Consider the following 118,496-nt stretch of genomic DNA (forward strand, 5'->3'; position numbering starts at 1 on the left):
AGGACGAGACACACACTGAGATGGGAAAGAAAGGGGAGCAAGGAGGCAGTCCGTCGGTGCATGAGGAGCAAGGGAAAGATGAAAGAAAGATGGCTCGCTGTACACCAGGGAACAAATTACAACATCAGAGAAAAAAAAAAAAAAGCATGTGATGACTTTTATTTATTTATTTATTTATCGCTTCGCTCTTCTTTCAAAGGTCAGCTGCGATCAGGTGGCTCAAAAGAAATGTCAGTGAAGAAGGGCTGAGGACTCGGGCTAAATCAAGGAAACGGAGGGTTAAAGACAACTTACGGAGGCTGGGTGCTTCCCAGTCAGCTGGGGATGGGTAAAGTCAGGCTGAGGTATGGGGGGGAGCTGGTAAGGAAACCTCTGAGCTGCCAGTGAGGATTTTAGAGACCTTGTAAAGAACAGGGAAGGTGTCCAAACAGGGGAAGGACAAACATCAAGAATATCTTTTAAATGGGGGATGGGACAACTCAGGGAGTTACATTCCCAACCAGCTTGAACTCCTGAAAATTTATTGAAGAGGTGAACAAAATCCACTTGGAGGCATCCACAAGGTGCAGAGTAACAGCCAACATGGTTTGGTGCAAATCACACCAAACCAGCTTAGTTTTCTTCTGCTTAGAGACTTCAGTAAAACTTCTGAGACTGGCCAACGTGGCACGCTGAAAAGTGAGAAGAGAAACATGTCCTGTGCCAGCAGTTGTCAAACGATTGAGTTTTCTGCAGATTTGGTACAACTCCGTGTTTTCACTGGCAATTTGAGTGCGAGAACAGAAAGGATGCTTACTGTGTTTGCAGAAAACACCCCATGAAAAGATCAAAATAAGGTTCAGAAAGATTGCAGCAAGGTTAGGGACTCGTGGGTGAGCTGCAGTGGTCCCTGAGCACCAGCCCCGGGTGGCACAAAGCACCACGCTGTCGGGAGGTGAGCACGGCTCAGCCCCCACTCAGGGGGAGCAGGGGCAGGTTTTTACCAAAAGAAAAGGTTTTTCTATCACGGAGATACAGAGACAGAAATGTGATCTGCAGCCCTCCCAGAAATCACAGAGCCTTTGCTTCCTGCGTGGGCGATGCTGGGCGTCGATTTCCAAGCACGGACAGGACTCTTTGGAGAGATTTTGCAGAAAATCAATGGGAACGGTGTGCAAACAGGAAAGGTTGAAAGAAAAAGTGTGGGTTCCATCCAGGGCTGTGGGGAGAGGTAATAGTGATCTTCAGATATTGAAGGACTGCTGCAAAGGGAGGGGACTGGCCTGTTTTATACAGCAAAAGGAGGGAGGATGAGAATTTCTGGTCCTAAAACAACAATAAAGATTTAGATTAGAACTTGGGAAAGCCATTGTAAGACCTCGAGGACAATAAGGCACTAGGATGATTTATGTCTGTATGATACAGAATTGCTTCCGCCGGAGATCTCTGAGAACAGATGAGCGCAACATCTGCCCAGAGCAGTTTACGAGCGGTTAATCACGCAGAGAGGAGCCCCTGACCACCTCTTCCCGAGCTGTTTGCTGTCATCCTGTGGGCTGAAATTCCTGCAGGGCCAGAGCCTGAGCCCTGGGAGGGAAGATGAGGAAGAGGCAGGGTCCGGGCTCACCGGGCTCCATTTCTCTCTGCACTGCTGCCCGTGAGCAGACCAGGAGGGCAGAGTGCCTGGAGAAAATAAAAAGGGGAAAATGATCAACTGTAGGCATTGCCATGCTTCATTTGCTCCAAATGGTTTCGGAAATCATGTGTGAAAAAGGTGCAGAGAAGGTCAAAGGAGTTTTCCATACCAAGCATAACTGCCAAAAATACCCTGAAACGTCAGGTTTGGCAACGCACAGCCATGTATCCCACGGGACAAGAAAAAACAAACGTGACTTGAGGCAGGAAAAAAGTGCTCCAGTCACCAAGAGCATTCTTCCCTTGCAAATTCTGCACTGCCTGATTAAAACAAAGTCCCAGGGAAGTTTGATTTTCCCTGCAGCAGAGCGCAGGCCAGAGGAGCAGCTGCTGCTTTGGCTTAACGGAGACGAACGCTTCCTGAGCCTTTGTTTCCCTTCCCTGTCCCACCCCTTCCACACACGCGATGGCAGCGGGACCCGGAGAGCTCAGCGAGGTTTTGTGCAGCACGGGGATGCCCTCAGCTATCGTGCTTCATAAATATTGATGCTTCCAGTCCGCACCATTTGCAATGCAGGAAACACCCAGGAGTGTCTGCTGTGTTCTCTGGCTTAGCTGATTCTGTCTGGGGATTTGTTTGCTGCTTGTTTTTTTTTTTTAATTATTATTATTTTTATTTTATTTTTATTTTTTATTTTTACAAATGCCTACTGCCATTTATTTGACAACGCACAGTGGATTTAGCAGCAGAGAAAAATCTTCTTTTGGATTCAAGGTCTCTTCCCTTCCCTGGAACCATCCCCTATAGCCCTACAGGGTCACACAGCCCCATGCAGCATTTACACGAATAACGACCAGGTTATAGAGACATCGTTTTAAAGAGCTAGATCCCTTCCACTGGCAGTCCAAAAGAAATTTTATTTGTTCACAAGTCTATACAGTTTAGGGCAAATTCAATATAACAATTTTGGTTTCTTTCTTATTACATTTTGTAGGCCTTTTTTTGTCATAAACCTAAAATTGATTCCTAGGGTTTGCAGGGCTCTATGCTCAGGCACTTAACATTTCCAACAACAAGTAGAATTTCCTATAAAGGAAAATTTTTCGAAGGGGCCAAACATCTGCAGCCCACCTGTGAGGACAAAGGCCCTCAGGTCTCTGTGACTGCCGTGGCCATACACCGAGGAAAATTTCAAATACCACAGAAGTGCGGTGGCTGCGTGTAACTCAAAATAAAACCCCAGAATGGTGAAGGTTGGATGGGGCCTCTGGGGGTGCAGAACCAGCACCTCTCTGGGCAGAGGCTGCTCTTGGGAGAGCTCCCCGAGCCCAGGGCCGTGGGTTTGGGCACCCTGCTGGGGTATAGGAGGGGACAGAGCACCCAGAGGTGCCCCCAGCCAGCTGGGGGGGCTGGGATTTACAGGCATTAGAGGCACTTCTGCGCTGCTGTGGGTCCCTGACCTTCACCACCACAAGCGGCCACCCATGTGTAGGCCATGTGTGTGCCTTTGCGCAGTCAGCTCTCATTAAATCCTGCCTCAGATTCTCTCAGATTCTCCCCTGCAACAACTGCCCCTCCCTGGGGAGCCTCCGGCGCTGCTCTCAGGCTCTTACAAGCTGCTTTTAGTGTCCACGGCCCAGGCCCCTGACCAGGCACAAGAGCATCAGCCCCTGGGCAGGGATAATTGCTCACAGAGCCGTAGCTAATGCCTGCGGTGCAGGAGGTGGTGAGATGTCTGTGAGATGACAGTGACGGGGCAGTTTCAGCCTTGGAGAAGAGAAGACTGAGAGGGGATCTCAGCAATGTTTACAAATACCTGAGGGGTGGGAGGCAGAGGGATGTGGCCAACGTCTTTTCAGTGTTTGTGGGGACAGGACCAGGGGTAATGGGCACAAAATGGAGCCCAGGGAGGCTGTGGGGTCTCCATCTCTGGAGATATCCAAGGCCCGTCTGGACGCCTCCGTGGGCAGCCTGCTCTGGGGAACTGCTTTGGCAGGAGGTGGTGGAGCTGCTGCTGCTCTCGTGGGGGCCCCAGGAGCACTCAGAGGGCACGGAGGGCACAGAGCTCCACTGGTGCCGTCCCTGAGTCACCATGAGCTGGCTGCTCTGTGTCCTGAGTCACCATGAGCAAGCTGCTCTCCGTCCCAGCTTGCCCGCTGCTAAAATAGCACCGAGGCTTATTGTCATCGTTGGGAAGTACCTCGAGATCTGCTTTTCATAAGGGACTGCAAGAGCTAAAAGGTTTTTACTGCTTGGTTCATGTTGAAGCATTTCAGCACAAAGGTGGCTGCAGCTGCTGTGAAGACCGAGCGTGGCCTTCCCAGGACAAAAGCTGTGCACAAAACCTGGATATCGGAGAGGTTTGGGAGGGTTTGGTTTTGTTTCTTCTTTCCTGTTCCTTGATGCTCTGATGACACCCTGTGGACTGTTCCCTGCACTACGGTAGCTGCGCAAAGACCCAAAAACTTCCTTTTTCTCCCCGATGGCTTTCCCAATCTTTCCCTACACCTTTCTCTAGTGACCACCTTTTCTTCAGGCTGCTAACTCACTCGTTAATGGCTTTTAGCAAGGAAGCCGTGTCACTAATTATTATTATTATTATATTATTTGGCACGTGCTGTTCTATGCATTGCTCTCTTGCTGACATTAGTTGGTTTGGAAATAGATGGAGCAGTGACTTGGACCTCTCCATGAGCCAGTGTGCCCATCCTGACACGGAGCTGTGGCCTTCAGATGTGCCACATGAGCTGTCCCCGGGGACCGTGGTGCTTTGTGACCTCCTCCACAGTGACATTTCCCCAACTCTCCGCTCCGTCTGGCAGGATATGCTTCTCCCTCATCCCTTCAGTCCCAACTTCTGTGCCAGCAGAAGGATATATAAATTATTTATGACTGTTCTGCCTCAAAATGCGTCGCCTGTTTGCTCGTTTGCTTTGTGGGTATATCCGCAACCAAGCGCCGATTCTTGCAGAGCGGCGTAGGCGGGGGCCAGCCCCAGCCACTGGCCTCCTACGCCATTCCACGCTCATCTGGAGCTGGGACGTGCTTCCCCTCGTAGCAGTCTCCAAAGAAATGTTAGGAGCAGGAAAGAAGTAGGAAAAAAGTAATTCTTTCTCCTCTGAGCGCCCTGGGTGCTTTCCTCCATTTGGTTTCACACTGTGAACACAAGCAGAGCCACCCCAAAACAGCTCGATGACAGCCCTGGAGGTTTCAGTGGCAAAGTATCAGGAGCTTTCTGCCAGCAGCAGCAATATTCCTGGAGACCTCCTGAATGGCATTAGGTTGGTTAGCATGTGGATGGAGTTTGGGGTGGCCGTGCTACAGAACGGTGACAACACCCGCAGGGCTTATGGGGAAAACGCCAGACCTAGGAGTGCTCAGTTTGGGGAAAATTGAGGCAAAATCTTGGTTTAAAACGTAGGCTGAACTTCATTAGTAATAATAGTAATAATATTAGTAATAGTGTGATAAGTATAGCAACAAATAGCTTTGGATTGCCCCCTTCATCTGTCCTTACTGGGAGATGGAGACGGTGGGTGGAGAGCCAAAGGTTTGGGTGACAGCTCCACGAGGAGGTGAGGCTGGACTCAGCCACCACCCAGGAGTTTTATGTCTGCAGAGGGGAAACCTTGGAAGGCACATCAAACGTGTAGGCATGGAAGAAAGAGCTAATTAGCAGTAATTAATATAAAACATCATGTGGGATACAACGAATGGAGGCCACTGGGGGGGCTGTTCATCGGGAAATAAACCCAGCCCCTTGGCTGCATGTCCACCCGAATGTTTTCTGCCCCGCTGCGAGCTGTCGGAAGGCATTGCTGGGTGTGATGGGCTGAGCTGGGCACGGGGCTGGAGCTCTGCCACAAAGCTCAGCGGCGTGTCGGGGCCAGCGAGGGCTTCAGACCAACAGGGCCCAAAAGGATGGCTCACGTTGCTCACAGCCTTATCCTTCAGCTAAGTTCGGGACAGAAGAGAAAAGCACTGCGGCGACTTCCCCTAAAAAGGGAGAAACAATACCTGGGAGGCCTGGGGGCTCTGCAGGCTGCCCTTCCTCTTTCTGTGCATGGCAAGGGCACGGGAGGAGAACTGCAGCTGCCGGAGAGCAGCCCCGTGGTGCAGCTGCACAGAAAGGCTCATTGCTCTCATGGTCTGGGATCCAGACCCATCGGCTGCAGAAACTCGCACCTGGCGCTTCGTGCATCACGTCCCAAGGAAAGGGAAATGGAGTTCGCATCCTTTCTATGGAAACAGAACAAAGCGGTCTTATTGTTCGCCGTTATCGTGCACGGCAATCTCGTATGCATGAGCGAAAAGCCAGAGCTGCTCTCGTCGCTCCCTGATTTCTAGGGTGCTGGTGCAAGTCGTGGTACAGGTGGGATCGCCGCTCTGAGCTTTACCTTGGAAATGAACTCACACCCAGGGCGTCCTTCTCTGTCCTTTTGGATAGCAGAAGTACACTGAAAGTCGTCTCAGTGCTTATCTTGCTCTGGACTTGTGCTCAGCAAAGACTGCTGTGGTTGCTGAGAGGAACGTGATATTCAGACTATTTTACTAAACAGAGTGAAACACAGAGATTTCAGGTAAAGCCTCTCATGAGGAGTCATACGGCCACAGCCAGTTCAGTGACTCTGCACTTCCAAGCAACCTTTGTCACTTAGAGCCTGCCAGACACCAGCACTCTCTGAACAGGGTCTCACATTTTGGTTTTTGATGTTTAATGCCAAATTTACTTATTGGAAGATAATCCTTATTGCATGGGCTTTTAACTAAGCAGAGTGATGCAGCAATGAACCAAAATCACTGCATGGCAAGATATCTTCAAGGTAAAGGGAGGATCCCAAGGGATCGTAAGGCAGCTGGAGAGTTCAAAGCTGAGTTAACAAACCCTCCCTTGTCTGTACTAAACATCAAGTCCTTCCTTCAAAGGGAATGTTCTCCTTTTCTCTGCACCTATCTCCAGGAAAACATGAGGACTGAAGCCAAAAAAAGCCGCTGACAGCCTCATGAGGCAACGTATGGTGCTGAGATCCCGCTGTAGGCACTCCTCAGGGGAGACAGAAAGTAGCTGCCTGAGCAGCTGCTGAGGCAGAAGAAATGGTGGAAAACCACTGCAGGTTTTGTGTGTCTTTGTCCTGAATTCTCTGCAGTACTGCAAGCTTCAGGAGTGCGTCGTGCACCGAGGACACCAGAGCTTCCCCAAAGTCTCACCCCACAGAAAAGGAGGGGAATCTACCAGGAAAAAAGACAACAGAGACAACAGGCTGGGATTCACCGAGCAAAGCAAATGTGGGGTGAAGGTCCAGGCTTCAGCAGCTCGTCTTTTGCTCTACCCTTGTGCAGGTGGCATATGGGCTGTAATATACCCAAATCATATCTCAGAGCTCTGAGGAGCCTCTCTTGAAGGGGTTTGTGGACATGCCTGGGGCCAGGGCCACTGGAAGGACGGAGGACTTTGTCTCCCCACCACCTTCAATCTGCAGTTCTTGGTGATTCATTCTGTGAAATTCCAGAAAATACAAATCACATACCAAGTGTCAACCCAAGTCCAGAAGCAGCACATGGTTTGAAGCAACGTGGTCCACATAACGTTACATCAGCTTTAATGAGCTTTGCTGAAAACCGTTGAGGAGCGTGGGGAGATTTTTGAGCTGATTCTGCAAAAAGCCTGCCCAGATCCCCCTGGGTAATGCTTTGCCTAACCAGGAAAGTCCTAGTGGACCTGAGCTGGTTCTGCACAACCACAGCTCAGGCATTTGCATTCCTGGCAACACAGCCATCCTGCCGATGGATAACAAGAGTCAAGAAGACAAAACACCACTCTTGTGAAGTGTCCAGGTCATCTTTCTGGTGTTCATTCAAGGTTGCAGTCACTGCTTTGCACAAAGATTTGGGTTCCTGGTTTTTGTATCACTTTCAGAACTTAAAATAACCATTGCAAAGCCCTAGCCACATAACCATCCCCCACGACAAAAAGCCATCTGCTGGGTGTTTTCACTGAGCAGCCTGACATTTGCATGTTCTTTTTCCTGGCTGGAAGGATCTACCTGCAATCAGCTCACTGCCTGCGTTGAATCCGAGTTTAGAAATAGTATTTAAACTGTCTCATCAATTCCGCTTTAATATTAATTCCTGTTTAATACGTACAAATTATTTAAGCTTAAAGCTAAATGATTGCAATAGCCTTGTTCCTGATTTTTACGACGTGGGATAGTGCTGGGTCCATGCAGCACCAGGATGGACTTACAATGAACTGTGCCTCACTTCCTCATGTACAGCTTCGAGAGATAAAATTAGACCCGAGGAGAATGACCTCTGAGAGCAGCTGGCCAACCAAGCTACTTGCTCGGAAGCGTCTCTAATAAGCTGTAATTTGTGCTTCAGCTGTGACACGTTCTGCCACACTGAGATAAATAATCAATTAAAAGAAGACAGAGGAATATATATTTTTTTAAAAAACACCAACAGCTCAGTTCTGTGCCTTGTGCAGCTGCTTTTGAAGGACAGACGTGCCGAGAGCACAGGTCCTTGGAGAAGCACCCAGTGCAGTGCAGCTCCTGCTTGGCTTCCAGGGCTTTGCTGCTTTTCCTGACACACCAGGACCACAGAAGAGTCCTTGCCTTGTCAGAGAAGCTTCTTGGGTGGAGGATTCGGCACTCTGCCATGCAGGGACTTCTCGCTGCAGGGCTCTGCCTGTGCGGGAAGGAAAATACAGGCAGTAACATTGGGCACAGCACAAATAAACCTGCTTGTCCCTGGTAAGGACCTCGGTGGGTGTCCCACAGGCTCTCAGCTATGCCTGCTGTGTGCAGAGATGTGGTGCGGAGCTGACAAAAGTGTTGCCCTGAGCTCCCAACACTGCCCACGAGGCTGCAATGAGCTTGGGTCCAACTCCTGCTGATCAGGAGAACGGGGCTGCAGGACGGGGCTGTCCTTTGCAGGGCGTCTTTATTGCCAAACTGATTTTTATTTTTATTTTTATTTTTATTTTTATTTTTATTTTTATTTTTATTTTTATTTTTATTTTTATTTTTATTTTTTTCTGCAGAGGGAAATAAGCAAAAATCTTCAAGAACATAATGTCTTCTGAACTTTGAGATTATCACCTTGTAATTGCTCAGCAGGCACAATCATGGCAGGGAGAGCAGGGCAGTGTATGTGCCAATCAGGGGCTCTATAGGCTCTCTGCTAAGCAGGCTGAAGGAAGGAAAAATGGATTAAAAAAAATAATAAATAAATCTTTATTTCTACTGTCCAGTTTTACTAACAGCTGAGAAAAAGAGACTTTACAAAATTAATGTTAACTTGCTAGTCCCACAACTTGATTTCAAGTCTTACAACATTCCGCTGTACCTTTAAAGCCCATGACGATGAAGAATATGACTAGATAAGAATTTGAGCTTCAATATTTTAATTTTGCACATGTAAATAAGTTCTATATAAAATAACCCCAGAGATCAAGGTTGAAAAATGCCCAAAGTGTGTCCTAAAACTCCACAAAGAATGAACTAGCCACGTTTCATTTTTTGCTGATTTTTTGTTTGGTTCTTTATCTGTAGCTGTTGTTTTTTGTGTGTTTGTTTGTTTTTGCAGATAACCCTGCTGATAAAACCTTTGTCTCTAAATAGGCAAACCCCTGCGCTGGCGGCATTTTGCACTTAGCTGGGCACAAGTGCAAATCCAGGACAAGTCAAGCTTTCAGCTGAGAGCATCGTGCACAGATACTGATGAACACTGTCAGAAGGCAGGTAGAACTGAAGGCACCACCAAAAAAAAACCACCAGGATCACTTATACTGGTTCTCTGAAGTGCAGCATCAGGTGAGGCCTCCTGCCAGGCTATAGATGCGTGCCTAATGCCATAGTAAGCTGTCAGGGAAATGAGATTCTGATCTTTGGGTAGAAACAAAGAGAAACAAAATTATTTGGAACAGGATTTGTCAGACTGGCAGATCTGGGGTGTCTGAGCATGTTTTGGGTCAGCACAGAGCACAGGCAGCGTCCAGCTCCAGCTGCAGCTGGGAGGCAGCAGCCCCATCCGAGATACTTCGGGGGGACAGAATTTATCTAATAGGTCCCAAGATGGATCAATGCATCATTTCTTCTGGCTAGTTGTTTTTTCTATAAATCCTTGTCTTAATTTCTCCTGTTTGGGAAAGCGAGAGGGAGGTCTTGCCTGTTAACAAAGCACATGGAGCACATGATTTTCATAGAATCACAGAATTCTAGAATGGTTTGGATTGGAAAGGACCTCAGAGATCATCTAATTCCAACCCCCCTGCGATGGGCAGGGACACCTCCCACTCAATCAGGTGGCCCAAAGCCCCAGCCAGCCTGACCTTGAATATTTCCAGGCATGGGGCACCCACAACCTCTCTGGGCAACCTGTGCCAGTGCCTCACCACCCTCTGAGTAAAGAATTTCTTCCTTTCATCTAACTCTACTCTCTTTTAGTTTAAAGTCACTACTCCTGGTCCTATCACTAGGACAAGGGTTTCGCCAGGTTTTGCAGGCAAGGCACAGGTAGTTCAGTGGAAACATTTGCAGAGGCTGGAGATGAGTTTTGCTGCCGTCAGGGCTTGGTGCCAGCCACAAAGCAGCGGCTCTGCTGTGACGGTGGCACCGCCGCTCCCTGGGCAGCAGCTCTCACTGTGGCTGCTGATAACCAGGAGATTTTTATTTTTTTTTATTTTTAATTTTTATTTTTATTTTTAAAAGTTTATCTACTGGCTGCAGTTCTAAAATTAGTTTTATGTGCCTTGGCTCTGTGTGCTTTCCATGGTCATCTGGACGAGGAAACCATGCTACAGTACGTGTAGCAGTAATAATAAGAATAAAATACATGCCATGGTGACATGTATTAAACATAAACATCACGCCTGTTTATGTTTGTTTTTCCTCTGGAAGATGAGCTTTCAGGCTCCAGAGTGCAAACCAGACCATGGCTACTGACTTGTACAGGGGCTTCTCCTCCCAGAGGTGCCAAAACCGAGTTTGCTAAAAGCAAGCCAGGTGTAAGGCTGAAGAAACACATCCCGGCCCAGCTTTGCTTCATTTCATATGCATCGCTGGGTGCCAGTGCAGGGGGGATGGTACGGAGAGCAGTATACAAACCTATCTTTGATTTTAGACTTAGAATAGTGTGGGAATGTGGTAGACAACAGCTGTAGGAAATGTGCTTTGGTGACATGAGCAGAAAGAGTCTTCTGAAAGGAATTTTGATGCCTCCTCAGATCAATCCTGGTGTTCCATCCATTTGTTCCATCCCAGAAATTGGCTGGGACGAAGGAAGGACATGAGAATGGCACGGACTTGGGCTGGAGCTGGGAGTGCAGCTGGCTGACTGCAGGGAGATGAATGCCCTGGATATGGCCACTGAGAAACATAACTAAGGGCTGCCTTCCTAATAGCCAGTGTCAAATAACAAGAACTTTCTACTTGTATGGCAGAATTCAGGTCTCTTAGCAAAAGAGCAAAATTGCCCTGTGACCTCGGAGATACAGCACATGCTTGGGGAGCAAAGATTATCAAAGCACAAAAGAAGAGACATTTTAAGCCATAGAAATAAGTTTATGTGAAAAATCAATCAAATGGACAGTGGAGGCTGATCAGTGGAGGCTGATCGTACTGGTTGAGTGCATTTGGGGATATATTTGCGTGTTAGATGATAAGTGTGATAGGATGTGAAAGCTGCTGAAAATGAAGAGTGGGATCTCTTTTTTACATAAGTGCCTATGAGGAGCTACATGGGGAAGATCAATTTTGGATTAGAAAGTGATGGAAAGAGAATGGATGGATATAATCAGGGCATGACTGCATCGTTCACGGCTGCAGAGAGAGATTTTGCAGTACCTGAGGTTGGGTATGTGACAGCCTGGGCGAGATTTATGTTTGACTGAGAGGAAAGCTGCTACATTGGGTATTTCACACAGTCAAAATCTACAGGCTTTAGATGTAGCCTTGCTGTGCAGACCCAAGTAAATAGCCTGATTGAAGACTTCCCTGAATTTATGGTCAAGACACCGGTGATATCCATGGTGACCAAAACAGACGGCGGGAGAGAGGGCCTGAGGGTGTGTTTCAGTTGCATTGGGCCTGGTTGTTGACTTCTTACCCATGAGGAGATGCAAGACCTGGAGCGAGGCCTGAGTTAGGACCAGATTTACATCAGTGTCTGCACGTCTGTGATGCCTAAGGAGCTGGACTTCAGCAAAAGGCAGTCAGCACAGAAATCCAGCCATGGAGAGCAAACTGCCACTGCCACGCCGGCAGGCAGCACAGCCGCACACCCCACCATCCTCCCCGAGGAAGGTGATAAATTCCTGAAATCTGCTGATCTAAGGTCTCTGCATCAGCAGGTCCTTACATCAAAGGCACAAATTAAACTCTGCTCTAGCAGAAGTAATTTTTGACCTTCTGCATGGTCACCTTTATTTTCTTTTTCCCTGAGGAAGTTCAAATGAGGAGAGGGGAACTCAGGCCAAGGCTCCATGCTCCAGTGTGCATATAGATTCATCCCACACAGAGGCTGGCTGTACTGGCTGATGCAACCTATGTGAACAATTTGATAGTGTGGGGGTGTCAGCTCCAGGAAATAGGGAATTCAGTGACACAGTAAGTTCCAAAGGACATCTTGTTGCTAGACTTCTCGTCATCCAGCACCCCCAGGCCCTTCTCCTCAGGGCTGGAAGATCTTTGTGACAGCAGGCTGACTTGTAGCAGACGTTGGACCAGACTGCCCTACACTTAAAGATGTTGTCAAAGATGAGGCAATGTGGCAGTAAGACTGGCGCTAACTTATTCTTTCATCTGTTCACTGAATCTGACCTCTTTTTTAGGGTAGAGAAAGCCCTAAGTGGGCCTGTGATTTAGCTCTCACTTTTTGGGAGACATTTGGTACCTGAACCTCGCTCATATCTTTAATTGCCGGATGCTTTGCAGCTGCTGTGTGCATGACAAGGGTACCTCTGCTTCTTGCTGGCAGCTCCCAGCTACTGGACTGTGCAAAGAGTATAATGGTCATAGGGTAAAATCTCATAAAGATTTTTAAATTAAGTTTACATATCTGGGGATAAGTGCTCAGCCATCCTCTTAAAAACTTCAGGTTTTGAGTAAATTTTTGCAGAACATATTTTTGCTGCTGCTCTGTCCTTTCCTGCACGCAGGTGCTGTTAGGGCTGCTTGCTGCCGCTGCTGTCGTTTGTCAGTCAAAAGAGACAGTGATTAATAACTTCTGGGTTGCCTGACTTCCAGTTTGGAAATGAAAAGTCCTTCATCCGGTAAGTTAAGATTCAGAACTCCAGGCTTTATATAAACGCTGAGCGAAATAACATGATGGATCACATCCTAAATTGAAACAATTGATGGATGGTTACGGTACTGCACAAAGACATATGTCCTTAGCTCACTGGATGAATGACCTATTTTTATTTTACCCAAAATTTAAGCTTTTCCTTCTTTAAGACCCTGGAAGCTGTTATTAAATAAGTGAGAGTGAAGAACAGACAGCAGCATGCAGAAAGGTGCTGCATTAGCACGGTCCATCTCCTAACTGCCTCCGGGCCATTGCACAGTTACAGATAACACTGAGCCATGAGAGATGACAAAGGCAGCTCACATAGTTCATGGGGACACGAGGAGCCCAGATAAAAAGGGCAGACGGTTGGGTATGAGCTGACACTGCGATCTCGTTACCGATCAGACAAGTGGCATGCTGCCCATAGTAGGAGAAGCACCACCAGCAGACAGGGAAACGACTGATCTCCCTACGCGTGGCACTGTTGGGACATCATGTGGAATAAAGTTTTAATTTGGTGTCCCCCCAGTTCAAGAGGAATGTGGAGAAACTGGAGAGAGCCATCATGGAGCTACTGAGATGTTGCAGGCCCTGGGGCAGATGGCCCACGAGGAGAGGCTGGGGCAGCAGGGCTGGTTTGGCTGGGGAAAAGGGGCACGTGGCAGCAGCCTACACATTCATATGAAATAGAGTATCAATTCAAGAATTCATAGAATATCAATAGTTCATAGAATATCAAGTTCAAGTATCAGGAATATCAAGTTCAGGTATCAGGAATATCAAGTTCAAATTCATATGAACATAGTTCATAGAATATCCCGACTTGGAAGGGACCCACAAGGATAATCAAGTCGAATTCCTGGGTCCCCAGAGGTCAACCAAAAATCGGACCATGTGTCTGAGAGTGTTGTCCAAACACTTCTTGAAGGGGTGTAGAGGGACGGGGTGAAGCTGTTTGTGGTCTTGGGAGGTGTGGAACTGGGCAGTGGCTGGACTGCAGTTTGGAGGTTCAGGCTGGACATCAGGAAAAACTCTTCCAGAAAGTGCAGCTCAGGGAATTTGTAACTCACTACATAAATCCTGAGGGCCTCTATAACATCACAAGTTGGTACAGAAGCCATATTACATTTCAGAAAAAGAAACGAGCTGTAATTTTTCAGTCAGTTTTTAGATTCCACCTTTTCCAGGTGGAAAGGCCTGGTTTGGCTCAGCCCTCTCACAGCCTCTGTAAGAGATTTTCTTCAAGGAGTTCATAATGTAAACTCGCTCATTTCACTCGAGGCTGGTTGTAGGACCACTGGTGCCTTCACATTTGTGCCCATTGCTGTGTTTTGGCTTCCTTACACAACTGCTGCCTACAAGCTTGTGGCTCACTGAGCGTGAAGGTGTGCGGGCACCATCAGGGGTGCGGGCCTTGACTTTCATGTCTGGCAGTGTTCACTATCACGGTGTCTTTCCCACACGGACACACACCATGGCTTCCCACCTTTCCTCCCCACAGAGATGGGGACACACGGTGCTGCCCGCTGGGCAAAGCCGCTCGTTTTCCTGTGAAGCCATGGAGCTGGCCGGGCAGCCATTTTGAGGTGCTGCGCAGATGCGTGTCCTGCGCAGGTGTGTGACAAGGGCTGGCTTTCAAACAACGTGATTATATAGTTATATAAAGATGTATATAAAGATTTTCCATCCATGTCGCTGAGATTCACATTAAGGTGGAAATAAATGTGGAAGACTGCGTGTGTTGGGAACGCCACGTGGGGTTTCCAAGGGCAGAGATGCTTCATGTGGGTTGAGAGAAGATGGTGGCGGGCTGCTGCGCTGGAGGAAGGGGTGGGATGGGGGCACTGCGGGCACATGGAGAGGGAAGGGGATGGACAAGGGCCATGAGAGCCTGCAGGAGGGTGTAGGTGATGGTGGCGGTGAGGGCAGGATGGCTGGGAGGCACCAGCAGAGATCTGGGGAGCCTGGGATGGTGGCGGCCACCCTGGGCAGAGGGAGGTGGGCTGCAGACACGGGGGCAGCTCTGAGGGCACTGCTGGTGCCAGGGGGAGAACCTGGGTGGTGGGGACGTGGTGGCTGAGGGCCTTGGACACGGGGACATGGGGCTGTGGTGGCCGCTGGAGGCTGGGGAAGGTTGGTGCTCGGTGGGCTTGGAGGGCAGCAGGGGCTGCGTGGGGAAGTTGGCATGGTGAGGGGACACGGGCAGTGGTGGCTGTGGGGACATGGTGGTGGTGGTGGGGACATGGTGGTGCCAGTGGCTGTAGGGACATGGTGGTGGTGGTGGGGACATGGTGGTGGTGGGGGGGACATGGTGGTGCCATTGGCTCTAGGGACATGGTGGTGGCGGTGGCTGTGGGGACATGGTGGTGGCGGTGGGGATGTGGTGGTGGTGGTGGTGGTGGGGACATGGTGGTGCCAGTGGCTGTAGGGACATGGTGGTGGCGGGGGCTGTAGGGAAATGGTGGTGGTGGTGACTGTAGGGACATGGTGGTGGCTGTGGTGACATGGTGGTGCCAGTGGGGACATGGTGGTGGTGGTGGGGACATGGGAGTGGCACTGGGGACATGGTGGTGGCAATGGGGACGTGGTGGTGGTGGTGGTGGGGACATGGTGGTGGCAATGGGGACATGGTGGTGGCCACCAGGAGTGGGGAGCTGGTGGCCAAGGGGGGGATGGGCTGATTGTGGTGGTGGGGGAGGGGAGGTGGTGGCACTTGGTGGCAGTGGGGGAGGGGACCTGGAGGGGGGGGGGTCAGTGGTGTGGGGGGAGGGGATTTGATGGCACTTTGCGGTGGGGGAGGGGAGCTGGGGGGGGTCAATGGTGGTGGGGGAGGGGAGGTGGTGGCACTGGGTGACAATGGGGGAGGGGAACGGGGGGGTCAATGGTGGGGGGGGAGGGGAGCTGGGGGGGTCAGTGGTGGCGGTGGGGGAGGGGAGCTGATGACAGTTGGTGGCCGGGGGGGGGGGGAGGGGAGCCGGAAGCCGTTGGTGGCGGTGGGGGAGGGGACCCGGGGGGGGGCTGTGGGTGGCAGTAGGGGAGGGGCGGGGGGGGCGGGGGGGGGGCGGCTGGGGCCGCGGCCCTTGGCTGGAGGCGGGGTGGGGCGGGGCGGGGCGGGCAGCGCGCATGCGCAGGGCGAGACCCCGCCCCTCCGCAAGCCCCACCCCTGCCCACAGAAGCCACGCCTCCAGGGTGAACACACCCCAGAAGAAGCCACGCCCACCCACGCAGAAGCTCCACCCCTACTTAAAATGTCACCAGAAGCCACGCCCCTTTACATATAAGCCACGCCCCCTCACAAAAGCGCCCACCAGCCTTTCTCGGAAGCCACGCCCCCAAAGAAACCCCCGCCCCCTCCACACCCCGCCCCTCCCAGCCCCGCCTCGCCCTCCCCCTCCCTAAGCCCCGCCCCTCCCTAAGCCCCACCCACCTCCCTTAGACCCCGCCCCCCGCCGCGCGGCGGCGCAGAAGGGGGCGGAGCCCCGCGGCGGGCGGGTCACATGACCGCGGCCCCTGGGAGCCGGGCCCAACATGGCAGCGGCGGCGGGCGCAGGGGCCGGCAGCGCTCAGCCCTAGGGCGGCCTCCGCGCCCCGCCGGCCGCCCCCGGCACCGCTCCCGGCACCCGCAGCCCCAGCCACCCCCCGCAGCCCGCCCGCAGCCCGCCGCCGCGTCAGACATGAGGGAGAAGGGCCGCCGCAAGAAGGGCAGGACCTGGGCCGAGGCCGCCCGCACGGTACGGGGGGGGTGGGGGGGGAGTTGGGGCCTGGGTGAGGCGCGGGGACGGGGCCTGGGGGGGTTTTGGGGGGTGTGGGGGGGGTTGGGGTTAAACCAGGCGCGTCCCCGAGGAGGGGGGGGTTAAAGCTGGGCCTGGGGAGGTGCAGGGGGACGGGCACCTGCGGGTGCGGCCTGCGAGCATAAAATGTGCATAAATGGGGGTTTATTTGGCTGTGCAGGGTGCAGGGCACCGAGCTGGGGGCTCTCTGAGCAGGAGGTGCCGTGCAGGGAATGATTTTAGGAGTGTGAGCTGTGGCCCGCAGGTGGGCACCAGCTCCTCTGCACGTTTCTGTTTATATTTACATATATACCCATTAATATGTCTTTACTGTAATATATCTATTTTCCTTTTTTTCATAAAGAATGGCAGAATCGCCAATGCACACAGCAAATGCAAATGTGGAACTTTTTTCTGTTCTTTTCTACAACTTTTTGGTTGTAACCGAATCTCTTTCCACCACTGTGGCTTGCTGCTCACACTCCATCCACTGCTCTGTTCCAAAAAGCCAATCAAAGGCTAACTTACATACTTTAAAAAATTGCGCTGAAAATTATCAGTCCGGAGGTGATGTGTTACCATGGGTCGTGTATCTGGTTTCATGGCAGAGAGTGCTGAAACGAGGAAAAGTTGAGCAAATGCTTGCCCAAACCTCCCTTTTGGCAAATATTTCTCCTTGTGTCTTCGGCAGGAATGTTAAAATATTCTGGTCCAGCTCCAATTTCAGCCTTTGAAAAGTTTCCCTGTGTCTCCAGCTTGAAATAACACCTTTTGGGTCTTTCTTGTAGTGGTTTGTGCCTCTGTGCTTGTTCAAGGAGCGAAGTTCCTTGCAGCTCCACTCGTGGGGGGTGGAAGGAGCGTGGCAGCTGCCGGGGGAGGGCTGGGGGCCGTGGGGGTTTGGTGGCAGCTGTCCTGGCGAGCTGTGTCACCCCGCTCAGGGGTTTGCTGAGCTCTGATGCTCCTCTGGGGCCAGCCCTGCTCTCTCTTGCATCACCGTGGGTTGCTCGGGGAGCTAAACCAGGCGGAAACCACCGCTGCCGTGCTGCTGGAGGGGCCTGCTGCCAGCCCGGGCTCCCCAGGAGCTACCTGGAGACAGGAGCCCCCCCCGGGCAGGGCAGGGGATGGCAGTGTGCTGGGGGGTGCCAAATCTCCTCAATCTGCCCTGATATTTCAGGGTTTGCTTGAAAAATGGTGCTAGGTGACAGACGAGTGGCCTTTCTGCGTGATGGGCAGGCAGCGGGTACGCGTGTGGATAGGATTGGTTTGGTGGGGCTTAATCTCTGCCCATTTTTCTGTCTACATCCATGAATTGGAGCAGGACTGCAGCGGGAGGTAAGGGAAGCGTGCCCCACGAGGGCAGTGCGCTCAGGGAGGAAGTCACTGTTGATAAACAACCTCCTCCTTATTTCCTGGCTCATTCAGCAGACGTGCAGCTGCAGTTGACTGTTCGCTTGCCACTTTTCTTGGGACAGCGGCTGCGTGGCCCTGCACTTAAAGCAGAAAGCTTCGTGGAGGGAAGCAGCGGGTGCTGTGAGGTGTCTGAGTTTAAGATAACTGCAGCGGGTGTCTCCGAGCTGGAGCAAACCCTGCAGGTACAGGCAAACGGAGCTGCAGGGACACACCGGTGGCACAGAGCTGATTTACCAAAAATCAGGTGTTTCCTGCGGTGTGCTGAACTGCGTGTGCTGCTGGAAGGTGTTGGTAAACCAAATGGTTTTAGGGCTGCCCCTCAGAACTGGTGTGTGTCTGTAGGGTTACACCTCAGCCCTTCAGAGCTGGGTGACCATTTGGGGTGTTCTTAAACTGCCCTGGAAGTCGGTGCCTGGGCTCAATTCGTCGTCCCTCAGGCGGATCTGAGGCAGAAACCCCGCTCCTCACCTCGTGGTGTCTGGGGATGGCTGAGCTCAAACGGGCGGCTGCAGCTGCGGGGCTCAGACAGCCGTAACGGGGGCTGGCTGAGCAGGTGCAGACATCAGAGCAAATCTGCAGCAGCTTTGCTTTGGGCTCGTTTGGATGCATGTTTTTGTGCTGGGGTCGAAGGGGCTGACTGCAGGAGTCGCGGCGTTAACGTGGGCAGCTCAGCGCCGCGCTGCCCCCATGCCACAAGTCGCTGCTCCTCGGGGCTGGGCTCTGCACGGTTCCTGTGCCACAACTTGCCAGGAGAGCCGAGGAGCTGAGAGCCACGGGGAGCTCCCTGCGTGCTGCGTGCATCCTCCCGGGGCTGCTGCTGCTGCTGCTGTGGAGGCGACGGCGTGCGGTCAGCGAGGGCGCGGTGGCGTGCCGGGGGCCCGGCCAAACCCGGGCGAGCGATCCTGCAGCTGGCCAGGAGCCACAAGCAGGCCCTCTCCGCGCTTTGTTTGCGCAGGGGAAGGCGTCACGTGCCAGGCGTGAAGAAATCGGGTGTTTGTTTTTCGTGGGAAGTCCCCGTCGTGGTGGGAGCGGACGGGATGAACGGCTCTGCTGCGCGGAGCTGGGGGCAGCAGGAGCACCGCGAGGGTGGAAGGAGCGCGGTGCCCAAGGCTGTCTCCTGTAAAAGCTCCCACCCTGCTCATCATCTGCCCGTCTAGGAGTGCAAAATGCCACGTTTCGTGCTACCTGTTGGGAGCTTGAGCTGCTGTAACTGTGTTTTTTTGTTGCGTGCTGGCTTCCTGTGCAGCCAGACTGCCTTCTGTTGGCTTCGGAGGGTGAGAACCTGGTGAGAGAAGGCGCTTGGTGAGGCAGGAGGAGCAGAGCCGTGCTGTGGAGGATGCTTCAGGCACAGCCGTCAGCTCTGTCGTGGTGCTGGTGGTTGTGCTGCAGCTCACAGCAGCTCCTGCAGCGTCTGGAGATCCAGGCAAAAAGGCAGCAGGGTAAAATCAAGCGGGAAGCTGGGGGGACAAATGGGGGGCTTCAGGGAGACTGGGCCCGTGAGGGTGTGATGCTCCGGGGAGAGGAATTAGGAGGCTCTGAGCACAGGAGCTGGCTGCAAGTCCGTTTGCTCCCTCGTATACAGAAACTTGAAAGTCCACAAAGGTTCAAAGACTGCTGCAGAAATATGCAGCAGTTCAGAGCGGTCTGTGAAACATTAATTGGAGACGGCCTGGAAGGAGCTGGCGGCCTCGCAGACAGCACTGAGGTTTTTTGGGTACAGCTCATGTCAGGGGCCTGCCCCTGCTCCACCTGGGAACAAAATGCAGGTGGTGGCTGAGTGCTCAGGCCCCTGGAGGACTGGTGAAATGAATTAATTAGGGAAGGAAAGCGAGGAGGAGGGCTGGCAGCCCAGCAGGCCCTTCCCGTGGAATCACAGAGCCGGATTCGGAGAGGTGGTGGCTCTGCGGAGAGCTCAATGATTAATCAGAGCCCGTGAGGTGAGCTGATAGCCACGGCTGGCGAGGTTTGCCCTGGTTATTTTGGGTGGAGCTCCCCGTGGCACGGCGGGTGGGCTTTTAATCCCCCAGGTAATGTCACTGCTTGTCTGCCAGCCCTCGACCAACGTCCAGGGGTGAGACCAGCCTCACCAGGGACGAGAAGCTGTGGCTTCGGCTGCTCTGTCCCACAAAAACCCTCTCCTATGGACCATGGCACTCGGATGTGTTCTTCCTGCATCTTGACAGGTTTTTTTAAGACCTTCCTGTGAAGTCAGCTGTTGCCCTGTGGATCAGAGCTGGGTTTTGGCCCAGTTTACCTGCGAAATATCTTCCTGGGGAGGGTGCCGGAGCGCTGGGACAGGCTGCCCAGGGAGGCTGGGGGGTCTCCATCTCTGGAGATATCCAAGGCCCTTCTGGACGCCTCCCTGGGCAGCCTGCTCTGGGGAACTGCTTTGGTAGAGGGGCTGGACCTGGTGGTCTCTGGGGGTCCCCTCTTTGTCCCCAAAGCACTGTAATGCCGTGAGACCCCGGGGTCCCCCCGGCTGGCAGTGGGGACACGGCTTGTGGTGTGAAAACCCTGGGGAAATCCCCGCTGGTCACAGCTGGGTAGACGCCTGCCTGCTCGGCCTTCCCGTGTCCTCTGCACCAAATGGGTTCAGGCAGTGCTGTGGGAGGACCTCAAACCTTGTCCGGAGAGAAATCAACAGGATTGAAGCTGGCGTAAACTTCTGCGTGCTTGCTTTGTGCCAGCACAAGTCTTTCTGCTGGCTTTGAGAAGAAAAGTGCTTTCTGGGCTCATTGCTGGTGAGGCTTTCTGAGCCTTTTGGGGTATAACTGCATCCAGTTAGCTGTCTTTGCTAACAGAAAAAGGTATCTTCTGAATGGTCCTCAGGTAAATGGCCCTAAGGTAAAGAACCAAGGGATGCCTCAGGATCTCAAACACGTTTTCTTTGTGTTCTTATTTAAAGCCATAAACGCAGCTGAGATACTGCTTTCAGTGTGCAGCCTGGATGTACTTTGCTTGGTCTCTCTCCTCTAACTTCATCCAGGCTTACAGCTCTGCAGGTTTCCTTCAGGGAGCTCGTATCTGAGGCTGCCAGAGCACCGGGACCTCTGCAACACCTGGGGGTCTCCAACCAGCTCGGGGTAGGTGTGAGAGCGCGTCCTGTACACCTTGAGTGTGAGGCTTCTCCACGGGGGTGTTTGGGAACAGAAGGCAGCTTGGTTTCCAGATGTGAGCTGCTGCTCCTGCAGGAGGACAGACCTCCCCCTTGGGTAGCACCCAGCTCGGTGTGGATGTGGTTACTTTGGAGGAATAAATGCACAGAGCCAGCACACGTGGTCCTATTTTCCTTCTCTCCCTTAAACACCGCTGTTGTGGGATCTTCGCGGAGCCTGATCCGAATTCATCTCCCAAATGGGGCAGCTTGAGTGGGGCATACTGGAAACGCTGCCCTGGTTATTGGGGCGTGCTGGAAACGCCGTCCTGGTTATTGATAGTCTTCGAATGAAATGTGAGGAGTGAGATAAGGAGCTGTGCCTGCTGCTTCCCTTCTGCTGCTCCTCCAAGGGCGCCGCGCTGCATGGGAGTAGTGAGGTGTGACTGCTGCTCTGGGTGGAGCCTGGTGGAGAAGAAAACTTGGAGGACAACCACGTGAGCTGACGGCTCGACAGCTGTGGCAGTGAGATTACCTGAATTCCTCTAGAGGAGGAGGAAAAAGAGGCTGAGGGGAACCCTCCTGTTCCAGGGCAGGAGTCCAGGGGCGTCAGATGCCACCCACCAGCTCCTCGTTCGGGGCGCGGGAGGAGATGTGAGCTGTGGGACTTGCCTTTGCAGGGAGCTGTGGATGCTGAAGGCGTGCACGGGCTTGTGGAACTCGCAGGGTGATAAATCCCTGGAAATCCCCTCCTGCTCCGGAGGTCCCGAGCTGTGTGTGGAGCCAGGGGAGCTGCCTCTGGGTGCTGGGGTGCTGGAGCAGAAGGTGGGCTGTTGTCCACAGTGTGACGGGGTGGCTGTCTCTGGGGAAGGATGGGGCACTGGGCGTTCCTCACCTCGCCTGTAACGAGGATTTTGGTGTGATTTCTCCATAACCAAGCTGGTGAGACGCAGGCAGGCCACAAGGTCAGTGCAAAACTGACTGGAGAGCCAGGCACAAGGGTCTGGGATGAAATTAGGGGCAGTGGCTCAGGCTGCTCTTCTCGTGCAGAAGTCCTGGGGTCCGATGTGGTCAGGTGCTCGTACTGAGTGCCCTCCAGGAGATGTGTAGGAGCTTGGTGTGTTGATGCTGCAATCAATGGGGTGTTTGGCTCTTCCTAAGACAGATATGGTGTGATGATGATAAATGTGCACAATAAAGCTCCTCATTAAAGCTCCTTATCCTTCTCAGATCCGTGTGAAGCTTTTCTTTCTCTGCTCAGAACTGGCTGTATGCCTGTCAACGCTGCAGCTTCAGAAAGCGTGGATGGAGCTATTCCTCCAGCTGGGTTACGTGCCTACCTGGCTTTTGTTGTGTTTAAAACCCAAAGACTTCTGTTTTTTATGTCAAAGTGTAGTTGGAAGGAGATTACGATCTCAGTGCCAGCTCTCAGGTAGGTTCAGTCTGCTTTTATCTTCAGATAAGCTCGACTGGAAGAACCTGGGTGTGAGAGCTGTACCTGCCTCCTGCTTGTGGTGCTCTGAAGCCAGCCCAAACTCTGCCATGCGTATGGACAATCCTTGGATATCGTGTGGCTCCGTAGCAGGCCCATGTGCAAAAATCCGAGCAGCCCTTGCTCGGTGCCCTCTGGTTTTAGGAGCTGCTGCTTCCAGGCAGGAAGTCCTGCGGACGTCACCTCACTGATGCAGCTCCTGTGGGGTGGGAGCTGAACTTCCAGATCGAAACTTCATTGTCTGGAGCACGAAATAATTCATCGTCACTGCTCTGCTGCAGCTCCTTTCAGTGCCTTTGTACCTCAAACGCTGTTTTCCTTCCACACAACTGCGCTGGCCCTGCTAGGGTCTGAGAGCACCGACCTGTTGGATTCTGGATAGAAGTTTGGTAAGATTCACAGGATTGTGGGGGACCCCTGGAGATCGAGTCCTGCCCCTCTGTTTAAAGCAGGTTCCCTACAGCAGGTTGAGCCTGGTGGGTCTCAGCTACCTCCAGAGAAGGAGACCTGCAGAGAGGGAGCCTCCCCGACCCCTGGGCAGCCTGTCCCAGCTCTGTGACCCTCGCTGTGAAGAAATTCTTACCCATGTGTCTGTGTGGGACTTGCCGTGCTCCAGTTTTTGGCCGTTGCCCCTTGTGCCGTCGCTGCACAGCACTGAAAAGAGCCTGGCCCTGTCCGTTTGCCTCCCGCACTTCAGATATTTACAAACATTTATCAGATCATCTGTCTTCTCTTCCCCGGGCTGAACAGAGCCAGGTCACCCAGCCTGACCTCCTGTGGGAGATGCTCCAGACCCTTAATCATCTCTGAGGCCCTTCCCTGGACTCTGTGATGTCTTTTTTGACCATCTTCTCTGAACTGGGGAGCCTGGGACTGGGCACTATTCCAGATGTGGCCTCAGCAGGGCAGGATCACCTCCTGGCCATGTTTTTTCCAATGCACCCCAGGATCCTCTTCTCAGGGATGTTGTGGGAGGCAGTGTCGAAGCCATCACCTTTGCAGGGATGGAGGTGAGGCCGGCCTGCTGATCACCACCCTGCTGCTCAAAAAATGCCCTGCTCTTTATCAGACAAGTCATGCAACCCAAGTTCTGCTAGGGCAAATTCTTCTCTCTCCCTTTCCATGTGGGGAAATCCGAACTGGCTCTTAAACCTCTTAGAGGCAGCAATAAACATTCCCTCTTATGGCTTTACGGTTTTGCTGTTCAGAACCTTTTTTCTGAGCCCCATCCATTCCCTGCCCCAATATGTCATCCCCTGAGATCACCAGAGCCCACTTACTCCTTTTTTCCCCTCTTTCCTTCTGGCACGTGACGTACGAACTGAGCACTTTGAGGGATTTGTGGCTGCTGGGGAGCTGCAGCAGGCTGGTGTTCCTGCCATTTGTGGCTTCTGCAATGTGAACAGACCTCAGCGAGTAACTGGAAAGCCATGCTCGCATCTCACTGCCTCTTTTCCATGTTCCTGCTCCCACATGACAGGCAGTGGGCTCCTCAGCAGCCTGCTGAACGATGGCAGTCGCTTCGTTGAGCTCTGCTTCTCCATCTGCGGCTGTAACGAGAAGGGTCGGAGCTGGAGGGTGCCACAGATCTCTCAACACCTCGTGCTTTGGGTGACTTCTACAGAAGTAGCTTGCAGAGCAGGGTGAGGGGCTGGAGGTGGCCTGTCGCTGTCGTGTCGGGAGCCCACAGCAGGTAGGGTGCAGGAAAAGCCCAGCTTTTGGTGCAGGCTGTGGCCGACTGTCCCTGAACAGCCAGGTTTGAAGGTTTCAGCCGAGATTCAAGTCTCACAAGCTGCTTATCTTGGTTTTGAGGTGTTGGTGTGAAGCATCACTTCAAAGCCTCTTTCTCTTCCACGTAAGATCTTGAGAGTCCTGGAGAGGTTTGGGTTTGAAGGACCTTAAGGTTCACCTGGTCTACAGCCCGCCGAGTCCCCCTGCTCACCTCCCTGCGGTTGTTTCCAGCTCAGCCTGCAAACCTCTGTTCTTAAAGCTGCTCAACAAAATTCTTGTGTCAGAAGTGCAGTTGGAATGGCAGTAACGAGTTTATCCTTAATCAGGAAGACTTCATTCTTGCCCAAACTCAGGTTTCCTTTCACTAAATAAACAAGCATGTCTTAAAAAGCCTCCTGATTGAGCACCTGAACCTCTACGTTTGGGCCTCCTTGCTTGCTTCAGCACATGAAGGTAACTAACCTGAAAGGCAGGGGCAAGGCACCCACACAACCCCAGTTTATCAGTGTCTCCAGTCCTTGAGTACCACCTGAAACAGGCTCACAAAATGCCTTTTCCATTCTTTTCCTTCGCTGGGTAGTACCTGACCGTGTGCCTGCTGGAGGGGGCTCTCAGCTCTCTGCTGACAAAGGTTTGGAGCTGTGGGTGAGCTCTTAACCCCATTAATTAATTGGATTGATTTACCTGGTTCTCTGTGCATATTTCCCGTTCCTTAACCAAGCAGCTGATGTTCCTCAGATGCCTTCCATTGGATGTTCCAGGCTGCTGAGGCTTCCTGTCTCCTTGAGCTAACGTCTGCTCTCGAGCTGTGCGCTGCTGAATGTTTTCCAGTCTTAGAAGGAAAGAATGAGTGTTCAGGTTTCCCCTTCGCTGTAGGGGAAGGAATGTGGAAAAACAATATCCTGCAGGAGAGCTGCCTTGGTTCGGGTCACTTACCTGTGTCTTCCCTGGTTATTTGAATGTTGGAAATCCCTGTGCACGGGCTCTCAGGGTCACGTCTCCATCCTTGCATCTCGTGGGTACCTCAGCAGCTGCAGAGACCTTCCTGTCTTCTGCTGGCTCTGTGCAGAGGTGAGAGGGGAGGTGTCCTGTGCACTTTCTGCCCTCCTGAGGGGTTTCTGTGGTCTTAGAGAGAAATCTTGTGAGATGTTGGTGTCCTGCGTGAAGCCTGGTTGTCCTTTCTCTGTAAAAGTCAGATGTTTTCTCTGCATCTGACTTTTTGGTCATTTCTTTCCTGCGTAGCTGAAGGGGTATCACGGGGCCCTACAGCCCAAATAATGCCTCGGCACTATAATGCCTTAATAATGCCTTGTGAAGCCTTGGTTGCTGTGTTTAAAGCAAAACACACACACCAGAGCTCAGCAACCTCCATCTGGAAGGCGCACAGCCATGGTTTGGGGTAGGACAGGCGGGTCTGAGCACTGCGAGCAGCTCGGGGGGTGCTGGCAGGCAGCAGGAGCACGGTGCCAGCACCCAGCCACAGGAGGCTTCTGCAGCCTGAGGTCTGTCCAGCTGGGTTTGAATGAGGCTGTGAGGAGCTGTAGGAGTTTGTTCTGGGATGTTTCTGTTCGGGGTAGCCAGGCACATAGCCTCATGGTCAGCTCTTCACATTCACGTGGAGGCTTTTGGTGCTTGCTTGCCTCTCAGGGCAGTGGCACCGAATTTCCCGAGGTCTCTTCTGCAGCTCTCTGACTGGTGGGGAAGAGAACACTCATTTTCCAGCAAGGATAAAAGAACACAAAGACCGTAACTCTACTACAGGAAGATGGTTGGTAATCCTGCGCTGGTTCTGGTTACTTGACAAATTTTAGGAGTTAAGCAGTGCCGAGGTTCTTCTGGTTGCTAACAGTTTTAGCTAGGGCAAGGTGGAGTTCTGACATGGTGCTTGAAAAAAGAAGACTTTTCTCATTGCTGGCAATAAATATTCGGTGTTTCAGGTAAGCTGAACCACCTTAAGCACTGCTCATGCAGTGACCTTGGGGCCTGAAGATGATTTCTCAGTTGGAGGCTCTGCAGGTAGCAGCACTCTGCCTGCTGTCAGAGGTGCTGCTTGGAGGCTGCCAGCTGAGGACATGGTCCCAGGTGATCGGTGAAGGGCCTGCGATGGCTCCACATGGCACAAACCCTGCAATGGGGTGGGAGTGGGTATGGGAAGGTGGCTGGCTGCTCCCTGAGGGTCCTTGTGGTGTGTTCAGGGCAGGGGAGGTGCGGGATTGCACATGCCTTGGTGCTGACCCCTTTCTGTTCTAGCAGGGCCACGTGTGTGTTTGAGGCTGCCTGGCAAACTGAATCCTAAAACGGATCTGGTCCCTTAATAAATAAATAAATAGAAAAGGTATTTTTAGCTTGGATTAGGGCCCCAATCCTGTTTACCACTTTGCTCGCACACGTGTTCGTGCAGCCGGGAGGAAGGGAGATGTCACCTGGGGTGCAGGACTCCAGCATCAGGACCCTCAGCTCGCAGGAGTTGGTGCGAGTGGCTCAGTGGCTTGAGACAAATGCAGTTTCTTGGCAGTAGTTTCAGTAAAACCTCCTGAGTTTAGCAGCAGGTCACGTCGGGTTTAGCAGCCCCCTGCTCCCCTGTGTGCCCCCGGTCAGCCCGCTGAGCCTCCCGGCTGCTGCAGGAGCTGCCTGCGAGCTGCTCTTTGCCCCCCGTCGCTGTTTGTTTTTGAGACTTCCTCGTTGGGCTGCTTGCACACAGGGTGCCGGGACTCTGACCCGCTTGGTGTTTACTCTCCTCTTGCTTTGTGGTTTGCTTCTTGTTGGGAACCATTGACCTGTGCTGGGAGAGCCTCGCTGGCTGCCCCACGCTCCTTCCACAGCTCACAGGTACAGGGCCTAAGCTCAAATACCTTGCACAAATACTTCCTGGGAGCTTAGGGCCACGTCTGTTTGAAGTGTGTGTCTGCACAGATCACAGCTTTGTGGTGTTCTGCATCCAAACTTGAATTTCTGTGCTATGGCAGAGCCAGAACACAGCCAGGTGCAGGTAGGTCAGCAAGGGTCTGGTTAACCACTGCGACCTCCTTGTGTCACTGCTGTGCAGCTCCTCGGCCTTCCCGAACCTTGAGAGGTTACACGGGGAACTTCTGAAAGCATTCCTTGTTAGTCCCCTATAAATTCGGTCCCTTCCCCTCCTTTATACACATTGCTGCTGGCAGCAGGTTGCATTCAAGCCCACACCTCAGTGCTATTCCCGTCCCCTGTTTCTAAATTAAGGCATGTAAGTGCTAGGTCCAAAAGCTTTAAGGTTTTTTTTTTTTTTTTTTTTTTTTTTTTTTTTTTTTTTTTTTTGGTAGAGAGAGTTGTTTCTCATGTTGTCTGTCACAGACCCAGGCTTCTCCCAGCATTTGAGGTCTATATAATCCTGTTGGTGCTCTTTCCTCACGTAGAGCTGAGCTTAGCGGGCATCCAGGCAGAGGTCTGGCAGGATCAGGCTGCAGCCATCTTGCTGATGGGCATCTGCTTCTGAATCCAGAAGTGGTTTACTCACAGCAGTTCCTGCTCCGCTGTGTCCTTGAACTGCTCACAGACAATTTTGGAGCCAGGTTCCTGTCTCTGTGGAGCAGCACCATGCCATTTCTTGGGTCAGTGCTCACCTTCTGCCTCACCACCCCACTGGGGACTCCACAGAAGGAAGGCCTGCACCTCTTGGAGCTGCTTGGCCCTGTGTTCTCTTGACTTGATGCTCTGCATGTGCCTCACCAGGTCCTCGTGGTGAAACACAATGTCTGAATCTTGCCTCTTCTCGCTGCTGTTTCCTCAGACACGTTTGGAAGTGGGGTGACGCGCTACGGGCCTAAACACTGTGAAAAACGGTGGTGAACACTGGTTTGTCTAACAGCACCAGGTTTCTGATGGCACAGAATCGCCCATTCCTTCTTGACCTCATTTCTGGTTAAAGCCTTGGATGGTGTTTGGCTAATTGGCTGAGCGGGGAAGGCTCTGCAATGTAGGTCAGGCCCCTCGGCCTGGCCCAGCGCCCCCCTTGTTGCTGCTGGGAGTGCTCTGGAGTGACCACGGCATGGGGGCTTCATGTCATATGTGCCTGGTTGTCTGTAGCAGACCCATTTCTGTGTGAAATGCTTCATTGTGTGGAGATCCCCCCTTTCTGAAGGGCCGTGTGAGGGCATTTTCCACCTCCCCCCCATGTGGTGGGGAGGCGAGGGGCCCTCTCCTCACCCCGGGCTGAGGCCGAGTCAGCGGCTGTCACCGCAGGGCCCTCAGTGTGGGGTGGGTCAGCTTTCAAGTTGCTGTGGTTTCCACGGCTTTCCTGAGGTTTTAATTCTTAAATTCTGCTTCCAGCAAGTACCAGGAAGGAGCCCAAGTTCAAGTGGTGATGGCGTTTACAGCGTTAGCGGGGGCAGTTCTCTTCCTTCCGTGTAGAAAACGGCCAATAGCAGGAATGCAAACTTGTTTTTTTCAGCAAATTTTGATTAAAACACTACTGGATTGGGGTGCTTTTTTTCATGTTCTGAGCTTGGAGAGTGTTTAAAAACCAAAATCAAATCCCAGACTCGGTCCCAGAGCCTCCTCTGGTCACACAGAGCTCACTTCCACGGGCAGTTAGGGCCAAATCTCCCTCCTGGCAAAGGGAGAGCCCTAAAAGAAAACCCCGCAGCGTGACCCAGTAAGGCACTGCTGGGCCGGTCTGGGGGAGGGGATGTCTTTTTTTATTCCCTTAATGAGGGTTTTAGCTCCTTTTATTCATGAATGATTCACTGCGGCCCTGGAAGGACGCCGCCTGCCCGTGGTGTAAGCGCGTTTCGGTGCGGTGCATGCTAATTCGGCGTGCCGAGGGTACTCGGAGCCATTCCTAGCCTGGTACCTGGCTGTGGATTCGCTTCAGAGCAGCTTCCCTGGACTGATGTCCACCTCTCCTCGTCCTGCAGTCAGCACTCGGTGCTGTTTTGGTTCAACAATTGCTGAATTTCCTGAAGACCTCGAGCTGAAGCCGACTGGAAGGAGCTCGTTCCTGATGTAAGCTGCTGGAAAAGATGCAGCAGTGGAAGCGTTCAGAAGCTCCCTTCCCAGGCTGTAGTTTCTAGCAGTACAGCTTAGTCTGCTGCCCTTGCTGTTCGTGTTGGTGCTTAGAAATGCCGAGACAGATAGCTTGGTGGCGTGGCACTTCGAGGTGGGGGGGAGAAATGGATGCGTGCTGTTTCAACAGAGCTCAATGTGGATGCTATTAGTGCTTCTGAAACCTACTGTTTGTTTTGTCAGTGAGATGCCAGACCATAATGAGAACAGAAGAAATTCCTTGTACGCAGGGCTGAAAGCTGAGCCGGATCAGGAACATCGTATCCTAACTTCCCAGAAGCACAAACAGCCAGGCAAGGCAGTGAGGATATTGAAAGACAAGGGGGAAACTTGCTGATGGATGAAACTGAAATTGCTTTGCCAGAACTCTTCTGCTCTGCTGTCAGTGCCAGCAGATGAGGGTCAGCTGCCCAGCTGATGCATTTTTACTCCCATGGAATTTGGGGGTTGCAGTGTGAAGCAGGTAGCAGGGAGGTAGTTAAGGAGTTGTGGACTGCTTCTGCTTTGGCTTAGCCAAATTGCAATCTGGTGGCTTTAGAGAAGTGTGTGGGCACCAGAAAAGCTTAATCTCCAGCAAGTTCCTTGTGCTTTGGCAACGAAGCAGTGGAGCTATGACACTTTGCTGCAGTGTTGATGATCTACGTGGATTTGAGTGGAAATGTTTAGGAAGTTTTACTGTTGGAAATACTATTGAAAGAATATCACCATGGCAGTGCAGCTGCACTTGGTACACCACATCGACGTGCCTAAATGCTGGCTGGTGTGCTGTGAGGTGCAAGACCTCCCCCAGGGGCATCCCTAAGGTAACCCCTGATTGTGGTGAGCTTTCCCTGAAGCAGGTAAGAGGGGACGTAAATGTGTGTAGGGTGCACCCCAGAAGCTGTTTTCTGCCCCTTGTCCCCAAACAAGCCCACCAGAGGGATGGAAACCCATCAGTGCTGCATTGCCTGTGCCTGCATTCATGGGTGGCTGATGAGCTGGCGTGGTGCAGCACTAGAGCAGCCTGCTGATCAGCTCCTCAGTGCGTGCCCCAAACCAAAGACCTGCACTTCAGCCCCAGGAACAGCGTTGGCCTCTGGTGGGGTTTCACTTGTGAGGCTTCCTATGGCACATGAGATCTTCCATGAAGTTCTGCGAGTGCGTTATTCCCCTAAGGATGCTTGTTTGTTCTTGAAAGCAGATGTTCACTCGGTTTGTTTTCGCTGTTTTGACAGTCAGACCTAAACATAAATGTTTGTGAAGCATCCAGTAGCAGTTACTGCACTGGGCTGTGTGGTCGAGTGCCCTATTCCAGCATTTCACAGGAAAGAAGTACGTGATTCCCAACAGCCTGGTGCTGCTCGGGTTGCTGGGTGGCGCAGTGAAGTCAGGAGATCAGAGCTGTGGTGGCTGTGTGATGCTCCGGCTCTCCTGGGTGGAAACCTCCGAGGTGAGCAGTCAGAGCTGGAAACGGGTGGAGGAAGATGAGGGGTGGTGTGTTGAGTTAATCCTGTGTCGTGTCAGTGTTTGGGGGGCTTCACTGCAGCCTCTCCAAGCTCTGGAGGAGGGTAACTTTACGTTCTGTCGTAAAAAGCTGCAGGAAAATGAAGAATGTAAGGAAACATGAGTCTAGACTGCGTTTTCCTAGAAAGTTTCTAGGTGAAATTACATCTGTGGAGACGCCTCCAAAGCTAGGACTGGATCTTCAACTTGTAATCTCTCCGAGCTGAGCACCTTTGCTCTTACTGCTCCTGATAACCTTTGGCTAAGCGCAGAGCTGTGGCACTGAGGTTCTTGTTACTTCCCTGCAGAGCTGCTTCCTGCTAAGTCAGTGTGATAACAGCCTCGCCGTGCTCCTGAGCCTCGTTCAAGGATTCCCTTCCTGTGGTTCCCCTCCTCCTCTTCCGTCAAATAACTGAGGAAAGGAATAAAATCTGAAACGGGGAGGTTACCTGCCCTGCCTGGGGATGTGCGGGGAGATGGGTGACTGACCTGTAAGCAGGATTTCTGCTCACTGGGAGACTTGGGAGGCAGCTAAATGCCCTGCAGACCGTGGCACACTGCACTTAGATTTGTGTGCTCATTTCTCTAGCAGTGGCTGGCTTCACAGAATCACAGAAACCCCCAATTTGTAGGGGTTGGCAGGGACCCCCAGAGACCATCGGCTCCAACCCCCTGCCAAAGCAGTTCCCCAGAGCAGGCTGCCCAGGGAGGCGTCCAGACGGGCCTTGGATATCTCCAGAGAAGGAGACCCCACAGCCTCCCTGGGCTCCATTTTGTGCCCATTACCCCTGGTCCTGTCCCCATAAGCCACTGAAAAGAGGTTGGCCAAACCCCTCTGCCTCCCACCCCTCACATATTTATACACATTGATGAGATCCCCTCTCAGTCTTCTCTTCTCCAGGCTGACCAGCCCCAGGTCTCTCAGCCTCTCCTCACAGGGAAGATGCTCCAGGCCCCGGATCATCTTTGTGGCCCTCTGCTGGACTCTTTCCAGGAGATCCCTGTCTTTTTTTGTACTGGGGAGCCCAGTTTGCTTCAGCAATGTTTGGTGTGCCTTCGGGATGCTGCTTTCGAGGCCTCGTTGAGAACAGGCTGCTTTGTGCTGGGTGTGGGGCGAGAAGTCTGATTTCATCTGAAGGTGGAAACGAGATGAAAGCTTTGAGGTGAAGGTGATTGTTCTGCTTGTGGGGTGGCAAATGCGTGCTGTGCTGCTCCCAAAGCAGCAAGCCCTGAACGATTATATTTGGAGTTCTGCTTTGCTTTTCAGCTCTAAAATCCCTCCTGCTTGCCCTGCCTGCTGAGCATCACCCTGCTGCCTGCCAGCTCCTGCTGTGAGATCTTCCTGAGGGTGCTCTCCAGAGCCCGGTGCGTCCCTGGTGCTTCCAGCCCCATCCTGCTCGCTGCTCCTTGCTGCTGGGACCCGCTTCTGCCAGCCCCATGGTCCTCAGGACCATCAGATTCAGGCTGCAGATGCTTTCCTGGGAGCTCCAGAGGCTAAGTAGCTATGGCAAGCCCTTGTTGGGGGCAAACAGTTTCCCAGTTTGCCCTCAGAGCTGGGAACACCCGCGGGCAGCAGGACTGGCGCAGGAGCATTGCTCCGGGTCGGACAGCAAGAGCTCGGCATGGGAGGAGAACAGCGTGGACTTTGAGCCTGAGCTGAGCAGGGCTGCAATAAGAGAAGTGCTGAAATAATTTACAGCGACAAATTTGCTTTTCCTTTTATAGCATCTCTGAGAGCATCTCCCGCCGAGGTGCTTCCGTGTTCTCGCTGCCGAGCCAGCCCCATTTCACCCCATTCCACGGGGTGCTGTGATGGCAGGGATCCCACTGCCTGTCCTGCCTCAGGTACCCCCAGCAGCCTGGAGATTTGCTTCCCTTAGCCGAGGAAACGGCGTGGGGTGAGATGGAGTCATCCTGCCAGTGCTCGTAAATCTGGGGAGCTTGGGGACAGTGAGCTGCTCTGATGAGCAGAGGCGCTGGGGGTGTTTCTGTGGGAGGTTTTGTGTGCCAGGCTGGTGCTTTAGGGGTGTCTCTCTTTTCCAGGTCTGCCTGGTATAGCTGCTTACCCTCTGAAATTTGCTCCTTTGAATTTAATTGCAGGTAGCACGAAGGCATTTTTCACAAAGCTACTCGAGGAGGAAGAAAGTTGCCTTTCTTCCAAGGTGTAAAATTAAGGAATGGCTTTTGATGGTCCTGTTTGCTTTGAAAACTCTGCAGAAACCAGGACGGCTTTGGGGTACAAAGCAGAATATACTGCAATAAAGAACATTTTTTTTAACAGTTTTGCTAACAATGAGCTAAATGAGCATTTTGGCACCTAAGGCAGCATCATTTGAGCATCAACAACACTCAGGTGTACAGCTTCACCTGTGCTGCACATCATTTCCAGTATTAATAGCTGGGTTCACACAGCAAGGTGGCTTCCTGATACCTCGTTGTTGGCGCCTGCTGGTTTGTGCTTCAGATTGGCCCAGCTGATGCTGAGCATAGTAGGAAAGGAGCTTGTAAATCCTCCTATAAATCCTGACTCTCATTTTCAAAATGCCACTGCCTCGGTTCTGTGGCAGATAGCTGCAGCTATATTTTTTATTGCACATGGTAATTAAAAAAAAAAAAAGGCCTTGAGTGAAAGATCTAACATGGCATTAAATGGGCAGAGGAGAGGAGAAGCTACATGAGGTGCTTCTGTCTTCTGAAGCCTCTTTAATGTCCTCGTACCTGGTTCTTCTGGCTCAGCCTGTAGAGCAGCACGCGGCTCTGCCTCTGGAGGTGTGCACTGCTCTGCTTATCAAGCAGAGACTTAAACACGTCTCTTAAAGAGCACAAGATGTCTCCATGGAGCAAAATGTGGGGATTTAAGTGCTCCTTCCTCACCTCTGGGGTACCCATGGAGGTGGGCGTGCTGCCTAAAGCTGCGTGCCCTGGGGAGCCTCCCGGAGCTGCTCGCTCCTGCCGTGTCCTTGGGCTGGGCAGAGCTCAGAGCTCTGTGCTTGGAGGCTGCTGGGGAACATCTGAGCGCTGTAAACAAGCTCTGGATTGTCCTGTAAACTCTCTGCTGCTGGGCTGGAACGTTGTTTTTCCAGATGAGCTCGTCTAGACCGAGCTCAGGCACTGGGTGTGTTTCCCAAAGCTGGACCCTTCCTGGGACTTTGTTCTCTTTAAACCGTACCTAATTGCGTAGCATTCACGGATAAAGTGTTTTCAGTGATCCAAAAGCCTTTGGACAATGAATTGTGCTCCTGCTCAAGCTTTTGCAATAGGGCAGCATTTTCTTCCCCCTATTAGACGATGCCTTTGTGAACTTCAGATGCTGAAAGGCTTTTCACTGCTAGTTCTGTGGCGTAGGAGCAGTTCTTCTGAGGAGCCTCCTCCTGTGTTGTGCCTTGTGTGTTGGTTACAGGTAACTGCTGAGAGAGACTAAAATCCCTCAAACTTCCACTTTGTGCTTCTCTTCTGACTGGAACTTGCTTTATGTTGTCATAGCAGAGGCAACGTGAGAGTGCGAAGCTTTTTGAATGCTTCTCTCCTCTGACTTGCTCCTGCATCCTTGTCTTCATCCTCCCTGTGTTTCCATTTATTTTTCCCCACGTAGCTTAAGTGTAAGTCGGAGATCTTCTGATTCTTGCTGTGAAGTTGGTCCATGGGACCCCAACTTCTGTAGGAACTGCCTGCAGAAAGAAGTCATTCAAGACTGGCTTGGCATTAAAAAAAAGGCCTTATAACATTCTTAAACAACAAAAAAAGGCAATTGTGATATTTTTCCCCAAAAAGTATTCTCCCAGCTGCTTCTGAGTGAAACTCCTGGAAGCGTTGACTTGGCATTGCCATCTGTGTGTTTGCCACTCTTTGGCATGCGTTGGTCAGTGCTCGCAACAGCCTCTGGAGAGCGGTTCCTTTCTCTGCAGCTCCTTTCCCTGAGCAGCACCATAATAATTTTTTGGTGTCTCCTCCTTTCCTAATGCATTGAATTCTTCTTTTTCTCCTTAGACATGGTTGTCCAGAAACATTCCGGTTTCTGAAGGCTTTTTCTCAGCAGAGGAGGCCTAGCTTCTGTGGTTTATTTTTTTTAGCAACTAAAAAGGCATCTTGGGACTTACAGCAACTAGCAAGCCAGCTCAATTTCATGCCATTTAATGTCTTCATGGGTGTATGTGGGGAGGGGAGAGACGCAAAGTGAAGATTCTCATCCTTCTGTTGAGCATCCTGCGTCGGGTCAATGAGTGGCCTGGCTTCAAGGCTCCTTGCGTGGTCCTGCGTCGGTGTGGTGAGGCCGGCATTATTTTGAAGTCAACATTAATGCTTAACTGGGGCTTAATGCACTCTTCTTGTGGGTTTGGGCCCAGGCCCTATTGTATTGAGTGATTTTTGCAGTACCCCACCGGTGGCTCCAGCCCGGTGCCCTGGGTGCGTACTCAGCCACCTGCGGCGTGTCCTCAGATGCAGAATGCTCTCGTGCGTCCTCCCGAGTCATTTTCCACTGGAATTTGCACTGTGAGCTGGCAGATAAAACTGTCTTTCAAGTATAATGCCGGATAAGACTTGTGTGGAATCTCTGAGCAGAATCCCAGATGATTTAAGTCAATGAAACCCATGCAGTTACCCACGCAGAGATATTGAACTGCACGAGATCAGCAGTGTGAGACCCTCACTGCCATGTGTTGGTTCTGCTGCTGTGCTCCTGGCTCTCCTGGGCTTTCTGCTCAGGGTTAGCATGCTGGGGAGGGGAAGGTGGCAGCTCAAATCCTGCTGCTGCTTCTTGGAGGTGGAGAACTAGGGGCAAGAAGGAGACAAAAGTGGCCCTCCTTCCTGCTCAGGCTCTTCTCATTAAAGTTTTACTTCTCATCTGCCTTCCTGAGCTCTCTGCTGTGCTTTGGGGTAATACACAGAAAGCTCACCTTGACACCAGGACCTTTTAGCATCACTGAACCCAAATACCACACATGGATACTCCCACCTAGCAGGGAGAGCCCAGGCCGTGCCCTGGGGGTGCTGCCAGGCCCAGAGCCCCCGTGCTGTGAGGAGAGGCTGCGAGAGCTGGGGCTGCTGGGCCTGGAGCAGAGGAGGTTTTAGGATCCTATGGGAACTGAAGGAAGTGAGGAGAAGGATAAAAATGCCTGGCCCTGGCTTGTGCAGGGAACTGGTGTGTGGGATCCTACAGGAACCCTCCTGACAGCTGGTTGATGGCCAGCAGCTTCTCAAAGTGCAGGTTTTGAGGACATCGTGGTTCACAGGCAGGCATGGCAGGCTCCAGGCTGATCACCCTGCTGAGCTCAACAACAAAAAGCCAAAAACCCTGTGGAAGGAAGACATGGGGCCAAGCTACCTGCAGTAAGTATGTAGAGGCACTGAGGTGGTCAGCAGCTGGACTCGATGATCTTTGAAGGACCCGTCCAGCAAAGCTGTTGTATTCTGAGCTTTCCATGGACATACGAGGTTATAATTGGGAAAACTTTTTTCATTTTTGTTTTTAGTGTAATTTTCTGGTCAATCATAGCATTAACTTGCATTCATGCTTAGTGAAAAGTGGAAGTAAGGCATCTTTCTTTGGCAGTCTTAAGCATCTGTCTGTCTCCTGGTGTGAATTACACTTGCCTCTTGCTCCTCTTGAAAGTGGAATGAGAGACAGAGGCACTAGGGTGTGCTTAATGAGGGCTGGGGAAGGAGGGGCCGGGTATGCTTGTCAGGAGATATTTTCTTTGCCCATACTTCTGAAATTTAAGTGTGAATTGTCTGTGAAGAACCCTAACAGTATTAGACATCAAACTTCCTTAAACTTCTTAAAATCAATCAATAGTATTACAGCTGTCTCAACTTGATCTGTTTTTTTTTTTTTTTTTTTTTTTTGATGTTAACTGATGTAGTTCAGGCTCCTCATGTCTTACACAGGCTTAACTGGTGGAAGTTCTGCAGATGCCCCATTTGTGCCTTCATTCATGCTAAGATGAGAGATTGCCACTGAAAAAAATGCCCAAAGTGAAAAAAACTCATTAAGAATCTGACTCTTGATAGGGACTTAAGCTGCAATTGATATTATGCAATTAGATTTTAAAGAACAGATTTTGTCCTTGGTGCGTTTGATAAATCTCTGTGGCCGTGAGCAGGAGCTGTGACGGTTCAGACCATGATGGCTGATTAAAGCAGTGCTGGGGTGGGTGGCTGTATGCAGTAGCTATCCACTGCCTCAGCTGTGTCTGGCTTTATTTTGGTACCTCAGAAATTTGCAAGGATCTGTTTTTTCGCAAGTTCTGTATCTGCAGTACTTCAGTGGTTGCTGAAGAGCTCCCAGATGAAGGGGGTGGTGATAAAGCTCCTCTGTTACTGTAAAGCATGGCTTTCCTTCTCTTTAGGAAGTGTTATCTAGGGGCTGTGCATTTCAAATAAAATTTGGGAATTGCACTAATGCAAGTCTCCTAGAGTCTCTTTGCTCTCTGTTTTTCAGATGAGAGGGCTGGTTACGAGCTGTGAGATAGTCAGGAGTGTCAGTGGTTCTTTGGTTGTATCCTAGGAGATGTTTAGATCATTAAATGCAGCTTTCTGGGCAATAGAACGCTAACACGAAAATGCAAATGAGTGATGTACTTTCAATTTACTTTGCCAGGTCCTGGAGAAGTATCCTAATACACCTATGAGCCATAAAGAGATTCTTCAAGTTATCCAGAAAGAAGGACTTAAAGAAATCAGGTAAGTTAAGCATCCATAGCAGTAAAACAGGATAACACTTTGATCCCCACTTAGTTTACTGTTAACCCCTAACTCGTGTATCTTTGGGACTAAAATGTTAAACGTCTTTAGAATTGGTGTCCAGATCCCAGGTGCCAAAAAAAGATAATCCCCAAAGTCACTGATACTTCTCACTGAGGAAGCTAGATAATGGTCATTCATTTCCAAATACATGCTGCACGCCTCTGGTCTGCAGCTTTTGTATGACATGAACAGGGTCTGATCAGGTTCAAATTCCAGTTATATAGGTAATTTTAGCTATTTTTTATTTGATCTTTGAAAGAAAAGCAAACAAGTGAATAGATAGCCAATGGAAATAACCCAAAACAAGACTTAAAACTATTTAGGAAGGGGAAAAAAAAAAAAAGCAGCCTCAGTTACAATTTATTTGAAAACTCTTATGCTATTTCTAGTATTCATCTGCAGGATCGTGCTTTTCTGTTTTAGTGATCTTACTGTCCTGCACAAGGAGTGTATTGTGCATTTGAGTGCCCCTTTTTCCCAGTACACAACTCAGGTGTTCCTGATCTGACCTGCTGTAAAAGTAATTCAGATGACAAATCTGGAACTGCTGTTACCAGAGCTTAACTCGTGAGTCCTTGCTCATAGACATCTCCCTGAGCTGGACAGGTTTAGTTGTTGATACACAGAGCTACTATGAAGCAGAAAATACTTATTTTCTGAGAGGGGAAAAAAAAAAGAAAAGAGGATTGGATGCCAGCTCATCTATTTTGGAATGACACAACCATGCTGAATTAGACTTAATTATCTTCCCCATTCCCCTTTGCCAGCTCAATACAGCAATACAGATGCTTTTCAGGAAGTACAGAAGGGCACAAGTGTAGATAACAAGATCTTCCATGCAAGTTATGAACAACATAATGGTATTGTCCCCTCTGGAAATTTGTCAGCTTATTTTAAAGTGAGGAATCCCAATTGTCCTTATTTAGCTCTAAAGGATGTGACAAAAGCAGGGTGTAATTCCTGTCCTGACGGTGCACATCATCATGGGGCAGTACCACATTTGGTTGTATCAGAGGCTCACCAGCCTTAGGACAGCTTCAATATCAAACAAACCAAATGCTGTTAATCTGTCAAAGGCACCTCCACGAGCAGGAGGAGCTGCCCAGCATGGCTACCACCCTGCCAGAGACAGGAATGCAGTGGTCTGTGTTGGTGGTCACGGAGTCCAGCAAGCAGTAGGCACTTACAAGTCATGGACCCTTGGAGCAATTCAGAACTCTGCTTTTGGGCAGAGCCCTAAGCAGGAGCTCTGATGTGGTGCAAAAGATCCAGTCTAGCTCACTAGATTAGATTTGGGAGTGAAAGGTCCCCCCCAAAAAAAGGAAGGGCAGAAATGCCCTGCCATGCAGTGGCTGTTGATTTGGGGTTTTGCCTGAGCTGCCAGTAAGTTCTTTCCTTTTCTAAAAGCTGCTGCTGAGCATCAGGAGACTGCAAACTTCACAGTATCTTAAATACCAAAAGGTGTTGGTGGGAGCTGTCAGATCCCAAACTTGATTTCTCCAGTTCAGCTATTCATCTTCTGATCCATCCATGTTTGGATGCCATGCAGTGATCTTTCCTCTTAAATATTAGAGTGATATAGTAAAGCTTCGTTTAGGTTAAGACTTAACAGTTTTTAAGCAGTTCAGCTTCAGTTCCTAACAGTAATGTTTGTCCATTGGTGGCTGCATTGAGCTTCTGATAGGTCAAAGCCTGTGACAGACAGACTTAGCACAAATCAGCATTTTTTTAAAGGAAAAGGCATGTTAGATAAGATGTAAAAGTTGTCAGATGAGCGTGTGTAGCTCACCAGATCTTCAGTCTTTCATGTGGAAGTTCTGGCAGGAAACCATGGCAAAGCCTTCAAGAGCAGATTACAGCAATTTCCCTGTGCTGTTGTCTTGAGATAGCAAGCAGCTGCGAGACTCCCAGGTTGGTGGAAATGCTGTGTGAGTTTGCAGGCAGGACATAAGCTCTCCTGTTCGTGTGTACCAAGGCATCCAATTTTTAAATTTTCTCGGTGCCATTTGCTTTTAATTTAAAGAAAAACAATTTTTTTTAGCAAACTGTGCACACCAGAACCTCTTAAACCATGTCAATTTTGACTGCCATGATTTTTTATTTCACCATCTATTTATTTTATCTGTAGATACATCTGTCTTTTAATCTTAAATTCCAGATAGGAAATTCAGTTTTAGAAAAGACAAGTTACTTTCCTGTGGGTTTTCTGAAATGAGGCAGAGAATGGGGAGCCCACTAGTGCCCAGCAGTCATTTCTTTGGCCACAGGTCAGGTCTCTCTTGCTTTCATTCCTGTTGTGCTCCTGCTTGGTAGGAAGCTTGAGGGCAGGTTGGCAAAGTTCAGAGGACTGGAAGTGCTGGCCCTCTTGTAGGGGATTTGGAACTGCAGGACGAAGGGTGGGAGTTGAACTGAGTGTGGAGAAACTGGGAAGGGTGACTTCTCTTATTGCAGGACAAGGCTATTTTTTTTGGGAAGAGGCTAGGTATTCTATAAGATGTTTTTCTGGATCAACACAGATACCTTGAGTGATACTGGCTGCTCATCTCGCCTGTGTTTGTAATTTTATCCTAGTACTTGAGTAAGCAATTTAAATCGTGATTTTAAAGGCCAGCCCAGGACCAGTACTCTGACATGTCTCTTTTGGAGACCTTAGGCATCCCGAAGCCAGACCTAACTTTCTTGTGTGATCTGTTATCCTGATTTTCTTTATTTGCCTATTTTGACAGGCTGTCTTAATCATTTGAGGTCCTTTCCTACAGGTCATTGCTTGTAAACTGCAAAAATAGAACTCATTAAAAAAAAAAAATACTCAATGAATTGGCAGTGTAACCACATCTGGCTTTGGTTTCCAGCATCCTATGTTGCCTTATCTCTGTGCTGGCAACGTAGCTTGGACGAGCCTGAGCTTGCTGGGACGTGCTTTCACACAAGGCTTTGAAGATGCACAGGGTTGTGGTGCTGACCCAGCAACACCAGCTGTATAAGTTCCCTAAACCTGAGTGCGTAGGATAGGAGGGCAGCAAGAGGCAACGACAGAATCATGTTTGTTTGAAGATAAGTAGCTGTTGTTTAAAAAACTGTTAGCTTGTCACTGAGTTTCTTTAATCTCCTTGGGTCTGTTAGTGTGAGTACCCAAAGACTTGGCATCTTTGGAGGCTATCTTCCTTAGACTTTTTCTCTTAATAGCTGTGAATGTTCTGTTTTTTTGGGGGAGTTTACAGAGGAGGCTGTGTAAAAAATACCATTGTGAGCCTCAGTCCATGCTTTGCCTAAATGCTAATGAGGGAAGCACATCTAATCTCAGTGAAATTAAAAGCATGGGGCTCTGGTACTCTGCTGCTTTTGAATATTCTTCTGAGTTTGTTACATGAAGAAACCCAAACTCCTGAATCAATTTTGGAAAAAAGCATAGAAGCCAAATTCCCTTTTTCACTGGTCCTGCTTGGACTAGAGATAAATGTGCTGTAACTGGAGTGGTTTAAAGTTTCTCCTGCCCTCCAAGTGGTGCTCAGTGTGTGCCTCTCATTGACATGGCTCCTTCCAAATGCCCTGCAAGATGCTCTGCACATCCAGCTCGGGGCATCCCTCCATCCTGGCAAGGTGGAAACTCTGTGAGCAGGGCTCTGGGTGAGCTGCCAGCTCTGTAGCTTCAGACTTCCATAAGGGTTCTTAACTGGTTTCCCTTATTTCTCTCCTATTTTGCCATCTGCAAATCAGAAGCCTGCTGTACTTCTGTGGTTAGTCTGTCCTCTGTGAGCTGGTAATGTGAGCGGTGTTTCTTCCTAACCAGTGAGGAAGACAATATTGATTACCCTCCTCCAAAGCAAACACGGGCTTTTAGTTTATGGGTAGCTCAGAGAGGTGTCAGGCTTGTGTTATTTCTGCAGTAGCTTGTGTACTACAAAGTGAGCATCCCCCTGACTGGGGGAAGATCCTCTGTTTGCTCACTCTCTTGCAAGAGGAGAACTGAAGAGGATAAACTTGAGTGATCAGCTCTCTCATTGACCGGTCTCAGAAACATGCTGGTGGCAGGAGGAGGGAAGCTGTTTGCTGCAGAATATTCTTGTCTCAGTCTCGTCAGCTAAGGAGCAGTGAAGTGACTCTCCTCCTTCTTGGCAGAACACTTTGCCACTAAAATATTTCACAGCTGTTCTCCAGTGCTTTGTTGATGTCCTTATCTTCTGCTGCAGAGCTAGGAGATGATCCAGGGCTGGGAGAGCTGAGCTCTGTGGTTCTTGGGGCTTGGTTCTGGTAGAGTCTTCCTCCAGCATAACCCTTCTCCGAGAACTGAACCCAGGTACACAGGCAAATACCCACCCCGGGAGGGGAATTCTGAAGGATGCAGGATTTTTAAAGGCTTTTAAGTTTTGGAAAGGATGAAGTTCCTGTTGGATCCCACTGACGCTGGGTGTGAGGACAAATTATCTCAACAGGGAAAGGGGTGTCTGTAAGAGCTGCTTCTGTCCAAACTGCTGGATTTACCTCTCTGTGAAAGCTGCTCTTTTAAGCCATTGTGAGCCTGGAGTAGAAGTCTAGGCAGAAAGTCTCCTATGGAGAAAATGTATTAGGGGAAAAAAAATATTTTTTTTAAAAAAAAAGTAAAACTGAAACTATCCAACAGCGGAAGAGACGTGCATCCTGTGTCTGGCAGATAGCGTGATGGCCTCTTGTTTGAGCTGGTGCCTGACCCTTCTGGAGAGGGAGCTGCACAGAGCTGGGCTGCTCTACACAGCCACTGTGAGGGTGTAAGTCTTGGATATGATTACATTGATCATTTTACCTCCCAAAAAGCAGATCTTACAACTCATTTCCTCTGTAGGTTCTGAACTCCTCCAGCGTTGTCACAAGTCCAGAGGGTGGTCAGTGTAGGCGGAATCCTGCAAAACACTCCATAATGGCTTTGGACGCTTCTTGCTTTCAAGAAATGAAGTGTTTCCATCAGCTCAGTCTGGTTCTTGTCAGAACTTTAGTTGAGAAACATTTATATGCAATCGCCCACCTTTTAGACATGCCTGGCTCGTGCAGGATTATCTTGGTAGAACTTCTGATAGTCCGTGTGGTGATTTCTTGGAGGAAGCATGCCCAGAGAGAAATCCAGTTGTTATTTCAAGTTAAGCAGTAAGTTAGATTCACAGCCCTAAGCACAGAGTGTGGCCTGCATAGTGCATGATATAACCAACTAATTAAGTTCTCTCAAGAGGTGGGAAGTAGCTTTTGGTTATAAGCATGTGCAAAAGAGACTTTGGGATGAGTATCTTCATCCCTGATCTCCAGCGCCTCACTGCATGTACATGTCCATAGTCAAAACACCAAGGAAAGAAACTGCTACGCTGTCTGCTTGCTACCTCTCTTTAATGAAGGTCTGCACACTGACAGCTTAAAGCTGTCAATATTTTGAAGAGCTATTTGTACTGATGAGCTGTTACAGAGAGCTCAGCTTCTGACAGAGGAAATCTGCATAGGTCAGAACAGCCTTTGCTGTGGTGCTCCTAAAATTGTTGTTCTTAAAATGGCTCCAGGCCATCTGATATGTTGGTGAACTCGTATCTAGTTTTGTTTTTTGTCCTCTGACCTAATCAGAGGGCTGAGAAGTACCTGGGAGGCAGTACCTGAGAGGGGAAGCAAGGACCAGGAGGCTTGCATCTACTGCTCCTGTTTCTTGCCTCAGTTTCTTTTGGCAGCAGAAAGCTGGAAAACTGGAAAGTGACGTGCTGAAGCCAGGAAGCTTATTTAAAGTGTACTTTCCTGCCTCTGCTCTATCAGGGGCTTGGCTGGAATGGGGTAAATGAGGTGGGAATGGTGTGTGCCTGGGAGGGCCTTCCGGACCTGCTCACGGGGTGCAGCAGGCAGCAGATGTGGCACACTTGGTTTGTTTGCTGTAGTAATTTATCCAAATAAAGCTTTACACAACTCCATAAAATCAGATTTAGATCTAAATTTGCCTGGTGATTGCTGCAGCATCTCTCAACGTGAGGGCCAGGTAATATAAAGCTTGCAAAAAAAACCCCAAACTTTTCTCTGTAGACTGCTCTGAAGTCTTTGAAACCACTTGCTGTTGGTAACCACACCAGGAAGCTTCTGGAGCTCGCTCTGCTTGCACCACAGCACATTTCAAAGCTATTTTATCCAGAGCTGCTTCTCAGAATCTGGTGGTTTGCATTCTGGTGTGTTCATTTCTGCTGATAGCTCACATGTGGAGGAGCCAGACTTCGTGGAGAAGCCCAGTGCTAGACAGAGGCGATGAGCACAAACCACAGGGTGGGAGACTCGGACTAGATAGGAAAAAATCTTCACTATGGGGTGGTAAACCACTAGAGCAGGGCCAGGGAAGGCTTCTCCCTGCACGGGAGGTATTCAGAACTGGGCTGGACAAAGCCCTGAGACACTTGGCGTGCTCCTGCTTTGAGCTGGAGGTTGGGCCTGTGACCTCCAGAGGTTCCTCCCAACCTCCAGAGGTTCCTCCCAGTCTGAATTGCTCCAGTTCCTGGTTCCCAGCCTCGAGCTCTGGGGGAGAGATGGCCTTTTGGCCTCAGTGCTTCTTATAAGGCTGAGTCACTGCAATACCTCAAGGCCTTTATCGGCTTCTTTGTGGAAAGAGCGCAGTTAAAAGTGCTGTTTCTCATGGGTGACCAGAGGTATGATACTGCAAATAGGTGGTGCTGGGTTAGTAGAAAGTAGCTTTGCTTTTCCTCCCTTTCAGTGTGCAAAGTTACAAGTTTTGGGCTGGCGTGGAAGGCCCTGTAGCTAGCTGAAGCTGTCAGCTGACGAACATTTAAGTTACTTTACAAAATCTTTAATCCACAGTTTCTTTGAATTCAATCTTCAAATGAGCTGGAACAATCGGGGTTCAAGTTGTATAGGTTTAGTAGTATTTAGTAATACTGAGTGTGTGGCAGGGCCTTTCACGCTTCATTCCTGAGAACCACCAGGGTTGGGTCATCTCCACCTCTCTGCTGCTTCTGGTCAGGTTGCTTTCATTCAGCTGGAAGATAGCTATTATAAATGTCCATAAAGGTATTGCTGACCTCTCTACATCTGAACTGTGGGAGCCTTTCCCGATGGGAAATGGGCATTTGGAAGCAGGTGCATTAGCCCAGCCTTACCGGCAGGCTGGCTTTAATTGCAAGCCCCTTCATCAGCGTGCTTTTGTTAATTGCTGTAAGTGCTCAAGAGGAGGGCTGGAGCAGAGGGCAATAATTGCTGGGACAGTAAGGTCTTGCATTTTTTTTTTTTTTAGTCAGTTACAAAGCTGGATTTGGCTTTTTCTGAAGGAAATTACCAACTCTCAGCTTATTTTCAGCTGAAGTTCACCAGAACATCACACTCTTTGAGGTACTCGTGATGCCTTTTCTAGTGAAGTGGAATTTGTGCGTGAAACCTCTGGTGTAAAGTACAGGCTAAAGCTGTTCTGGGTCAAGTGGCTTTCAGCATTCATCGTGTCTGAGGGCCGCAGGTGGTGTTTGGTGGAGGGAGGGTGTTCTGGGCTGTGTTTTCAGGTAGCTTTTCTCTAGGGCTAGCAGCACGTGTGGCAAGGGGCCTTGTGGCCTTCCGTGCCTCCTGTCATTTGGGGTTCTGCTACTGGGGTTCCCCTTGAGGCCCAGCTGAGTGCTCGGCCTCTACCAGCCCCAGGTGACCTCAGGGTGCTTATAAAAAGCTTTCTTAGTGCTAGAAACCCCCGTAGCTCGTTTCTGTTCATCTGCAGGGCAGTGGGAATGGCAGCCTGCAGGCCACCACGTCTTTCAGGTGTGTTTTGTGAATCTTCGCAGGCAGTGCCCGTACTTCACCTGGAGCCTGCCTCGGTGGCTTGTAGGCCGCAGAGTGAAAAGTTGTTGATCCTGAGGGATGCCTTGGGTCCAGCAAACCCCACAGGACTTGGCCTCGTTAGCGTTTAAATGTTGATATCATCAGCTCTGCACCACTCAGTATCTGCAGAAGGATAGAGATGAGTTGGTAGATGACGTAAATAATGCATGTAGGGAAAAACGTTGGTTTGAAAAAGAGTAGTTTGAAGACTTACAGAATCATAGAATGGCTTCAGTTAGAAGGGACCTTAGAGATAATCTAAATCCAACCATAAGATTGGAATTCAGGAGGATGGCTATATAGAAAGAAGTTGAAGAGGATGAAGGAAGAAGAATAGGAAGAGGTGAAGAGGATGGTTATATAGAAAGATCATGTTACCATTAGCAGGAAACGCCTTCATTATGTTAGGAGAAAGTCCAGCTAGGTGACTTTCCATAGCAGTCACTTATGTAAAGGTATCAAATCCCTGACCAACCACATCTTCCACTTCTCTTATCCGGAGACTAGAATAGTAGCAGGTTTTGCTGGCTCCTCAGAATAAAATTACACATTCATTCTTATCACGTGAGAGCGTAACAGCCATTGCAGGGAGAAATGTGGGGTGTAACACTCCACTGATGAGCGCTACAGGAATCCAACAAGTTGGCGTTCTCTTCTGGAAAACACTGGGGCTGAGATCTCAGCAAGCAGCTAGATGTAGGACTTCCCTTCAGTTTGAACCAGCCCACAGCCCTGTAGCAGACAAAGAGTGGGGGGACACCAAAAACTTTGAAGTCTTAATTCTGTGCCCCAAAAGCCTTAGAGGAAGGTTCCTGTACATGAATTTGTCCTTTAAAACCAGAAAGTGCTAATCATTTCTGCATAGGCCCTCAAGGGGCACACAGATAAGTACCTTACCTATGGACACTGCTAAAGTGAAGCTAATCAAGTGCTGTAAACCTGAAGCTTTTGCTTACACATGTAAACAATATCTAAGGGCTTTTTGACCAGGACTCAGTGTATGATGTCAGAATCTAGTAATGTTCCTGTAGGTCAGATCCAGTTGTCATATCAGTCTTAGCAGACCAGTAATTAAAGCTTATAAAGAAATTCAACTTGAGCATGTGCTGAAGAGCACTGCAGCATTCTTCAGGCTGGTCCTGATCCAAGGGTCTCCAGTGCCCTCTGCTACACCCGGACACAAATGCAGCTCCATCCCAGCTCACTGGCACCACCCAGGTTTTCAGGGCACTGTGTTTTGATCTTGCACAAATTCTCAGGAACTTCGAGTGTTAGTGTTTAATAATTGGCTTTATCACGTGAAAAATCTTGTAGCCAATTCTACCCCCACTACAAAAAAACAAAAACAAAAAAACAAACCAACAAAAAACACCACCAAAACCAACCCCTCCCTCCTTTCTTCTCCTCCCCCCCATCAGTGAGAATACTGAAATGGAGCGAGCAGTGTGTTAGTCTGCATTATTAATGACTTGGCCAGCCCATGGATTTACCCTTGGGAACGCTGCTGAGATGATGCTGTGCATGTGGCACAACCAATAAATTGCTCACAGACTGTCTTGCTCCTCTGGGTTGTAGGGCTGCTGCTGTACCCACAGCTGTGGGCCTAATTTGGGAAAGAAAAGTGAACTTCTGTCAACTTCTGTATGGTGCCTGGCCACATATGGGACCTCTAAAGGGTCAGCGTGACTTCTAATAGAAGTTCACTAACCTGGGGGGGGTTGAAAGTTACCTGGGGTTGGTGCATATATGCCAGTTTCTTAGAAAGTAAGCTAAAAAAAGCCTGACGGGTGCACATCTTCCATACTTATGTGTATGATAGAGCCTAGCTTGTAGTATTGCTGCACATCTGCCCAAAGCTTTCTTAATTTGGTTCTGGTGGATGGGGAGGAGGGTTCGTATTAATGGTTAGATGATTGTTTTGCTAAAGTTTTTAAAGGGGTGTTTCTCTCCTTTTTTTGGGTTGCACTCCAACTCCAGAAGGTAAGAACCACTGCTGATTGTTCTAAAGCTACTGTTCTGTATTAACGCAAGCTGCAAAAGCCTTAATTAAAGAGCAACTGCTTGTTTCACACAGACTTAGAAACCAAGAAATAGTAGTAAAACTAGTGTTAATGCTTCTCTTACCTTAATCTACCTTTCCTGCATGCAGTTTGCATTAGCATTTGAGTGTAATGCAAACGTGAAATCTTAATCTGCTTGCAAGTCTGTGGAAAATACCAGGCTAATAGCATGTGAATGCTTAATGTCTCATAAATTAACATCGCTGTCCGGAATTTGTGGGGATGGGGTGCTTGATTTGCATGATGTTTTTGTGCATCTTTGTCCCGGGGTCATTTGGCAGAGTATATGGGCTGAAACAATCTAATGCATAGAATAAAACTGCTTTTCTAAATCATAAATGTGTGTTAACACGCTTCAAGTCGGTACTGTGGTATCTGCTTACAACCTCTCTCTCCTGTGACACTTCAGTAGATCTAAACCTATCGTTTTTAAAAAATCATATTTTAATTTACTAATAAGCCAAAAGCTAATTGTGTGAATGTCTGATTCAAATGGAACGTGGGGAAGAAGGGATGCTCAAAAGAACAAAACGGGGGAAAACCCTCACCCTTAAACACAGCCGAGCCCGGGCCTTTTATCGAGTTCCGTGCACTTGCAGTGACAATGTGAAATGGAGATGCTCCCTGTCAGATGCACTTTATATTAAGCTTCCATTTACAGCAGAGGATAATTAACTCTTCTGTGGTGTCCGGGTTGCTGAGTGCTACCACGCTGACCTGGTGTAACAGCACTGACTCCGTGCAGTGTTCCTGCACGAGCCACAGCGGCAAGTGCTGCCTCTGTCTGCAGGATGCTCTGGAGCCAGAGGTGGTGGCCCTGTGGTGGGAGCTGCTGGGTGTGCACACAGAGGAACAGCATAAACGACACATGAAAAACGGAGCTTTAATATAAAGTAGCCTCTTGACAGATAAATAAACCTTGCATGACGTTCTGAGTGCAAGCGTGAGGTCAAATACTGCACGGATGAAAATTTTGCAGTGTTTCAATCCAGTATCCCATCCATAGATGACTGGACAAAATGATTCAGTCACATTTTGTTTTCAAATCAGAATAAATCCCCTTGCTTCCCGAGGTTGCAGGGGTAAGGCTGATTGGAAAGGATTACGTAGTGGAATTGGAAGCAGGGAAAGAAAAACGCTCTCACCTCCTTCTCCCATTGAACAGGCAGCTGCTCGCAATAGGGATGTCTCGTCTTAACCGTGTGTGCATTTACCATTTTCAACCCCCTTTTTCCCTGCTCAGTCTGAAGAAGCTTTGAATGTAATGTGGAATGTAAAATGCCATGATTTAATGAAGGCTTAAGGTTGGCAATTCTCAGAAGGAGGACCTGGTATGTACGCGGCCGCTGGAAAAGCGAAGTAGCTTAGAGAAATGCTCGGAGGGGTGACAGCTTGGAATGTCTATTTTGGCCTCATAAACTACCTTTTAGCTATAAAGATTGTTATTAACCTGTTTTAGCCCTTTCAGCAGTCCAATCAAGTAAGAGGAGCATGTGCCTGCTCTGCAGGCAGAGCACCTGTCACTTCTGCTGGATGATTAATTAAGGTGAAATTTTGATTCGTTACTGAGATGAAAGTGCACATATGGAAAACGTTAATATTCAAAGTACAATAAATATTTAGAAGTTACCAGAAACCCTTGTTTGTAGCTGTAGTTCATGTAGCAGCCACAGGTTTATAAATATGAACACTTTATAAATGAATTCGTAAGTTCCAATAAATCTGTTAAATTTTATGTTTCTAACAGGGAAGCTAGTGTTAGATGAGAATAATTCCTAAAATATGATTTTCAGTGGAAATTGCTGCTGAGAACAGCAATAGGAGGAGGACGGCTGGGAGCAAGGTAACAGAATAGACACTTTACAGGCACTGATATTTGTCCCAACACAGAGGAATGAAATGGTTCTAGAGAGGCTCATGGAGTACTGCTTCTTGGGCTGACAATAAATGTTGTATGCAGCTGTATAGCTAAAAGATCTGTGCCTGCTCTGATAATAATAAATAACACAGATAATAATAAATTATACAGAGTTTAAGAACGTGTATTTGCTCAGCCTGTTCACTGTGCTGGGTGGTCACCTGGTAAGTATCGGTGAGTACTTGCTTTATTGCAGCATCTGTAAGTGCCAGTGTTTTTGGTGCTGTACTTCAGTGCCTATGCGTGTGCTGAAACCGTGTCTCCTGCTTCTCATGAAGGTAGCTTTGCCTGGGGGGACGTGTTACTCCCTAGTTTTTCCCAAGCTGAAATATGCTGCAAGGAAGGATAACACATAGGCTGTGGAAAAGTACAGTGGTTTAAGGCTTCCAGCAGCAAACAAGTCGGTGTTGCTGTTTTATGATAAAGCTCTGAGGTGTAAGAGCTTACGGTCCCTGCTCTGACACCATGAATTTGCTGCCAGTCTGTCTTTGCAGCTGGGTGATCAGAGAGGCAGGGACTGGCGAACTGAAATCGTGCTCTTCCCCTCCCTTGAATTAAGAAGTAAAGCAAGGACTGAAGGCAGCCACTGCAGTTGCTGCGTGCCAGGAGCAACAGAGGCATGCCCCAGCTCAGGCTGGAGCTGGCTGTAGGCAGAGCCCAGCCGTGATCCTCTACCTGCTCTCCACAAAACCTGCCAGCTGGATCACTGTCGTGCAGCCTCTCAGCTATGTGGAAGCCTCGTGTAATGTTATGTTTTTTTTCATGCTACCTGAGTAGTACATGTGATGTAAAAACTCTTTATGGACTGAAAAACCTGCTGGAACAAATACTGGAAATGCTTATTTAGCTGTAAAAAAAAAAAAAAAAAAAAAAAAAGTACATATATGTAGGCTACTTAATGTTTTAATAAAAACATCCTTTTGTAACTTCTCATATAGTAACTACTTCTTGGGGGAAATTCTATAACTTAGTTTTCCAGTTCAGTAAAATACTAAGTGTGCCCTGTCTACATGAAGTATCTTAATCCATGTTCATGGATTTACATTTAAAAAAACCCAAACACCTCATTTAAAAAAAAACAACAACAACAACAGAAACACACAAAAAAAGAACAAAAGCAACCATCTCCCTTCTAGGTCCTTCTAGGTCAATGGCATGAAAGTGAGTTTGGCATTGTACCGACTTGGTTGTTAAACAGCACATATCACACACCAGTTAAGGATGCTGCAGATGGAACGAACAGAGACTGTCACTTGGGTTCATAAACATTCCCGTTTCCAGAAACAAACAAACCCCCAAAAGCCATACCCTACACGTTGGAGCAGCAGAGGGGTTACAGGACCTCATGCTACTTGCACTCATATTCAGAGTGTGTTCTTAAACTGCTAGTGTGCAAAATGCCTCGTGTGAGAGTGGCTGTGTGCTTTTAATAGTTCACTTGCATCAGATTGCAGCATCTGGACAAATACTTCCCCATTGCATTTAGCTGACAGCAGCATCCCTTTGTTACCAAAAGGCTGGGCTGGGCTGTGCTGCCCACCAGCTCCTTGGGGTGCTGTTCCTGTTAAGTGAATGCAGAGAGGTCTGTGGGGATGGGGAAATACGGAAACTTAACACATGAGAAAAGCAAAAATTAGTCTTGGCTCATTTTGGAAGATTCTTTGCGTGGAGACTTAAAAACCTGGTAAAGAGGGCAGGTAGGAGGGGAGGAGCAAGCCTCTGTGTTTCCTGATCATCAGCTCATCAGCAGGTGGTGGAGGGGAATGCTGTTGGAAGGACAGCGTGTGACTGGAACTTTGGTATTCAGTGTGGATGTACCTTAGTTTTTCCTTCCCTGGTAACCCTACACATGTTGTCCATGAGGCAATACACCGTGTCAAGCCAATTTTCTGTAGCTAACAGGTAGAACAAGAGCTTGCAATGAGCCTGTCCTCAAAGCAGTCATGTAAGTCCTTTGTGAGCAGGGAACATTTGAGCAACAGCACCTCAAAGCCCTGATCTTTATGCCACAACCACAGTTTGAGCTTGGTTAGAGTCCAAGGTGACCGATGGGAGCGAGCAAAGCTGGAGACTGCTTCAGGTCAGAAGATGCAGAAATTGAGTTAGGGGCTTGCTCTCCAGAAGAGAAAGAATACATTAGTAGGGACCTAGTCATGTAGTAGAGCTGAGGTCTTCTGAAGGCTGAGTCCTCTTCTGAGACCTCTGAAATGCCTTGCACGTTAACAGCACCTCATGGGCAGCAGTACCTGACTGACTACAGCTCCATACGTGCAGCAGTATGGGGGCAATGGGAGGGACTGAAGTGAAATAGTGGATAGTGATGCCTCTGGAGCAGCATCTTCCCATTGAGATGCTTCTCTAGCCACTGTTTCTGAGATCAAGGGAACCTTCAGAAGTGGTTGATGATCTGGTGTGTGTTCCTGCAAAAGGAAGGGATGGCCTTCATTTAAAAAAAAAGGCAAGCCCCAGAAATAACAGCGTAATATCCAGCTGATTCCTAAGGGCTCATCACAGAGGCAGGGAGGATGCAATATGACACGAGGGCCACGTATCTTATACCCATACTGAACCCAAACTTCTGAAAGTTACATGGGATTTGTTGACTGATCTTAAAGTTTTCCCAATAAGGTGCATGAAAGGCTCGAATAATGTTAGCTTTGTGCCAGATCTCTAACGTTTGAGGAAGGCAAGTGCCTGTAGACAGGTGAATGCGAGAAGAAATGAAAGCAGAAGTGATGGGTAAGCTGTTAAACAATGGAATCGAGCAGGAGCAGTATAGATGCCAGACAAGTATAGCTTTTGTAAAGATAGGTCCTGCCAAGACTTCATTCCTTGGTGAGCTTCCAGAGCACAGCTTTGCCTAGACTTTTGTAAAATGCTTGGCGTTGATTTTCTGCCTTGATCCAGTTTTTAAGAAGAATGTACTCAGATGAACGAAAGGTCAGGTACGTGGCAGGCCTCTCGTCACCATCTGAGGCCTTTCCTGAGTGCAGGCACACGTCGGCGCGCTCGGTGCTATTCAGTGTGCCATCAGGGATCCAGAAATACGAAACTCTGGTTGTTTTCTAGATGCAGCAGCGGGGAGAAAGCTGATGAGCTGTGGTGGGAGAAGGATGGGAATGGTGTTTGTATTGCCACGTAGAGCTGGGCCAAGCGCGGCTCGCACACGCGTTCGCTCAGCTGTGTCATGCAGGCAGTGGGGCTGCTGTGTGCTGAGGCACTGCTCTGGGGAGCCAGAGAGCAGGGCAGCACTGCCTCTTCCTTAACACCATGGGGGACCTTTTACATGGAGTAATTTAGGTTAGGAGGTGGCCATCTGGTCCCACAAACCACCTGATAACACACGGCTCGTGTCCGTGGCTCTGAATCCTCGCCCCTGCCACCAGCATGCGGTGCCCCCTCCCTGCGTGTCCCACTGGCTGGCTGGAGCTGTGCTCCCACATCAGGGGCCGAATTCTCAGAGCCCTGCAGTCAGTACGGGTGGGATTGGGTCTAGTAACGTAAATATTAGGTGTGCTCCGGGGATGGTGATTGTCCTGTGGTTTGTGAGCTGCTTTATCTCAGCCCTGGGCGCCCAGCACAGAGACCTGGGCCCAGCAGGGAGAGCCCAGGCTGTGAGGAGAGGCTGCGAGAGCTGGGGCTGCTGGGCCTGGAGCAGAGGAGGCTCCGGGGGAGCTCCCCCATGGCCGTCAGTACCCGCAGGGAGGTGCGGAGAGGCCGGAGCCGGGCTCTGCTCAGCGCTGCCCAGGGCCAGGCCCAGAGGCTCCCCCTGCCCCTCAGGCAGCACTGCTGGGCCCAGGGGTGCCCCGAGAGGGGCCGGGGGCTGCTCCTGGGAGAGCTCCCCGAGCCCAGGACAAGGGGCTGGGCACCCTGCTGGGGCAGGGGGGGACAGCAGCACCCAGGGGTGCCCCCATCCAGCCTGGGGTGGTTGATGCAGCATTCCCTGTGTGCCTCCAACTGCAGGTTTATACCCCTGTGCAGAGGAGCCCTGGAATCTGTTCCAGGATATCAGCCTATGCTCATGTTAGATTTCAGTGACTGAGCTAAGCTTTTTGCTGCTGTTTTGTCTAACCTGGAGTGAGCGTGAGCTGCCTGAGCCGCCAGAGGTCTGGGCTCTGCCTCACTTCCACCTCAATTTCCTCCCAGGGCTCATTTCCCTGCTCTCAATACAGATTCGTTTGAATGTTTATAGCAAACCATACTGCAAATGAGTAGCAATCTCGCTGTAGCTCCCACCCAGGAATTTTGGCCGTCCAGTCACAAATTTAGGATTTTAGTCCATCTGATGGTTCCGGTCTGATCCTTTGTGACAAGTTATTGGGAGGTGAAAACTTTGCACTGAATCTTGCATCTCCTGTGCAGGGGTAGTGCAAGATGCCAGCGCGCTGCACAAGCAGTGGCAGCTCTTCAATAGTCTGTGTGATCTGCCTGACCCAGCAACGGGAACAAAAGTTACCTGTCTTCTGTGCCCACTGATTCTGCTTCTGTCTGCAGTGGGATAGCTTAAAAAACAAGCAAAGAAACCCCCACCAGCACAGGGAAAAGGATGGAGCTCCTGTCCCAGCTCTTGGGGCTGGGATTGAAGATCTCGGCTCTTTTCAGGGAGTTGCTAAAATTGCCAAATTGGTTTCCATTCTCTATCCCACAACCCCCATTTCACCATGCTGCAGGTTTTTTTTCCAGAAAAGTAAATCCCTCTGCAGCCAGTAGTGAGCTTGCAACAGATCTGCTCAGAGTTTCAGCTGAGCAGCTTTGAGCATTTAGAGCTCTAAGAATTTGTGACCATCTTGATGTTCTGCAAAGAGGTATTGGAGAGCCTGAACTTGGGGGTTTTTTTGGTTGTTTGCCTATTTTCTGGAGCTGGAGCGTGGGTTCGTTGGACTGGTTTCACTGTTGCTTCTTGTGGCAGCTCCAACTTGTATTCTGGGGAATACAGGTTGGATCTGGGCTCTTCTGCCGCTGCATGCTTGGTGGTCAGGTGAGGGACCGTGATCATCTCCCAGCAGAAGATCAACAATGACCAGAGAAATACAAAAATTAATCCTGTGTTTTTATTTTCAGTGGGACTTCTCCTCTTGCATGCCTGAATGCTATGTTACATACAAACTCCCGAGGGGAAGAGGGCATTTTCTATAAGGTCCCGGGGCGGATGGGAGTGTACACTCTGAAGGTAAGTGCCTCAGCTGGGCAGTCTTGTTTGAATGCTAAGGTGACTTTCATTTGTTTAAAATATGTTGTATTAGGATAATCCTGAAGAGGGAACTGTTCCTCAGTAGCATGAATTGTAGTGCCAACTGTCCCTCCAAATGCAAGCATGGTCTCTCATGCTTGCCAGCAAGCACCTGTGTGCCGAAAATACAACCAAAGCGCTCCTTTTATTTGCAGTACCGTGAATAAAACTATCAGTGCGCTGATATTAATCATTAACCCAGAAATGAAAGAGTAATTAAATTGGTAATACAATTTTAGCCACATAAAGGTAACATTACCTTCACTAACCTCAATTTATATCTAGAAATTCAAAAGTCCTTTATCCTTATTCAGTTAACAGTAGGCAGAAAATACTTCACAGGAAAAAGTGAGGAGTCCTTGATTTAGCTGATTGGGTTTTTAAAAAATAATCTTTATTTGAAACTTTTTTCCCCAATTAAACTCCTAGAATGAAGCCTGCTGACACTGTTTCTCAGTTCTCTGTATATTTGAAACTGATGACTGTCAGATAAGTTAGGGTTCCTCTCACTAAACACAAACCCCCTCAGTGTATGTCTCTCTGTTGGAGCTGCTTTCCTCATCTCACCCCATACTCCTTAGACAGCAGCAGTAACTTCTGAGATTCATCTCCTTCTAAAATATTTAAAATGGAATAGAAATGCTTTAGAAGTGCCCGTTCAGTTACCAAGGGAATGGACTAAGAACCGCCCAGAAAACGATGTCCTTGTGATCATCATCAAAAATTTAGCTATGTTGAATCCTGTTCTCACCCTCTTCTGCCTCCACCCTGTAAACTGGATGGCACAATTCCCTGAGTACTTGCACATAAGGTGACACCAAAGGTTGTCACCTGGAGCTGTGTGCTGGTGCCCGTGTGCCATCAGAGTAGAAAATCTTCAGAGCTTCCAAAATTTCCTTTGCAAGACAACCCACAAACTTTTTTGAACATTATTGTACCAAACAGAGGCTGGCATTGAAGTGAAAGTATAAAACATCATGTTGATAGGAGGATATATGTTTAAGGTAAGGACTATCAGAGACAGCCAACAATGGAGGGAAGGTAGTTGTCTTTTGGGGTCTCATTCTTACACAATTTGTTTCATTATGAAAACGGGTAAAGTTTTCTGGTTTAGGCATAAGGAATGCCGACCTTAAGTCGAGAGCAGGAAGAAGGTGTTTTGTCAGAACACTATGGCTCAGGAAAAGATTGTGATATTGTAGAAGACAAGTGGTTGAGTAATTGTCTGTGAATTCTGTGTCAGGATGTGGCCAAGCCATGCTGAAAAGTTTCAAAGAACAAAGTAATTCTAGATAGGAAAAAAAGATCTCTTTTGAAAGATTGCAAGCGTGTTTTTGATGGGATAAGTCACAGGCAGGTCCAGCGCCAGGAGCTTAAATCTAAGCAAAGTCGGATTGGAAGTGAGCAGGCATTTGAACAACAAAACCCATCAGAGCTGCTGTGGTAGCTCCATTTGTCATCCTCATGAGAACTGTAAGTTAAAACTGGTTATTTTTCTTAATTTTAAGCTTCAGCAAAGCTCCAATGTTACTTAACTCAGCATAGGAATAAGTTCATTAAATGTAATGAACTGCGTTAGGCAGGAGGCTCAACCAGCAGGTTGAGTTACTCCAGAACCCTGTTGTTTCCTGCATGTCTAAGGACACAGCAGCCTTGTTGTTGTTTTTCCCTCTTTGGGGCTCTGTGACCCAGAGGTGGTAATGTCAGTGGAGTGTCAAGAAAGTCGCCGTGACAGCCAGCCACATCGCACCATCTTCGAGTCCCCGTTGTTTGGTCCCAGTGTAATGCCAGGAGGAGGAGTTGTGAAGACGATGGGTTCCAAGAGAAATCCTTTGGGGGATCCATGATCAATGCAAGGTGCTGGCTTATCCATTAGAAAGCTTTGAGGAGCAGGGATGGCCATTCCAGCAGAGAGAAGGAGAGCCAGGTGTCGGGTAAATCGCACTTCTTAAGAGAGAAATCTTCTGATAAAAGCCCTGGCGAGTAAAGCAAAGTTGCACTTGCATTTTTGCTGGCTCCCTGGACCAGATTACTGTGTCATGGATCCAAGTAGGAAGGAGACTGGTAGGCTGCCAGGATCTCCCTTCAGTTTTGTATTTTTTTTTTTATATTTGATTGTAAAGATCTGTAAAACCGATTAGAGAACCATAACAAAGGAGTGTGTCAGTTCTGTGAAATGATGTTTAAAGGATCTGCTGTTTCTGGTGGTGGCTGCCAGGAGGTGCTTCGAAGGAGAATTCCGAAGGGCAGCAAGAAATCAAACCAAATTTTTCATTAATATTTGTTAATAGGATTTTGTTGTTGCTCTTTTTTGTCCCTTTGCTTCTAGTTCTGTTATCAAATACCTAATCTTCTACTTTACCCAAATATTGCATAATTCTAGCAGCCAGCTGCGATCCAAAGCACACCAAGCACTCCATGCCTGGGAGTGCCGAGTCTGTTCACGGTGGTGAACAGGAACCCTTTCAAGACAGAGCCCATCAGACGTGGTTTATAGCTCTCAAAAATGTGGCTACTTTCTTGACTAAGCTGCAGTGGTTTGCCTAAGGCCACGAGGCCAGGTCTTACACAGCAGTGTGGTTTTGCCAGTAACAAGCAGGGTGGATGTGGGGGCAGCTTCAGGCACATCTGTGCTTGACAGGAGAGGGCTGTTCCAGTGTTTTACTGTCCTTTAGACACAACAGCCAAGCTGTGCATGGAGAGGTGGAAGCGCTGATAATCTTTAATCTAATTAGAAATGCTGAGATGCCATGGGGCTGAAGTGGCACAGAACAGCACGGGTCGGCCAGCAGTGCTCCTCTTAAAGCTGCAAGATGCACGTGCTGGTAAGGATACGTTGGGTGTTTCTCCTACAGTCTGAACACTCTGCTTGGTCACCTGGGGAAAATCAACTCCAAGCACTCTCAAATACTAAAGAATAAACCAAGTTACATGACCTTTAAATACTTGTAGCAAAAGTGCTGAATTTCTAGTAACTCCTGGTATTTCAATTCCTTGTAATATTTTCCAGTGTTTGCAAAGGCTGCATGTGCAGGATGAGCTTTCAGGGGCTGATTTTGTTTCAGGCTGTAGAGGTGTACACCAAGGTTTAATCTTGCCTGGGAGGATTCACATTTTAAGTGAGCAATTCACATATTGATGTCGATAGAGAAACCGAAGGTCATGTTGTTAATTAGAAGTCAAAGTTCTTGGGAAAAACAGCTGCCATCCTTGGAAATCCAGACCAAGGCAAACAAGCAGAACCCTCATTTTCCTCCATTTCCCCATTTTATTACTTAAAAAGTTCAAGCTGACTCTCCACAAGATTGGAGTGTTTTAATGGTCCTTCAGTTAGCGGCTGGAGCCTTTCGGTGGTCGGCATCATCCCAGGAACCCTCTGTGCATCTGGTTGGTACCCCTTACACTATTATTTATTGCTTTCCCTATGGTTATTACCCCATTGCATCAGAAAGGCCCATGACTGGATTTTCTGTTCACTGGTAGCCTGGGAGATTCCAGTCTGCAGGAATATTTCTAACGCAATATTTGGAGCAGTCTGGCCAGTTCAGCTTTTACCACATGTGATAAAGACAGAGCACTCCGCCTTACCAGATGCATCCATAGGAGTGGTAGCTAGACAACCAGGTGGAAAACTTTAAAAGAGACATCTTGAAAAAATGAGAAAATGGGTAAATGTCCCAGCTTACTAAAATCATCTTTCCAAAAGTTACGACATAAAGAAGGTTCGCAGAAAGGAGTGTGAGCATTAGGAGTAGGCAAGCTTATTTTTTATCAGCTTTGGTGACACTTGGTGTAAATAGAAAGGTTTTTCTCTGCTTCTGGTGATGTCTTCTCTAGGACTGTGGTTTATAGGGAATTCTTTATGTCCATTAATTCTGTGCCTGCACGGCCCATTGGCAAGGGGTGCACCGAGGGGCTTCGGGCAGTCGGGAAGGGGTAACAGCCACAACTGAGGTCCCTGTTAGCAAATTTCAAGGTGCTGTCACTAATTAGCCCTAAATAGGTTGAAATTTGAATGGTGCTGATCACTAGAGGGCAGCCTGGGCTCAGGTGTGGCCGGGTGAGCAGCTGCTGGTGCTTTCTGCAGCCTCAAATCCTGTGTGTTAGAGATGGTGATTGAGGACAGAGAAGACAACTAAAGGGGTGTGCAAGGAGGGCTGTGCCTGTGAGGTGGTGATGAGGGAGGTGGAGAAGCCACGGCAGTGGGTATGGGTTTTATGTGGACTGGCAAAAGGCAGCGTGCTTCAGAGGCTGGCAGCTAAGCAGTTCTGACATAGCTCTCAAGCATAAAAATCAACAATAAGTGCTTGGTAAATAAAGCAAAATGCTCCTTTTAAGAGTTGTGTTAATTGGAGAGTTTGTCGTGCAGTGGGTAACCTGCCTGCGTGCTTGGTTTGCAGAAGGACGTTCCGGACGGGCTGAAGGAGCTCTCTGATGGCTCAGAGGAGAGCAGCGACGCGCAGTCCGACTCGCAGAGCTCCGAGAACAGCAGCAGCAGCACCAGCAGCAGCAGCAATGGGTGCACTAACAAGGACGGGAAGAAAAGCAGATGGAAAAGGAAAGGTAATTTTCCCTTTCAGGAGCCGTCTCTGGTGAAGGACATTGAGGTTTTTGCCAATCCTTGTCCAGACAGGCCGTTACAGTAGCCTGAGGCCTGTTTTTACTGCTTGTGCTCCTGGTGAAACTCATGTCACAAGAACAGCTTCACTGTCGAGGGACCCAAAGGCATCTTTAATTAGGTGCCTGTACTTACTGCTTGATGCAGGTCAGCGACCAGCCTGCTGTGCTTCAGACCTAGGAACAGCAGAATTGTTTTCTTTCAGGTTTTCTCTGCCATCCCCCTCCTTTCCTGAGATGACTGCACCTTTTGATTCTGGCCTCTCTTGGTGATGTTTGGATGCAGCACTGGCTAGGAGTGAGCACAGCAGCTCTGAGGTTACGGCCTGTTGTGGGAACCGAGGGGTCCCGTAGGGTCTGGGCTTCAGCCCTCCTCTGCTGTCCTGCTTTGGACTCTCTTCCCTCATAAAATAAAGGATGTTTAGGTATTCAATTCAATTAAATATTAAATCATTTACAACCTTAAATAATACAGTAAATTTCAGCGATGTTTTGAGGCTATCCAGATTCTGGATTTTACATGCAATGATGTATTTGGTATTGCAGGGGAGTACCAAGTGAAGGTAATGAATGCATTTCTTCTTCATCCTGATATCTTTGCCACTCTGAAGAGGCAATGTATCTTGTTGGATATCAGGACCAGCAGAAACGAACAGCTCTCAGCCAATGCATTACAATAATTACATCATGTATTAGTAATAAACTTGAACTTCCCCCTTTTGCCCTCCTCTAGTTCCCATGCCTGTTCATTTAACAAATATTGTATGAATTTTCATTCTTCCTTCAAAATTCTGCTCATAAATCTGCTTATCTGTTTAGATGTCACGTGCTGGATTAATAAAAAAAAAAAAAAAAAAAAAAAACTCAAAATATGAGGATGCAACTTACATTTATCAGAAATTCTTTGTTCTCTCTTTCCCTGGCTGCACCTCTCCCATCTGGGTGTTCCTGCAGAGCTCTTGGTGCAGCTGCCGATGTTACAGCTTTCCCTTTAATCTGATCCTTTCCTTTTTCCTTTTCTACTCAGTCATGCACAGAATTTCCTGGCTGAAATGAAACAAAATCAAAAATGTATTTCCAGTACAGTACGATAGTCTAGTGTAAGTGATTTCCTAAAGCCACGGAAGCCTTACGATAGAGCAGTGGGGTCCACCAAACCCTTCTGTCCATGAGATGTGTGCAAGGCTTTTGGGGACCAGACCTTGCGTGGGGCTTCCCATATAGTCACAGTGCAAGCAACAACAAGAAAGGAAATTGTTAGATAGGATTTGAGCATTTAAAACACCAGGAAAGTGCGCATTAAAAAACTTAGAAGTAAAACTTGACTACAAATTCATCCTTTTAAAGGAAAGCTATAGGTAGTCTGGCTGAAATATTTGCATTTCTAACAAAGCCTCTCAAAATATAGTAAGGGCTTTCTTGGGTACATTGTCTACACCTCCAACATGATGATATTATGTAAAAATTTGAAAGAGGAACGTGAACTTGCAAGAGAAAATGTATCTTACAGTGAGATTGCAGTGCTTGTGTAGCTATATTTGTATACATCTGTATAAAAGTTTCATATACCCTGTTACAGAATGGCTGAACAGCCAGGACCCTGTGTGCCTTGGGAACCAGAGGAAGAAGGAAGGGAATTCGTAGCTTGAAATGTGCAGCAAAAGTTACCCACAACTCAAAGCAGAGAATTTGAAAATAACAGTTCCAGGACAAATACAAAAATGCAATTTTGAACTTCTTTGTTGTCTGATACCGATTTTTTTTTTTTAGAAATGGCATTTTGACTTCCAGCAAAAAGATCATGTTTTCATGTGCTGCAGTGCACTGGAGGTCAAGAACTCCAGTATTAGAGGTGTAATTCTGGCCAGTGGTGGTACTGGGTGTTTTCCTTCTGTTCCTCTGAGGATTGCGTTCCCTTGTCTGAGTAACTCTTAATTATTAATCAACTTGCTGCGTAGTGTCACGCAATGACCAGGCTTTGAGGGGAGATGGCTTTATCCTTAAGCTTCCCTTCAAGAGACTTGTGAACAACAACGTGTGTGTTTGCTGAAGCAGGGGTGGCGTTTCTGTGCATGAATTATTAGGGCTGTGGGTGTACTGAGCCTCTTCCAGACCCAGGGGAGCTCCGTGGAGCCTGAATTTCACCTGTGCTAACCCGGTACTGCAGGAGTGAAAACTGAAGTGCAGTCATCCTGTTCATACATCCCAGTTTAAATCCCATAAGCTGGCTGGCAGTATCTGTAGCCAAACCTTTCCGAGGCCGTGCATCCTGCCTCCTGCCCACAAGTGCACCCCGTATTTCAGCCGTTATGGGTCTGCGATGGATGCAGACGGAGGTGCCCCACCTCGGCTGGCTGCTTCTCTTACCTCTGGGTTTCAGGTTTTACATGGAGGTGAGCAGCAGTGGTGGAAGCTGCCCAACCTTTGTGGGACACACAGATGCCCTAATGGGGGGTGTTTGTTCCATCTACACTCTGCTCTTCTCTGCAGCTCTCACCTTGGCTGCTGCAGGTGGAGCTGAGCCTGCAGTGAGCTGAGAGCACAGCTCTGAGCAGCCTGGCTGCTCACAAGCAGAGGCGTCTCACTGCCTGCTGAGCACCACGTTTTGGCCATCAGGATGAGTCATAAAGGGAAGTCTCCCCTAGGACATGTAGAGCCACTCATATTTGGTTTGAAATACTGAAATGTTGTGCACAAATAGGAGTGAGTTCCCCCAAAAGGTGATGCACCTCTGTGCAGGGGAATGGGTTGGAAAGCAGCGACAGGCGATGTGCCAGAGCACCTTGTCTGGTGGTTTGTGGATCTGGAAGTCAGAATGCACCTCTGACAAATGAACCCAGTGGTTGTGTTGAGGCTTGCTGTGGCGGTGTTACCGGCGGGCAGACGGACATGAAGCTTTGTCTGAGGTCTTGCCCTGGACAGAAGCTCGGCCTCCTCCATCGTCTTCTTGGTTCATAATAAGTTGAAGAAATGGCTACTTAGAATTCTGCATGATGCATTGGGAAAAGAAAGCGATGTTTCTGGAAATATTTAGGTCTCAGAGGCCACTTGCCAAAGATAAATTTCATGCTTCAGGATGTAAATCAGCCATGAGTCCCTTTGCATCGAGAGGCTTCCCCGGCAAAATTAAAATTTCTCTCAACATACTGACTTACAGATTCAGCACATTTCCTCATGACACCAAGCTGAAACCCCTGGGGACTGGCTGTGGGGCTGGAGGGATAGCTCTGGGGGATACCTTCTGCTCTGCTGGAAACAGCTGCAATTGCACGTTCCTTGTGCTGCCTTCTTCTCCAGAAAAGACCCATCTCTGCCGTGTTTTGTGCCGTTTGGAAAGCCCAGGTGTATGACAACTTCTTCTCGACATAACTTGGACGATGCACTGTGCCTTCCTGCTACAAGCAAGGAGCTAAGCTGACCGAAAGGGAAAGAATCCTGGATTTATCTGACTGCTGATGTTAACAAAGCTGACCTGAAACAGCTTTTCTTTGCAGTCAGCTTTGCTCACTTGGCTGTGTTAAAAGGAAGTGCTTTCTTTCAAGTGCTGAATAACAAAAGCCACTGAACATGAAGAACATGATGGACAGCAAGACGTGTTTGTTTAGTACCATACACCACGTTAGTTTTCTTTTGAGCATTAAATTGATTTTTCTTTTTTTATTTTCTTGGGAGCCACCAGGGACTATGCAGAAGATGATAGGATAAAATAAGTGTTCTGGCTGGTAGGGCTCCTGCAGCAGCTCAGAATTTAAGGGCTCTGACAGGTGCTTTCTGTTACATCTCGCTGCTGTGATACGAGCTGGTACTACTTGATTCTGTGATTCTGGGATTTCTACTTCTCCCTGTTTTCAGCAGAGCAGGATGTGCTGCACATCTTAGAGCAAACCCAACGTCATTACAAGCCACTGCATTTCTCTTACTTAACCTGCATGAATTGCTTTTAACAGCTGCAGTTGTGACTGGGCCAAAAATCTGGATAGTTTTGTAAAGGAAACAACGTGTGGAGGCTTATTCCAGAGCAAGACAACCTTGGTGCATCTGCCAGCAGCACCCGCAGCACCTGGAAGCCAGGCAGGAGAGTGAATGGAAGGCAGAGCCAGGACGCAGTGGTCATCTTCACTAAATTGATGAAGTCCAAATTAAGATTACAGCTCATACAAGTGCATATTTACTACATTTCGGAAGGACAAGATAAAGGCACAAGCACAAAACTGGACGGAGCTCTGGCAAGAGTGCTGCAATAGCACAGACCACGACCGAGTCAGTCCGTGGCAGCACTGCAGGAAGGGGGAGGCTGATGTGGGATGGGAATACACGGCCAGGAGAACAGCTGGTAGGGCAGGAACTGCTCTGCTGTGCAGCGAGCACTGACGATGCCTTAGCTGAAACTGTATCTGGTTTGGGACTTCTGCAATACTGGCAAAATTCAGCTATTAGGAAAAAATAAAAAATAAAAGCGGAATGGCCCACCAAGGAGTGGATTTCAGCTCTGAGCTGACCCTGTTGAACAGTCTCTGCTTACTGCTCTGAAGGAATATCTATGGAAAATCTGTTTCCTGATTTCAACCTGTGCCTGGTGTGGTTGATTTCTGATGGTTAGCTGCAGCCAGGTCTGGGTGTGCCGGACCGCAGGAGGCTGTCCTGCCCGGAGCCTTCGCTCCCTTTGGAGAAACTGGAGGTTGCTGGATGTTCCATTGACCTGCATCTCATTTTGAGGCGTTTTTCAGGTTTTTCCTGAGCATCTCAGCTCCTTAGGACTATCACAGAGTATTTCTGTGTTGAGCAGCACAGCCACTTGCCGAGGCCGTGCCAGCACGCTGGGGTCTTCCAGCAGGTCCCCGTGCATCCCCACAGGTACAGCGAAGTGTGCCATTATCCTTTTGGCCTTTGCCATTCTCTTTTTATTGCTGTTTTTTCACTTGCTCCTTCTGCGACCCCTCCAACCATCCTTCTTTCATTTGCTGAATCTTTCTCAGTTTCACTGTATCCTTGCTGAGGTCCGAAACGCACAAACGGTTCAAAACGTTCGCGTTCTGTGAACACACAAAGCGATGTCTTCTCTCCTATTTTCTAACTTAATGTTTTATGCTTATTTCTTTCCATCATATTTTGCAACAGTCTTTGCTTTTTTACCCGGTGATGAGCAGAGCTGGGGTTACATCTGGCGAGTGGGACCCTTTTCCTGAGCACCAGCAGCTGTTTCAGAGTTCATCACGCGGGCTGTACGGCTCCGCTCTTCTTCCCTTTGCTCCCTGTGTTGCCCTCTGAGTTATCCCTGTTGTTTCAGTGCCCCTTCCCCTGGTACCCTCAGGTCCATTTGCAATTCTTTGCAATCACGTTTACCCTTCTGTCCTGCAGAAGAATTTCCCATGCCATCAAGCTGTGTCTGCCTGCTTGATACCGCGTACGGTGAATGGCATCGGTGGAGCGTGCTTCTGTGGGCACCCTGCTGGCCGTCTCCTTTACCCTGTTGCTAAACAGGCAAATTTATTTCTAAATCTTGAATCATGTTTGATGTCTGATAAACATTTTCTTTAGAAGGCTACAATGGTTAATTTAAGTGATGTCTTTGCCCCTGGCATGTGTTTTGCCCTTATAGACGGGCTGTTTAAATTCCTTTTAACTTGTTTCTGTGTTTCGGTGCGGTTCTTCTTTTTATGAAGTGCTTAGTATTACCGTGACGTGGCATATGAAATATTTTTAGAGATTTCCCTCTAGATGTAAAAATAAAAAACTGTACTCACCAGGAAGTTAGAAACTTCTTGCAAGAATAAGATTTCCTGGCCTGCGTTGCACAAGAGAACATTCAAAGTCAGAAATAAGTTCTTTACTCTTTAAAAGGCTTTTAGAAGGGTTTGGATTTTTTTAGTCGTTCAGAGTAACACTGAAGTTGGAAATACATTTCACTATTACATTATGAGAGGGAATGAGCAACCTTTTCTTTTTATGGAGTGATGCAGGAACATGAGGATCTAATGCCCTAAAAGCCGTGCTGGTGGGACCGCAGAGGTTTTGCTCCGTGGCACCAGGGCTTGTGCAGGGTGGAGGCTGAGCTGGCTGAAGAAACGCATGCATTGGTGCTGTTGCTCCCTATAAGCTCCCTCTTTTGGCAAAATGAGAAAGTGAACGTGTGTTGTGTGGCCATGCGTTATCCTCTGCACAGGCTCCAGTTCACCCACACTGACAAATTTGCCGTTTTCGGTGACTTTTCATGCTGCTGTGTCAGTGATAAGCAGTAGGAAGTGAGCAACCACACCAGGGGCTTCCCCTGAGTGCTTTTTGCTTTGCTGGTGATTTCTTGAGTTTTTGTTTTGCAGTGCCTGTTTCCTTTCTCTGTTATTCTCCCTTTCCTCCTCCTCGTCTCGCTGCCGTCCACTGCAGCCCTTCGTCGAGGAGCCCCAGGAACCTGCCGGCCCTGCTCACTTGGAGGCTCTGAGCCCCTGTGGGGTCCCTGGGGACCCTGCAGCACTTCTCACCCCTGAGCTTATCCTTTTGGTATCCAGGAAAACTTAGGACAGGCAGCAGGAACATCTGCTTGCTCGCTCCTGCTTCCTCTTCCCCCCATACCATCGGTTTTCTTTGGAGATATAAAATGGAAGCACTAAAGCTGAGAGAGTGAAGCACATGTGGTGCATTTGAATAAATCACTGACATGAAACATTCTCTTAAAATAAATTCTCTTTAAATAAGTTGTATCTGACAGCTCAGCCGTGAGCCCCCTGGTAGACGTTACAGGTCTGTGTCAGCCCGTGTTTCATGAGGGGGTTTGGAAACATTTAAGGAAGGTCAAAAGCAATATTTCTTCAAGCAAAATGTCTTTAAAAGAAAAAACACACAGAAAATGCACTAAGCTTCCACCTCCTGGGTTTCTAGTGGTGTTTTCCCTTCCAAGCTGTGACTCGGGAATGGGAGGCAGGGGCAGAATCGCAGCTCCCTTATCTGCCGCAGTGAGCTGAACATCACGCAGCTCAGCTGGGTGACCGGGGTGCCCAGGTTCACCTGGATTCACATTTGATATTTGTTTTTTTAGGGGCTTGGAAACAAGGCTTGTACTCGTGGGGTTGATCTCTTTTAAGCCCCAGCTGTCAGCTCGTGGGGTTACAAAGACAATCACGTTCCTGCGTTTCCAACCAGTGGCTGGGTGGAGAGAAGAGGCACCACACCTGCTGCAGGGGTGCAAAGAGCTGTAGCAGGACACCCTCAGGCACGTGAGAGTGCCCAGCAGGGTGATGCGACTGCCCCAGCTGCGGGAGAACCTCGTGAAGCTTGCTTGGTTTCAGACATTCAAATCAATCAGTGCCAGGGCATAAATGTGCAGCAAGTGGGACTTTGCTAGGTCTGGGTCTTAATACTTCATTTTGGTGTGATAGCTGTCAGTCTTCTGTCCCTGTGTAAGGCACCTGCTTTATCTGCCCAGCTCCGATTCTTGCCCGTAACGTAGCTTTGCACCAAAATGAAATGATCCAAATCTGCGTAATGAGATAGAATAAGGCACTACAGCAGGAAATGGTTCCAAAAAATCTTTGCACAAAATATTTTTAAATTCTGATACTTGTACAGCATCTTTCCTCAGTCACACACTCCAACTCCTCGTTATTGTTCCTTCAGAGGCAGTAACTTGCACCGAGCAGAACCCCTGCTCGTGCCAGTTGCAGTTTCTCAGGGCACAGAGCAGCTGGGCTGCAGGGAGCTGCCACTCCTGGAGACATACAGAAAGGAGCTGTGCCACGAGCTCCACGGGGAACAACAGTTTCTTCAAGTTTTAGCACTTCATTTACTTACTGCATGCCTCTGGAAGGATTCTTTTGGTTTCCTTCAGCAAAACCCACAGTTTCGTTGTATTGTTACCTACAAAAGTAGCTTGCATTTAATATCCCAGAAGTTGCTGTGAAAAGTATAATGAAAGTAGAAAGTGCAAACAGCCTCAGCTTGCTCCCAGCTGTAGTTTTTTGTCTCTGGTGGGTGTTCTGCAGCCAGCACTGTGCGAAAGTGGAAGTGAAGGAGTGTGCAAGTGGCAGTGCCTCCTGGCAGCGACAGGGGTAAGCTGCGGTGGCGCTGGCAGCAGTCCTTGGTGGTGCCTCCATGTGCTTTGCTGCTCTTCTCTTCCACGGGAGTAGAAGGATTTCTGGATGGAACCGAGCTTGCAGTTGCACATTCGTTTGCTCTGCCTTAAAATAAGCAGAAAGACATGAAATTCCCGTTAGAAGGATTCCTTTGGTGGTGTGCTCTGCAGCATCAGCTCTGGAACGCAGCACTCCTACAGCGCCACTTCCTGCACTGAGCGCGTACACGAGACACTCAGAAGACTCCTTCCTGGTTAAAAAAATGATCACCCTGCTTTAAGGATGGCCCAAATTCAGGCAGAGTTTCTCGTGGCACTGCCCGGGTGCTGGCTCCTTTTTCACCCGTGCAGTATTTGAGGTACAGATGTCAACTCAGGCGAGCCTTTGTGATCCGAACCAGCGTGCAGCTCCGTGGCCAGCTCCCGAGGAGAGCTCTCGGTGGGAGAATGCAGATTGCTGAGGAGAGGCAGCGAAGTGGATGCAAACTGGGGTAGACAGCGACCAGATGAGATGTGCTCCCATTACCGTGTTTTGCTCGGAGGCTTTGGCTTGAGCTCTCCGAAACTGCAGCTTAGCTTAACGTGACATTATTTTTGCTCATATACATATAAAACAGGAAGCACGTTCAGATAACATCAACAGCCACTTCCTTATATGTACAAAAATAAAGTGCTCTGACAGCAGCAAAACTGACACTTTGATTTTAAAAAGGATAGAAACCTTGCATTGTCGACCCACATGGGCATTGCGCTGAGCCAATCAGGAGCACAGAGGAAAAAATTTGAAACAACCCTCATGCATTATTGTCTGTGCATCTGTGCATAAGCGGAAGGCTGGAGGAAGCCAGGAGCATTGATTGCAGATTTCAAGAAGAAGAAATAATGCTCATGGAGCAGCTTTATGCCATTCCACTCGAAGGTAAGACGAAGCTGCTTCAGCAGGCAGCTGCTGCAGATTTGCACTTTAGGGGAAGAAGTGGGTGCTTTTTGGCTCGGATTCCTCGAGCAGCGGTGAGACAGAGATATCTTTTCTTTGGCCTTGAAGCGAAACAGCTCGTCAGCTGCCGTCTTCTGAGTCTGACAATAAAAGCAAAGCCTTTTTGGACACAGTACAGTAATCGTAAAGGCTACTGCCAAGACTCTTTGGTGTCGTGTTCTTTCAAATCATCTTGAAACTTGAAGTGTAAATGCCTCGATTCCAGATGCTTTTATCACCTTTTCACCGAGGGCAACTTGCAAGTACTTTGTTGTAAGGCGCTGCATGAACAAGGAGTACAGTAATGCAGTGTTCGGTCTCTGGGTGCACCTCATTTGTACGTCTGGGGTTGTTAAGCTCAAATTTACTGACATAGTCTGTGCTCACGGTGCCTGGAAATAAATGTGTGTGACTTAGTCTGGTTTCTATGGCCGGCTGCAAAACTTCAGCGGGCTTGAGTGCAACAGGAGCAGTGCACAAACTTGGCTTTGCGAGCTGGTACAAATAAATAAAATCCACTTTGTTCTAGTATAGATCTGCTCAGACTTTCATGTCTTCTGACAACAGAAACAGCTGCCAAAATGGGATTTTCCTGTAATTCCTGACGTGTTGGATGTTCCTGGTGTACGCTTTCTAATCAGAGGCATCCTGGAGAAGGATCTTGTGTGGCTTCTGCAGCTGACACCTCCTGGGGGATCACTGCGATCACAGGGCTCTGCAGCAAAGCACAACCTGTGGTTGCTGTGTTAAAAAGGAAAAAAAGATCAGATGTTAAAATGAATGTTAAGGGAAAAGGAGGGAGCAAACGGCACAATTCCAGATGGCCCCGCTCCGTTAGCCGGTTACCAGCTTGTTGGGTGTTGGTGTGCAACACACACACTCTGGTGGAGCCCTCGTGGCTCCAATTTTTTTTCAACCAGATTACCGTTTAGTACCAAGTTTGTCTAACTTTCATAGAATATTTTAGTGAGGTTAAAATAGGGTTTCACCAGAAGCTCCTTAAATAGGACAGTGACCAAGAATACCTGCCGTAATTAAACCCCTGCACTTGTTGTGGTCACTGCCAGTGGTCTGTACTTGGGGAAATAGAAACACAACTCTGTTCCATACCTGAAATGCAGTGTATGAGCTTTTAGTACAGAGGAAAGTCTCACGTGTCCTGACACACAGAAGGCCAGCTCGCAGTTGGAGGGCGTCACCGGCTTGTGCTGCAGGAGCTGTGCTCTGGCCACGGCTCTCAGCTGCCGTAATTAACACTCGCGGGCTGCTCACGGCGCTGGCTTCAGAAAGGGCTTTGCTGCCGCAAGGCCTTTAGCACTTGCAAAAAAAAAAAAAATGCAAGAAAGATCTTTGTTTGGGTTATGTCATTCTGTTTCTTCCTGTCAAAGATTCGGTTGAAATAGCAGCGTTTGTGAATTCAGCCAGTTCCTGCTGGTGCTCGTGACTCACAAGGAAGCAGTTGCCGAGTGTCACATTATACAGTTTAGCAAGCAATCTGCAAATGCAAAGCCAAAAAAGTTCCTTTTCCTTTATTTTGGTTGGCGTATCCTCCGTTCGGGCTGTCCCACAGTACCAGATTTGGGGTGACCTGTGGATTTTCGTAATGGGCTTTGAGCCACCCGAGGCTGATTGCCCCCCACTACACGCTGTGTGAGCAGCCAGGCCGTGGTCGTGGCTCTTCCACCTGCCTGCAGGTTTGGGGGCATTCAGGTGTGCCCGGGGGTGGGTTATGGGTGCAAAATCTGCACCAACAGCTTCTGTGCTGCCATTTCCTGGGGCAGATGCTGCTGCAGGGAGCGAAGGGGTTGGAGATGCTCGCCCCAACCTTTCAAACCCGGCCCTGCTGGCTTTTCTTTGTACCCTCTGGGCTGAACAATCCAGCCCTTGCTGTACGTGCTTTGAGGGCAGTGTGTAGAAACTCGGGTAAAATCGCTGCTGACACCTTTTCTTCCCTGACTGAAAGTCCCAAGGCTTGCTGAAGCTTACTGTTTCGGGGTGCCCTTAAATATTCCCATAGGCTTGATATTTCTAAGGTGCCGCTTGGCCCCAAGATGTTTCCACTGAAATGCAGGGAAACGTGATTTGTAAGTCCCTAACCTGTTCTTCAGAAAACTGAGAGTGGGCAGCCACTTCTTACGGCAAGCACTTTTTAGGAAAAGAGCCTGTTTGGGCAGGGCGTCCCATGGCTGCAGGGAGGCGAGGTCTGACCCCAAAAGCTGCTGGTTGTGATGAATGGAGGGGTTCAGAGCTGCCGGGGGGAGCGGGGAGGAACTGAAAGCTGCTGCCTGTGGCTGCAGCTGCTCGGGGCCATCAGCAGAGCCCCGAAACCACTTCTGTCTGAGCGCGGAGCGTTGCTGTCCTACTGGGCTCCGACTGCACGCAGCCGGCGTCTCTGGTGCTTCTCTTAGCTAGAGACTAGAGGAAATCTGTCGCATGGGTGTTAGTGGAGAGTCACTGAGTGCTGATATATTGATATACTGACCCGTTTCATTCAGACTTCCAGCTGCACTGCATTGCAGTAAGGGGCTGGGCAGGGCGGTGTCAGCGCCCCTTGCTCCAGCTGATGAGATGAATGCAGACTGTGAGGGGCAGCCCATTCAAAACCCCAGGAGCCAGGCTGCTGTCAGCACTAAAACCAATGGAAGTGCTCTTTCTGATTTTTTTCTGAAATCTCTCCCTGTGGCAGTCTGGCAGCACGTGCTGGGGGTGCTGGTGTGAGCACCCAGGCCGAGCAGGAGGGGTTTTGCCAGCGGTACCTGCAGCAGAGGGGCACAAATGAGCCTGTGCAGCACTGCCTGGGGACAAGGACTGCTTGCACAGCTGCTTTTCGTGCTCCTTGCTGCTTCGACTTCTCTGGCTTGCCTGGGAGATGTTTGCAATCACTTTCTCATTCCGTGTCACAGGAGCGCACGGAACACAGGATTTCAAACAAAATCTCGGTGGCTTTAATTTCAGCTCCGTGTCCTGTGTCACGTTAGGTTTTTCCGTGCGGACAGACGTGCCAGGTGCCTTTCCTCTCTGGAGGAGAGGCGTGTTTGAAGCTGCTCTGCAGCCTGCTGTTCCTCCAAGCTCTGCCCTAGGAGGAGGGCAATACAAGCTGGAAAGCAGCCGGGGAGCGAGGCGGCTGCGCACCAGGGGCACGGGACTGCCAGGGCTCCCCAGGGGCTGGGAACAAAGCTCACCCCCAGGAGGTGTCTGAGATCTCCGTGTATGAAGGCATTTCTCCTTCACCTGATTTTCTCCTTCTGTCAGCACGATGGGATCCTCCTTTATTCTCTCTCCATCTATTTTTTTCCTCGTGCCTTTAACCTGAACTGGCTGTTCTGCGGTGAATCAGCACTGGGTATTTTTGAACGCTGTGTGCTGCGATACCGAGGCTCTGTGTTTTCCACGTCTGCATGCCAGTGAAACCTTGCTCGGGTAGAGTTCCTTCTGCAGGCAGAAACCCTCCGCAGTGGCTGAGCATCAGTGGTGCCCCTAGACAGGAAAACCCCAGCCTGGGCTCAGAGGTGCTCAGGGAAGCCTGGCAGGCTTCAAGGCAGCAGCTGCATCGTGCAGGAGCGTGACAGGCGTGGATTTCGCAGTGCCTGGCAGCCTGAGGCTCAGGGACTCGGAGCAAAGAGGCTGTCCTTGTGCTTGATGCCATCTGTGGCCTGGTCCCATCCCCTGCTGAACCCCTGCTCAGTTCTGGCCCTCGCCCTGCCCCACAGTAAGGATTTGCTCAGCTCAGCGTGCTGGTGAAGGAGCATCTCCCTACGCTTGTTTTGGTTTTAATCCTGGCATCTTCTACGTCCATTTTGTGCTTTCCTCTCTCGTATTTGAGCCTGAGCAGCTGTCCTGTTGGCTCTGCTGTGCCTCTCAGGGTTTTAATACTGTCCACCCGCAGCTCAGCTCTGCCAGCCCGCATGACCCTCACTGCTCATTCAAGGGCTGCTCAGTCCTTGCTGTGCTTTTCTGGGTTATATTTAGACCTGGGATGGAAACAGCACAGAGTTTTCAAGATCAGGTACGAGGTTTAGTTTCCTGTCATTCTGCTTGCTCTGACCCCTGTTGACCGGAGGCTTTCCGAGGAGCGTTTGTCCTGGTGCCAAGGCAGCGCTGCTCTGACGCCGAGCGCCGCGTGCTCGGTCGGGTCTGCAGCTGGCACAGCTCCATGCAAATCACGTCTCTTGTGGGACTTGGCCATGCCGTGGTGGTTGTCATAAGCACACTGAATCTGTTGAATTTCCTGTTCAGCCCTTATTTAAAGTAGGAAAGCTGCGTTTGGGCTATATATGCGTGCACTACTGACCTGTAGGGCTGTGAGGAGTCTTCGTAGGTGTTGGATGCTGTGCAGCGTTTGCCCTGAGTGACTGCCAACATCTTGCTTCACCAACAGAGGATACAAACGTTTCAGCCTTACTAAAATCTAGCTTTTAGGAAACTCTTGGTCATCATCTTCAGCTGTGAAGGTGTCATAGCAATAAATAGTACATTTTTTATTTTTAACTTTCCTTCGCTTCTCCTCCCTGTTCTGTTTGTCCCACGTGCAGTGTGGTTGCAGATGGCTTATTGGTGTCTCTGTAACAATCCGCAGTTTTCATTCTTGTCACTGTGCTTCCCAGCCAGATCTGCTAATGTTTTCATCACTTGTGGGAAGTTAAACCTTTTAAAAGTGAAATACACAAACCAGTGCCTCAGACCGTCTCTGTTCTTAGTGAGAGCGGTACGGTCGCGCTCCCTGCTCTCAGCTGATGACATCTTTTAGCCCAGGAAAATTCCTTTCCTCTCAACACACACCCCACGGTAATTTTCTGATTGTCAGAGCTGTTAAAGCTTTTGCTGGTAGCCACATAGGGCTGCATGAGCCGATGTCTTCAAGACTTCCCAGTTCCTTTCCATACCGTGCAGACAGATGCGTAAGGAGATTCTGCTTCCAAAGCAGCCGGTGGCTCAGACCACAAACACCTCAGCAAGTGCAAAGTGAGTGATTTTCCATGTGGATGTGCTGCGGATGCTGTCCCTGCCTCTCGTGCCCATCCTCTCCTTGCTGTTGTCGTACCAGTGCTTGTAGCAGTGATGGGGCTGGGGACACTTCGCCGTCTCTGCTGCATGCCACAGGTGGGCCATGAAGTGGCAGCAGCAGGAGTTCAGTCTGCCCACCCCTCTTTTCACTTGCCAAACTTCAATTTGGGGGTTGGTTTCTCTATTTTCAGTGTCTGTCTGGGGAAATGGGAATGTTTTTTTTTATAGCAGCAAGATATCTTCAGCTGCAGCTGAGAATAAAGCGTAGGAAAATTGATTTTCTGTCCACTTAAAGGCCTCTTTTTGCAAGTGTAATGCATTGCCATGGCAGCGCCTCAGCCCAGGGCTTGAAATTCGACTGTGCAGTTTCTTGCTGTAAAAAAAGGACAGTTTTTTGTTTCCGTGACATTAAGCCTGCTTTTCCAAGCCTCCAAGACACTCAGCTTAGCTGATCTGCGGAGTTGGGCAAGGGCACGGGTCACAGCAGCAGGAGCGGGGAGATCTCGGGGCCAGCAGTGAGACTGGTTCTTACACGCTGTTTGCTCTCCAGGAGAAATTAGTTTGGGTGTGAGCTGGAACTGATGTTCACAATTCTTTCTACATGTGGACCTTTCTCTTCCTGAGCAATTGTTCGCATCTGGAGTGAATCAGGAAGAGGAGTTAATCATGAACAACCGCATGAGGAAGAGCCGAAATAGCTTTATTTTGACGTTTTTGACAGTGGTCTGTAGAAAATGGTCCCTAAATAGCAGAGAAGAAACTAAATTTAATCTTAGCTAAATTTCCTGCTCCCCGGTAGAAAGCCCCAAGCTGGACACGTTGCAAACCCAACTGGATCTGCGCCGTGCTGGAGGCTACAAGTGGGACTCCTGCCTCTCAGGACCTCACATTCAAGTCACTTAGGACAAGTGACAGTAAGTAAAAACAGATAAGGGAATACATGGATACAGGTTACGTTCATCTATACGGCTGCACTTTGACCCCTCATTTGGGATTCCAAGCCACAGGTCTGCCAGCCAGCTGTGCTCACCCCATAGCCTGCGCTGGTGTTACCCAAGGCGATCGCAGGGGTCATCACCCTTCTCCAGTTTCCCCACATAAAAGTTACTTGGAGAATTCCTGAATCGCCCAAGTCAGCCGTGTGGGGTTTCACCGACCGAGAAAAAAGGTACTTCACAGGGTGAAAATGAGGAAGCTTCAGTGCAGTGAGTAATTTATGGTTCTTCAAAGCGTTGGATGCTTGTGGTAGTGCCACCTCAGCAGCGCCACTGTCACAGCCCAGGCGTGGCTGCTTGTTGCTCTGGTGTGTCCATGAAACACACAGAAATGAAACGATCCCCTCCTGGCCCTTGCACCATCCTTAGAGGCTTGTTCTCGGGCTCGTGTGTCTTCAAAGCTCCCTGTGGTTCAGTGGGTCAGGCGGTACCTCCCTGAGCAGGGTACGGGATTTTAAAGCAGCTTATTTTCTGCTCTTGGAATGCGTCTTGACAGAGAGAGGCTGCAGTAGAAATGATCAAAGAGACCTGAGAGCTAATGAATTAATTGTGTACGATGTTCCTGAGGAAGAGGGTAGCCGTGCTGGCCCCCCTCTGCACTCACACGGCAGCGATGTGCAGTGCACGAAGCCGGAGGGGAGTTCAAAGAAACGCGACCACATCTTCCCTTCTTCAGACGCCTACATCTGCTTCCTACACGGCTCACGTTTGGCCACCTCTGATCTGCTCTGCGTTTGAGTCAGCAACCTAGAAACGTGCTCTGGTGTCCCATAACACAGCACCTGAAGCTCACGGTCCCGTTACATCGGCCTCCAAGCAGCTGCTGCAGAGATGCTCAGGGCCAGCAGAGCTCTCAGAAGACTTCCTCCCCTGCCTCTGGGCCCTGTGCTCTCTTCCCTGGCCCTGGGTAGGGGTGGGCACTCGTGGGGACCCCACTGGGAGCCAGCACACCTCGGTAGCCCTCCAGCAACAAAGCAGCAACCAGAAGGCTGGAGCCCTGTGCCTGAGCAGCTCATGGAGGGGCCTGGTGGAGGCATCAGACCTCGTGTGTGTGGGTGTCGGCTTCTTCAGAGACTCCTCGCAGACCTATTGAGCTATGTAGCAAGTGGATTCTCTTAAAAGCAGACTGTTATTAAAAACATAACCATACCAGTGATGGCAGCCGACACAAGTTCCTTTTTCAGCTCCCCCTGGAAGCCATGCGAGAAAGCTCTGGGTTCTGGAAAGCTGTTCGGGGCCGTGGTACTGCCCCAAACCTGCCTGGCAGCGAGTGCCACCAGTGCCCTGTGCGTGCTGCAGTTTCTGCTGTATTTGTTTAAAGCTGCCCATTCCTGGGCATCAGGTGACTGCCATGCACAGGTACTTGGTTTAATACAGGCAAGTGGGTTTCTGTGTTTTCCCGTGATGTTAGTCGGCTGTCACTGAGCCGAACCGGTGAGCTGTGTGGCAAGGTGAATAAATATTTCAGGGCAGGAAGGTGCTGCATGTGTGCTCCTTCGTGTTTCCCAGCAGGTCTGCCTCAGTTTCTGCTTCCACAGTGCCTTGCCAGTGCTGTCCCGCTCCTCCGAATATTCCTCCTAAAGGACTCAGAAGTTGAGGAATAACCTATCCGAATGACGCTTGCTCCTTGATTGCTGCACCTTGACCAAGATCCAGAGAATGAGAATACCTTCAAAGAACAAAAAGGGCCATTTCAGAGGGTCCTCGGGGCAGGCCCTGCGTTCACATTGAGCAACAGCAGGATACTGGGAAAGAGAACAGTTGTTTGGGGTCAGCCACATCACAACTGTCCACTTTAGTAGTTGAATATCAGTGCTAGAAGCTTTTCTGCTGTGAGAGAGTAACATAATGGCCTTTTTAAAAATAATACTGCTGACATGCTTAGGTGACAATTTTCCTGTCTTCCCTCGTTTTAGTTTTATGAGCCTTGTGTGTTCGTGTCTCAATGTCCCTACCCGACATTTAGTGAGAACACCAAACCTGCAGGTGAAATTCCCTGCCGGGTGGGTTCCAGCCTGCAGTAGTTCCTGTGCTTACTGAAACCACAAAACCGTGTGACACCGAGAGGAAAGCCATAGTGCTGTAGGACCGTGCAGATGTTGGTTTGCCAAGCCCCATTTGCTCTGGGGCTGGTGAAGGTGCAGGGCTGGCTGCCCCTCTGGGCTGCGCTCACGGCCAAGTGGCGTGCCCCTGCCAGCCAGAAATGGGGCCAGCAGCACCAGGGCCTGCCTCAGCAGCGTGCCGTTCCCAAACAGGCTGCCCTGCCTTTCTGCTGCTGTGTGGGATCGAGAAGGGGCCGGCTGGGTTCTGGCAGCCCCGTGCCAGCCCCGTGCCCGCTGAGGCCCTGGAACTGGCCTTAGGAGGCGCCATGCCGCGCTAGGCCTCGTGCTTCCTCCTCCCTCTTAGGTTATCACATGAAGTGACAGGATTTCTTCTATGCTCTCTCCTCGCTCTTCGTTTCAAGGCCATCAATAGCCACTGGTGCTGGCTGTGTTCACGTGCAGACATCGCCGCCGTGTGTGGAGTCGGGCCTCACGGCACTGTGAAGGCACCCACCGGCCTTCCTGGTGACTCCTCGTCAGCACTGCTCCTCTTCTCAGGCTCTGCTGGTCTTAACGTGGAGCATTGCAGGTGTCTTTTATAAATTTTGGATGGCTCTTCTCTCCTTGGGGCAACCTGCAGGTGCCTGTGCGCTGTCAGCAGAAAGTACAAAGCTGCAGCACCTGGATTTTCTGCGGCAGGAAGCTTGTGCAGGATGGGCTGCTACAGTCAGGTCTTGGTTTTACACATACTGGCCTGGACCTGAATGATTCCATTTCTGCTTTCCAGGCTCCAGAAGGAGAGGAGCTAAGGGGTACTGCTGAGTTATTTGAGCTCTAGAGGTGTTTTTTAGGAAGAGGGCAGTGCTTGTGGCATGGAAACGAGTAAGAAGAAAACGCTGAAATCTTTCCACTGATGTACCACATGCTCCTTGAAAGTGTAGCGTGTTCAGACTGCAGGAAAAATGCAGCTGGACAGAACTGTAGTGCTGGCAAAACACAACCCTATCCACTTGGTGAGATCGGAGAGCAGCAGCAGCCCAGCTCAGCTGCCAAGTGACTCCCAGTGAGCGCTGGATATTTGTCAGCCGTGGCAGTGACAGCTCCTGTCGAATACCTGGGCTGCCAAAGTGCATGGCGTGAATAACTCCCATTTAGCAGTCACCCTTACAAGTCCTCACTTTTTCCTAAAGGCACACACGTGCTATAATACTAAAAAACCAATTCGGAACAACTTGCTGGTGTTGGCTGGTGTCTGCCGAGTGTCATTTTTTAACATGTATGTAAAACAACTACCTTACACTCCAACAGATGAAAAAATGCTGTTTGGATCAGCAAAATATCTCTAAATTCAGAGCATTTTGGTGATCATGATTTTATTTTACAAACACACAGGGAGTGACATTGTCTGCCTCTGTCATCGCCCTGCATCCTCCAGGAAACGTGGTAACGCTTAACTTTCAGAATTGATAGGAATAGAGATTGCCTTTTTTTTTTTTTTAACTGTTTCTTTTAATTTAACTTGTTTTATATTGGGGAGGGGGCTTATTCTCTTGTACATGCTGTCTGCAGCAGGGCCTCAGTCTGGGGCTGGTGTTCCTAGATGCGCTGCGTGCTCTGAATAATGAAGGTGGTCCCGTGCCCTCCCTGTGCCGCGAGGCTGAAACCAGAACTACTTCTGTGTCATTCAGGCAAGCCTGGGGTTTGCTTAGCTGGGAGATCTCCGTAGTTGATAAGGCTTTGTGACAGTGATGTTATCTGGCACTTCGATAGTGCTGATGGGTGATGTTCTGTCCTGGAGAGCACCACTGCCCACCGGGGCCCCGAAGAGCACAGCAGTGACCCGACCCGTCCCCCTGATCACCAGGCATCACAGACACGAGGCCTCAAGTGTTTGATGTGGGAATAGAAATGTGCAATCCGTGTCACAGCACTCAAAGTTTTAACTTCACGCAGGGCATGGTGCAGGAGCGGGAGTTCCGGAAAGTTGCAGTTGGGTGATATTTTTGGTCATTTCTCCCTCCTTAATTTTAGTAAGGAGCAGTTGTGTGGTGGAGAGCTTTTCTAAAATGTCGTCTCACTTGTAGGTTTGGTCTTGTTTTGTTATGAACTCAAGCTGGAGTTCCCGTTCTTGCTCTGACAAACTGCATACCTGTAAAATAAAGGCGGCGTTGGGCGAACAGGAGACGTTTCTGTGCTTCTCAAAACGTGTTTCAATGACTTTCACTGGGAGTTTTTCATGTAATACATCTGGATCCCATTAGCTGTTTAAAATTGGGTTATTTTAAGCTTGTGACTGCACATAGTTGAAAGGGGGGGAGTATTGTATTTTTAGTTCAGCCTGACTGTACTTTCTTTCCAAATGAGTAAAGTTCAGCCTTTTCTTTCTGAATGTGTAGCTTTCAAGGCAGAAAACCCCGTGCAAATGCACGCAGCCCCTTGAGCAGGAACTCTGGACCTACTATTTTAATTCTTTTCACGTTATGCTCTCCCAAGCCCAAACAAAAGCAGAGACAAAGCCCCAGTAGAGTCCCTGCGTCCGAGCTGCAGCCGGGAAGCAGAGGTGAGTCCCTCGTCCGTGCGCCCACGTGGCGCTCCCTGAGTCCTGCAGCAAGGAGAACAGGCGTAGGGCTGGTGCTGCTGCCTGGCTAGGGCTGCTTCTCCTACTGAGCCTGGACCATGCTGCACTTGGGTCCTGTTAAAGGTAGGGTAAGTGTCTCGTGCCTGCAGACCATCCAGAAGAGTTCTTCTTCTGTGCCAAGCAGTAAACCAAATTTACCCTGGCAGCAGGTTACAGATTTCAGGTTCCTGGTGGGTGGAATGGGGTTGGAGTTGATCTTTAAGGTCCCTTCCAACCCAAGCCATTCTGTGGTGCTCTGAATGGGTTACCGGGCTGTGTGACCCATTCCTAAGGCGTTGGTTTCTGTGGTGCAGGTAGGCAGAGCAGTTATCCAGCAGAAGGCTCTCTGATTTTTATCCAGAGTTTTTATCCAATGCTCTGAGTTTAAATTTAGCAGAACGGTTTCACTGCTCCAAAATTGTTTGATCCCACTTACCAAAGATGAGAGTTTCTTTTACGGCATGGCATATTTGAAACGATAATTAGCTCTGATCTTTAAAAGCTGGAGGATGAGACACCCAGTGAAACCCCGCAGTGATGAGCACGGGTCAGGAGGCTGCACCCCTGCTTTCATCACGGAGCCCGTTGTGGTATCAAGATCCAGGGTCCTTGCACTCATTTTGCACTGGTAATACTTGGCTGGATTTGTTTTTGTTGTCTTCCTAGCTCATGTAAAAAACTCTTGGTTGGGATCAAAGTTTATCAATCTGTTAGATCTTTCTTTCTTCTGAACTGAGAGTATTTTACCTCTCAAACTCTTCCAGCGACTGCAGTTTTTCCTTTATTTCCAGTGCAGTTTTAGTAGTTTTGCTTCCTTTTGTGCTGTTAAATGGTTTGCACTTAAGGTATCCATGTGCCAATATTTGGTAAAGTGAACGCCCGAGGCTGACCTTGAGCTGACTGCTCTAAGAATAATTTTCTTCTGGAGTCACTGAAATAAGACGGCTGTATGATGCAAGGTCATTCTTCAGGCTCGCTTTCTTCAGCAGTTCCCACTGCTCTCTTCTGAGGCAGGCAGCCGGTCATTTCTGCAACATCAGTTTAAGAAAATTTTACTCTTGATCCTGATTTTGGAATTACCCGAGTGCCTGCCAAAAAAGCGTGACTTCTGCCATCACCCCACTGTGACCCTGCAAGCTCTCCCTCTGCGTTTCTGGTCCCTGCTCTCCCGCTCAGTGCTCCTCCAGGTGGTTTCCTGCATTGGTTAAGCCGCCGTGCTCTCAACAGCCCAGTTCTGCAGCGACAGGGGAGGGTGAGGCAATAAATCAAACAGTAAATTAGTGGCTGAACGAGCTAAGGTCCGTATAGCTGAGTTCCAGAAATACTGAGCTTAAAGGCACATTGCGGTCAGGCTGTTCATCTAGCTCGCACAGAGTGGGATCAGCCACATCCACGTGTTTTCTCATTGTTTATCTGGTGCTGTTTGTGAAGGACAAACCTTAGCTGCAGTATTACTGTTAAGTGTTCCTTTAAACTAATGAGCAGATGTATGCGGTAGGATTTCCATCCTAAACCATTCCGTGGTTCTGTGATCCTGTTATTCCACACAGGCAAATATCCCTCTAACTTCACACCCTAGAGTAACCAGACTAAGATGAGATGTCCAAGAAAAAGGAAACGAAAAAAAAAGGTAAAAATAATTCAGGCATCTCCACTTTTCCCTATTTTTCAGTCTTATGTGGTAAATACCCAGCACCAGATGCGAGTTACGAGTCCGGCTGCATGGTGTTTGGTGTCAGGTACTGGGCAAAAAGCAGGTTTGGGCAGGGACAGCAGAGCGTGCACAGCGTGGTTGAAGTCCTGGAGGGTCAGAAGGATGGTGGTGCTCCCCATTGCCTTTGTGAATGCTGGAAAATCCCATTTGCTTCATCTGAGCTGTAGTGAGCCAGTGCCTTCCTTCGGCACAGGGGCTCAAGCACAGGGCCTTACAGGTGTCTGAACAGCACTCTACAAAGCAACGACATGAGGCAGCATCTTGATGAAACCATACCTGTCCTGCTGTTTATTTAGGAGATACCTGTCCTGCTGTTTATTTAGGAGGGACTGGCCTTCGTTTACATCCCCAAATTTGCAGTATTTTACTGCAGTTTTTCCAATACGATTAATTATTTGTTTTCTTCCTCAATAAATTGCTATTAAATAAATCTTACTCTATCTGCCCATTGCTGTTAGCACAGTTTGTAAACATATGGAAGAGAATAGACTGACCACTACTTTAGGGTTTGCAAACCTTAAAGGAACCTGATACCTTGTAAAATGTCATCGGATTTTGCCAGAGTGAAAATTTGTCCCTTAACACAATTAAATTTCTATTGCAATGTAGTTTCTCAGAAGAAATACTTTTGTGTCAACTACATTAAGAAGACTGAAGTGTAAAGGAGCCTCTGTCCCACGTTTTGCAGCCGTAATTGACTGCAGATGTACCTTCTGCAGCATTTTTTCTAGCAGCTGGGACACGGGACTACACTGGGTCCATTCTTAGTTTATCTAAAATTGGCTTTCGTGAGCTTTGGCTGACACATGTTCCACTTCGTCTCATCTACTTTAATCTACGAGAGCTGTTAAAATTTCACCTGGCACTCCCCTCTCCCAGCCAAACCACCAGCGGGAAGTAATAAACCCTTGTGAATGAAGCAGCTGGCTAAGAACCCGGGGCTGAGCGTGCGGAGCTATTAGTGTTGGAGCTGTCCTGGCTATGCGTGCTTAGGTTTAACTGCTTCTCCAGGCCAGCACTTTCGGATACTTGAGGGTTTTTTGGCACTGCCCTGCAGCCGTGTTTCTGTCCTTGTCTCCTGTTATCTGGGTGACATCTCCATCCCTTCTGTCACGCCTCTTTGGGACAAGAAGGTTGTGTTCACTGTTTCTAACGTGCAAAATCGACTAAAACTCTTTTCTGCCAGGTGCTGTCCCACAGTCTTCCCTAATCTTCAGCTGATGAAGGAAAAGCTGTGCAAAGCAACTCATCGAGTGTTTTAAATGGGTGTCTTGCAGGGTTCAGTGCTTTCCCAGGTGCTGCTTTCCGTTCTGCAATTAGTTCTGCAGCTTCCCCCCAGAAGTGCTCTTAGGATTTAAGGGCATCAAGAGGCATCAGCTCAGCTCCGCATATTTTTCCAATTAAGAAAGCTTGAAGTGAAGAGAGAGCGCACTTCACTTAAGTCCTTTTTAAATCTAAAGGAAACAAGCTCAGCTTGTCGAGCCCTGTCCTTGGGGGGAGTCAGAGCATTTCTCTGTACGTGCACGTCCTTGCGTTACACCTCCACTTGGCTGCATGCTGAGTTCTTAAGAGGCTGTAAACTTTCTGAGAGCTTCAGGCCCAAGGGCCCAGGGGTGTATTCTGCCGGGTTTATCCCCTCGTCCACCCCCCTTCGCTTTGGGGCCCGCAGCTGAGCTCAGGCAGCTGTGACTCGCTCGGCTTTGCCGAGTTCTCCTCTTTGTTCCCCCGAATCTGCCGTGGTCGCAGCTGTCGGCCGGAGCTCCGCGCCCGTGGTAGCACCCGGGGCGTTCAGAGGATGCGCAGAACCTCAGAGCACGGCTTTTTGGGTCAGCTCCAGGGGTGAGTCCTCCTCCCAGGCGGGGATCGCAGCCCGCGCCACCACTGCTGGCTTCGGAAGGTTGCTTTCGTGGTTACAAGGCAGCGTGAAAATTAAAACGTGAACAGGACACGAGACCGGGGAAAAGTAGCCCGCTTGGCTTCATGCATCTGCTCCGCGCAGAACCTCAGGTTTCTGCAGGGCCAGGCTTCAAAGAGGATGTGGTTTCTGTTCTGTTCACGTGTCTCAGAACCAGCAGCAGCCAGTCTGTTTCGGTGCACGGGGTGCAAATGTTGAGCGGCACTTGGGTTTTCCTCGTGTGTAACAGCAACAAACGCTGGTGGTCTAGGAACTGGGAAATGGGAGCTGGGATTTGGGAACTGGGAGCTGGGAGCTGGAACTGGGAGCCAGGAGCTGGGAGCTGGGATTTGGGAGCTGGGAGCTGCCCGTGGACGTGAAGCTGCGTCACTTGGTTCTGCATGCTCCAGTCCCGGCCCTTCCTGCAGAGTAACAGCAAATCTCAGTGTTCCTAGGTTTTTTCATGTCCTTAACCATTTTCTTTACTTTCCTGAAGCCTGTCAAACTGTGTAATATTTTTTTTTGATGTTATGTGATCAGCAATACAGCATGCAGGTGAGACAGCCAGCATAAACAGCTGTGAGAACTGCAGACGCTTCATCTCTCCATCCTTACTCGTTGCATCACCTTGCAGGTCATTTTCAAATACCTGTCAGCCATCTCTCCTGAGCTGACAGGGTTCATTTGGATTACTACAGGTTCTTTGTGTAGCTTGTTTGTTTTCCTCCGAAAATGTACTTCCTTGCAGTCTACCCCTAAGCACTGAAACGCGCCCTACTCAGCACGTGACCTTGCAGAACATTTGTTAATTCCTCGCCTGATTAACGTTGGACTCCGTTCTTTCCTTCTATCCAGCATCAGAGTAAGGCCAATGCTGTGTTTTTTAAACAAGTGCCAAACAATTTTTAGAAACCTTTTTCAGGGGGCGTGTTGAACATCTCTGGAAGTCTGAGAGACTCTCGGCAACAACCTCGCTTTTTTCCCCATTACTCCTTACTGATGCATTAAAAGAATTCCTGCGAGTTTATGTTCTCATGAACTCTCTCCAGGTGTTACCAGGCTGTGGTCTTTCCAACACCTTTTTTTTTTCTTCTTGAACTCTGATTTCAACCAGACTGAGAGACAAATGTGAGTTCACAAAGGCAGTAGAGGCAGCGTGTCTCTGGAACTTTCTTTCTGCTGTTTTAAAGTACAGATATAACCTTCGCTTTCCAGGGCTCAGTTTTTTTTTTTCTTTCCCCTATTTAAGTGGTAATTATGCTTGCTGTTCAGCTGTGTCACCTTTATTATATACACCTATCCACCTGGATATGGCAATCTCATCAGTGACTTAAATCACTGGTTTCTCACTATGCGCAATAGCCTAGGAGTTATTTTTAATGGCATTTCAGCCTGATACAGCCTCATCTCCATTGCATGTGCCTTCTAGGAAGCTTGCTGTTGACGTTTCATTCCCATGCCACACATGCGAATTTTGCTTTGTATAATTTGCTGTTACTAATTTTGTGCCTTTTATTGAAATTGCTCTCTGGTGCTTGCTGTCAGTGCACCATTCAGCACCTTCCCTTTCCCGTGGATACTGAACAGAACCACAACACACCTTTCATTAACGAAGAGCTGTTGCTATTATCTCTCACCTCCTTTCTGCTAGGAAAGGATCCTAGTTTAGCCTATGCAGGCTGCATCTAATTGCTTCAGGAAGCAGTAGGTCAAGCAGTTAACGGGGAGCTATTTATTATCCCTTATGATTGGGGTCACGCTTGTCTCTAGGATCAGACATTCTTTTGCACTTATTTTTTTTTCCTTGATCTTCCATCTGGCATGATGATCTGTACTAATTTATGTGTAGATACATACACAGACCCCGAATTTGCTAACTTACGCTGCTTTTTTAACCTGCTGCTCCCACACCCCGTCAGTCTCATGGCTTTGGGGTTCATTGCAGGTGCAGCCGTTATCTCACTGATATTCTTGCTGACATGGGTGGTGTCTGCTTTGTTACGGCTGTCATGCAGTTTGAGGCATTCCAACTCAGGGCATTTTGCTTTTTTGGTCTTTTTTATTGCACTCTTTTCAGCCTCAGCAGCGAAACTGTTCACTGGCCGTAGCGCGCTGGGTGCCTGCCTTGTTATGTACACACACGTGGGAGGTTAACCTGGCTGCTGGCCACTACAGTACAAGTTTGCCAAGGCAAGAGAGGGAACACCGTGATTCTGGCCTTGGGCACTGCCAGGGATGGGGCACCCCCAGCTCCTCGGGGCAGCCTGTTCAGGGCCTCGCTGCCCTCAGAGGGAAGGATTTCCACCTGACACCAAAGGGCTTCCCTGGCTGGCCACATACCCATCAGGGTAGCCGCCAGAGCAGAGCATTTTCAGTATCCTGTGCCAAAGAGGTATAACATAGCCACGTAACCAGCTGTGATCTGATTCCTATCCCTGGTTTCTTGGTTGTAAAGGGATGATATGGAAGCCCAAATCATGGGAAACTCGCAGCCTTGCTTTAGGACTTCACATGGTGAGAAGTAGATTTATTTGCACTCTCTCTAGGCTCGTTCAGTGAGCATATTTGTTCATGTGCTGGCATATCCAGTATATTCCCATATTTCTTTCTTAAGAAGAAGCGAGTGATAGTCACGTTCCACTTTGTTTCCATGTCATTTATCTTCCCACTCTTATACGCGGTGCGGAGTTAATCTGGTCAGAAATGCCACCAGGCAGGCAGGTACCTGACCACGGGTCATTCCGGATGAAGATAACCATTACCTGTGTCTGTATTTTTATTTGGACTTCAGGTAGCTAAACCTGTGTGAAGCTGAAGCCTTTTCAGGCTGCAGTGTTGTTTGATAGCAGCTATTTGTGTGATTAAAATCATGAAAAAGAAATGATTGAAAGACGAAAGGTCTGAAGTCAGCCGTAGGAATTGCTGTTGGCTTTCCGAGGAAAACAGCTGCCTTGTGGATACAGGACTAGGAAACAGAAATGATTCTTCTGTTACACAAGTCACACTTGCTCGAGGTGCAATTTTCATGAGCCTCGTGAGATGGTCTGAAATGGTGAGGACTGGCTAATGTGCTGCAGGCAAACGTATAAAGGTTGGGCTGTCCGGTGTGCTCATACGTACTTTTTTCTTGCAGTGTCATCTAGGCTGTCACAGACGTCCTCCCCCCAGTCCAGCTGCCCGTCACCTTCCATCCAAACAGGCAAAGTCATCTCCTCGTCCCAGAAGCACAGCAAGAAGGCACTCAAACAGGTAAGCAGCACGGTCTGGAACCTAGTTTAGGGATTGTTGCAGTAATTTTATTTCTCTGGTAAATCATCTAAGTGGAACTGCACTCTGCGAGGAAGTAAGTCAGGATTTCCTGCCTGTCTTGTAGTAAACAGGGCTTTGTTAAAACATCCCTCTCTCCTAAAGGAGGTTGAAAATACTGTGCTATTTAGTGCTTTGCCTTTTCCCTAAAAAAGCAGCTGGAAGTTTTGTCATTGTTATTTTAAATAACGGATAGAAGACGTTGTTTATTTTCACCCAACCTTTTGTTGAGTGTCCTTAGCTTTCGACAGCCTGTTTTAGAAAATGGAACATCTTTTTCAGAAAAGAATTAAGTCCTCTGACTTCATCCCCTAATTAGGGGCGTACTTCCCCTTCCAAGGAATTCTGTGGGCAAAGTGTGTATTCATTGAGGGATGAAGGGGAAGGATTGCACACTGAGTTTGCACTGCACTTCTTCTGGGCATTAGGAGAGAAAGAGGACTGGTTATTTTCCACGCTTGGGGAATGACTGTTCTGTAGGTAGTGTTTATTGCAGGCACTCAGGATGGAATGGGTAAGTGTTTGTACCTCAAATGATCTGTTTCTTTTAATGAAAAATGCAAGATGAATTAGTCCCCTGAGTTTCTTATTTGCAGGTGTTTCCCCAGCTGCATGGTTTAGTTTTCCATGAGCCTTAGAAAGGAAATGCTTTAATAGGGTTAGATTTACTCCTTGGTCGAGTAAAATCTGTAAGGAGTTATGAATCAAGTTGCAGAGGAGGTGCTAGTCGAGGGATTACGGAAGCTTGTCACAGCCTGATGAAATCAGGATGTGTTCCGGAGAGGATTTACCTCTACCAGCCCAGCCTGCTTTCTTGAATTTGCCAGCTGGGAAACAACGCTCAGAGTGGTATTCAGCTGTCAGAGATGCCTGCAGTGTTTGGAAAAGGATTTGCAGTGAGAGAGAAGGATCTAATTAGGGCATATTGTTGAGGAGGATATTACATGACAAGATAAGGAAACTGAATAAACTGGAGCTTTGTTTCCAGCGAGTTAGGCTGATGTCAAAATGAGATGCCTGCTTAAGGGAATCTTTTCTCTTTCATTTTCCACTTTGCTCTTTCTCAGCAGAGGCAGCAGTGTTACTATGGCATCGCTTGCTGCTGGTAGGTGAATTAAAGGCGTGAGATTGTGTTGTCACTTCAGGCAGATTTTCTGAAGTTAAGTCAAGCTTCTACATTCATTTGAATCCTCAGAATGTTGCTTCTCACTGATTCAGCATGATATCAGCTATACTCTTGGCCATCCCTTCCTCATCCCTCTTTAAGCCTGGCTGGCTGTCATTTGTCTCCAACATCCACAAAGTCCTTTCTCTTTTAAGAGAGTGATCAAACTCATTTAGGGTTTGTTATAACCAGTCCTTTTTCCACTGTTGTGTTCAGCAGTTCCTCTTCATTTTCCCTGTTCTGTGGGCCCCTATTTCCAAACTCCATCTACTCCATCTACTTTTCTCCTCTCCTCCCAGCCTGTCATTACGTGACTCAGAGTTTTCCACTTTCTGTGTCCGAATTCCTTCTGCCCCTGTTACCACCAGCCTTCCTCACCCTTACATTTGCTCCTCTCTGCCTCTGCTCTCTCCCACCTCCACTCCCCAGCTTTCATATTCCAAGATGTGTACATCCTGAGCATCCTTGTTCCACCTCTGTCTCTGTGTGTAGTAAAATATGTCAGAACCTGTGAGTTCCAATCTTCAGACAGTGTTCTCTGTTTCGCTGTTCAGAATCTCATTGGCTTGGGGAAGAAAAAACAGAAACCCAGAAAGAGAAATGGGGAAACAAATTGTGTCTGCATAGCATAGCATACCCGATTGTACTTCACAGTTCTGCAGCTGTCTGTAGGTCCAAAAGCAGTTTCTGATGGTTATCATCTAACCTCACAGCAGCTCTTCTCCCTCAACTCTTCTGTCCCAGAGTACAGCATCAAGTTGTAGCATCGTGGTAACTTATCTGCTGGGCACACGGGTAACTTATCTTCAGGGCACAGAGGTGTTGCTGAAGAATGCTGTAACCATTCAGACATTCTAACTTACCTGCCTAAAGTTTGCTCTGGCTTTGGGTCAAATGAAGATCATTGCATGCCCGATCCATTGCTTAATTTTGGTTCCAGTGGAATTCTGCCATTTTGACCAAATATCACACCCTCCACCTCTTCCTAAACTGGATTGCTCCTGTGGGCAGGAAAAGTCCTAAAAAACAACAGAATGAGTAAATGTTGATAGCAGGAAGGAGACAGAAGTGTTATGAGTAGAGTAGTAGGAAAAACATAATTCTTGTTTCACTCAGTATCTTAAGGAAAGCTTTCTCATTTTTAATTACACCCAGCTTATTTGCTAGTGTGCACTGGAGGAGACAGCTGGCTGGATTCAGCGCTCCTGTCTTAAGCACTAAGTAATTATCACTGGAGGGAAGAGAGCAGATTTGCAAGTGAGGACATTTAACCCTTGAGCACCATGCTGCTGCTATGCTGACGATAAGGTCCTTTAAGAAAGAAGAAACAGGAATTAGTTCATAAGCAAATCAGAGGTAAAACTGTAAAATACATGTAAATAGCATGGCGTACAGTGGTGTGCCAACACCACGCAGCACAGTAAGGGAGCAGATGGCTGTGTTCAGCACACGCCACGTGTTCCTTCCAGTCTTTGTGAAGAATCCGGAGTTAGAGGTTTGCAGGATCTGAATCCAAAGTGACAGAGGCATGTCAGTGCTCCTCCTGCTAGGATGAAACAGGCATGGGGAAAAGCTCCTTGGTTACAGGGATAGTTTGCTGATACGGGAAAAAAGTCACTGAGATTCTGAAATGTAGAGTCTGGATCCAGAAAGACTGGTGATTTCTGACCCTTTGATGGAAAAGGCAGGAACCACCCTAATTCTTTCCTCTGGTCCTCTCCAATCCACTGACCCCATCTCCTCTCCTTACCTAGCTTGAGCAGCTGTCCCAAAGGCATCAGAATTCAGATATCATCGGGGTTTTGGAGACTAGGAGTCACAGCCTCTGTTCTGATGAGGTTTATACTGTTGGCTGTTGTCGTTATCCATTTTTTTATCTGTTGTTGCCATGCACCCACAGAAGGAGTAAGGTCAGGGACCGGGGTGGGCTGTACCCTACAAAAGCTCTCGGTAGGTGAAGTCTTTGTTGCCTTTTGCGTGAAGAAGGGAGCAGCACAGCACAGACTTCTTGGGACCACAGCCAGAAGGGCAACTTAAAGGCAAACAAAACAGTAACGAGCCCCTGTGCATGGGCACAGGGGGAGTATTTGTGTGGTGTGGGTTGGGGCTGGGGAGAGCTGTAGGTTTTATATATCTTGCCTGTATCAAGGCTTCTCTTGGGCTGTCCCACACCATCCATATGTTCAAATTAGATGCTACAGCCTAAATGGCAAGACTGCTACTTGGTTTAAACAGTGTGGGATCTGCAGGCTCAGAGGGTGGTGGTGTATGTTTATACTCAGCTTTGAGGCTGGCTACAAGTGGAACTCATTGTGGTTTTATCCTGGCACCTTTCCTGTTAAATATCTTTTCTCAGTGTCCTGCAGGAGACGGGATGCAGAGGACACTGGTGATGCACTCAGGGGCATGGCTGCTGTTCAGCAGGGCCCGGACAAGCTGGAGGAACGGGCTGAAAGGAACTTCATGAAATTTAGCGAGGACTCAGACTAGTAAGGGGCAGGCTAACTCCTTGCCATAGCACCAAGAGCAGCTCTGCCGAAAAAGAGCTCACGGTCTTGGTAGACACAAGCTGTAGGTGAAGCTTGCAGCGTGCCCTGGCAGCTTTTTGGGCTATTACAAACGGGAGGTGGAGGGGAGTGATGATTATCTGCTGATTATTATCATTATTATCACTCATTATTCGACCTCTTCTAAAATGCTGTGTCCTGTTTTGGGGCCAACAGAAGCCAACATTGAACTGGAACACATTTAGGGGATGCCATGGGATAGTGCTGGAGCACTTGCCCTGTGAGGGAGGCTGTGGCAATGGGGCTCCTTCAGCCCAGAGAAGAGGAGGCTGAGGGGAAAACCAGACAGCAAGCTCCATCTGCCCACTGCGAGTACTTCTGAGGAGGTTATTGATGGAGCCAGCCTTGTCACAACAAGCCCTGAATTATTCTGTGATTAGGGCAGGACTCAATATGTAAAGATTTATAAAGAAACAGAGATGATTCTAACAGAACATAAGTGTGAAGTTGATGAGGAGTTTAAAAAGAGATGTCTAATGGATAATTGTTTCCTTCTCTTCCACCACTGGCGTGGGCACCTGAGACACTGCACAAGCGAGAGCTGTGGGGTGACAATGAACAGAAGCAGAATTGTTTTACCTAAGCTAAGGAAAAGGCAGCAGTCAAATAGCGTACAGAATAGGAGGTGAACTGAACATATGAAATCTTAAATATTTGAAGTGATTTGTGTAGTAGAAGTATGGGATTCACACAAACACTGAAGCATACTAGCGGTCTTCATACTCTTAATATTTTCCTGGCAGTCGCTGTTGCCTGCAGTTCATCTTCAAAAGAGAAAAGAGTTTGTCTCCAAATTGGAGAAGATTTTGTAAAAGCTTTCTTGAACTTGTTTATAGATTTTTGTGTTACTTGTAGGAATACCAGGTCTCTCGAATAGCAGGTCTCTCTCTCTCTTGTTTTCTTTTTTTTTTTTTGAGATCTTTTGACCTCGGTAACAGGAGATTAATTGTGATAGCAGAGGCTATTTCCTCTTAGCAACTTTCATTTTTTTTCTCTTCAGTTATTATATTATTATTTTCAGTTATTATATTAATATTGTATTAATATTCAGTGGATATTTTTTGCCCACAGTACAAGCAGATAAATAGGAGCTATTTAACAGATAGGAAAACAGAAATCTAACATTTGTAACTTGTATCCTGTTGTTCGTCTTTCTCAAGTTGTGTCTGAAGGTCTGCCTTCTGTTTTCGTCATAGGGCAGCTTCTACAGACTCCTGCATATTTTTATTCTGACTCCTAGTTCAAACTGTATTTTATTGTTATTTGAGTCCCACTCATTTGTATATATAACAGCATATTACTTTCTGTTACTTCCTATTTTGAAATTCAGGTGTATACTTTATCTGTTGTAATTTATTCTGTCAAATTTATTTGGGTTTTGAGTTCATTTTTGGAAAGCAGACAGTTTGGTTTGGGTGAAAGCTGCAGTTTAACCAAATTGCCTTCTTACTTCCTTGTCTTAGTCATTCGTGTTTTTTAGGCAGAACTATAGTTGCCTTAACAGTCTTTTCTGAAACAAAGGATGTCAGTGTTCTATTCTTTATTACTTTCCTAATTAAAAAAGTCTTTCTTACTAGGTATCGTCTCTGCTGAATGTTTTTAGTAAGTTGCTACTTGCTTCTCCAGGAGATGGAAATGAATTACTTTGTGGAACTTTTACTTTGAAGTTATTTATATAATTACTTCTTGAACCAACTCCAGATTTGGAATACTTTCTCTTTGCCTTCTCTAGAGATCATTTTTTCACGAAACACACAACTTAAGAAGTTCTGCAACCATTAGCTTTTTGCTTTAAATGCAAAGGTAGGAAATGTCTCCACTTGTAGAACTGTATTTAAATAGACATTATCAGTGTCCCCTGCAAACTGAATGTATTTCAGAAGTCATTTTAAGCTTTTGATGGACTTATAGTTAGAATCCAGCTATTGTTTGCTGTAAAACAAGATGTTTAAACTGTGTGTTAATAATTGCTAAGAATATATTTTTAAGATCTATTTGCTCACGTTCTTCTGTCCTCTTCCCCAGGCCTTGAAACAGCAGCAGCAGAAGCAACAGCAGCAGCAATGCAGAGCAGGCATGCCCGTGTCGTCTAACCAGCATGTCCTCCTGAAGGCTGTCAAGGCAGCCAGTGACCCCGCACCTACAAAATCCGGTACGTGGCAGTGACATTCCTGTCTTTTCTTTTACGGTCATTTTCTCTGCAACTTGCTTTTTCTTGTTCTTAGGGGAGGAGAGGAGAAAGTCCCCTTTCCATATGGTATTCTTTTTGTTTCTGAAATATTCCAGCTTCTTGTTTCCTGGCTTTGATTTTATTAGGAATGCATTCTGTTAGGAACAGATCTTGAATAGGTCTGGCTGTGCCATTGTCTAGTTAAAAAGCTTCTTTCTGTGACAAATGTCTTCCCCCGTAGCTGTCTATACACTGTAGTCAGGTCCTTCTCATGGCTAGGCAAATTAGATGGTGTTCCTTTTTTGTATTTATTTCTCTTCAAACTGTCTTTTCATTCTATAGTGTGTGGCTTTCGTGTCTTGTTCCAAAGATGTATGTTCTTGTCTGAAAGATCCTCAGGCACCTTCCTGCATTTATGCTACATTAGAAATTACAGAGATCACCGCTTTTCTCTTGCTCGTTCAACAACATATTTGCTTCCTTACCAGCAGAAGGTTTTCACTAGTTACCATAAATTCTTTGTAGTTATTTCTAGACAGTTGCCTCCAAACTCTTCTCAGCGTAACTGCTCTTTCCAGGATGAGCTCCTGGTTCTGTAAACATGACTTAAGTTGTTTTCTCTTAGATGCAGCAAATGCTTCTGTGTTTGTATTGACTGATTAATACCAAAACCAAAATGCTGAAGGGCCTGGAGCCCCTGGGACAGCACTGCTGGGCCCAGGGGTGCCCCGAGAGGGGCCGGGGGCTGCTCCTGGGAGAGCTCCCCGAGCCCAGGACAAGGGGCTGGGCACCCTGCTGGGGCAGGGGGGGACAGGGAACCCAGGGATGCCCCCATCCAGCCTGGGGGGCTGGGATTCTGTGATTTACATATTGTACAATTAAATTACGTTGTAGACCAAGTCCATAATTATTTTATCAATCCACAGTTTGTTGAGTCATCTGTAAACATTACCAGTAGTGGCTCTGTACCATCTCCCATTGCTAAGTTGCTGTTGTTCATACTTAGGGCAGAACCCAGAACAATGGGCATATCAAATCAGAGGCATTTGGCCTCTCTTCAGCACGCAGTACGAGCAGGGTAGGCACAAGGCAGTGCCCTTGGAGAACTCCACAGGTTGTGCCTCAGACACCTTCCAAGCAGGAGGAGATGCCTTTGTATTTCATGGACTCAATGGCATTTTCTTCACTGCATTGCCTAATCTGGAGGATGAGTACATTGACTCTGTAAATGCCTCATGGCAAATATTACAGTGTAAAAAATATATACTTTTTTTTTGAGCCAGGCTCCTTGTAACTTTAATTGATTCCATTTAATTTGAAAAAGGCAGTGAACAACTATTGTTTTTTCAGCAACTTCTTGCCAATCATGACTTTAGTAGACATCTCTTTCAATTGGAATAACCCTACTGTTTTTTTTCATTGCTCATAAGGAAAGCTCTATGCTTATGGAGACCGAGAATGAAAACTACACGGTAATCAGGGTGCAGATGCATTGTGAATTTGTATAGCATTTTGGTATTCTAAATTTTGTTCTTTTTCTAATAATTCCTCGTGTTCGATTTACTTTTTTAGCCTCAACCAAAAGCAGGCATTTTTCTAGAACTGCTGAAATTCTGAGATTCTTTCCCGAAATGTTATTTTCTATTTTAGGGCCCGACACTGCATATGTATGGTTAGAAGAGTTGTTCTTTTTGTACATCACTTCGTGTTTCTGTGCAGTGAATCATGTCTGTCCTATTGCTCGTTTATTCACTGGCATGAAGGATTTCTGCAGCTATAACGGGGAGCGATGTGTGTGGGGACCTAAGTCAGGAGCACCATTTTGGTACACAAGGGTTGGTGAATGTCGTGTGGAGCAGGGAGGGGCAGGAGCAGGATCAACAGCTCCATCGAGGCTGGGATCTCTACCAAAAAGCAAGGATCTCCCCCTCTAGTTCCCAGTCCTGCTGATTCTCATCCTACCTCACTGGCCTCTGCAACACATACCATCCTCATCTGAAGACCCTGCACTTTTACACTAATTGTCATGGGTAAAATGCTGTGCTGTGTGTCAGATTCAGACCCTTCTGTGAGATGGCAGTTCCCTCCCCCTCGATGATTACCTCATTTTTTCCATCCTTCACCCTTGATCTTCTTGACTCATCTTGATTCGTCTCAGAAAGATGATGACCATAAAAATGATTCCACTGAGAAAAATGCAGCAAGAGTGCTCACTGTAAAGGGTTTCTGCCAGGTGTCCCTGCACAGATGACGTGGCTGAGCCTGGCAGTCGTGAAGCTTACCCCAAAATGGGAGAGAAAACGTTACACAAAAGATCACAACAAAATTGTATCTCCAATCTCAAATCCTAAGCTATTTTTAGTCTTCTTAAAAATGTCTTTTTGGCAAAGCCTGATAACCAGGGTAATACCAAACCATTTTCAAAAGAAGGAGGCTGTGGCTTTATTATTATTATAGCATCTGTTATCCTGATTCCAGTTCCAAACAGTCGGTCCTTCAGCCAACAAGCCTGTGCTTAGAACAAGAAGCAACTGCCTGTGGAGAAAGAAACTGCATCTCTGCATCTCTGCTAATCATTGCCAAAGTACTGGGCACAAGAGCTGGATCTCAGTCACTCCAGTCTGCTACATCCCCTGCCTGGTGTAGCCTTGGCTAGCAGTCAAGACGAGCTAGCAGTCTCCTAGTCCCTGCATGGTTTGGTGGTTAGCACAGGCCAAGCATCACTCCCAAAAAGCAATCAGTGCAGCCACCCTGCCTGGGGAGACAGAAAGCTTAAAGCTGCAAACACGGCCAGTGTGTGCCAGTCATTCCAAGGGCCGGGGGAATGCCCAGTGACACCATTTAGTTTACTGGCATAGAAGCAGCCAGAGAGGATTACACAGCGATAAGATAATAGCAGCATGAGCAACACTTTGTTGGACCTTCTCGGTGTGATTATATGAATTACACGTTTAGCTGAAATTCACTGGCTAGGTTAAAAACTTTGTAGTCATTGGAAACTAGCCCCTCGAGAGCTCATCTAGTCCACATCCTCTCCTCGGCGCAGGATCTCGTGTGCATTCCTGACAGATGTTTTCTTCAGCCTGTTCTCAGAAACCCCACTGATGCAAAGGCCAAAAACTCCCAGCAAGTCTCACCCTTCCTGCTTTGTTAACTTTATCCTTAAATTGTTTTTATCGGCCGCCAATCAGAATCTTTTCTTGTTTTGGTTTAAAACCAAGGTTTCCTGTCCTATCCACTGTGGACATGCAGATTATTTGATTTCTTCTCTCTACAGCCTTTTGCATAATTGGAGATGTTTCCTCATCTCTTCCTGATTTTCTTTAGTATAAAATTCTTTCTGTGTTTTAGTGTGTTTGTTTATTCTCCCTTTCCAAATAGCCCTAAACAAATCCAAACCCAAACTAGACCAATCTGTCCTGGCTTGCTGGTTGTGTACTGCTGGAATGTTTCTTGTAACATCTGTTCAGACATATGAAGGTTGCAGCTATGATCCATCCATCCATTTGAAAGAAGCAGGCGTGCTTATCGACAGTACTTCATGCATCATTTCAAAGCAGAGTAAGGGAGGTGGGGACTGAGCAGCTGATGCTGTTGCCTGTTGTTCCCAGGCAGCTTTGTAGTTCTGATCCTTTCAGAAAAGCCCAGGGGAAAGCAGTTAATCTCACTGTGCTTGTTTGAAAATCAGTCCTGAGCTGTGCTTGTGCCCCTCACACCTCAGCTGGTGTGGTGTGAAAAGGAAGTCAAAATCAATCTATTAGAAAATGACACATTTCCAGTGACTGTGTGAAGAAAATGTAGTGCCAGGTGTATAAAGCCTTTGGTAGAAAATGATAATTTAAAAGCCTTTTGCAGTTTCTCTGCTTATTAGGATTAAGCCTGAATGCTTCATTAGCACAACTCTCAGCGCTGTTCCTGCAGGAGCACACCACCTGAGCTCCCCGCCCCAGGAGGAATTGCATTTTCTCCTAGGGAAGTAGGAACAGGGGAGAAGTAAAAGGGCCCAGAGCAGCTAGGATACTCCCATAACATTGTTAGCTAACATGGAGTAATTATTAAAATAGACTAATAGAGTAAGTAATCCAAATTCGTATTACATAGAGTGCTTAAAGTGTTTTCTGTCTTAATTCTTTGTGATCCTGGGAAGGCTTTTGCCATTCCTGTGTATGGCCAGGAGATCCTGCTGCCCTGCACAGGCAGCACACCAGGCCTCTGGGACAGGAGGTCACAGCACATCAATTTCTCTCCTTATTTTGGTTTCACACGTCCCATGATATTGCCACATCCACTTTCATCATGGGTGAACTTAACTATTTTCCTCCAGCATTTCTATTTTTTGTTGTTTTCTTTTTCCTTCTCTCTCTGACTTGCCATATTTTGCTGCTACCTTGCAGTTTATAAGGTGTGGTACATTCTGCCTGTCACCTTATGCAGCCTTTCTGGCACTACTCTGAAAACATTAGAACTGTAGAATAGATCAATAACTGTGAATAGTTCATGTGTGTGGGGAGCTCAGGGAGGCCTGTAGCCCAACCTCCTGCTCCAAGCAGGGGCAGCCTGGCCTCCATCAGGTTGCTCAGGCCTCTGTCCAGTCAGGTCTTGAAAACCTCCAAGGATGGAGATAGCACAACCTCTCTGGGCCCTCTCTCCCCTGCTGGACTGTCCTCATGGGGAAAAAGCTTTTCCTTATACCCCTCTTTCTCTCAGCCTCCTGCTCTGCACCCCTGTGACAACCCTGGCTCCATCTTCCTGAAGGCCCCCTGTAGGAACAAGGTGGCCACCCTCAGCCCTTTCTTCTCTAGCCTGAGCAAGCCCCGGTCCCTCCACCTCACCTCACAGGGCAAGTGCTACCTCCCCTGAGCATCTTGGTGGCCCTCGGCAGATCTCATCCCTGTTTCTTCATGTCCTCATTGTACTTGAGAACATGGGCCAGGACACAGAATGGAGGTGAGGTGTAATGAGTGCTGAGTAGAGGGGATAACCTCCTTGCTGGATCCTGTGGCCCTGCTCATGCAGCCCAGGAGGCCTTGGGTGCCAGGGCACACTGCTGCCTCAAGTTCAGCTGCTGTCCACCAAGATTCCCTGGTTCCTTGCAGCAAAGCTGCCCCAGTCTGCCCTGTTGGCCCTTCTTCCCTTTGGGCAGGACTTTGTGCTTGTCCTCATGAGGTTCCTGCTGTCCCCTGCCTCCAGCCTGGCTTGGCCCCAGTGGGTGGCTGCTCTGTCCTTGGGCTCAGGGAGTGCTCCCCACAGTTTGATGGCACTTGCAGACTTCAGCAAGTCCTGTGTCCCCTGAATAAAAATGTGAAGCCGGCCAGGTGCCCAGAAGCACTCACTTGTTGCCACCCTCCAGGCAGACCATCACCAAGTCTGACCATCCAGCCATTGTCCCGTCCCTTTGTCCAACCACCCAGACCCCAATGTCTGAGTGTGTTCAGTATTGCAGGACACAATGTCACTTGTCTTGCTAAAGTTGAGGTAATTGGCATCCAGCTGTCTTCCCTCACCCACAAATCCAGTCATTTGATCACAGAAGGTAATCAAGCTACTGAGGCCTGATTTACCCTTGGTAAGTCCATGCTGACCACCTCCAGTCACTATCGTCTCCTTCGTGCACACACTCCATTGTTTTCCCAGGGATGAATGTGACTATCCTGTATTTTCTCAGATCTTCTTTATGCCCTTTTGAACGTGGGTGCAACGTTTGCATTGTTGTGGGGAATCTGCCCCAGTCTCCATTTCTTTTCAAAAATGGTAGAGAGGCCTTGTAAGGACGTGGGATTCGGTGCCATTCCATACCTGAGTGGATACCTGCTATTGCCCTTACACCTGAAGAGAGCACAGAAGACCTCATTTTCTTAACTTGTTACCTAGAAAGATGAAAGGAAGGCAGGGAGAATCTAGGGAAGAAGCTCTTCCCACCAGCAGTAAAAAACACTGCTACAGAAAAAAGGATGTGGGTGGCTCTGCTTTGTAAGGAAAAACCGTGGTGGTAAAATCACTGGTACAGATAAGTGGTGACTTGGGATGAGGACATGAAAATATCTGTTTGAAAGAGGAGGAGGAATTACCGAAAAATAATAAAATTTAGAAAAATGGGTAAAAATGTAGAAAGCACATAAGGTAGGAAGTTTTTTGTGACACCAAAGTCTAGTAGGAACTAAAGCTGCTTCTAAAAGGACATTTTAACAAGATCATCACTGGATTGGGTATGGATGGGAAATCAGATGGGACGAAACGGGAAGTAGACTCAAACCAGAGGTGGAATGGGTGTCTCTTTATTTTGTGACAGTCTGATAGCTACAAAAGGCTTTTCTGCTTTCAGCCTGTTGGGAAGTAAGTGAGTGCTACAAGAATAAAGGCATGTAAGTATCACAGAAGTGCTTGTCCCAGAGCTGCCGGGATTAGGGGACGTGTGTTAAAGAATCTTTATTTCAGTCCAAACAGATGTCTCGTAATATTTCTTTGTACATCCCCGTGTTTAAATGTTTCAATTTCCTGTGCAGCTTGGGAAGGAAAGCAGTCAGATGGACAGTCAAGCAGCCCGCAGAACTCCACCTCCAGTTCCTCTCCCTCTGTTAAGCTCGATAACTCCTTGCCAGGGCTGGGGAAGAAGCCATTCCAGAGATCTGACAGGCTCCATGCAAGTAAGATATTTATTTTTCTGCTTACAGAGATTTAGTTATTCTAATGACAGATCAAAAGCCTAAATAGCAAAATTGACTAAAATGTTCATTTAATTCCATTGCTAAAGTGATTTCTTGACAATCCTGGAAGGCGCTTCTAATACCTTCTGTATGAACTAGGATAAATAATTCAAACTTGCCATATACAAATAAGCCTTGGCTTACTTCTTATCATCAGGGGTTTCTACCTTTGAATTTGCAGCTTACAGTTTGAGAAGCAAAGAAGGATTTGCATTATTTATCAGACTTTTTTCATGTGCTTAAGATACTTTGGAAACATTAAAAAATAAAAATGAAATAAAAAATTCCTTCCCAGATCTTTATAGCTCAGACCCCAATGTTATTCGGCTTCCTTTCAGTTCATTTGAGTTAGATCTTTCTCAGCTTTCGTGACCTTTTGTGGTTTCTTTTGCATATACCAATGGTGAAATTAATGTCAGTGAACATAAGGCCATGCTGAGGTCTCCATCTATGCTAATCATTCAAGATTTCCTTTATCACTGGTGAAAAAAGGCATTTTGATGGCATGTTTCATTTGTCCTCCACACAGCTAGCTGATGTGCCAATGCCTGCATTTTAGACATCTGTATACATTTGGTGGAATAAAATAGGATATTGTTATTAAAATGGCACCTTGCCCTGCCTCTGGAAGTCACAGGAAAAGGAAGAGAGAATGTTCTCAGCCCATAACTCCTCATTGCATACCATCCCCAAATCCCATCAGTTCAAAAGTTTCAAAAGTTTCACTTATCCGCGAGTCCACTGGGGTTTCTCTAATCCCCCATCTGATTTGCTGTTTTGAGCAACTCATTCTTTGACAACAGATAGCCATAATTTAATGAAGAGCTACTGATTATTTTTTAGTAATTTTATCAATGAGGAGGATGTGGCCTTGCTTCTAGTTCTGTTGTTTCTATTACACTTATTAGTATCACATTTGGCTGATTTGTCAAATTTTTTGTCTCCTCAGTTCTGAATTCCTTCTCTCCCTCCACTACCTCAAGGCTCAGACACATTTACAGTGCCATGTGAGATAAGGTTGCTTTTGCAATTCTTATCTTGGCCATAAAAAAATAAAAGGATTGTGACCCATTGAGGTAAAACAATTTCCAGGTTCTATGTTCATACAAATGAAATATTGGGAGAAAAATATAAGGCAAAGGAATGCTCAGGTGCCACTTAGGGCATTTGTATCAGTGAACTCTCAGTCAGATGGGAACAGTGCAGCTAGCTTGAGATGCCTGCTCGACAGTCTAGCTTCAGCTCTCACTGCAAATAGGAAATTCTGCCAGTCTTGATAAGTTATAAACCTGCAGAGCCATTTCCTGAACAACTTCTGAGAGAGCAGTCTTCCAAAGGGAACAAGTCCTCATGAATTTATTTTGTTAGGTATGTTACCTTAAAATAATTGCTGTGATCCCTGAGCTCAGGTGGCACAGGGTCCATCTTAACATTAGCCATTTTTCTATTAATGCACTTTTAATCTAGGCCTCCAAGCATGTGGTATTTTGCCCATAATAGACAGTAGATGAATCCAAAGGAAATTGTGTACATGGTACAAATGCTTTCTTCAGTAATAGCTTCTGAATTTGCAGTACGTACACGAAGCTGGCAGTAGTGTAAGGGTTAAGGCTGGATTTCCTGGCTTTCAAACACAGAAAAGGAAAGAGGAGAATTATTGCATTTTTACTGCTTTGTCTAGTGTTGTGCTTTCAACGCGAGCAGAATGAGCTGATGATTTTTTCTGAAATGCTCTTGCTGAGAATAAGGTAGTAAAGTCCAAGAAGAAATCCAGAAGAACAAACTGACCTCAACTAGAGGCTTAAAATAGAAAACTGATGTGGCTAAAAGCAGTTCTAGAAACCCCCTTGAAAAAGAATCCTTGATAGTCCCCAGATAGATACCAGGATTCATAGAAAAGCTTGATTAACTGACACAGAGTATGATGTATTAGGTATGGAAATTTTCTGTGCCAGAAAGGACCTCCCACATTTTGTTGTTAGCTATATATAACCTTTTACAAAGGTAAACCATGTAAGATTTCAAGTTAAGGTTTGAAATGCTGCTTTAGAGTGAACTCTAAAGGAGCATTTAATCCCCACTTAGGTAAGATGTTACTCGGGTCTTTTTCGTTCTTTGCAGGGCAGCTGAAGAGAACAAAGTGTGCTGAAATTGATGTGGAAACTCCTGACTCCATCCTCGTGAACACAAACCTGCGGGCACTGATCAACAAGCATACGTTCTCTGTTCTGCCTACGGAATGCCAGCAGCGCCTGCTGCTGCTGCTGCCAGAGGTGGACAGGCAGGTAAGTTATGTGTTCTGGTGTGATGAGAAGGGGTCAGGTGGGAGCATCTCCAGAAGTAATTCAGACAAGACATCCAAATACTATGTCAACATCTATTGGGATAGACTTTTTTCTCTGGGTACAGTGCAAAATACTGGAAAATTCTTCAGTGATTTGTTTGCATATTTGTTGCTACCAGATAAAATAATTCAAATTTGATAAACCAGTGGCTTGATTCCATTCAGTCAACTGCACATTTTCAGCTACGGTGAGAAAAATGTTTCTGTTACATTAGACTTGATGAAGGCCTGGAGCAATGGTTTCAGCATCTTCCTCTCCTGTCCTCCCCCAGACTCATCAATACAGGATTAACCCTGCAGCCCTCTGTACAGGTGCCTTCCCACAGGATGCCTAAACAGATGGAGGATTTTAGTTCCATCCTCTTCTGTTTCCCGTTATGTTGTGTTACTGCTGTCAAATTCTGGATTTGGTAGAATGAAAACTGAGTGAGTTCTCTATTGCATTTTAATATTGTCCAGATTGCAGAGTAGACTGCAAGGAGCTTGTGTTCTGATCTGAAACACACTAGAGTAAAGGTAGCAAGCATGACAAGTGAGTCAGCTTTGGAGGCCCTTTATATTTTGTGGATTGTCTGCTTGAAACTTATTTGTGCAGGAATAGATGGATTTGAAAAAGTAGAAAAGTACTCGGTGGGGAGGAGTGGGTGAATATTTTCTGGCAGTGGCACAGAAGAAACAATGAAGGTTTTCACCCAACTCTTCACTAAACAAATTATGTTAACTGGAACAATTACCATTAGTGACAAGGGGGTAAGGACTCATCCTTCAGCATTGAAAGAACTGCTGAGAGAACCTACTGATAAGTTATTTTCATCTCAGATGGATCTGATGATTTTCATCCTAAGGGATAAATAAAATCTGGCTGAAGCAGTCTCAACATCACAGCAGTTTTCTTCAGCAGCTTGTGGAAGACAGGGATGATACCAAGAGAGGAGAAAGGAACAAATGTTGCACTTCATGTAAAAGGAGGAAAAACCAGTGAGTTCAGGAAGTGAAGTTAAATCTGTTCACGTGGAATACCAGAGAAGTTATAGCTAAGCCAAGAATACTTCCTTCCTTTCACCTTAATTGTGTGTTATGTTTATCATCATCATTCCTGCCTCAACTGGCCCGGGATCTTTAGAGCAAAATGGGCTTCTGCACTGTGCTTCCACTGCAATCGTAGGGTTGTTAATTCAGATGCATTAAAGTATGTGCCTAGAGCCATTCTGAATGTCCTTTAGATATCAAGGCTGGCTTCAAGATGCCACTCCAGGAGGATGCCTTCTGTATCAGATCTGAGAGTCCCTTGAAGATGTTTTACTGTGCGCTGTTCAAACCAGTACCAGCTGCCTGCGTTTACACGCCTTAGTCATGCCCCATGAGTTGACATCTCAGCTCGTTACTGCAGGCTGCTTTTACAGCCCGTGGAGATGCAGTCAGTACAATCAGCTGCATGTGCCAGCATCCAGGTGTCTGCTTCGGGGTGAGAGCTTGGTCCTGACCTACATCCACAGACGGCATGGTCACTATGAACTGTGAAGGGATGCCGACCCAGAAGTAGACACTTGGAGCTCAGACATGCATGTTTAGTGAAGTTCTCTCCATGGTTGTGGCTGTGCTGCTCTTTGGGGGCTCACAGGGTGTTACTAATGCATCTGGGTCACGCAGCTGCCGTCTGACCTGCTTTGCGGAGGATGCTCTCCTGAACAGATGCTGTTCAGTTGGAGTTAGGAAGAGTTGTAACATTTTTTGCTGTCTCACAAATTCTTATCTTCAATCAGCATTCATTGGGGACTTGTTAGTCCAATAAATACTTGAAGGAATTGTTTTCTAAGTCCAGTTCCCGTTGCAATAATTAGGTATGCGTCAAAATACGACGTGGTGGAGTTTGCAGCTGGAGTTTACTGGCAAGATGCTCACAGCAGATGGCAAGACATTGCTGTCCTGACTTTTAAGTTTAATTATCCTTAAATTCAATTAGAATTTGACTGAGAACAACTTTATAAATAATATGCTTGGCTCCTGAGAGGACAAATTCTACATTTCACTGTGGTAAATGCCTGAGAGCAGCTGACCACATCAAATTGTGATGCGTTCCCAAAAAAGTCAGACTTTGCTGTAGTAAACAGGAGAGGAGGTGAAATGCAAAAGGGCACATAACTGTTGTGTTCTGCGTGGTAGTGCCTCCCTCCGAGTTATTCCAGTGGGTGCCTCTGTAAAACAGAAAGGGGGCACTTTCTGAGACACAACCCAGTCAGCCCTGCCACAGCTGCCTGTGCTCCAAAATAAGGCACAGGCAGCACCATGTCTGCTGGAGAGGATAATCTGGTGAATTCTGTTCCCTGTAGCTGAATAATGAGGGTTTGGATCAGAAAATAAGCTTCTGCTTTTGTACATCTCGATAGTGGTTGGCTGTGCAGCAGCTCCTAACTTAAGTGTCCAACTCAATCTTAACTATGAAACCTCCTGTTATGTCCTGGCCGGCATTTTAATTACAAATGATGCCTCAGTAAAAGCAGGGTTTCTCTTTACCAAATCCTGCACCATTGCAAGTTCTTCCACAGATCTTCCGTTGTAATCAGAAATATCCCAAATCTGGACAGTAAGATTTTGCTTGTTTGCTCTGATTTATTACTTATTACTGTGTGACTTATACAAGAAATGGAATCACATCTGTTTTGCCCACAGCAGGTTTTTGTGACTTCCTGATTGATACGTGTATTTTTGTGTTTCTAACAGAGAAAATTCCACTTTTATTTGTGTGATGATAATGTCCCACCGTGCTATGTTCCAGTCTTAGCCTTATTTCATTTAATATTTATTTATATTCATTTATTATTTATTTCATTCTCATTTATGTCCTATGCTATAGCTTGACCGTCCTATTCGGTTAACCATATTTTTGAAGACTGAATTGGTTTTGAGCTTCATTTGTCTATCTCTTTTTTTTTTCCTGAAGCATTTAGGGAAATGATTATATAAATTTCAGAGTTGCTTTAAGAGGGTACCTTTTATGTCCTTGCTTTTCCCAGAAAACAGCAGAGCTGTTGCTCTGGATGGTACTTCAGGCAATCTCCTGCATTGATTTTGCAGGGCAAAGTGGATCTGAAGAAGCTTTTCAGCTTTTCATGCTGCTCTGTTTCCTTGCAATTCTCCTTGCCACCTGTATCGTGTGCTGCTCACGTATGTTTGTGCAGCAGCCAGGTTGGAAACAACTGGGCTGAAGCTAGGAAGAGGAAAATTTATCAGAATCTCCTGGATCCCAAACTTGGCACAGCCTTAGAAAGCCTTTTTATTTTCTTCCAAATGAGATGAAGACCAATTCTAGCAGGATTTGTGGCAAAGTTGCAACTCTTGCTCTGTTTTCAGACGACATAACATGACATTTGCCTTTTCAGTTAATTAATGCTATTTGCTTTGTTCTGTATTCCAGGTTGGGGCAGATGGTTTGATGAAGCTGAGTGGCTCTGCATTGAACAACGAGTTCTTCACGTCAGCTGCCCAAGGCTGGAAGGAGAGGTTGTCAGAAGGTAAAACTTCCCCTGACAAAGAAGTAAAATGCTAGAAGGCTTTCGGCTAACAAATGTTTGGGGGAATTTGTAAAAGATATTTGATGGAGGAGTTGAAACACTGGAGTAACTTACTAGGCAAAGACTGTAGTCAGTATAGCTCATGAGAACAAACGCAAGCCTACATCTTTGTAAACTACAACTCATAGGAGGGGCTGCAGGAGGGAATTACCTTTTGAACTGATGTGGAAAAATAGGCAAGTCTTTGGAAGAAATGACAAAAGAAAAATGGTTTTAAAATGTTGGTCAAATGATAGCATATGATAGTTATTCTTAAGTTGTAGTAGCTAAACATAGCCCACTGCTAAGCTCAGTAGGGAAGGTAAATTATATTCCTGGAGTAATGCACTTCATCATCAGTGTAGTCATCTAGTTGGTACAGCCAATCCTTTGAGCCATAATTTTTGTATACCATAAAGACAGCCCTTTACTAATATGTAGGACACCTGCACCTTCAGCCATCATTTGCATCTTGAACTCAGAGGTGCTAATTCCATGATTTGATCAGATCAGATCATCAGAACCGCGCTCATTCATTGGCAAGGGACCATTTCCTCTACAGAATTCAGCCATGAAGCTGAGTTTTTATAAAGACAGCAGCATCAATCAGGACTCATTTCAAGAAGGGAATGCCATTTACTCATCACAGGCAATTGATTTTTTAGAGGCTTTTCCATAGAAAATGTATCCTCTTCTGGGCCACCCTTTATATTTTGTGGATTCTGGATGTATCTGTGCCAGTAAACAGACCAGGCATAGACCTCAGCTGTCTGTACTGCTTAATTGTTGAAACTGCCCCTGGTTTGGCTCCCATCATTTAGTGGTTTTCCTTTGATGTCTTCTGTAAAGAAGACCTTTCGTCCATTCATGCGTACACATCCGGAGGGTACAACAATGTTTACACAAAGATCTTCTCACCAGATTAAAAACAAAACTGCTGTAGAACCCGCTGTGGTGATGAAGCTTGCAGTGATCAGGGTGAAAGCTGGAGATCTCCACTGACGTTCTCACTGAGCAGCACGTCACTGCCCAGGCATCAAAGCTCCGTGGCACTGTGGGCAGAGCAGTCCTGTTGGCTTTCTTCAGCTACTCTTCAAGTTGCTGATGATTCATAAGAAGGCTGTTTGGAGTCAGCCACAGTTTAATATAACACATGCACGTGTCCTGGATGACAAACAGGGGTTACTTGCCATGTTTACGTTTGGCACCCATGCTGACACATCTTTTTTTAGAATTCCTCCTTTTTTCCCCGAGATTGAGGAGACTTAAGTGCTGTGCACCACAAACTGTCCATTTACAGTTGCACGCTGAGCAAGAAGCTTTTGATGTTCTCGCATGCACACTGAACCACAGCCACCCATGGCTGTCATTTCACAGTGCCATATTGCTTTGCTGTCTGCCTGGCAATCTCTTCTGAGCCTTCAGAAAGTGGCAGTTATGTAGTGCATGCATACATACAACATATTTTTGTGTATATATTCGTATTTATTTAATATGCACCGTTTCACACAAAGCATCTATTGGCAGCCAGAGCTGACACTGACAGCCAAAGCAGTTGGGAGTGTCTGGCAGAAAGCTGTTGCCCACACACTGCAAGGAGGAGGCAGCAAGGAAACACCTTGCAGCTCTGGAGAAATGCTGAGGTGTCACAGGCAGGGATAGTGTCACAAGCTGTGGTACTTCTGTGAGATATCACTCTCATCTGGAAGTGTGAAAGCTTCTGTGGTTATCCTGGTTCATTTTATGCAGATATCCCTTATTGCATTTTGCAGGTGAGTTTACACCAGAAATGCAGCTAAGAATACGTCAAGAGATAGAAAAAGAAAAGAAGGTTGAGCTGTGGAAGGAACATTTTTTTGAGAGCTACTATGGCCAGAGGTAAGACCTTCAACTGTCTGTTTTATCCCCCTTGTTGCCTGTCCAGACGTACCTGCTCCTGTGCTGTTAGTGTGCTGCCCACCAATACACGTTGCTCTTCATCAGTCCTGAAACCTGAACAAGGTTTAGCTTCATCCATCTGTCACAGAACTGAGGAAGTATCTTGAGGTGTGTAGGTCAGAACTGATGTGTTCGCCATCATAAGATTTTCTCATCCTGCATCTTTACAGTTAGCTTTTATGCTTCTCCTTGGACTGCCAGCTAGTTTCTCTTCCATTTGTCTGTGGTGTTTTAACCCTCTAGAGCATTCAGGTTATTGTAAGCCCTACTTTTATCATTCCATGGGTTGATAGTTTGGGGTTCCATGAGTGACAAGGAGCCTGGTGTGTATGCTTGTACCTATGGAGTACTGAGTAAAGGAATGAGTATTTTTAAAACAACCAGGTTGACAATGCAAGTGATCTGGTGACATTTCACAAATAAAGATGGATGAGCAGTACAGGGAAATACTCCCAGACTTTTGATGATGGCGAAAGGCAGCAATGTTGGTTCTAACCTCAAGGTACTTCAGCAGTTCTGGCACTAGCCACGTTCTTCTGGAAGAAATGGTGGGACACTTTTCAGGAGCTCCCTTCCAGCAAATGTCACCATATGAGCTTAAGTCAGATGCAAGCTGTGTGGGGTTGTTTGCATGTGGTAGAGATCTGGCTGTGGTGGCTGGTAAAGGAAATGTTTACTGTTAGGCAAATTCTTTTGGTTTTCAGCTTGGAAAATTAGTATCTGGATAGAGGACTAGATCTAATGTATGTTCCATATATCTCATTTAGTTAGTTTTAAACATTGTTATTAAATTCTGTTTCATTTGGAAGTACTAACAGTAGTGAAGGATTTCAGAGATCATGGCATAAAATTAGGTGTTAAATGTATTTTGGGTATCATAACTAGAGAATTCTCTCTGTTCTCATACTTTTTGCAAGAACGTTTCACAAAACAAAAATTCTGTTTTTCTTGCTAGTTCTGGACTAAGTCCTGAAGAGTCCAAGAGACTGACAGCAAACACGAGCCCTGCCGAGACAGAGGTTGAAAATCCAGCAGCTGAACAGCCAAAATGCATGCCAGCCTCTCTGGCACCACTCAAAGAGGAGATTACTCCTCCAGCAGAGTCTAAAGCACAAGCAGCCCAGGCAACACCCGCGACAAAAAAAGGAGGAGAGGAAAGAAGAGAGGACACACAGCCAAAACCAGCCAAACCTGCAGAGGCCTCAGTTTCCCCAGATGGCTGTGCAGCAAAGCCTAGCGACCACCCTCTCTCTTTAAAAGAGAAAACACAAGGAGAATCCACTCAAGAGAAACCACAATCTGCTGTCAGTCAAAAGCCAGAGGAAGAGAGGAAGCATGCTGCATCAAAGGAAGTGCCAGTGAAAGAGACTGTGAGTACCTCAGTTTTGGCCCTGAGCAAACCAAAGAGCCCTGAAGCAGGTGAAGTAGTAGCAAACACGGCAAGTCCGGTGATTACTCCACAAACACCAGAAAAGAAGTCCCCTGCAAATGAAGAAATGGAGGTCAGTGTTGAAGGCCATAAGAGGAAGTCGGAGAGCCGTGAGGAAGGTGTAACCACTCCTGAGAAGAAGCCCCGCATCATGGAGAACTGCCAGCACCACCAGTCGTTTCGGACCCAGCCACAGTCCTTTCCTGCAGCTGGGACCCCGGTGCCACGGGTACCCCCACTCAAGGTAAGGAGAAACAAGGGCAGAGCCACAGAGGGGCTTTGTATCCATCAGCTCAGGTGGGAGCTTCAGTTCTGGCTACGAATGTGAATTATGTTACCTCCTTATTACAGTGATAGAAATAATTGGTCCGAACCCACAAAAGCTTGGCTGTTTGATAAAGGGAATCAGCTGGCTGGCTAATCGAGTTCAGCTAAGCCATGCATCTGTTAAAGGGTCTGCTGGACCAGAAGCTCTAGCAATTGCATTCAAGCCCAAGACTGAAAATAATAAAGAGCACTGCAGGTCATGGTGGGAGCTGGGGAGAGCTGCAGAGGAGTTACAGGACTGTAATTACAAAGGAACTTGTAGCCCGAGAGCGCACAACTTTGTAGATGTGTGAGTATCCCCCTCGGTACAATAATAGGTCTAGAGAGAATGCTATCAGCAGCTCGCTAGATTTTATCAAGTCCAAAAAGTAAATTATTTGCCTGTGCTTAGAAAGACCATCTAGAAATGATACGGTTGTCATTTATACCATCTGAATGCAGGGGAGTGTCAGACTAGGTAGCAGGGAAAGGCTATTTTAGGGAAAACCTCAATTCCAAAAGTCATTTAGTGCTGAGACTTAGCGAGAATGAAAGGAAATTGGCAATAAATCGCTGAAAAGACAGAGAAAACAGAAAGGAAGCATGAAAGGTCCCACACTTTGGCCTGGACAATGCAGTTCTCTTGCACTTGAGATCTAGGTCATAGGATGGATGACACACCTGCTGCTAAACTTCCAGGGAATTTAGGGAGGTGACTGACCCCCTCTGCTCTGCCCTTGTGAGGCCCCACTTGGAGCACTGCATCCAGGTCTGGAGCCCCCAGCACAAGAAGGATGTGGAGACGTTAGAGTGGGTCCAGAGGAGGGCCACAAAGATGATCAAGGGGCTGGAGAACCTCTCCTGCAAGGCTGAGAGAGCTGGGGATGTTCAGCCTGGAGAAGAGAAGGCTCCGAGGCCATTCAGTACTTAAAGGGGTCTTACAAAAAGGATGGAGAGGGACTTGTGTAGATAATCATAGGGCAAGGGGGAATGGTTTTAAACTACAAGAGGGGAGATTTAGATCGGAGGTTAGGAGGAAATTCTTCACTCAGAGGGCAGTGAGGCACTGGCACAGGTTGCCCAGAGAAGCTGTGGGTGCCCCATCCCTAGAGGTGTTCAGGGTCAGGCTGGACGAGGCCCTGAGCAACCTGAGCTGGTGGGTGGCATCCTGCCCGTGGCAAGGGGTTGGAACTGGGTGGTCTTTAAGGTCCCTTCCAACCCAAGCTATTCTATGATTCTATGAAATTCCCACTGGTAAGTAACAAACACTCCCATTTCACACATTTGATACTCTTTCAGAAAAGGATTACAGGATTACACATGTACAGATAACACTAACTTCCTTCAGTGCTGTTATGCTCAATAGGAAATAGTAAATGGATGAGCCAGCACAGATTTTTTTTTTATAGTTGTATGCAGGAATACAAGTCTAGTTTTTGTAGAACAGGGCCTCATTTGGGGCCTTAGGCAGAAGCTGGAAGTGGAAAACTGCAGAACTGCTGTGTTTCTGCATGTTCTAAGAATTGTAATCCCCTATTAAGATTGTTCTTACTAAGAAATGTACAAACACAAAAACAAAATTTTAAAAGCGGTTCATTGTTCAAACTAAGTTCATTAATAAGTGCGTTAATAAGTACGGCGCAAAGGTAGGCAAGTATTTATAAAATTTGTTAATAACACAAAATTGGGGAAAAACAAATATACAGGGTGAGCGATTGACCTTCCAGTGCGATGTAATAAACATGGGATTTAATTTAATAATACAGAGTGAATTTATGGGTGATTGAAAATAGTTTCCTCTGTAAGGCAGAGACATGTCAGTCCTCAGGAAAGAAGGAAGTAGTGAGCTGGTTAATCAGAAGATGACTGGGAGTCCACAAGGGGTTGCAGATCTGTGAAGAGAAGCATTAACATTGTAAGATACTAGTTCAAGTCCCTACAATGGAGACAGAAAAGCACCAACATTAGTGCCCTGTTCTCATCATTTGCATTTTAGAAAGAAGGAACTTACACAAATAAAGTAAACTTTAATGGTATGGGGAGCGGAGAACATATTTTAAAAGAAAGGACTAAAATTTGGCATTGTATTTGAAGACACGGTAAATAGGGAATATTACCAGTTTACAGAAAGACACAGAGGGGGTAGAAGTGTAATTCAGAATAAAGCAGGACATTGCCGCAGACATTTGAATGGATATAAACTGCGTATGCACAGAGGGTGAAATTTAGAATAAGGGAGGAGCTTCCAGTCTAAGATTGTAATAGACCCAAAGTAAGTGTGCCAGACATCAAAAGATCATCTGTGTCCTTCTATGCCTATCTCTCAAGTGAGAACACCAAAGGGATTTATCTAGGACTACACATGTAAATGTTTCTGTTCTTAAATATATGGGTCAAACGTTCCCCATATCTCAATTCTACTTTTCTCCTCCTCTCTTTCAGATTCCTGTTTCCAGAATCTCCCCAATGCCATTTCCTGCGGGCCAGGTCTCTCCCGGGGCACGTTTCCCAACCTCAGTTACCAGTCCGGGAAGAACAGGGGCCAGAACTCTGGCAGACATCAAGGCCAAAGCCCAGCAAGTCAGGGCCCAGAGGGCAGCGGCCGCCGCCGCAGCCGCCGCCGCCGCCGCCGCCGCGTCTTCGGGGGGAGCAGTGCCAGGGCCCGGGCCCGGCGGTGGTGGGGGCCCTCCAGGTGGTGGAGGAGAGAAGAGTAACGCAGCACCAAGCGGAACCAACGAAACTGGAACTGGAGGAAATGCACTGGAACTGGCAGGAACTGGAAGCGGGGGAAGTTCGAGAAGGTTTCTTCCCCATTGTCCAGGGCCCCATTCCCAAATGGAGACCCAGGCCACGGACCAGCCACCAGCTCACAATCTCTCTAGAGCACAACTACAGCAAACTTCCACATTGCAACCCAGAACTCCAGGCGGCAATACAGGCACCACCTGCTCCTCATCAGCGGCATCAGCATTAGAGAAAAGCGACAGAATAAAACAGAGCCCCCCAAACGTGACTGTAACCCAGGTTCCAGGCTCCCCATACGCTGGCAGCAGTGACAAACAAGAGAAAGCACCTTCTGCTCCAGCAGGTCCGAGCCAGGCCAGCGGGGCATCAGCTGTCAGGGATGGAACAGGCGGTGTCACTGCGTCCACAGCGGGTACCAACACAAATGTCACTAAGGTAGCGCCTGCGGCCTTAGGAGGGACCAGCTCAGATGTCTCCAAAGGCACAAATCCTGCCCCTCTGATGTCTTCGTCTTCACTGACACCCACAGGCTCAGAAGCCCCGGCTGGAGGCGCGGTAACATCTGCTCCATCTGCCCCTTCCTCCAACGCTTTGTCAGCAGCACCTAGCCTTAAAACTCACCCAAACTCAAGCGGGGCCCTCCCCAAAACAAGCTCCAGTATCCCTGCTAACAACCCTTTGGTCACCCAACTGCTGCAGGGCAAGAATGTCCCTCTGGAACAAATCCTGCCGAAGCCTCTCACCAAAGCAGAAATGAAAACTGTCCTGTTGGCTTCTAACGAAGAAAAAGGGGCAACAGCACCCAGTGCCACGAGTGTAGCAGGGAGCGGGACTGGAGCTGAGGGTGGTGAAAGACAATCGGGTTTACCCACACAGCAGCTTGGGAAGATCTTTTGCCAGAACAGGCCCCTGCCTCACATTCCAAGGACCTTTCCAGTCCCCTCGGGAAAGGACCCCGGCGTTGACCAGCACCCGTGCCCGGAGCCGCTCAGTAAAACAACCCAAGAGCAGATCCTTCAGACTCTCATCAAGAGGGTCCAGAGGCAGAATTTGTTCCCAGTCCTTCAGCCTTCACAACTGAACCTCTCTCACTCAGGTTTCCAGTTAGAAAACAGCTCCACCAGCCAGAGGTTTGTGCTGGGTTTCATGGGCAGAAGGACCTCCAAGCCTGCTATGTCTGGTCATTATCTGCTCAACATTTCCACCTATGGCCGCGGCTCAGAGAGTTTGAGGAGAGGCTTCTCCCTGAATCCGGAAAACCGCTTGTGTCTGAACAGTCCTGCTGAGGCTCCGAAAACAGAATTTGGGGAATGTGAGGAGATGGCCGGCCAGGGCAGCAGCAGCAGCGAGGAAGGAGATGCAGATGATGAGAGTACTGGTGACGAACGCGAACGTGTCAGCGTGAAAGAGGAGCCCCAGGCTTCGCAGGTGTCTGGCCAGTGTGAAAAAGAACAGGGGTCACATAACACAAACCCTTCAGATTACGGCATCCCTGCTAAGAAGGGCGTAAAGACGGAAGCAGCCGCGTCTCAGCAAGCAGCAGGGAGCAGGGAGAGCGTTCAGGGGTTTGACGGAACGACGCTAGCGCGAGATTTTATCCAAGCCGCTCAAGAGCAAATGGCACATGCAATGAGGGGAAAGATGCACGGCAGCCCCGAGCTTTTCAGTCCTTCTGTGCCGTCCTCGGACTCTGCGCAGCAGCAGCCTCCCCAGCTCCCTCATCCACACCCTCCGAAGCTGGGCGGAGATGCTGCAGCACAGCTCCTCGGGCCCAGTTACAGCGGCACAATAAACGTCTCCACCTCCCCGGACGTCAACCAAGGGTCTCTCATGACCGGGCTGTCGGAATGCAATCAGCTGTCCAGCAGCATGGGGAACGTCATGTCCTTTTCGGTGACTGTAACCACCATCCCCACCAGCCAAGCTATGAACTCTGGCACCCACAGTCAGACCATCCCGGTTCAAGCCTTCGCTGAAGACCACAGCATGGAGGACTCCCCTTCCAAATGTTACTGCAGGTTGAAAGCCATGATCATGTGCAAGGGCTGCGGCGCCTTCTGCCATGACGATTGCATTGGCCCCTCTAAGCTCTGTGTCTCCTGCCTTGTCGTGCGGTAACCGGGACGTGAAGCGGGGAAGAGGATGGCTGGACGTTGGTTTTGCTTTTGGAAGTACGTTGGGAAGAAACAGGAAATTTACTGCCTTGCACAAGAGACACGTTACTGAATCAGGAATACAGAGTAGAGTTCTTCTTTCATTAAAGAAAGAGCACCTTCTTGTACAGTGAGTCTAAATTGAGCTCAACTACGTGAATTGTGACAAGAGTTTGCACTTAAGGAATTATGTAAATATGTCACATTATTTTGTTTAAAAATATTTTTTCAATCTTTTAGGAGATAGTGTTTGACTTGTACTGCAGTTTCATTAACCCCAGCCTGCTATCCAGCATGTTTGCTGAGCTCTGCTCTAGATGAGGGAATGAACCCCCGGCAAAACGTCAGCCTGTTGGGCTTCTCTTGGAAAGAGAAGAGCCGGATAATACGAAACTAAACGCTTGTTCTGACTGATGACAGAGCACTGGAGCAGGAAACCCTGAACGGGCTTCCTGTGTTGCTCTAAATTTTAGTTCAATTTTTCCGAATTGGAAGGCGTTAACATCACGCAGGCCTTTCAAGTCCTTGCCTCTCACTTGTGACACGGCTGTCTCCAGAAGGCATACTGGGTTGTGCAATATTGGCTGGTGTTTTTGATTCGCATATCCTCTCCTCTCCAAGGAGGCAGTTGCAGTAACCTTCTTTTAGGGACGGAGGTATCTTGATTTGCTACTGGCAAATACCGAAAAAGGCAACTGTACTAACCGTAGGATTCAAGGATTTAAATCACTAAAACAACTCAGTAACTGTGATTATTGGTAATTCCAGGAACCATTTAAAGCAGAGATCGCAAATATGTGCTGAACTGCATTTCATTTCTGGACTGTCAGGACTCGGCAGAAACCTGCTTTGTTAGGCATTATTTCAAGGGAGCTGGAGAGTGCGGCCCCCGGAGCTGAGCACCGCCAGTTGTTGCAGCACATTATGCAAGTGAAGTGCACTAAACGTCACCCTCTGTCCTACTGTTTTCTAGGAAGCTTTCTGTGGCTCATTAAAAACTCCAGATAGTCAGACTTCTCCGATTTCTATAGAAGATTTTCTATTTAGCTGAGCGTAGGGAAAGAAAGCAAGGACCTCGCTGGGCCTTGCGTGTCCGTCGGAGGACGCCAAGCCGGTGTGTCGGGGCGAGCTCGGGAGGGGTGCAGCTGGTGGGACACGTTCCTCACCCCCAGGAGCCGGTGCTCACGCCTCCGTGTGCTCCAGGTGGTGGGAATTAACCGATGCAGAGCGGTACTTGGTGCTCGACGACACGGATTGACGACAGGCTGGCTAAGAAAGCATTCGCCGATCTGCATGGTGACGGATCGCCGCGTGTCCGCGCCACACGGAGGATGTGTGGGTCACTTCTCTTCCAGAACAGCGTCAGGTTCGATAGTCACGTCCAGTCCCATCTTGTCACTGTGCGGGGTGGGAGGGGGGCCATCCTGGAGCTTGGTCAGGTAACAGATCTATGTATCTTTTTGATGGAAAAGCACTGAATTCACTTTGAATCCAAAGGCCTTTTTAAGATGAAGCAATATTAACAAAATAGGTGACAGCTGTTTTACGAGCTGGGGTCCTAAAGCCTTTTTTCCTTCTTCCCGTTTGACTATACTACTGCTTTCCCCGCTTCCCTCTCCCTCGCGCTGGCGGTAAGCTCAGGAGCTCTGCCCGGGAGGCGCCGTGTGGTTTTGCGAGGAGCGGGTGTTGGTTTGTTTGTTAATGGTAAAGAGAGTTGCAGACTCAATCGCTTCACAATAAAAGTGTTTCCTTCCCTGTCCAGCAGAGCGTGGTGTCCTCCAAAGCAGGGTTAGTGCGCGTGAGCTAACGAGAGCGGCCATGCATGCATCGTGCTCTTAGTTTTGCCCATAATAAATTCACTGGGGAGCAGTGACTCCTGCTTTCCGATTATGCATCGCTCCTTGTAGACATCCAGTGGTGGACGGGATTTAAGTATTAGAAATGCAGACTTTACACTTACATCTCAAAAAAAAAAAGAAGAGAATGCCAGACGTACTCCCAGTTCTGTCGTACTGTGCAGCCCCGCGCCAGGTCTGCACCGTCCCACGGCTGGCTCCGTGCATGCCCGGGGAGCCCAGCAGAGGCAGGTTTGCTTCTCCTGCTGCAGCCCCAGCTGCTGTAGCAGGGATGATTTGTTCCCTGGGTCGGTTTGTACGTAAGTGCTCATTTGGACAGCGACCCATCGCTGCCTGCTTCCCTCTTTGCTGCTGCACCAGGAATTTCTGCCATTCTTTTAAATCGTAGGACGCGGCGTAAAACGGCTTCACGTGGTGTACCCCGGGGAGAGCAGGATCTTCCCTTCCCTTATTAGCTCCAGCCTTGTCTAGACATGAAAGCAAAGTTATGGCAACATAATCCTCAGCGAGACACGTTCGTTCCCTCAGTATAATCCAATTTAAAGGTTGTTTTGGGTTAGAAACCAAACTGAAAAAGTCATTTTAGCCTCAAATAAAAGCAAAGAGGCTTTGCTGGCGTAATTGGCTCAATGCTGTTCACACCTTGACGTCCATCAGGGTGAATCCTGCTGAATACAAGGCTGCTTCAGAGGGGGAAGGGGAGGATGCTGAGGGAGCAGCACACATCTGCTGCCTGCTGTTGGCGTTCCCAGGCTGCTCGATCTGTCGCCGCTGTCGCGTTGGAAAGGCTTCGGGGTACTCAGCGACTTCTAAAACAGTCAGCAGCCCCAGCTGCGGTTCCGACGGGTCACTGCCTTTAAATTGCACAAGCTCCCCTGCAGCCTGCGGGTTGGGTTGTCTCCGGGCCCATTCCTGAGAGCCAGGAGCTGCTGTTCACGAGCAGGACCGCAGGAACCGAGCTGAGGGCGACCACCGAGTGTCAGCGGCTGCCAGGCTTTGCTGGGCCCTGTGGGCATCCCACGCGACGACTTGGAAGTTTACAACTCTGTTCAGTGCCTTAGTTATACTTTAACAGCTGAGCACTTTTATTGGGCTACGTTTATTCTGTTCCTGTCTCAGATAATAAATCCTTTTAATTGCATGTCTTTGATTTTAGCAGACGCTACGAGCTACTAGGCGGAACTTGAGGAATAATAGCCACGGGTTTGCAAGAGGGCATTAAGCGGTTAGGAAACTGTTAGAAATAATGGGGCTCAGTGTAATGATCGATACAAGTACAGGTCTATATGAAACCTTGAGAGCTTTGCATGTTTTCCAGTGCTGGTTATTGAATAATGTGTTTTAGAAAGGGAAAATCCTGCCGCCCCTTTAGGAGCGCTCCCTGCGTGGCGTTGGCCTGCTGCCCTTCTGCTGAGGCTTCCCCCGTTCGTCTCCGCTCTTCCATCGCCTGCCCTTCCCTCTGCTCCTCCTCCCAGCCCACAACGAGCCTGCTTCGCTTTGGGTCTGTAATTCAGATCGTGACACAGCATAAAACATTGGGCTTTGGTGGGCAGGTATTAAAATAACGGCATTCTCCAGTAAATCCAAGCCCGGCAGCGTGAGAACGAGGAATGCAAAGAGACCCGTGGCATTTAACCTCCCACCTCGTGCAGGTGATTGGAATGGAGGAGTGAAGGCAATTAGGGACGGGTTGAGGTTTTGAGGTGCAGATGGGCAGCGCGGGGAGGGAAATTTGAGATGTTCATGTCTCAAACCAAACGGAAAGGCAGCAAGCTGTGCTTTGTCAGGCAGTCGTGGGGCTGATGGGGAAGGCAGTGCTGGCCAGGGCCCTGATGGCCGGGAGGTCACCACTTGGCCAGGTCACCCCCCCAGTCCTTTTGGGGACCCTGGGGCAGGAGCAGGTGCCTGGGCTGGGGCAGGAGCTTGCACCTCAGCTGAGGTGGACGGCGCTCGGGTCGCTGAAAGCAGCTTGGAAAAAGACTTTGGTTTTGCAGGGGGAAGTGCCTGAAAGAGCAGCGTGTTCTGTGCTGGAAGAGCCTCACCTGGGACGCGTGGAGCCCTGGGGAAGCTGCTTTGTTTCCCTTGGGAGCGTTGTCCCAAAGCCACCGCTGGCCGCTAGCAAACGGCCACGGGGGCTCTGCTCGCCCCGGGCCAGCCCAGCAGCGCTGTGCTCAGCTCCAGCGGCTGAGCAGGAACAGTGGTGGGGAGCAGGGTGGTGGGGAGAGCACACCGAGGTCCCTGGGGCACCTGCACTAGAACGGGGACACTGCTGGGATGGGAGGGAGGGAGGGGACAGAGGGGGACGGGGCTGCAGTGGGGGTCCCGGGGGCGTCGGGTCCGTGCCACCTGCAGGGAGGACACGCGCTGCGGTCATGATAGCCAGAATTGTCTTGATTAACTAAGTTTTGTTTGTTTTTGTTTTTTAATGCTATACGTTTGATATAACTGAAGATCAACTTTAAGAGCTTACAGTAATATATTTTAAGTAATATATATTTTAGTATCTAAAAAAAAAAATAAAATTGACAAAGGATGATTTATGAACTAGATGAACAGGGTATTGGGAGTATGCAGTTTCTCGGCAAGGCCAGGAATAGTTTTACTAGCAGGAGAACTGAAAAGATTCAGTTTTTTCCATTAATGCAATAAAAATGGGAGTTCTTAAAAAGAAGAAATCCAATACTGTTTACCACATGCTTTTCTTGTTTTGACAACAGGCCTGTAAACACAGTTTAGAAGATACTAAACCTTTGTCTGTCTTTCGCCTTTTTAAAAGGGACTTAAATTGGAATAGAGGGTATGTACAGAAAAATCAAGTTGACACCATTTTAAAATGTATTTTTACACAAATAATATAGAAAAATCATATTTTACGTAAGAATTTTAAGTATTTGAAATATGTATATATATACTGTATGTACTTCATATATTCTTTATTTTACATTTTCAATGTATTAAAAAGTATTTGAGCTGTTTGGATTTGAGCATGTAATAATGTTAAAAAAAAAAAAAAAGAGGAAAAGAAGAAAAGAGGGAGAGAGGGTGTGGGTCCTGCAGGCTGCAGTGGCTGCAGAGCACCCAGAAGTGCGGCAGCGAAGGGATTTTGGAAGTTTAGCAGTTTCAGGTAGAGCATACAGAACATTTCCCAGTCCTGTGTCCTGTCTGTGTCTCCATTTGGATCCGTTCATTTTGCCTCATAACCACCCAGAATCATCCTTGGTGAGAAGACAAAGAGGTGGATCTTTTATACAAGCAACGCTACCTTTATAGCCAAAGAGACGTGCTGGTACAGAAGCTACTCAACCAAAACAGAACCAGAAGCTACTCGGTTGTGCTGTGCCACTGGAATTTCCACAAATAGGTTAATTTCTTGTGTGAGCATCTTACGGTGCTTACAGGGAATTCAAACAATACCAAAAGTCCGATGATTTCAAGGAAGCACTATCAAAGTGGATTTGTTTTGTTTTGTTTTGTGGGAATTATGGTGAAACTCTGACTGCAGAGATGCTCCATCTGCAGCTCTTAGGGACTGAGTGAATTGCGTTCACCTGGGCTGCTGGAGATGCTCCCCACCAGACTGAGATCTGCAGCCCCTGCAATTGCTGGTTCTGCAACACAAATCTCCCATGGAGAGGAGGGTGGAAATGGCTCCACAGCGTG

General features: G+C 48.1%; 1 protein-coding gene and 1 long non-coding RNA gene across 3 annotated transcripts; both read left to right on the forward strand.

The window, feature by feature from the left end:
• Positions 1-16,400: 16,400 nt before the first annotated feature.
• On the forward strand, positions 16,401-117,095 carry ASXL2 (ASXL transcriptional regulator 2). Of its 2 annotated transcripts, XM_082757270.1 has the most exons (12): positions 16,401-16,638; positions 37,525-37,607; positions 54,513-54,621; positions 59,082-59,244; positions 85,736-85,851; positions 91,666-91,792; positions 98,314-98,454; positions 100,636-100,799; positions 104,274-104,370; positions 106,182-106,287; positions 107,303-108,020; positions 110,525-117,095. In XM_082757270.1, the coding sequence occupies exons 1-12, from the start codon at positions 16,405-16,407 to the stop codon at positions 112,943-112,945; spliced, it is 4,479 nt and encodes a 1,492-aa protein (XP_082613396.1). In that variant the 5' UTR covers positions 16,401-16,404; the 3' UTR covers positions 112,946-117,095. The 2 variants fall into 2 exon arrangements, with proteins under 2 accessions (XP_082613396.1, XP_082613397.1); XM_082757271.1 differs by lacking the exons at positions 16,401-16,638; positions 37,525-37,607; positions 54,513-54,621; positions 59,082-59,244 and adding an exon at positions 68,141-68,279.
• LOC309876679 lies at positions 47,460-50,381 on the forward strand. The gene is made up of 2 exons (XR_014317235.1): positions 47,460-48,864; positions 49,946-50,381. It is a non-coding gene; the product is annotated as an uncharacterized lncRNA (long non-coding RNA).
• Positions 117,096-118,496: the final 1,401 nt, after the last annotated feature.

This window comes from Aythya marila, assembly GCF_965140915.1.
Source record: "Aythya marila genome assembly, chromosome: 3".
Classification (NCBI taxonomy): domain Eukaryota; kingdom Metazoa; phylum Chordata; class Aves; order Anseriformes; family Anatidae; genus Aythya; species Aythya marila.

Coding starts and splice junctions, on each gene's coding strand:
- ASXL2 (XM_082757270.1), top strand. CDS start 16,405: ATGACCGCGGCCCCTGGGAGCCGGGCCCAACATGGCAGCGGCGGCGGG. Junction 98,455..100,635: donor ATCTGACAGGCTCCATGCAA/GTAAGATATTTA, acceptor CGTTCTTTGCAG/GGCAGCTGAAGAGAACAAAG. Junction 108,021..110,524: donor CACGGGTACCCCCACTCAAG/GTAAGGAGAAAC, acceptor CCTCTCTTTCAG/ATTCCTGTTTCCAGAATCTC.